Here is a 144,179-nt window from a genome sequence, read left to right on the forward strand (position 1 = left end):
CGCCGTGCCAGGCTAGGGAAGGTGTGAGGTAGGGGTAAGCAACAGCATCACAATTATTTCTACCATTTTGAATGTTTTCTTCCTGGTGAGGCATTTGTTTGGTTGTTTCCGATTCTTCCCTGGTTTCTAGAACTCCCACAAAACTACTTTAGTGTGTGTGTTGTTGTTTACTAGGTATTTCCATGGGAGACCAAGGGCCTAGAGCTTCCCCGTCTGCCATCTTGCTGACATCACATCCGCACTCATCTTTTTTTTTTCAACTACACCATGTTGCTCCCCACCTGAAGATAAGCCAGACACACACAAAACAGAGCCACCTAAGCCATCATGTGATTGAGTAGAAAATCATGAGGCAGCACAGATTAAGGATAGAGGGAAATGATTAAAGTGAGACTAGTAAGTGTAAAACCTCATGGAAGAAGGAGAAATAGATTGACTGGGCGTTACACGCTCACATGCATGCACAAGCACAGACACATACATACATACAAATGCATAGCATGGGACAAATTTTCATTGCTGAGGATCTTCCCTAAAGAAAGAAACCCTCCCTCTCCAGATCTTCTAAATTAATGCTGAAGCCTTTTTACTGAGTCCAAAGGTGAGGAATATCAATTGGCTTCCTCGTAACAAAGGGTAGGCCCAACTGGTTTGTTGTACTGTTTTGTTTCTGTAGACTGACAATTGGCTTCTAGAAGTAAGCATTAGGGTCTTTAGTAGCTGTAGGGGAAGTACACTTTAAGAAAACCCATCCTAGGGATGCCTGGGTGGCTCAGCGGTTGAGCATCTGCCTTTGGCTCAGGATGTGATCCTAGGGTCCTGGGATCGAATCCCCCATCAGGCTCCCATGGGGAACCTGCTTCTCCCGCTGTGTCTTTGCCTCTCTCTCTGTGTCTCTCATAAATAAATAAATAAAATATTAAAAAAAAAAAAAAGAAAACCCATCCTTTACGGTGCAAGAAGCTGTCTGGCACGGGTGGCTACAGTATTACTGCCCCGCATATTTCCCAAGCATGAACAAATTGCCTGGACTAAGGTTGAGCTGACATTTGCAGTCTGACATGGTGCTGGGGTTGGGGTTTAACAGCTAGTTTGAAAGGCTTGTGTTTTACTTCATATTGTTTTTAATTGTTCCCTTTTCCAGATGTTTATCCCTAGATCATTTCCCACGAAAGTAGGGGGACTCCTTTTGAAAACCTGGATGGCCCAGATCCCTTTGGGCCAGAGGTTTTAGACTAAACTAAATAAAACCGGGAGGGGAAAAAGGTGCTTGCAATGTGTTTGAAGATCCTCAAGCGATCCTCTCTACAAAAACAACAAAGGCGGGACCAGGAAATAAAGTATTAATTTCATGTTCCCCCATTAGCTTACCACCTGTTCTCGCGCATCGTTACTCAGCAAGGAGGGGGGAAAAGGGTAATCTGTAGCACATTTATATCAACAAACTTGCACAAAACTCTGCCTAATTATCCCCTTGAACCTGTGTCCTCTCAATGGAAGGCAGTTTCCCGAGCTGGCTGGGAGCCAACTGCAGCAAGCTGGTCTCCATAAGCCCAGCTAACGACAGCCCACTTTCACGCCGGGAGCTCCATAATTGCTCAGAGCAGTTTACAGATCCATTATTTTATGGCCATATTTCAGAAGGAGGGGTCGGAGGTTGGCAGAGTAGGATTCCAGCTAGTGCAGTGTATTGGCCCAGCTTCACTTTGGAGCCCAGATCCTTTCCTGGGAAGAACCTCATAGACTACCCCCCCAACCCACCCAGTATAACTGCTTTCCTGATAAAAGTCTATCAAGGAACCACTGGAATGGGGATATAGTGTGGGGAATAAAAGGCGCCCTGGACAGAGAATCAGAACCCCCTTTTCAGCCCCTCACTAACCCTATACAATCTGAGCAAGTCCCCCAAATCACAGAGCTCAGGAGCCCGTCTACTTCTAGTCCTGCACTTCTATTGGATACCATCCTCCTGTATTTGAGACTTACTGAGAATATGTGGGGGGGGGGATGGAAATCATGTATGTGAAACTTGTTATGTGACAGAGACTGATCTCAATACCCAGACTACGACTTTAGATAAAACAGAAAGTCCTTGCCCCTCACAAAGCATACGATCTCCTAATAGGCAGTATATAAATATATACATGACACGATGTCGTGTATAAGTTAGTCATGTGAAAAAGTAAAGACGAGTAAGTAGAGACTATAGAAAGAGAAGGGAGAGCTGTTTTATGCATGACTATGAGGGGCATCTCCCAGAGCTGATATTTGAACAGAGACTCTACTGAAGGATGGAAAGAGATACTAGGAGTAGATAAAGCAGGAGTGTCTACTGGGCATTTCCTCAGTAAAGCAAAAGGATAGATGTGGTCGAGGCAGAGTGATCAAGGACAGTGGTAGGAGGTAAGAGAAGAAAGAGACAGTGTTATAATGTGCAGGGTCTTCAGGACATGTTCAGAACTTTTAATTTACCCTGAGATGGGGCCCCTGAATGACCTTGAGGAGAATCCCACAATCTCATCTTAGATGTCAAGTTTTACTCTGGCTGGCATAGATCACCAGAAGACAAAAGGGCAAGAGACTGGGAGGGGAGGGTCTGGGCTCTGCTAGGAGTGCCAGGGAGACGTGACAGGGCTCGGACAATGGCTGTAACCTTGGAGGCAGTTAAACAGCACTTGAAACAAATAACAATGCCTAAAGCCACCAGAAATTGCTCTTATTATGCCACACAGCCTGGCTTAATAGGCCACACAACCTCTCTTTCTTCTTTGCTCAGGTTCAGAAGCATTCTGGCCATGGTAAAAAGTTTGTCATTTGGCTATCTTTTAGCAAATGTATGCTTTGCCTTTTCCTTCGAGCTTTAATAGAGGCGTGGATTGAATTATCACACTTCCATGGCCCCTGGTCCCCGTGGTGATGGTCATTTCCCTATCTGGTTTCTCCCGGGGTGCTGCTGAGCCACTCAGAGAAGGATAGCCAGGTAACACTTGGTTAGATACAGGGCTCAAGGCTAGAATCCAAGAGCCCAGGCTCAAGTCCCAGCTTTGACATTACTGGGTCATCTTGGACAAGTTACTCAACTTCTGTGTCTCAATTTCTCCATCTATATGTTGAAGATTATAACAGTACCTCCTCCTGGGCTTTTGTTGTGAGGATTACATACAATCATGTATGTAAAAGTCTTTGAAGATCTCCAGAACATAGTCTCTATTATACTATTACGCTAAAGTTAATGATTCCTCCCCCCCCCCCCCATAAAAAAGTACATCCAATCTTAGCAAGGCACAAAGGAACAAAACCAGTAAGTAATCCTTCTGGATATAGCCTTACAGTTTAGGGAATATAACACACCAACATCTTGATTTCCCCTGGTACCCATTAGAAATCCATCCTTCACCAATAAAGAATGGGTTAGCTTTTCTCAAAGTAAGTTTAACATTCTGTAGGATGTTAGTAAGATTTGGAGCAAAACATAATTTTTGACAAAATAAATGTGGGACACTGAGCATTAAACAAGTTTCTTTTCTATGAGATTTTTTCAGAGTCTTTAAAACTATAACATATATTGTAACTACCCAAGGGGCACTTGCATATGTGGTATTTTCTAAATCTGTGGGACGATGGAAACTATTTTTTCCTTGTTTTAATAATATCAGACTAATACTTTTGGAACACACTTAGTAAAATGGGAACACCAAGTACATCAAACATTTAATTTTCATCCTGTGTCACTTTAAGGGTATAATTAATTCTAAAAGCCAACTATGCTTACTCTGCTAAAAACAAAACAAACATAAATGAGATAGTGTATAAAAGTGGTTAGTAATTATAAAGTACACTTATTGTTTTTATTTGTTCCCTCCAATTTTAATGGACACTTTCTCATTCTAGTCCTTGAATATAATAGAAATTATTTGTGTTAACTCAATCCAAATACTTGACTCTCCATCACATTTGTCTTTCCCAATAAGGCATATCTGGTCTTTTAATCTTGTGCCCCGAGATAACATCTTTTTCTAAGCTCTTCCTATCCCTGTGCTAATGCTGATGGCCTTACTCAAGATTTTCTCCAGGTTTTCCCTCTCTGTCCTAAAGCAGTGGTGATCCCAGTGCCCTCTAGGTATGTCCAGTCCAGACTCACCATGGTTTGACCGATACCAGCTCAGTTGAACATACTGTGCCCTTCTTGACGAGATATTTTGTGGGACCTTTGACTGAAGTCTCATAATGAGCTCCTTTCCTCAATGATTAGTTAATTTCCTTAGGTAACCGTTAACTCATCTCAACCTGTCTCCAGAAGATAGATACATGACACATAGGTTGAGGCAATGGTTGTTCCAATGGTGGAGGCAAACACGAACACTCATAGTCACTGTAACTTTGTCACCCCTTACCTAGAGATACCAACCCTCTGAGAATAACCTAGGTAAGAACAAGGTGTGATGGTTTCAGCCCTGAAGGCATGCATATTCTCATTGAAAAATAAGCACCTGCTAAATTTACTAATACAAGGTAACAACAGAGATATAAAATTGGCAAGACCCAGTATCAGTGAGTGAAATTCGACAGAATCCAAAATACAAGAATGGTGTACAAGGTCCTCCGAGACAGTCTGTGCCTTCTTCTATGGCCTCATTTCTGCCATTCCCTTATTATATCCTGTCGTGTTCCAAGGTGCTGAGAGGTGAGAAGATAGGGGCAAAATAAGTGGAAGACAAGATCTTTGTCTCAAAGAGTTCGTGCTTGAGTAGCAATAATAGGTCTGAAAGAGACATCCTCCCCCCCCCCCGCCAAAAAAAAAATTTCAGCTTGCACAAATCAAAATTTTGAACTATCAGGTCTATGGTTCCAAAATGCAGCCAGATAAGACAAGCAAACATGATATTATTCTATTCCAAAGTCTCTTCTCCTTGGGTCAGTGTGGGTAACATTGATCACTGTTTGTGTCTCTCAGGAAACAGACTCGGCTTCCAACATGTTATTTGCCTCTGGTGAACCCAAGTCTCAAGTTAAACCAAAAGTAAACCTCTTCTTGTAGCATACTAGTGATAACTTGATAATTTTTCTGGCTACTGGCTAGTCAAGTTAGATTTCAAGTCAAGCTAACCTAGTTATAACTGAGCGCTCTCAAGAGTAACCCAGAGCACAATGACAGCAAAGTGTCTTTTTTTCTAAACCACATCAGACTTGCAAATGCCAAAATCACGAGCTTAAATATACCATTGAGTAGGAGAGTCTGCAAAATCCATCAAGATACCAAAGATATCCCAAGATATTTTCTCTCCTTCCTGATATTGTAGCCAGTGTTTCTACAAGGAGGTTGCGGTAGCGTGAAGGGTGTCACTTCTCCTTATAGCCCAGCCCATCTTTTTCCTTTGGTTTCATTCCATAATGAAATGCTTCAGTGCTATAAGGATCTGTTCGGTCTTTGTCATATGGAGACACCACCTTAAGGAACTGGGAGGTGAAATATTATTTTCAATAACGATATATTCAACTTTTTTCAAAAGTCACATTGCTTAGTGAAAATAAACGCTTCCAACAAACATATCTTGACTTCTTAGTATTTCAAAATATCCATCCATGTAAAGATCTCCTTTGTCTCTACCAACGATGCTGGGATTATAGTTACTATAGTAAAACTCCAGGAGTTATGTACTATACATAATAAAACTGATAGTTTATTAAGTTCAATAATAAAACTATGTGCAAAACAAAGGCTAACATATTAGGAAGGTAAACTGTGCTGACCCAGACTATACCTTTATAGATTTTTAGCATCTGTAGGTCATTATGTAGGATTTTACTATCTCCAGTTCAATATAGTCTTCTGATTAAAAACCTACTTACTACTTATCTGGTTATTTTTTTATTAGCTTGCAGTCAGCATGCGTCACAAAATGTAATTTAGTCAGACACCTTGTCTTGGAGCAGACGGGAAGAATGCTTTGAAAAAATGAACAGTTATCCATTAAAAAATAAAAAAATAATAATAAAAGAAAGCTGAGAAGCCAAGGGGAACCATGATCCTCTAAGAACTTTGGCTCTAGGAGAACTTGATCCCTAGAGGCAGGGATCTGCCCTCTGCAGCATGAACAAGTGGTCCACTGGGGCTAAGAAGAGAGATGTGGCTTGGGCTCAGCCAAGCAATGACTGAGCCCAAGATGTGAATGTTGCGTGCTGGAATCTGGTGTCTCCCCAGTGTCTCTGTCCTTTCTGCCAGAGTTCCCCGCTATACACCATGGAATTAAATGAGGGAGATTCTGGGACCTACTGGAAAAGTCACCAAACTAAGGCTGGACCTGTGGATAATAGAGAAATGGAGGTCTATGTCAAGGTAGCTTTCAAGGGCAAGAACAAAGAGGTTGGTCAGTTTACAGACCATCTGCAACAGACCTGGAGATTCTTACATTATGTGGATTAGAAGGCAGGAGGTATCCATAGGGAACAGGGGAAGCAGCTGGAGTGAAATGAACCTTCTGTACCTTGTTCTATTTTCAGTGTTCTTTTAAAAGAAACATTCAATTGAACAGGAACCCCCAAAGGGTAATAATTGCTTCTCTCCAAAATTCTGGGAATGCTGGCAACATCTTAGGTTGGTGCAATAGTAGCAGCCTAGTGTTAACAAATCTTTCCGTGGATAATGCTGGAATTTTGAGTGTTTGGGGATGCATTGTGTGCAAGCAGCTGTCACATGAATATGCTTTCTAAACAACAAGAACCGGGCAGCCCCGGTGGCCCAGCGGTTTAGTGCCACCTCAGCCCAGGGTGTGATCCTGGAGATGTGGGATCAATTCCCACGTTGGGCTCCCTGCATAGAGCCTGCTTCTCCCTCTGCCTGTGTCTCTGCCTCTCTCTCTCTCTCTCTCTCTCTCTCTCATGAATAAATAAATAAAAAATCTTTAAAAAAAATAAAAAATAAATAAAACAGCAAGAACCGCTTTTCATGTATCAGTTGTACCTAAAACACTGCTTTGAGATCCAAGTCCTTTGAAAGTTGAGCAAATATTGAGCTAAGTTCTTTATCCACTTTAACTGAAATATTTTAGACTAGGGGTGAATAAGTGTATCACGAGTACTGTCAACCTTGAAAGGCATTACATTTCTGCTCTTGCTGAAGAAAACGGGGAGACTCTGTAGACGTAGAAATGATTTATATTCCTTTGTATAGTACCTGTATTAGAGTCCTCCAGAGAAACAGAATCAATGGTAGAAATATGTATATAGTGTACATATTTATACTTATATTCACATCCAAAGAGAGAGAGAGAGAGAGATGAGAGAAAGGGACAGAGAAAGATTGCTTTTGAGGAAGTGATTCATACGATTACGGAGGCTAAGAAGTCCCATGAGCTGCCCTCTGCAAGCTAGAGGCCAGGGAAAGCCAGTGTTACAATACAGAGTCCAAAGGCCTGAGAACCAGGGAAGCAGATGGTGTAAATCTCAGTCTGCAGCAGGAAAAAAATCAATGTCCCAGCTCAAATCAACAGGCCAGAAGAGAAAGAAGTGAATTCCTCCTTCCTCTGCCTTTCTGTTATAGTCAGGTCTTCCAGAGATTGAATGATGCTCATCCACATGGGCGGGGCGGGGGGGGGGGGGGGGGGGGCATAACTTCTGATTCTAATTTAGATTTAGATTTTCATCTAAAACCTGATTCAAATGCTAATCTCATCCAGAAACCCATTCACAGACATGCCCAGCACAGTGTAATCTAGACACCCTAGGGCCTGGTCAGCTTGACAGGTAAAATTCATTGTCATGGGTTTTAAATTACATTTACATCTATTATTAAGTACTCTCATCACCCCTTAAAGCTGAAGATTTGTCTCATTTTATGGTTCAAAATTGAGGTTCAGGTGAGTTACGTATGCATAAGTATGATTATTTTTTATCAAATAGTAGCATTTTTAAGCTAAGGAGCTTTAGACAATATCTGCTTCAATGTCATCCATTTACATGGAGAAAATCTAAGCCTCTGGACACCTCCCCCGTCCCCCACCTCCAACCCCTGGCATCGCCAGAGTTTAAAGGTCTGTGGTTTGTGGTCCTGCTGAGACCATTCAGAATGGAGTCCAGACACCTGGACGCCCTGTCCAGGGACCCTCTCCAAGGCCAGACACCACTGTGATGAGCAAGTTTCAGCCTGGGCTTGCTCCCTTTGTCCTGGGCTGAGAAGCAGCATGGGCTTGCTCAGGAGATGCCAGACAAGATGGCAATGGTCAGGGAACCACTGCAGATTTCCTATCTGCCACCCTGTCAGACATAGCCCTACCACACAGACACCAAAAACCATGCTAATCAGAGGCCTGGCTGTATGGTTGTGCAGGTCCAGTTCCCTGAGAAAGTGACTCAAAGTTGCAAGTTAACACCCAGGAAGTGCTCTGGGCATCGAGCCACCTGCAGGAGAAGGGAAAGCAGCGGGACTGGGCAGAGGAGAAATCAGACTGCGACACAGTCACAGCAGAGGCCACAGCCCATCCCCCACAGGGGGTCCCGCTGGAGCTAGGGTGGCCCTGCCAGGTGGCTCCAAGTTGAGGTGAAGGGGTGCAGGCCTTTCTACCCCAACATTGTCTGTGTAGTCGTTGGATGTAAGCTGCCAGTGGGCACGGCAGGTCTCGTTGGTGGACGTCAGTTCTCAGAGAGGGCTGGTGACTGAGGGTTGTCAGCGGCCATCCCCCCACCCCTGATGAACACCCTGCCATCCTGAAGGCAGAGCTGGGCAATGCACCACCACATCCACCATAAGGGGAGGCACAGAAGCCCTGAGCATGAGCCACTGCCCTGGCCCCAGATCATCTTTCATGAGCCTGACTTCAGATGTGGAGAAGCCTTGAAAATTTTCTTTGATGGGGTCATCTGGGTGGCTCAGTGGGTTAAGTGTCTGACTCTTGATTCTGGCTCAGGTCAGGGTCATGGAATCAAGCCCTAGTTGGGGCTCTGTGTTCAATGGGGAGTCTACAGGAAGTTCTCTCTCTCTCCCCTTCCCTCTGCTACTCCTGCCACTCTCTCTCTCTCTAAAATAAATAAGTACAAATAAATAAATAAGTAAAATGAAATAAATAAGTATATATTTAAAAAAAAGAAAGAAACCTTTTTTTGCTGATTACATGACATGGTACATAGCAAGTATTAGACATGTTACTTCCACATTGTAAACGCTCATTAAAGTATTATTATTATTGATATTAGGATTATTATTAAATGCCTTCTTACACCTGCATGTGAGTCAATGGAGGCACAGGAAACTCACAGTCTATTCTCATAATCACAGCCCCCACATACTTATAAGTGAGAGTGCACACGGGTATGACCATAAGCTAGCACGGCAGCACTCTACATTACCGTGAGTCGACATTTCCTTTGAAAGGAGGAGGGAGTGTGTAGTCACTGTATTTTTATTTTGTAGGAAACTCAGATTAGTAGAGATACATTAATTCATTCTATGCAGCTACAGCCAAATATGGGCCAGGAAAAGCACACATGCTAACATCTATTACAAGTTCCAAAATCCCCTTTATTGCCAGGAAAGCATTTGTTTCTGACTAAGCATCAGCAAATACATAGCACAGAAGGCCATGTACTGGGGTTTAAAAACCTGTACTGTATATAAGTTGCTTCTGATCACCTGCCATTCACCCCCCATTTTTCTGGTACTGTGGCCTAGACTTTCCTCCCAGGACAAAGTTTCCTGCCATTCCTTATCATCCAGTCTACCCCGGAGATGGTCCCTTCCCTCAGCTGAGGACATGGCAAGAGCTCCAAGCAGGCTAGACCATGCCAGCCACCCTCTCTTTCCAGGGGATTTAATCTAGAGATGAGCAAGACAAAGGCATAAAAGACGTCAAGCTGATTCATCTTATTCGTGGTTGCCCAAATAAACATTCCATTAGTCCCCTACATTCTCAGTATTTGGTTCCTGGCCTTTCCAAAGCCTGATTGTCTAACATTCTCGTTGATTCTGTGAGAGATCCTGTACCCTTCAAGTGAATTCCTTTTCTTTTTTAAGTTAAGCAATGTTTATATATATTGCATGTACCCAAGGCACCCAAGGCCCCAATTGATAAGAAGACTAGATTTTTTATACTAAGCAACTTTTCTAATGCTCTAACCTAGGAAAATATACTTTCTTTCAAAGAAGGAAAGACACATAAACCCTTAGCTTATGCTTGGTTTCTTCATCTGGAAGATTTTTTTGAGCAAAGTTGAAGTGAGAGCCTACAAGATACTACCACAATATTTTTTTGAGCAAAGTTGAAGTGAGAGAATACAAGATACTACCACAAAACCCCTGAGTGAAGATATATTTTAACTATAGTATCTATTTTACTTTAAAGCCAGAGATTTTTTTTCTTTCCCCATGTATAGAAAAATGTATAGATTAACTAAAATGTTGTTAAAAAGGCCAACACTGTCTACCAAGAGTGCAACATTTAGTGAATGAATCTTTAAATGTCTCTAAACTGGTCTCTTGGGCTGAAATCCTGAAATCTAGATTTACCTATTAGAGAGAGCATATTTTTCCAAAATGTCTTTTGCTTAGGTGTGTGCTTATATCCTGCCACAAATTATTTAATATATCAAGAAACACATTATCTCAGACAGGATTCAATGTAGAGAGACATTCCAACCACAAAAGACATTTCCAAACCCCTAACTTGCAATAAAGTTCAATTCAGTAATCCTTTATTGAGCATCTACTGTGTGCAATTTGCTATGCCAGCTTCCTTAGGTGGCTTCTAAAGTGTATAAGACAACATCCTACCTTAAGAAGTTTGCAAGATGCATGTGAAAAGTCAGTATTATAAGAAAATAATACAGGTGAATAAGCATGGGCTTCATGAAAGAAATAGCATGTGAGCTAGAACTTGACAAGAGAAGTAGGTCATCAGCAGATAAAGTACTGGAGTTTCTAGAAATAGGGAATAGCAAAAGGAATTACATGGTGATAGAAAAACAAACCCACTTCTCTGGATTATCTGGTCTATGCAAGAAATAATAATAAAGTGCATGAGTGGATAGCACATTTCTGATGATGATCATAAATGTGTCAGTGATGCTCTTCAATAAATTTCTTGTGTGTGTGTGTGTGTGTGTGTGTGTGAGTAAAGGGATAGATGTTTATTAAGTAAAGATATAGAAAAAAGCTCTCAGAAGTGAGAGGGGTCCTGACAGGGTTGCCCTCGATGAATTTCTTCTTTGAGTAACACAAGGGCCTAGGCTGTCCTCAGGATTTCACTAGAACAATTGATTCTAGTTGCTCTAGAGGTAAAAGTTAGGGGAAAGAGGCCTCTCTCTCTCTGTCATCACATACAAAGATTAATTTGAGATACATCACAGGCCTAAATATAAAAGTTAAAACTCATAAGGCTTCTAGAAAAAGAAAACATAGGTGTTTCTTTATGACCTTGGGGGAGGCAATGATTTTTTTTAGACAAGACACAAAAAGCACTAACCATAAAAACATGGAGCGATTCAAGTTTACTACAGTTAAAAATGTCTGCTAATCAAAGGCACCAGTCAAAATAATAAAGCAAAATTGCAAAGATTTGGAGAAAATATCGGCAACATCTATCCCTAAAAACTGACATTTATTCAGATCATATAAATAATCCCTACGATGAGATAAGATAAAGACAAACAACAATAAAACATGACTTAAAAACTTGACTGATATAGCACAAAAGAAGATGTATGAATGGCCAATTGGTATATGAAAAGTTGTTTTTAGTCATTGGGGAAATGCAAGTCAAATCCACAAAGAGTGATACTACATGCCTCTCTGAATGGCTTCAGGTAGTAAGACTGACAACATCAAAATGCAACATCAAAAGTTGGGAAGGGTGTGTAGGAACTGGAACTCTTATCTATGGCTGGTGGGGTATAGAATGTAGGACCACTTTGGAAAATAACATGGTAGCCTGAGATGCAGTCAAAAATACACCTACCTTGTGACTTGGCAATCACACTCCTAAAAATTTTTTTTTTTTTTTTTTTAATTTTATTTATTTATGATAGTCATACAGAGAGAAAGAGAGAGAGGCAGAGACACAGGCAGAGGGAGAAGCAGGCTCCATGCGCCGGGAGCCTGATGTGGGATTCGATCCCGGGTCTCCAGGATCGCGCCCTGGGCCAAAGGCAGGCGCCAAACCGCTGCGCCACCCAGGGACCCCACACACTCCTAAAAATTAATCCAATGCAAACAAAAGCATAGGTTCATAAAATGATATATACAAAAATGTTCATAGCATCTGTATTCATAACAGCCTCAAACAGGAACAGTTTCTTCAAAATGGAACCCAACAGGAGAATGTATAAACAAATTGTGGTATATACTTGGAAAGCTACTTGGTCCAAAAAAAAAAAAAGGAATGAGCCATTTTAGTAATGACCAAACTAACAGCAAGGGGAATAGAATGGAACTGATGGGCACAGAGAGGGGAAAAGTGGCACATTTGATATCTCGATATATTCAAAATAAGCAAGGTGGTGGGGGAGGGGTTGGCAGAGAGAAGAAAGAGAAGAAACTGGATAAATAAAATTGCAGAATAATAAGGTAGAAATTACATCACTGGCACACAATGAAATAGGTTAAGCCCATTGCATTGCTTAACCAGCTATTACATTTGTATGAACTTGGACGTGTCACTTAATTTCCCTTATAAAAGAAAGAATTTGAAAAAATTGCACTCCTGTTTTTTTCCAGTTAACATTGGGCCCGATGCAGAATAAATTCTTACTTAAAGAAGACCAAAAAGGGGATCCCTGAGTGGTTCAGCGGTTTGGCGCCTTCCTTAGGCCCAGGGCATGATCCTGGAGTTCCAGGATCAAATCCCAAATCCCAAATCGGGGTCCCTGCATGGAGCCTGCTTCTCCCTCTGCCTGTGTCTCTGCCTCTCTCTCTCTCTCTCTCTCTCTCTCTCATGAATAAATAAATAAAACCTTAAAAAAAAAGAAGACCAAAAAAAATCTCAATGTAGATAAATAATAACCATAGTTTACATTGAAATATTCATTCTTTTGAAGGTCAAATTGCATTTTTTTTATGTATCTATAAGCGTAAACTCTGAAGCCCTTGGCTTATCTGAATTCCAAATCTTATAGTAAAAGATTTGGCTTGAAAGTGCTTTCGAAAAAAAAAAAAAAAAGAAAGAAAGAAAGAAAGAAAGAAAGAAAGAAAGAAGAAAGAAAGAAAGAAAGAAAGAAAGAAAGAAAGAAAGTGCTTTCAACCAAAATGAGAGATGCTCACATTAACACTCCTTTAAGAACCAGATAAATAAATCCTCCATTTCCTTCAGCTCATTGAGTTTCTGGATTTGCACAAGCCCCTCCTCCCTTACTCTCTTTCCAAGTGTTTGGCTCATTAACAGATTCATTTGATACTTTCCCTGGGAATTTGCCACCTTCCTTGGGTGACTTGGGGCAAACAGCTTATGAGTCCTGCCTCCCTTCTGGATGGTACTGGATGGTGTTGGTGAGAAGCAGCTCCCTAGAGGACCCTGATAAGTCCCTAATTAGTGGTAGCGGAAAGACTGCAAGCACTCCCAGATGGTGTCAGGAAGTTAAAAGAGTACTTCTAGCCACTTAACTTTCAAGGCAAACAGGGGAAAAAGAAATGCATCCCTAAAGGCAATTCAAAGAAGAAAGCATATAAGTGTTTGCTAAGAGCCCTATGAATTTTTATTGGATGTTTCTTTTTGGTTATTTCTTTATTACAAAGAAAATGCATACACGTCAGGGAATCGCAATGCAGTGCTACAAGAAGAGATCAAACATTTAATTTCCTTTTTATTTGTCTTTCTGGGAAAGCATGGCTCAATCTTTCATACATGTTTTCCTACAGAAAAGATTTATAATTGGCGTTGCTGAGGGAGTCCCTAGAGATCGTTGTTCTCAGAGAGACCTCCAGGAGCACTGGGTGTTAAGTCTCCTCCTCTGGGTGTCAACAGCCTGGCCTCCTGGAGTATTAATCTTATAAATTCTATAGTATCCCATTTACTTAGAATTTAAATTCTAAGTAAATCGCATTGAGTTAGAAACTAACACCACCTAATCAGTATCCCATTGATAGGGAAGGCAGCCATCCCATTTATTCTGGAAAGAGTCTTGGCGGGTCCTCACCAGGGCCAGGTAGTCCAGAAAATCTTTCCCCCCAGCAAAAATAATCTCTAAACCAGAATGGCTTAAGTATCAATGTTTTCAACAATAGCAAGATATCTTACACTAAGCTATGAGTAAAATATGTGACTTAACAAATAATAATAAGTGCAGATGCTTGGTAGTTGGGTTTTGTTTTAGCAATATATTTATATTGATATTCATATATTTATGTTTATTTATATATATGTGTTTAGCAATATATTTATAGACTTTAAAAAGTCAAATTATATTACAAACTTTATAACAAAATGTCTACCTCAGGGCCTCAGACAATTCCACAGCCAGCAAATTAAATTAAAGAACATATAGACACCACTGAGGGAGTGGGTGTGGTGTGGCTGCTGCTAAAAAGCCAGTAGTCTGAGGAGGAAGGGGTTAAAAGGTAGAGGGCAGCCAGCTTATAGTACTTCTGTACACTCGGCCCTGACCATAGGGTCAGTTCAACTTTCAGATTCAGATCCAAAGGGAGTTATGGGTATTTTTATTTCTGTCCTGTCTTAACAAAAGCCAGAGGACATATTGCCATAGGGAGAATCACAGGGCCTATTAGGTAGAAAGAACAATGTGCACGGAGCCACAGTGGTTTCCAGACCTGAACTGGGCTGTGATGCTCTGCAACACAGCACACCACGCAATTGTCAGCCACGGCCACCTGGCTCCTCATGGCAAGCACGTTTTGCCACCCCCATGTGGCAAGCACGTTTTGAGGCTAATGAACTATGCACGCTCAACCCAGTTTCTGACCACATCATACCTCGAGGAGGACCTGAACACATTGAGAAGGGTTGTTTTTTTCCTGTCTGCAGGCCACGTGGGGCTCTATTTCTCATTGCATATTACCTCATTGAACAAACACCACTCCACGGGGGAAGGAGAGTCAAAAATTTTGCCAAATACATTTCCACTTGTATTGTCAGAAGCAAAACATCATCTCTTTCCTTGGAAACCTCTGCCTCCCTTCATTGTGCATTCCACTCTATCACACATTTCCCTATTTTTATAGGCCCACAAAGCACTGAAGGTGCAATGATAAATAGATCCCTGTCCAAATGCATTCCTTTCTATTCACATCTTCTTCCTTCCATACACCTCCAAGGGTGTCTTTATACTGGCTGATTAATTTTGTGATTTTTAGCACTACGGTGCAGTAGAAAGCTGCTTAAACCAATGATGGATTTGTCTACCCTCAAGCTCACACTGACCATAGTTATCAAGGCAATGAGAAGAAATCTGAACATGACAGCAATTCTCAAAACCCACCTAGAACAGTTACACGTGTCTGACTGATCCTGTGTCCAGTAGGATTTATTTCCATCAGACCATGAAAAACTAGTGGGAAAATTCTTCCCAAGAGGTGTGGATATGTTCAGGCACTGATTCTGTCCTACATAAAACAGAATTGACCAACCACGCCTCAAAGATATTTATTTCATGGTTACCTCAAATCTCTGAGCCCAATGGTCCCCACGGAAACATATATAACACATGGACCAACACTCAAGAAGAGCAGAAAACAAGGGCTTCCTATCCCTTTGTGACTGTCCTACTACCACTCATGGTTTTAGTTTTCCATGTTGTGTAATAGTTAAGCTTGCGAGACGCCATGCACAGAGCTACTCTCAGAAGAAGGAATCCCTGTGTCATGAAGATAAGATCCTCCACATCCGGGCATTACATCTACTTCCCTCTTTGCTGTTGAAATTGCTTTCACTTACGATTCCTCATTTGTTTCTGCTTCTGGTAACAGAGCCAGAAGAAGGTTATTCTATTTCATTGATGAGAGGGTGGAGAGAATGTTCAGGTGATCTGCCTTAAAGTCATGCATCTTTCCACAGGCACCACTTGGGGTTCCAACCTGTGAAATCTGAGTCCAGATCTGGGCGTCTTTAAGCTGCACCAGTGATTCCATTAGGTTTTATCAGGCAGAATAAGTGGCGGGCACCCTACTGGGTGTTCCCAATAACCCAGTTCTCAAGTTTTCACAACCCAGAGTGGACCAGTGGCTCCCCCCTAAGACCTCAGAGAGCTTTAATTATAACACTTAGCATAGTCTACTCACCTAGTTATTTCCATGTCTTTCTCTCAGGACCTTGTGATTTACTCAAAATCAGGCACCCTGTCTTATTCACCTTTGTGTCTTCAGCATCCAGTCCAGGGCCTGGAACCCAGAAGATAAAAGATCCGCCAAATAAATGAACAACGAGACTAATAAAAGAGATTCAAATGTAAACAGTGCTAAGACAGAGGCATGAGCAAAGTATTGCAGAAACAGGAAGGGGCAAGTGACTCAACCTACCTGGGAACTCCAGAAGGCTCCACAAGGAAGGTGACATTGGAGCCAGGATTTCATCAAATAGAGAGGGAAGGGCAGGACATCCTAGGTGTGGAAACTTCATGAACACATCAGCCTTATCCAGGGTGCCCCTGCATGGCCTGACTCGGAAGCAGCACAGGGTGGCCAGAAGGACAGAGGATCTGGGAGGCCCAGAGGACCCGGACCGAAGTGTAATCCCAATGAAGAAATTAATTCATTCAACAAGTGAACTTTTCATTTAATTAAAGCAATGAAAATAGTCTAAACAGATTGACCACTTTGAGCAAATTAAACTGTTTTCATTCAAATTGATGATCTCTAATGACTTAAAGAAAATTCATCTCAAACTATAGTTTCTTTTTATTTTTCAAACTATAGTTTCAAAGAATATTGTCTTAAGCAAGTTATTTGATAAGGGGGTTGAGTCAGGGAGATCCCCAGGCTCGGAGGTTGAAGAGGTGGAAGCAGAAGAGGGAGGCCTGCAGGCACCATCGCCCCGCCCCCAGCCCCGGAGCCCCGCCCACCGGCCCCGGAGCCCCGCCCCCGGCCCGGAGCCCCGCCCACTGCCCGGAGCCCCCGCCCCCAGCCCAGAGTCACGCCCACTGCCCGGAGCCCCGCCCCTCGGCTGCTGGAGAGGAGCAGCGCCCGCACCTGGCGCGCATTCCCGGACCTGCAGCCGCACCTCGGGACCCGCAGGCGTCTGAGCTGCAGCACCTTTAGGGATCCCCGAGGCCCTCTCAATCAATAATCCCCGGGGTTTTTTATGAGGGCTGGATTATGAGGATTTGGAAAGGGGACGATTAAGCAGTACTTCAAAGACGAGCCCCAGCCGCACCTGCAGCATTTATGAAGATCTATTAATAGAAAGCACACGATTTAGCAGTAATCCCTAATTCATAGAAAATCGATGATTTATGCCTTTCGGCCCAAGAGACACTGAGGACTTTTGGTTCCTGGGCTGCCTGGCCCCACATCTGGTCAAGACTGACATGGGTCACCGGGGGGGTTGTGTGGGATCCTTTCGGTCCTACCAGTAAATGGAAAACAATCCTGCAGACCCGCAGTCGGTCCCTTGAGGACCTAATCTCTTTTCTTCTATCTGAGGACGTCAGCTGTTTTGGTGCAGCTTCCAGGCGAACAGCCCAGGCCCTGGCCATAGGAGGTATGATGCCAATTTGCTGGGGACTCAAAACCAGGCCAGGGGGTCTGTCTCTGGCCAAGCTCCTCCTGTCTCCCTTCTCCTCACCTGGACTTCCCTTTTGTCCTCCGGAGAATGGTGGCAGTCACCCCAACGATCATCAGAATATCTTGTGGGTGCCTTGGGAATTCTAGAATCCGTCTGGGTCTTATTTGATCTTAAAGGTTTATGTATTTGAATTTCTCATTAAAAGAGCCATGGAACAGATCCATTAATTAATGTCTTACCTCAGAGGGCCAAAAGCCAGCTGCCTTCTGGGGATACTTTTGCTGAATATAACAAAAAGACAAAAGCGTCTTTCCATCTCAGAGGGAGAGATTTAGGTTGTATAATACCAAACAAAAATCCCACAATTAGTAAGGAAAGTAAAATGATCTTTTGTCGGCCTTTAAGAAAGGAACATTCAGTAGAAGGGTCGGGGCGGGGGGGGAATGTTCTCTTTCAGGGAATCTGAGACCAGAAGATTGTTCCATACTCACAGCTGTTGTGATAATCACTGTGCAAAAGACCCAAAGATTTCATTGATAATTGATTGAACTGTTTAGAATGAACAAGTGTCTGTGGACATTTCTATTATATAAAGGCTTCATATTTTTTTTTCATTGTTGGTGTTCCTGGGCCACATCGAAATATATGCCCTTTACCTGCTACTATTTATGTTAAATCCTTTAATTAAATCACCATGCATATCTTAATTCATTTGGCCCCCAGTAACACCTCTGCCTTGAGAACAGAAATCTGATCCCCCAAAACCAAAACTTCAAAGCACCATAATTTAGGAGGTGATTAACTTTACTGCAAAGAAGTCTATACCATCCCAGAGTTCACCACAGGGCTCTCTTCTGTGGCCAGACATTAATCTATAGAACACTGGTGGGAAGGAAGGAAGACGGGATGGGTGAAGGGGGTGTCCGCAGAACCCCCACCCATGGTGAAGAGAAGCCAGCAATTAGAACAGTGACCCCAGGATACATGAACTTCATGGAAAAGAAGTCAGATTCAACAGTATCATTTCCCTACACAGGGATTTGTTTTCTTAAGTATAAATACATTATAAACAGATTATTTTTTAAAAAGGGGCAAGCATGTAAGTCTAAAGAAGAAAGTAAAAATTGCCATTCATTCTACTGTCTGGAAATAACCATTGCAAATATTTTGGTGTATTTCTATCCATTATTTTCTTTTCTGTGCTTATCTCTTCAGAGATAGACGATATGGATGTTGGTACAAAAGTTTTTGTTGTTAAACAAAACGAAGGTCATACCCTGTATTATTTTATGTTGTGCTTTTTTTTAATATACCACCTCATGGAGACTTTCTTGTGCTATTAGATATTATTTTAAAACATAAGTTTTTAGGGACACCTGGGTGGCTCAGTGGTTGAGCATCTGCCTTTGGCTCAGGTCATGATCTTAGGGTCCTGGGATCGAGTCCCACATCAGGCTCCCCGCGGGGAGCCTGCTTCTCCTTCTGTGTATGTCTCTGCCTCTCTCTGTGTGTCTCATGAGTAAATAAAGTCTTAAAAAACACATAAATTTTTATGACTCTAACACTCAGATTACAAGTTAATGTATGTAAACATATCCCCCTTTTGCTGAAAGTATGTTATTAACTTCTCACCATGTTAAATAACACAAGCACGAACATCCTATAGCTCAGATAGGTAGTAAAATCTAGTGTTCAGACCACACACTCCAGAGTTTGAATCTCACCACTAGCTGTGTGTCTTTGGGCAGATGACCTCACCTCTCTGTGCCTCAGTTGTTCTGTAGAATGGGGCTACTATAGCACCCACCCAAGGAGCTCTTCTTGGGTATTAAGGAGTATATATATGTAATGGATCTTAAGATAACACCTGATACATCATAAGAACCACACAATTGTTGGTGGTTGTTGTCATTGTAATGAGGCCAGCTCACTCAAATTTCTCCACTGTCCAGCACTCACCCCAGCACTGCACTCAGGCTGGTGTTTTAGATTATTCATCCTTGCTCATCCCCCACCCCTGGTGCCACCACCGTGGTTCCTGGGGAGGTGACCATCGTGGGGCTCGGCTACCTAAACTCCCTCCCTGTCATCCTTTCCGTGCTTGGTGGCTTCACAGTCCAAAATAACCTCACTGAAGACATAATCATTTCTGACTTCCTTTCCTCTCCCCACTCTCTGTCTCCCACACCTACACCCTCACCCCTTCCGGCACAGGTCTTTGCCTTCCCACCAGCCATAAACAGAAATCCTCAACCCCACCATAGATCAAGAAGAAAGGGGGCAATGCTAAGTCTACAAGACGTATCTTTGGAGTCATTTCTAACCATAATGTTCAAGGGTTTTTGCTTCTTTTCCTGTTTCTTTTGTTCCCAGGACTGTATTTGTGCTTCAGGCCACACCCTCTTTGGAGGCCATCATTCCTCCTTTTGTTTAAGGGATGGCAGGGAGAAGAAGGATAATGTACTCTCTGAGTGTATCTACAGGAAATGAAGAGCTTTCTCTCTTTCTCTCTTCACTTGCTCCCCTCTCCTTCTGAGAGCTACAGCTTGGCAAACACCTCACCTCAGAACTTCTGACATTAATGAAGTAGCAGGGAGTGCAGAGCCGCCTGCTGAGAGCTTGCTTCAGAGACATGGCTCGGAGCATCTTGTTCAGCAGAACTGATAAGATGAAACCAACCATAACCCAGTAAACAAACCACATGGGAAAGACCAGAAATATTTTATGGGCTTGCTCCAAAAAATGTTAACTTTGGTGTTCTCTGCGTTGGATGAACTGAGTTATGTGGAGAGGACTAGGTCAGAAAGGCAACCAAGGGGCTCTTTTCCTGTTTAAAAACCTGCAGTCTAGGGTTAGCTTTTATAATCTTGCAGAATAAAACTTACAGGAAAGGAGACTCCTAGAATAGTACTTGTTGAGATCACTCTTTCCTGATCCTGCGCTCTCTCTCCTCCTTCCTTCCTTTGCCTTCCACTGAGCTCCCTACACCTCTCTGTAGGCCTGAGGCTCCATTCCCAGCTGGCCCTAATCCAGGCAGATATTTTTACAGGGTAATTCCACATGCTGCACACTCATTTCTGTCTAAATGAATCATCAAGCCTTTGCCAACTTTCTGTTTATTTGCTTGCTGATAAGGGAGGCCATGTTCTTTCTCAAAGAGAATGTGCCGATATCTCTGGAGCAGCAGGAAAACCTGTGTTCCAGTAGTTTCTGCTCCCTGTCAACAATGTAGTGACGGCAAGCCACCAAGCCTTGACTTACTCATCTGTAAAATGGGAAACCTGCCAGCCTGGCTTATACAGCCTGCGATAATTGTAAGGATGAAAAAGGATAATGTTTGAAAAGATAAAATAAAGTTGAGAACGTTTATAGGAAATGCTTCATAAATTAAAAACGGCTCTCTCACGTAACATACCAACTGTTCCCAAACCCAGCTGAGTCTTCTGGAGTAAGTCAGTCCCAAGGAAGAAGTTAAACCACATTTCATTCCTAGCCAGATGACATGCCTAAGCCACTTGCTCAGGCTCAGTCTTAATTGACTGACTCTGTGGTTTAGGCTTCTCCCTTTGTCTCTGTCTCTTTTCACAGAATTCTTTCCTTGCTTCTAACCAAATTTTAAAAAAAGTAATCAGAAACCAGTTAGGTCTATATTAGCCCTAAATATTAAATTTGCTGCTCTGTTGACCTCAAAAGACAATGTATCTGCATACCCAGAAGGAAAGTTAGAAGAAAAGGAGGCTAGCTGTGAGAAGCTAATTGTCAGAGAGGCTTATAAGTTCTCCTCTTGCCTGGAACAGTAATTGGATGCCTTGTGGCCATAAAAATTAGCAATAACAGCCCTGGCCACTTGTCAAGGTATTATCATGGGAGTATAAAAACTCTGTGGGGTGACAACCTGATGAAAAACAGGAGATGCCCAGCTCCCCACCCTTGAGCACTCACTTCTACACCTCTCTCCCACCTGACACTCCCACATCCAACCCTAGTAAATTATGAAGTCACTTGATGAATGATTAAAGTTCAATCCAGGAACAGAAGGTTTACTAGGTGGAATGGAAGCAAAAGAAGTAGTTGAATATGTTTTCGTAATGCCCAGGGCTCACCAGACTGGATCTCATCATCTTCCCTCCCTTTTAATTTGAAGGGAAGGAGAGACATACCAGGACTTAACCTTTGGCCCATCTCTGAAGAATGCTACCTGATTGTGTAGGTGGCACATGCTAGGGAACATGAACTTCCAGACTGCAACATTTATTTACTTGAGGAATGTATCCAGTACAGAATAAAACAACCAACCAAAGAAAATGTAACTCCTGAAACAGAATAATTGGGATGGACACACCAATAATGTAAAACAAACACAATCAAATGCACCGAGACAAAGATATTAATAATTACTAACCCAGTAGAAAATTACTAAATATAAACAAATATAATAGCTGAAATAAGGGATCCAATAGATGGAATAAATAACAGAGTGGATAAAGCTTTGAAATTAAGTAGACATTGAGCAAGCAGAAGGCAGGAAGAATCCTTTCTTTCATATAAAATATACAAGAAAAGCTAAAAGGTATGGAAGGTACAACAAGAAGTATCAGTGTACAGAGTGAGGGTACCATTAAACCTTTCAGTTTAACAAAAAATGAGCATTTCATTAACAACAGATGAAATAATTTAGATTTAAAAGGCTGGGGCAGCCAGGGTGGCTCAGCAGTTTAGCACTGCCTTCCATCCCAGGCATGATCCTGGAGACCTGGAATCGAGTCCCATGTTGGGCTCCCTGCATGGATCCTGCTTCTCCCTCTGCCTGAGTCTCTGTCTCTGTCTCTGTCTCTCTCTCTCTCTCTCTGTGTCTCTAATGAATAATTAAATAAAATCTTAAAAAATATATTTTTTCAATTAAATTTTAAAATTTAGTTTACTTTGTAAAGAACGACATTCAGTAGCAAAAATAAAATACCATGACAACCCAAGAGAGTGACTGTTGAAAAAAATGTCAAATTTAGGGCCTTTAGCAGCCATTTTTTTTCCTGTTCTTTAAAGAAGGGGCCCTGAATTTGCATTTCATGATGGGCTCTGCAAATTAGATAGCTGGACCTATGTGCAGATGATCTAATCTTTTACATAGATTTTTTTTAAAAAGGGAATAGCTAAATTCCTAGAGGTCATAAAAGGATGTGGAATACAAGATCAGTTTTTTTTCAAAATTAATATGATTTCTTCAAACTATCAATAACCAATTGAAAATATAAAATATTTCTATTTTATAAAAAATGTAAGATAATACTTTAAAAAAACCAATAAATTATCTTAGATCTAACTTAAGCTAAAGTACACAAAGCTCCTATGGAAAATTTCAGCACCATAATAAAGGATTTAAAAGAAAATCTAATTAGACAGTCCAAGTTCTGGGGTGAATGAAAAAAAATATTACAAGGGTACCAATTCTTCCCCTAACTCATTGACAAATCTAACACTGTCCTCATTATAATCCCTGCTGGATTTTTTTTAAAGGTACTTAAGAAACTTACTTTAAAATGTATATGAGGGGGGATCCCTGGGTGGCACCAGCGGTTTAGCTCCTGCCTTTGGCCCAGGGCGTGATCCTGGAGACCCGGGATCGAGTCCCACGTCGGGCTCCAGGTGCATGGAGCCTGCTTCTCCCTCTGCCTGTGTCTCTGCTTCTCTCTCTCTCTCTCTGTGCAACTATGATAAATTTAAAAAAAAATGTATATGACGAATAAATGCCTATGAATCACAAAGGCAAATTAGACAAAAGTGAGAACTAGCCAAAGTAATAAAAACAGAAACAAAGTAAAACAAAACAAACCAATCAGTGGAACTGAACACAAAGCCCAGAACAAGATCCCATACAGAACCTAATATGTGAGAAGGATGGCACCTTTGGCACAGTGAGGGAAGAATAGGCTCCTTTCAGTAGATGATTTGGGGGAAACATGACTCACTTTATGAAGGAAAAAAAAGCATTAAACCCCTATTTACAATTTTATTCGATTGTATAGTCTAGAAAGATTGAAACTTTAAATCTGAAAAGTAAGACAGTTAGAGTCCTAGCTGATACAGGAACCCAGCTGACTTCATGGGTGTCTGACGCCCTCTGGGGCCAACACTCAAAGGAGCCCAGAGCTTTACTGAAGGCTCTACTGCTGCCATGTTGAAATTGTTAATTTTACAAAGGGTCCCCTACTTTCATTTTGCACTGGGCTGGCAACTTATGTGACCTAGAAACGGGGAAGGGCTTCTTCTAAAAAAGCCCAATTAGAAGGCAAAAGTTGATTTTTGCCCCAACAAGAACAGCATGGATAAAGTAACCAGACATCATCACAGGCTTGCAGAGGTTCTTTGTGAGGTCCTAACCCGGTGACATTAGTACCCAAATTGTACGGGGTACAAGGTAGCCAGCTACCTTAATTCCTTCCAAACTTTCAGCTACTTTTCACGGGAACAATAATTTTTTGTATTATTGTTTGCATTTGGTTTACATTCTATTTTTTTTAATTACTTATGTTCAATAAAAATTACAGCTGACATAAACAAGCATGCAGATAAACACAATCACCTCTTGGGAAGCATTGCACTCAATTGGTCAGAGCAGCAGGAAGTGAGCATCCTGCAGTGCAACCCAATACCTAGAAGTTCAGAGGAGCTGGGGCTTCACAGTTAGGTTTTATAGAGAGACTAGAGTGTCAGTTAATCCCACGAGTCGGTTAAGTGGAAGTCATTTAATTAACTGCTTCAATTACAGGTGGAAAAAAAATCCTTAGGTTTCTAAAAGTTTGTGCTGGTTTGCCAAATTTCCCTTTGGAGACTTTGATTTGTCGTAATTTTATGAGTGTGTTGACTTCCAGGATGGTTATATTAGACTCCAGGATCAACGGTCACTGTCAATTGCATGGCTTTCATAGAGCACAAGAGCCCACAGAAACATCTGGTGATGCATTTAAAGTGTTTTCCTGCAATAAGACATGCACTTACAGCCAACTATTAATTTATTCACTATCACTCATGTCCTGTGAGCTATGCTTCATAGGAATGTGTTTAGCAGATTATAATTATGCAAAAAAAATGAACATTGCCTAAAAATAACTTTCTTTCCTTAGAAGGGAGCATTGTTAGCAAAGTCACAAAAAACAGGTAATTACTTTGGTTAAAAAGTATGCACAAGTCTCATTTGGAAGTTATGCACGGAAGAAGAGTGCTTTGTGGAAATACTGGCTAACTCCAGACTTTTTCTCCAATCAGCAAGTTGTCTGCTGACAAACGTCGTTTTGGGGGTCTCTCACACATTATCCTGTTCTTACTGCCAAGGGGAAAGCTTCTAAAGCTCCACTATGTCATTTGATGTTTGCAGTGGTTGCTTGGTAAACACCCCTTATCAAACTAAAGATGATTTCTTCCTACTTTTATTAAAAATGTTTATTGGGGAGCCTGGGCAGTGAAATCAGTTAAGCATCTAACTCTTGATCTGGGCTCAGGCCATGATCTCAGGGTCCTGAGATCAAGCCCCAGTCAGGCTCCTCGATCAGCAGGAAGTCTGTCCCTCTCCCCACTCATGTGTACACGTACTCTCTCTCACTCAAATAAATAAATCTTTAAAAAACCCAAAATTTTTATTAGGTAGGTGTTGGGGTCTCTATGAAGATTGTCATGTAGTTTCATCTCTTCCAATCCGGAACTGTAAAACATTGCATTAATAGATGTCTTATGTTGAACCATTCTTTCACAACATATCACTTTTTGCAAGCTGACAGATCCAACTTGCAGGTATTTATTTATGATTTTTATGTTTATAGCCATGAGTGAGGTTTATCTGTTGTTTTTTGAGCCTCTCCTTCTCCAGTTATAGTGTCAGAAATATGCCAGCCTTGAAAAGGGGGTTGGAAAATATTCCATATTTTTTAGTGCTCTGACACGGTTTAAATGACAGAGAAATGACGTTTCTGGAAGCTTAATAGAACGTGCCAGGAAAACCACTTCAAAGTTTTCTCTAAGGATAGGCCAGTCTTTAATAATTACTTCGAATTCTTTTATGATTACTATTCTTTTCAGGTATTATACATCTCCTGGAGTCAGTATTCTAACTTTCTATTTTTCTGGAAAGTCATCAATTTCATCTACATTCTGAATTCAATGATTTGAAGTAATAAATATATTCTCTACTTTTGAAATCGTTGTGTGTCTGGTTATTTTCCCTTTGTTAATGTATAAGATAATTTGTATTTTCTAAATTTTAAATAACTAATTATTTGTCTTTTTATTGACCTTTAAGAAAAAGCTTTTTGTTTAACTTGAGGTTGTGTTATTTGTATTTTCATAGTTTTATATTTCATCAGTTTCTGCTTTATCTTTATTAATACCTTTTGTTTGTTATAGGTTTATTTGTTTTTTTATATTTTTAATTAAATGTTTAATTACTTTATTTTCATTCTTTCTCATTTTTTTTCTTTTTTAAAAGAAGATTTTATTTATTTATTCTTGAGAAACACAGAGAGGCAGAGACATAGGCAGAGGGAGAAGCAGGCTTCCTGCAGGAGCCAGATGTGGGACTAGATCCCAGGACGCCAGGATCAGCCCTGAATCAAAGGCAGATGCTCAACCACTGAGCCACCCAGGCCTCCCTCTTTCTGGTTTTCTAAAAAAAATCATTTAAAAGAATACACAATCATTTGAGTATTGTTTTACATTTGAATGCTATCATATTTTAATGTTGGTAATTCCATTTTCATATATTTCTAAATGGTCTGTAATTTTAATATGAACTCTTCTTAACCCCTAGTTTCTTTTAAGGGGTGTTTATTAATTTTTTTAAAAAGATTTTATTTATTTATTCACGAGAGACACAGAGAGAGAGGCAGAGACACTGGCAGAGGGAGAAGCAGGCTCCCTGCGTGGAGCCCGATGTGGGACTCGATCCCAGATCCTCTGGGTTCATGACCTGAGCCAAAGGCAGATGCTCAACTGCTGAGCCACCCAGGCACCCCGGGTGTTTATTAATTTTAAGTGGATACAATATTTGGCTTGTTCTTCCAGTATCTAGTTTTATTGCATGTTAGATAATACACACCTGTCTTTGTCTTTATGGAACTTACTACAAGGGCCAATTCTTAAAAAAAAAAAAAAAAAAAAAAAAAACCATCTGAGAAAAATGTATGTTCCTGTTTTTTGGTTAGTATACTGAACCAATGCATTAATTCACTTTTTAAATTTGTATCTTTCAGGTATGACTACTTAACAATTCCTGAGAGACTGAGTTAAAGCAACTCACTGTCATAGTATTTCTGGATTTTTCCTTGTACTTCCAGCAGTTTTTGCTTTATCTATTTTTGTTGTTATTGTTGTTGTTTTTGCTTTTTTTTTTTTTTTTTTTTTTTGCTTTATCTATTTTGATGCTGTTTGGGAGGATTGCTCTTGACTCCGCCTTTGCACATGCCTATGCACTGTGTCCGGAGACTATATGATGCTATTGCCCGGGGGAGGGAGGACAGGTTCCCACTAGTCACACGACTCACTCACTCCAGTCAGGCCATCTCCTCAGAAAGGTATTCCTGACCACTGTGCTAAAATAGACACTCTGTCACTCTCAGCCTCTTTACCTGTTCAGGTGCACTCATAGCCTTAATCACTACCACTTATAGGTATACATGCCTACTTGGTTTTTATCTTCTCTCAGTACAATGTAAGTTCATTGAAGGCAGCAAAAGTATTGGTCTAGAGCAATGTTCCATTCCTATCACTTTGACAATGGTCAGCACATTGTAGATGTTCAAGAAATACACATAGGTGTTCATTAATAAGTGAGTGAATGTACACATTTCTCATAATATTTCTGTTTAACTCATTTAATGACTTTCTTTTTTAGTTTTTTTCTGTTTGCTAGTAACACTTTTAACATTTTATCCATATTCAAAGTTTTGGTAATCTTGGTTTCACGTAGATCTCTTGTGAGTAGCCTGTATCTTGCTTTTGCATCTTTACTCACTCCAGGACTCGGTGATTTAAGGTGGAAGTGTAATCCATTCGCCTTTACTGTGATTGCTGATATGGTCGGACTTACTGCTGTCATTTAAAGTTGTCCACTACTGTTTCTCCCACATTTGTAGTCTTAACCAATAGCTGACATATATGAATATCTTACAATGCACTGATTCATATTCCAAGTACTTTTTGGTTTCCATCTCATTTAATGCTCAAAATAACCTTATGACTCAGGTTGCAAGTAAAGAAACTGAGGCTTAGGAATGTTCTGTAACTTGTCCAAGATACCATAACTGCTAAACCAGGACTCAAACATTAGCGATCCCTCTCTAGAGGGCAGGATATCAACCTGAGGTTATGCTGCTTCTCTTATCTGAATTTTCTTCTTTTTCTGTCTCTCTCACAAATTATTTGAACATCACATAATCTATTAATAATGTGTAAATTTTAATTAACCATATTTCAACATACTTTCACACAAAATAGATTATTTGGCATCCATGACCCATCCCTCCTAAAAAATGCAAGACTATCAGCATGCTTCCATTACTGTTCCTATGCTTAAAGGTTTATTGACATACCTAGAATTTTTATTCCAGGTGCCATATCGTTATTAATTTTATTTTTCATTATATTTGTACAAATTTCTGGCCAATAATTTCTGCCTCATATTCTGCAAAGTTTCTTCCTCTTGGTTTCTGTATAACTAATATATTCTTCATCCATGTTCGTTCTATTCTTGGCTCCTTTCATTTAGTTTTGGGAAATTGATCACAAGACCATTAATGTTTTAACTTCCTGATATTTTATGTGTGTCTTCTCTTATTTTTTCTTTGTCATAGCAATCTGTTCTCAATTTGGATGAAATAGGCTCTTAAATTTTCTGAAGTTACTTGGTAGAATTTTTTTCTGATTAATTCTCCTTTTTTTATGCACTATTTCTTTATTTTTTTTCCAATGCCAGTTATTTCTTTTGGGGGCCTTTCTTATATGATACAGATTGCTCTCAGATAATTCTTACTGTCCATTCAGATTTACAACTAAAGTGATGAGTCCTGGTGGCTGCTATGAGTTTCTTAGCTTTGTGGAGGTCTGTTTCACCAACCTGTACAAGGGAAGCATGACTTTGGCTTTTGCGTCCATGGCTAGGGATGCTAATAGGCAGGTTTCCCTTTAGGTGCATAAACAAGGAGCAGGAACTCCCCAGGGACCAAAATGAAAAACCCTTTCCTTGAGCAGTGTCAGGTTTCATGGAGTGTTTTACTTCTGAATATAATCAAGTTTACATTTGTCTCCCTCTGCTCCTTTTTGGATTTCTAAAGTTAACTCAGGCGCTGCTCCACTTTTCCCTTGAATCCCCCAGCATGGATAGACCAGGATCTCCCCAGATGATACATGCTATTAATCATCATGAAAATAACTTTTATCAAATATTTTCCCTGGAACATGTGTTAAGTGCTTTATTTGAATTATCTCCAGTTAGTCTCAAAACCACTCTAGGAAGTTGGTACTTCTATTACCCATGTTTTATAGATAATGAGACCAAGGCTAAGGGTGATAATGAAATCCATGATTACATATCTTGTCCAAGGTTACATACCTAGTAAAGGATGGAGCCAGGATGTAGATCCAGACAGGCTGCTGGCTTAAACACAGGTCCATGCTGCCTCTCTCTGATATGTTGCCACTTTTTTTCTAATGTAGTGTGGGATATGGAATCCTCTTTAACCCTTGATCGGGTCACAGAGCTTGAAGGGAAATTTCAGAAAAAAAACAAAGTCTGGATGAGACAAAGGGATGGATTATAGGAAGGTGTGTCGTATACATTGAGGCATGGAATTCTTATATCTGAGAAGGCAGACATCTTATAATGGCTTACCCAGGCCACACTTTGGAGATTTAAGGGTCTGTGATAGCTCAGTTACAGGCTGTTGTTGCTATGATTTATAGCCAGGATTCAGCCCTACGCATAGCAGTCATGTGCCATGCCTTTCAGACACTAGTGCTCAAAAGATTGTCCCCTGTCATTTCAACCCCAGTTCAACAAAAAAAAAAAAAAAACACAAGCCCCCCCACCTTAAGATGACAGACCTATCTGCTGGCCATTGACTGGATGTTAAACTCCTTGGCCCAGCAGAACCCGAGCTTTCTATTTTTAGTTTGGGGTGGCTGAAGACACGCTGGGTAAGACTTGTTTAAGGCCTCCTGCCAGACCTGGCTTGCCACACAAACCAGTCAAAGAGGCAACACAGCAGGCCAATTAGCCAGCAGATGTCTGTGAGCTGAATAAACGAGGTGAGTGGACAGCAAGGGGCTGTCTTTGCCACAGACAGTAAGCAGAACCCAAGGATTAACTTTCCTGGTCAGAGCACTGCAGGGAAACCTGCCATTTATTCTATCTCTATGGTGAGACTCCTTGATTTTCATCAGAAGGACTAAACCAAACTACCTTTCGGCAAAGCAAAGGGATCGTACCTTAATGGGCACAGAGAAAAATCTGTTTTCCAGGTTATCAAAAATAATGTTACCATGAGCCTGCTATCAAAACTGTGGTTATAAGAAATGACTTTTAGCAAAAGATGCCTGAAAGTTGTATAATATTACAGGGAAAAAATGCCTTAATTTGAAAAAGGATCATGATCATGATCATGGACTCCATGATCTCTGTGTTTGGACTGGTGGTATTTTAGCTCCCTTCTTCCTAGCTCTGTGGGTTCGAACAGATTGCCTGACCTCTCTGGCCTTAGTTTCCTAGTTGGTAAATGGGAAAAATAGTACCCACATAACAGACTTGCTTTGAAAATTAAATCAGATAATCCATGTAAAGTGCTTTGAATAATCCTGCCAGAGAAGAAGAGTTTAATGGATGTTGATTGTTGGTATTAAATATTCTCAATTTTAGCTGAGCTGTAGAACCAAAAAGTGAGTATTATCATCACAGTTTTTACGAATGATCAAATGAAAGAAGAAATACCAGGATCGTGGTCACATACTTTGTGTTTAACTGAACCAGAATTCAGTCTTCAACTGTTTGATGATTAAAGTCTTGGGATCTTCCGTGAGTTTCACTGAAATTTCCTCCTGGTAGAACAACTTTTACTGACTTGTTCTTTGGCATTATGCCAACCACCCACACGAAAGGATATGATGAGACAGCCTCATTATGTCAGTGATTGGGGCTCTGGAAGGGGTCGTGTTGGGACCACTGTCTGCCACAGCACACAGCACACGGCGGCTTCTGCATTCAGGGGATAAATTCCTTGGAAATCAGTTTTCGATAAAATTGTGCTCCTTCTGAGCAAGTGGTTTATTTTATTTTTCTTCTGGGGAACTGTGACTAATCATGACCCTTCTTTGCTCCATCTATAAAGAAGCTTGAAGTTGAATCTGTGGCCTTTCTCTAGTATTTCCACGTACTAATCTCATTCCAAATTTAGAATATTCCTTTTCTTGTTTCTTCTTTACTCTCAGTCTCTTGGTAATATATCTTAAACCATTGTATGGTATGTAAACACTTCTACAATGGTTTTTGGAATAAAACAAGATTAAATGTATAAAATAATCTAAAACTATAGCTCCCTCCATGTTCCTCTTTCTTCTTGAGTTTGGTCTTTGTTGGTCCTGTTGGGTCAGATGCCATTATTTTCTTGGGTTGGATAAGCCCTACTGGAACATCTGAACATAGTACTCAGAGCTTCATGATGTCTAGTATATATAAATAAAAGGCAGAGGCTAGGCTGATTTAAACTACAGAAGTTTATGAAAAAAAAGTTTCATAACCAACCATATGCAGATTTTTTCATACACAGGTGACTGGCTCCTAGAGGCAGAGAAAATCAGAGATAAGGGACCAGAATAGGAAGCAATTATATCAACTTATGGACAATCTCCTCAGAAAGCCCTCTGTATTCATTCAAGTCTCATTCAGGTTCCCCTTCACTGTGCTCTCTGCTATCTTTGTGTTTATTACATTCAATGTAATAAGGATTGTTTCTATTTTTGTTACTTTTCTGATGCTCAGGATAGTGCTATAAAGATGATAGATAGATAGATAGATAGATAGATAGATAGATAGATAGATAGATAGATAGATAGATAGATAGATAGATAATAGATAGATAGATAGATAATACGGACCCAATACAGGTTTTTTGAATGAATCGATCAAGTGTGCAGAGGAAGGATACTCAACAGAGCAGAGTAGGTGGAAGACTTGGAGGATTTCTGGGGAAGTAACATGTATACTGTATCTATTAAATAAAAATATGTAAGCCAGAGAGAGAAGAGGAAGGAAATTCTGAGCAAAGGAAACAATGTGTGCAAAGTTACAAAGCTGTAGAAAGTATGATCTGCTTGGGGAATTATAAATATTTCAATTTTTCTCCAGTCTGGGTTAAGAGGGAATAGAAGAGATGAATTTGGAATGTGAATTTTATCTTGAGCCCTATAGAGAGTCATTGATGAATTTTAGGTAGGGGCAGGGGCAGGTTATGAGATGATCGCATATGTGTTTTAGAGAGATTACTTTGACTCCAGTGAGGACTGTGGATTGATGGCAGACATTTAGGAGACTATTACATCAATCCAGGAGAGAAATGATGAAGCTTTCAATTAATTAAGTAGTGGGAGTATGACGGAGAGGAGAAGTACACTTGAGAGGTTTTAAGGTGGTGGAATCAACAAACAGTGATCAATTGCATGGGGAAGATGTGGGAGAGAGGAGTCTGTAATGCTTAACAGCATTTCTATATTGGTTAACAGGATGGATGTTGGTATCATTTTCCCACACAAAAAATAAAAGAAGAAAGCAAGGGAAGGGAGATTAAGTCAACTTTGAATACGTGGTGCTCTGATGCCAAATAAATAGGCCTTTCGATACGAGAGCCCAGAACTCCCAAGACTGACTTGGCTAGACACTGCATAACTTGGGAAGTATCAGCGTATTGTTGATCGCTGGAGGAATGAGTAAGATGTGCGTTCCAAGCAGATTAAAAGAAGGCAAAGGATAGAATACTGTGAGACATTGAACTTTGGGAGATGAGCAGAAACAGAGGATCCAATGAAGAATGCTAAGAAAGATGGCTAGAGGGAAATAAAATAAATACAATCAGAAATGAAAGAGATGCTACAAATGAAATACAAAGGATTATAAGGCACTACAATGAGTAATGATACACCAATAAATTTGACAACTTGGAAGAAATGGATACATTCCTAGAAATATACTCTTCAAGAAATATGAAATCTGAACAAACTAATTACTGGTAAGAACATTGAATCATTAACTAAAAACATCCCAACAAACAAAAATCTAGAACCAAACATCTTTGCTGTTGAATTCTACAAACATTCAAATAATTAATACCAATCCTCAAAAAAAAAAAATTAATACCAATCCTCAAGCTCTTCCAAAAAACAGAAGAGAGAATGCTTCCAAACTCATTTTACAAGGACAGCATTACACTGGTACCAAAATAAGATGAGGAGACCATTTGAAAATAACAGAGCAATATCCCTAATGAATATAGATACAGAAAGCTTCAACAAAATATCAGCAAACCAAATTAAAGAATACATTAAAAGGATCATACATGATAATCAAATGGGATTTATTCCAAATATACTAGGATGGTTCAACATCTTCAATCAGTGTGATACTTCACATCAACACAATGAAGGATAAAAATCATATGATCGCCCTAATAGATGCAGAAAAAACATTTAACAACATTCATCATCCATTTATGATAAAAAAAACTCTCAACAAAATGGATATAGAAGGAATATTCCTCAGAATAATAAAAATTATAAGTGACAAGCCCACAGCTAACATCATGTTTATGGGAAAAAGCTGAAAGCTTTTCATTTGAAATCAGGAAAAAGACAAGCATGCCCACTCTCAACACTTTTATTCAACATAGTATTGAAGTCCTAGGCAGAGCAATTAAGCAAGAAAAAGAAATAGAAGTCATCCATATTGGAAAGGAAGAAGTAAAATTATCACTATTTGCAGATAACATGACCGTATATATACAAAACCCTAAAGATTCTACCAAATAAAAGAATAATAAAAGAATTTAGTAAAGTTGCAGGATACAAATCAGTATACAAATATCGGTTGCATTTTTATATAGTAATAATGAACTATCAGAAAGAACTTTTTTTAAATCCCATTTGCAATTGCATCAGAAAGAATAAAATACCTGTGAAGTAAAAGACCCATAGACTGAAAACTGTAAGACATCAATGCATGAAATTAAAGACATAAATAAATGGAAAGATAGTCCATGTTACTTAATTGAAAGACTTAATATTGTTAAAATGTCCGTAATACCCAAAGCAATATACAGATTCGATGCAATCCTATCAAAATCCCAATGGCATTTTTCACAGAAATACGATGAAACAATCCTAAAGAGAGCAAACAATTCTAAAATGTATATAGAATTGCAAAAGATCATATATTACCAAAGTCATCTTGAGAAAGAAGTACCTCAGAGAGGTATCACACTCTCTGATTTTAAGCTACCTTACAAAGCTATAGTAATCAAAACAGTATGGTATTGGCATGAAAAAAGACTCATAGATCAACGAGCAGAACAGAGAGCCTAGAAATAAACCCACATATCTATGATCAATTAATATACAACAAATACGCCAAGAATAACAATAGAAAAGGACAATCGCTACAGTAAATGGAGTTGGGAGAACTGGACAGCCACCTGCAAAAGAATGAATCATTCACTATCTTACACCATATGCAAAAATTAACTTGAAATGGATTAAAGACTTGAACACAAGACCTGAAATCATAAAACTATTTATAAGAAAACAAAGTAAACTTCTTGACCTGTCTCAACAATGATTTTTTTTTTTGACTCTGACACCAAAAGCAAAACAACAAAAGTGAAAATAAAGAAGTGGTACTACATCAAATTTAAAAGCTTTGGCACAGCAAAGTAAACCATCAACAAAACGAAAAGATAACTCAATGGAAGAAAATATTTGCAAATCATGTGTCTCATAAAGGGTTAATATCTAAAAAAAAGAATTCATATAACTCAATAGCAAAACAAACAATCCTGTTTAAAAATGAACAGATCTAAAATAAATAAATAAATAAATAAATAAATAAATAAATAAATAATAAAAATGAACAGATCTAAATATAAATTTTCCAAAGATATAAAGATGGCCAATGAGTCCATGAAAAGATTCTCAACATCACTCATCATCAGGGAAATGCAAATCAAAACCACAATGAGATATCAAATCACACCCATTAGAATGGCTATGACCAAAAAGAAAAGAAATCACAAGTGTTGGCAAAGAATCAGAGGGTGGGGAACCCTATGTATCATGGTAGGAATGTAAATTGGTGTAGCTACTGTAGAAAACATTATGGCTATTATTCAAAAAGTTACAAAATACATGGGTGGCTAAGTCTGACTCTGGATCTCAGCTCAAGTCCTGGTCTCAGGGTTGTGAGTTTGAGCCCCGCATTGGGCTCCATGCTGGGTGTGAGGCCACTTAAAAAAATAAAGTAAAAGTAGAACTATCATATGATGCTGTAATTTTGCTTTTGGATATTTAACTGAAGAAAACAAAAACACTAACTCAAAAAGAGATATATGTATTCTGTGCTCATTGCAGCATTACTTATGATAGCTAAAATATGGAAAAACATAAGTATCAATCGATGGGTGAATGGACAAAGAAAATGTGCCATATGAATGTATATACATATATATATATAATACTCTATTGTTAATATTATCATTGGAACATTATTAAACCATAACAAAAAAGGAAATCATGCCATTTGAAACAACATGGATAGATCTTAAGGTTACTATGCTAAATAAAATAAGTCAGACAGAGAAAGACAAATACTGTATGCTTTTACTTATATGGGGAACCTAAAAAAATAGCAATAACAAAACGAAGTTCCTACTGTATGCTTTTACTTATATGGAGAACCTAAAAAAAATAGCAGTAACAAAACCAAGTTCATAGGTACAGAGAACAGATTGGCAGTTGTCAGAAGAGGGGGGTCAGGGGAAAGGAGAAATGGGTGAAGAAACTCAAAAGGAACAAACATCCAGGTATAAAATAAATAAAGGATGTAATGTACAACATGATGACTATAGTTAAAAGTACTGTATCACATATTTGAAAATTGCCAAGAGTAGAATTAAAAAAAAAAAAAAAGGATAGGGGGATTCCTGGGTGGCTCAGTGCTTTAGCACCTGCCTTCGGCCCAGGGCGTAATCCTGGAGTCCCAGGATCAAGTCCTGCATCGGGCTCCCTGCATGGAGCCTGCTTCTCCCTCTGCCCATGTCTCTGCCTCTCTCTCTCTTTCTCTCTCTCTCTCTGTCTCTCTCTCTCTCTCCCTCCGTGTGTCTCTCATGAATAAATAAATAATATCTTAGAAAAAAATTAATTAATTAATTTTAAAAAAGGATACATAAAAAAATAAAAAATAATAATAAAAAAGGATACATGGTTGGTAACAATGGGTATAGATAATTACATATATACAATTATATGTTAAATATATAATTATAATTATTATATTATTGTATGTAAATATATATAAGTAGAATCAGTTTATTATATAATACAGAGAATTTTATAAGGGCATTAAAATGAGAAAAAGTGAAAGGGGTCAGAGATAAGTATTTAAGAACAATGAGGAATATTCAGAACAGCTGTTTAGAGAAGTGGCGAGGAAACTAATTCAAGATTTGTAGAGCCATGAGGCATGATTCACAGCCTAACTGGGCTTCAAAATCCCAGATTTGCAAGGAAAATGTCATGCATACTAGTATGATTTTTCTCCAGCAGTGCTCAGCAGGACATTAATGGAGGAAATAGAAGTTTGAATTCATAGTTGGGATTTTGCTGGGTTTGGGATCAGAAGTAGAGGGAAGTTGTGTAGGAAGGAGTAGAAATGCATTAATGGTGAAACAAAGACATTCCAGCTGGGAGACTCTGACGTCAGTGGCTGGGAGGGCCAAGCAGAGTTGCTCATGTGTTCACACGGTTTCTTCAATTTTATAAAAGTTAGTGTTTAATTGATTCAAGTCACCTTCTTTTTCCAGTCTAGCTTCAGGTCTGCCACATTTCTCTTGTCAGGTCACCAGCATTGTTGTGATCCAGCTTAAGGGAAGTCAAGTGAAGGGTTGGGTTTAATAGAATATGTTTATGTGTATTGTAGACACTTCCGGGTACAATTAAGTTATCACAACATAGTCAATTCCAGGGTAGGACTGGCTTTCAGAAAGTTTCTACTGCTCCTCATCACCTGACTGGGAGATAGATCCAGGGCCAAGCATCCTCCAGGGTGTTCATGCACCTATAGTGTCCAGGCCCAAAAGGACGTGGGGAGTGGCTAGTGAGTGTTGACAGTTTGAGGAGCACTGAAGATTAGTCTTTGCACAAGAAAACCTGAAATGCCAGGAAATCTTAGAGCTCACGAGTGAAAGAACCTTGAAGGAAATGTCCCCAAATTTGACCATAATCTTAAAATTGACATGACATTACCATAACGAGTTGTAAAGCTGGAGGAAAATTTTCTAAATTACTGATGATTAAAAGTAAGCATTAATTCACTCAACTAGGTCTCAGCCTGTAGTTGCAGTCTTCACCATGATTCTACCTGCCAGCCACCAACTGATGTGTCTTCTAACATACTTGTACCTGCATATTTATGCATTGACATTATCTTGTTGTAAATGTTTCCCTTGGGGCACCTGGCTGGCCCAGTCAGTAGAGCATGTGACTCTTGATCTCAGGGTTGGAGTTTGAGCTCCATCCTGGGTTTAGAGACTACTTAAAAACAAAATATTTTTTAAAAATAAGATCTTTCCCTTTTAATTAATTAATTATTTATTTGTTTATTTATTTGAGAGAAAAAAAGCATGAGCAGGGGGAAGGGCAGAGGGAGAAGCAAGCTCCCTACTGAACAGAGAGCCCAATGCAGGGCTCAATCCCAGGACCCCAGGATCATGACCTGAGCCAAAGGCAAATGCTTAACCAAATGAGCCACCCAGGCATCCCTCCCTTTTATTATAGTTAGAGCATTATATTGATTCTTTTTAAAATTATGTGTTGAGATAAGTCACATTATTTATGATGATTGATCATGAAAATGATACGGATAATGAAAAGGTTCTTATGAAATATTTGCTCTAAAAAGAGACATTCATTCTAGTCATGTCGAGAACAAGTTATCCAGTCCAACCATGCCAGTGGAGCTCAGATTCCTTTGGCAGGATTCTGCTCTGTGTCTCTCATCTCTCTATATGTCTCCTTCAATTTATGACCTTCCACCACCTTCCCCAGCTTAGAGGAGGGCAGAGCTGGGTAGCTAGCCACTCTAGTCCCACATTCCAGTTGACATAAATCCATCTCCAACCACTATTCCCTAACCTCACTTGGCTTTCTTTCTGTTCCTCAAAGACATCAATTTGTTCCAGCCCAAGGACTTCTGCACACTCTCTTCCCCAGGTCTTTGTGCAACTAATATCTTATTTTCAGGTCTCAGCTGGAATATCACACCCCCCCACCCCCAGAAAGCCTGCTTCTGAATGCCCTATCCAAAGCTGCCTCTTACAGTCTCTATTATACAATCCTGTTCTGTCTCTTTTGTAACACTGAGCTCTTTAGTGAACTTTGTCTCCCTCCGAAATGTAAACCCTATGCTGGAGGACCCAGGTTCTTTTTCACTCTGTATTTGCTGCCATCTAAACAATATCAGACATCTAGTAAATGTTCAACAAATAGTTGTTGAGTGAATTAATGAACCCCTGTGTATTAGTCTGCTTGGAGGCCATAATAAAATACCCAGACTGGGTGGCTGGAACAACAAACATTCATTTTCTCTTGGTTTAGGAAGCTGAAAGTCCAAGGTCAAGGTGCCTCTGCTGCTGGTTTTCCCTGAGACCTCCCGGGTTGACTTGCAGATAGCTGCCCTCTGGATACCTCTTCACATGGTCAATCCTCTGTTCACAGGCACCTGTAGTATCTCTCAGTCTGTGTCCTAATTTCCCCTTCTCATCAGGACATCAGTCATTTTGGATGAGGGCCCCACCTTAACCTTAATAGCGTCATTCAAACGTCACCTCTTCAAACTTCGCCTCCAATACCATTATGTTTAAAGTGCAAAGGGTTGGGACCATAACATATGAACTTGGTGGATGCAAAAAATAGTCCCAGGAATCACTCCATCCCTACCCTTAATGGACTTCCAGTGTGGGAGGCAGGAGTGATTCTGGCCTCAGAGAGCCTTTAGGAAACAGCCTGGGTCAACTAGTCATCTCTCCCCAAGTACCTAGAATGAGGACAGGGGAACCTTCTGTTGCTTACTAAGGCACCTGAAGCACACAGAGAAGGGGTTTTCTAGAGATGGTTCTAAAGCACAAATAGGAGCAACTCCCATCCAGGGGTTGTCTCCTGGGCTGGAGTCTACTAATGTTTGCCCCTGGGTGGCTCTCTGTGTGCTTGGCCAGCTTGAAAACAGATGGGGCCAGCTCACCAGGTGGTAATAAGTTGTGAAGGGCCACACACTGCAGAAAGCAGCCAGAAGGGGGGAGGTCTGGTGGGCAGGATGCAATCAGCCTGCACCAACTGCAGCTGTCTGGGGATCGGATTTCCAAATCACCTGCTCTGGCCCAGGCTGCAGGAACTGAGCTGTCAGACAAAGACTGGTAATTACCCCTGACTCATCTACACCTTCCTTGTCTATGTCCTAATTGAGGTTTAATGGCTTTGGTCACAGGAGGAGTCTTTTCCTGCCTTTCTAGACATAGATCCTTTCATCTGAGCATCAAGCCAATTAGTTTTAGCATCTGGGGTAATTGACAGAAGTCAGGCCTGAATACATGGAGTTCCTAGGCCAGGAGGGTCTTTATGGTGGTGGTGGTTGTTGATTATGATGATGATGATGATGATGATGATGATGTGTGTGTGTGTGTGTGTGTGTGTGTGTGTGTGTGTGTGTTTTCAGTGTTATTCGGATGCAATTTAGAGGATAAGACTGGGGCAGACATGGAGAAGCCTGAGCATATGAGGCATCTATGATTAAAGTCACCCATGACCTTTATTTACACCTTCTTTTTTAAAGATTTATTTATTTATTTGAAAGAGAGAGAGAGAGAGAGAGAGAGCACAAGTGGGAGGGGCAGAGGAAGAGGGAGAGAGAATATGGAGCAGACTCCTCACTGAGCTGGAAGCCCAATGTAAGGCTCGATCTCAGAACCCTGTGATCACAACCTGAGCTAAAATCAAGAGTCACTCAACTGACTCTGCCAAGCAGGAGCCCCCTATTTTACTTTCTACCTTTCAGCCTTCCCATATAAGGCTGAAGTACCATATAGTACCATATAAGATATCATACATAGAAGACTCATTTGAGTCACCTTAGGCCTTATCCTTTTAGCACAATTTAGGATCTACTTAGAGATGGATTTGGAGACTTGATTACCACACCAAGCAGGCTTTCTTCTTGCAGTTACTTACCTTCATTATTCTGACTGCTTGCTTTCCCTTTTGCCCTTCTCCTCTTTGCTACCTGGTCACCCACCCCAGCAAAGGCAGCTCAACTAAACAGACTCATTGAAATTAGATGGACTGACCAAGAACTAGATAGCACCAACCTCAAAAGGCCTGGAGACAGAAACCATCTCTTTTTGGTTTTCTTACTTGCCAGCCAAGGACACCTATAGAAACACTTGGCCTCCTAGAACCTTTGGAATCCCTGAGATAAGTGGAAATGTGGTCTCAAGGCTTGGCAAGCACAAATTAGGGGTTCACACAGTCTGCTGGGACCCCTTTGTTTAGGTTGGATTGACTTCACCCCAGAGGCAGGCAATGACTAGGGCGATGGATTACCGTAGAGATGGATGCCCTGTGGCCAGCACCTGATGGGATTTTAGGTCTGCTTTGGACTCTGGAAACCATACCATGGCTTTACACAATCCCTAAATAGTCTCACCAGGAGTGAGATGATTATCACCATTAGAACTTGGCTGTGGAGCAGCTGGTTAGCTCAGATTTTCCTTAAAGTGTGAAACAGAAGATTATAACCTTCAAAAATACGCTTTTGAGAAGGAGGAGGTGCATATGCTCATTGAGTTATTAGGTGATGTTCTAGTAACTGAATGAAAAAAGAAGTGGTGAGTGGACTTTGGAAAGCCTGTGAATGAGCATATCCTCTGCTGATTGGTATATTTCAACTTCAAGCCCACTGGCCTTCTCATAGGTCATATTAGGGGAGGAAGGTAACAGACATGCACAGGACTTTTTTTTTAGATACTCAGACACACATGAGTGAAAACTCATGGGGGTCATATATAGTTCATTTTTTAAAAAATCATTCAAATCAATCAACCTACAAGTACTTCCTAATCTATTCAAATACACGTGAGGCCCTACAGAATGTATGAAGGATAACATACAGTGCCTGCCCTGACATGTTTACAACACCACTGAGGAGAAAAAAATAGTACAATACGAAAAATAGCAAAAATTACAGAACCAGCTAGGGCCCAAGTAAGTTGGGCCAATTAAATGTTGAATTATATACTTTATAGCAAAAGTACTCTCAGGAGCTCCGGAGGAAGAGAGAGGTCAAGATAACCACTAATACCTATTGAGTGCTTGCTATGTGTCAAGCACTCAGTAAATACTTGCTAGGTATTAGCTTAATTATCAACTCGCACAACTCTATAAAGGGTGTACTATTTTCATTTCCATTTACAAATGAGGTACTGGTGCTTAAAGAAGTGAAATAACTTGCATGAGGTACACACTTAAGAAGCAAATGACTACTTTTCTAAAGTCGAATAACTCAGTCATACAGAAAGATAGAAATAATTATGTTTACAAAAACAAAACAGAGGTGCCTGGGTGGCTCAGTCAGCTAAGCATCCGCCTTCAGCTCAGGTTATGATCTCAGGGTCCTGGGATCAAGCCCCACATCAGGCTCCCTGCTCAATGGGGAACCTACTTGTCCCTCTCCCTCTGCCACTCCCTGCCTACTTGTGTTCTCTCACTCTCCCTCTCTCTCTCTATGTCAAATAAATAAAATCTTCAAAACAAAACAAAACAAGAAACAAACAAACAAAAAAACCCTGTATATATCCATCACTCATTTTGAGATATAGATGTTACCAATAGATGAAGCTCTGTTGACAACTCTCCCTAATTACATCTCTTCTTCCTTGACCTAGAGTTAACCCCTCTCCTAAACGTACAGCTCAGATTTTTAACTTCTTTAAACTCATCCCAAGGAAATCAACAAGAATGCTAGCCATCAGAAAGATGTCATGAGGCAGCTCACTTGAATGGTGATTCGGATTTGCATTAGCAAAGAGAAGGGGCTTTGGGGCAGGGAGAAAGCATGAGGAAGGACCAGCAGGCTGGGTTAGGGGAAAATGGGTACAAGTCTTGACAAGGAGAGGAGACGCATTGGCAAATGCTCAGAATAAGATATCATCAATACAGAGTCAGATCACGAATGGCCTTGATCAAGGCATATGTGTGACACAGAAGCAATGATAGAGTGAAATGAGGTAGTCATGAATAAATCATGCTTTTCAACCTGCACCAGTGAATCACTCTTGTTTAGCATTGCATGGAGGGCTTTGCCCAGGGCCTGATACATAGAAGATGTTCAACAAATGTTTTTGTTCAATGAAAAAAACCACTCAATAAATTTCTAGAGAGCCTGTGTGCCCTCTGGTTCATCAGAATTGCCAGATGTGTGTGAGAGAGAGAATGGGAGAGGAGAGCAGAGCAGAGCACACTGCTTCCCAGAGCTTTACTGGGAAGTCAGAGAAGTTTGCTCAAAGGCAGATGCAGTAAATTTGACTGGGAACATCAACACATCCCAAGTATAAATCTGAAAGAGATGAATCTTTGTTCCACTGATGAGAATGCCTTGACAGCTATTGGTGTCACACCAGTGACAGCCATTCAGCTCCAAGAACCAGGCTTTTCTTGCTTCCTAGAAAGACCTAAAGAAGGGATGCATCCATTGCCCCAAGGAGCTCCAAGTCCAGAAAGTTCCAGCCCTGTGGTTGCTTGTACTTTCCTTAATGTTATATTTTATTATCAAATTTTCTTGCAGGAGCTTTAGCCAGTACCTTACCTTCGTGGCTTTCCATTGTTTATGAGCTAAAATCCAAGATTCCTAGGGTGACATGGAGGGAAGGATTTCTGTACTTCAGTCTGTGCTTACCTTTCCAGCCTCATTGGCCATCACTGAATTTATGCCCATCAGGAATCCTTGCTCTTCCCCAAGCAAGCTAGATACTTTCCTACCTCCAGATATTTGTACAATTTTCTCTAGCCAATATGCCACCTGCTTCCTTTACCATCTACAGTGATCCTATGTCTTTCTTAAGGGATACATCAAATGCCACATCCTCTATGACTTCTCCCCAGCCTTCCTCAAAGTTAAGTTAATTTCTCCCTTCTCTGGGTACATATTCCTACTACAGCATATATCCCATTCCCTGGTAATGAGAGATCCATGTATCTTCACAGCAAGACTATAAAGTCCTAAGAGCAAAGACCTTATCTCTGAAACACCAGTGGCTGTCAAAATATAAAACATTACACACATTTCTAATTAAATACCTTAATTACACACACACACACACACACACACACACACACTCCTGCAGAATTGAAGAGATTTAGACATACAACCAGGGTCACTTTTTACTTACTTGATCAACCTTCAGTCTACTCAGAGGACACCCCTGGTTGACAGTACCAGCTTCGGAAAAACACCACCATGGTCTTGGAGAGGATGCACCTGTGCATTTGTGTCAGCAAGTTAATGTACAGACTGTACCACCACCCCCTTCAGGAACAGATAGAGTTAAGACTGTCCTTCCCCTGAGTCATTGCAAGATGAGGGAATTATGTTTCAGGGTAGTCTTCATGCTTCAGTTCTATAAAGCCATAATTCTGAGTCTCTTGAATCTTCACGAAGTCCTGGCATTTGGTTATGATCAAACAAATGTCAACAAACCACACAGTCCAGTTGTTCATCAAGTGCAATATTGAAGCAACAAATTTTAAAAACTCATTGGTATACAAAGCCAGATAAGTTGTGTTGTGTGTTTTCCCCCAGTCAATGGATCTGTATATCCATTTTTTGGAGGCTCTAGATGTGGCCATAATTCTTAATTTTTTGTAAGAACCAAGTGTTTCAATTACAAACACCTAAGATCTACATGGAGGCAATTAGATAAAGAGCTGTGTACAGTAGTCCCTCTTTATGTGCAGGGGATACATTCCACTACCCCTGGCAGATTCCTGAAACCATGGATAGTACTGAACCCTATATATAGTTTGCTTGTTTCTATGCATATATATTTGCAATAAAAGATTAACAACAATAAGAGTAAAATGCAACAATTATAGCAGTCCACTATAATAGTTTTGTAAATGTGGACTTTCTCTCTCTCAAAATATTGTTGTATTGTACTCACCCTTCTTCTGGTTGCGATGAAGTAAGATGATAAAATGCCTATGAGATGAGAGGAAGGGACATGATGATGGAGGCATTGTGATGTAGCGTTAGGCTACCACTGACCTTCTGTTATCACAGGGAGGATCATCTGTTTTCCAACTGCGACTGACCACAGGTAAGTCCATGGAAAGCAAAACAGATAAAAGGGCCATATTGGAATGGGAAGTGCAAGGTCTGTAGATACAGATCACTTCCGATTTACCGATGACCCCAGCAGCCATAGCAGAAGCCATAAAACTCTGTTTTCTCCACATTTACCTCCAGTTCTGTCCATCCCCCATCTCCTCTTCACTATCTCAGCAATAGCTGAAACCTTAGGGGCCTTAGGGACTCCAGGCTGGGGTAGAGCATTGCTTACATAGATTAATGGCTATCAATGATAAAATTTCAGCTTTGCTTTTAGTAGCTTTTCACGGGTGATTTCAGGAACCTATCCTAGACTGTTGGTACTGTCATTATTGGAAGATGCATTTTCAGTTGCAAATAATAGACTTCTCAACTACCCTTTAAATATCACCCTTGTCTAAGGCTGCCTGCATCCAACTCATGTTGAGGAACCACACAGGAAAATGAATCCGCATGTCTCTTGCACCGTAAACTGGAGGAAATCTTTCATAATAAGACATGAGGTAGCTGACTCCTGCAGTGCATTCCTGTATGACAGACAGTTGTTCATTTTGGCAGCAGTTAATACTTCTGCCCAGGAACAGATTTTTACATTGCTAATGAGACATATGATGCATTATTGAGGTTCCCAACATTTCAGTAAGTCAATGGCTTGTTATATAGCTAAATATGGAGTAACTAGTTCGAGATAAATGGCTCTGTTTGCTATCATAGAAGATATGCATCTTTAGAGGAAGACAAATGGTCAATTAAAAAAAGATGAAGACATCTGGGCCTCTGGTTCCCTTTGAGAGCTTATTAACTTCACAAATAAACATGCCTTTTCATTTTCAATTAGCAATAATTTTGAGATAGATTCATCTGAGTGAGGACTGCACTAACGGGTTTAGAACTGGTCCTCTGAATATTGCACTCTCTGTCAAAGGTTCTCCTAGACATCAAGAGAAGGACTGTCCACAGATTTGGAAGTTAATTTCCTTAGGGGAGAGGAATAAACAATATGGCCAAAGTTTCTGCAATCACAATTTCCAAAAGGAGAGATGGAAGTTGTCTTGCTCAACTTGGTAAGCCCATTGCTTCTTTGACAAGTCTTGGTAAATGTCTAACAAGGAGAAGGAAGAAAACAAAAAAGATAAGGAGCAAGCAGAGGAGGAAAAAGAGGGAGAGGAAGGAAGGAAGAAAAACAATGGGAAAAAATGGATCCTAAATAAAAATGTTTAACCATACACTTCTTCACATTTTTTTACCTGAAGGCTGTCATTAAATAGCAAAGTGTTCCTCATTTTTCAGGCCCTATTTTACTATTTTATTTAAAATACTTCTATGAGTTCATAATTTTCTTTATAAATCTCAGAAAGAGAATCTTGCCTTTGTGACTTGTGGTGGTAAGGCCTAGTGAGTCCCAACTCATCCATCATTGGTTGTAGAATAATGGAGCCCTTCATTTTTAGGATGGGACGTCATTTTGAGCAAGATCTCAAAGCCAGGTGGTGGCAGAGGATACTTTTTTCTCAATCAGGTCATAAGTTTTCTGAAGAAACATCAGATCTTCCACTCATATTTGAATTTGTTGACATATTAATTTTATCTATTGCATAGGACTAACAAAACCCCACTGAATGAGTGGAGATTCAATTCTGATTTGATCCACTCCAGAAAGCTACCAAATTCAACTCAATCTGAGAAGCTGGCCCTTCTGAGAGTAGAGGGAGTAGCTCTCTAACTCATAACATCGTATTTGCCAATAATTCTTACAATCCAGCTACTATTCCAAGTGTTTCAAGGATGATAAGGCATTTAATCCTCACAACCACCTATGTGGTGGGCGCAATGATCATCATCACCATGATAAGCATCATCAACCTCGTTTTATAAATGAAGTTGGAGGAAAAAAAGAGTTTAATTTGTCCAAAACCACAGAGCAAAAAGGTGCACAGCTAGGATTTGGGCACAGACCGTCTCATTCTGAGGGTCATGCTCTTAAATACCACACCTTACTGCCTTTTGATATGAGATGTGTGAGGATGAAAATATTGTCAGAACAATGCCAACAGCAACACCATATCTCTGGGTTTTAAAGAAATAATGTAGCCCTGATGAGACAGTTGGCAAGTGCTCAAAATTATGTTTCACCCTATCAAATGTCTCTGCCAGAGATGGACACCTGTTGTTGAATTTGTCTATTTGTTTGCTTGTCTACTTTCGCTGTAGTGCTTGGTCCATACAGGGCCTGAACACACAGTGTTTACTGACTTAGGAAACTTGACAATGGGTGATACTAATAGACTGCAAATTTAGAAATGTAGCCAACGTCAGTATCTTCAACATATTGTCTTGTTCCAATGGATAATTTGAGACAAAAGATTTTAATTTATATATAAATATGATATATGTATCTTATATGTTCATATTCTAATATATATCTTATATATGTATATCTGTATATGCATATATATATATATATAATATTTTCCCACTAGATGCTGAGTGTTTGCATACTTTAGGTTATTCATTCCTCACTTACTAGTTGACAGAGCCAATAAGCAATGCAACAAAGATTCAAAGAGAATGCTGGCTCAAGTTCTGTGGGTCCCCAATCACCAGGAGACATGGCCCCTGGTCAGTACTCTGTGCCTTTACTATCACCTCAACCACATTACCTAGTCACAGAGAGACAAGTTTTCTCATGTGACTTGCAAATGGTAAAAGCTAGTCTCTCATATTTTTATGAGAATTGCATGATATAAAATCAAATACCATCCAGCATGTAGAAGCCACTTAACAAATTTCAGTCCTCTTCCTTATAAATAAAACATTTGGAATTCTTGAGCTTCTTACTTCGTCCCAAGTGTCTCCCTCCATCCTGCTTTCCAAATGTTCTACTCAAAAATATGTAAATAGGAGGATGCTCTTTACAGACCCTGAAAACCTTCATCTCAATTCTTTCTTCCAATGTGAATTCAAAGGCACAAAGGTAAGCTTTCAATCTGTGGGACCTGATTCATTGGTGGGTCATAATATTCATTTCCTGGGCTACAACCAGAATTTTTTAAAAAATAAAGTGGAATACAAAGAAAACCAAGTAGATTTGAAGTACCAGTTTTTTACACACTGATGGGTAAGAGAAAATTTCATTTTGTGCAGCTCTCAATTTCTTTTCATCTGTGCACACCATTTTTCAACATAATCGTTATTTCAACTCACTGGTGGTTTCTTGGAGACTAAGTGTCACAATCAAGGGGTGCTTAAGGAACTTCTTTTGTAAACTAAGCTAATGTAAGTTGATAATCTTATTTTAACTTGATTCAGAAGTTGCCTAAATCTTTTTAGCAGTACTAATCCACCTGTGATGGAGTTTCAGATCCAAAATTAATTTACCGGGCAGCCACAGTGGCTCAGTGGTTTAGCGCTGCCTTCGGCCAGGGGTGTGATCCTAGAGACCCGGGATCAAGTACCACATCGGGCTCCCTGCATTGGCCTGCTTCTCCCTCTGCCTGTGTCTCTGCCTCTCTCTCTCTCTCTCTGTATTTGTCAGGAATAAATAAAATCTTTAAACAAATTAATTTACCAAAGAATTGGAATCCAAAGGCCCAGGAAGATGGATGTCTGGCTTCTCCTTTACTGATTTCTGGTGTAGTTCTTGTCGATAGCTCCTGTCACTTCATCCTCAGTGTTCTTCAATGAACTCAAGATGGCTTTATACTTTGATGGACTTGATAAAGGTTCTATGACAACCCAGCACAGGTGTCTTTTTAAGTGGTGCTTTAAGAGTCACAACCGTTAAGTTTCATGAAAAAAAGTCCATGTTTCTCTCAGTCATCCCACACCCTCACCCCACTCCCATATTCGTTCTACATTCTCAAAGCCCAGCGCATGCCTGGTATGGTATGAGACCACACTAATCTATATTGAATGAATTAACAGTAAGCCCAGCTCCGAATGGCAAAGCAAAATGATGATTGCCCCCAATATTCTGATCCATTTAGCTACCTAAGTGTGTGTCTTATTCACTTGGAGACTGAAGAACTCAGCCAACATTTTCTCTGCCAGAAATAGCCTTAATGGTGCAAGAACAAGTGAAATGACACCACAAGGAAGCAATCCGTCAAATCGGTAGTGTGGGACATTTCTACAGAACAAAAATCTGAAGATCACCAACAGCTCTATGCCATACAATTTAAAAAGAAGAAGGGGAAGAAGGAGAGGAAGGAAAGAGTTGTAGAACAAAAGAGATTATGGATAAAAACAACTAGTGCAAAGACTAGACTTTACTTAGACTCTGAACAATCAAAAGACATAGTGAGTGAATCTGGGAAAGATAAGTATGGGCTGGGTATTAGATGATTTTAAGGAATTCTCATTAATTTTGTTAGGTGTGACATTGACACAGTGATTACGGTAAAAGTAGAAAGCCCTTATCAGTCAGCAATGCATACAGAACTGTCTCCTGGGAAAAAGACTCAACATCTTTACTTGTTTTAATTTTTTTTCTTTCTTTACTTGTTTTTAAATCTCTAGTAAAGATTTGTACATGTGAGGGGCATTCAATAATAGAAGATTGGTCAGATGTTGATTATTGTCACAGTTAAGGATAGATACACGGACGTCCCATATACTATTGGCTCTACATTTGCATTCACTTAAAAATTTCCATAAGTAAAAGTTAAATGTAGGCAGCCCCAGCGGAGCAGAGATGACAATGTAAACCTTCAAGACTATAATTTCATGCTCCCTTGTATAGCCATATACCAGGGGGACCCAAGACAGCATTTACTGGGTTTTGTGCACTGACTTTGAACACTTTCCAAATGTGATAATCTGGTGCTCATTACTATTTTTTTTTTAGATAGGAGATCATATGCACTGTTAGAAGCATCAAAACTTCATTCTATTCATCTTGAGCACAATATTCCTCCCAGTACAGCTTTTTCCTTGAAAGAGGAGGAGGGCAGACAGAGGCTGGGGTGAGAGGTCGGGAAGGAGAAACAACCAGTGAGTTTTCCACTTTCGCGAGAATGGCAAGATCCTTGGGGAGACAGTAAATTGAAATTAAGGCTGTCTCAGGCAGCCTACAGGATGTGCCTGCAAATGTAGACATATCCAAATGGTGAAAAAGTCTGTTTGTGCCCATTCATATGAAGTGAATGCCTTGTAATGTGCTCCAGCCCCTGGGAATGGTGGCTGGATTTCAGGAACGGAGGCCGGAAGAATGGGATGGATTTGACATAAGTACTTTTAAGTGCTCTGAACGCTGGGCTCCTCCCTGTGGTTTAATAGCAAAGTCCACTGGGAGCTACAAGGAAGGAGCCTAGTGAATCCCTACAGCTTTTCGTTTTAAGGATAACAAATCTTAAAACAGGTGTGAGCTCAGAAAGATCCTTTTACTTCTTGTTTTTGGGCTGTTGTGGCCAGCCGGCTCTCTGTGTATTATTATCATTCCACAGAACGAAGTCTGGGGTGAGGGAAGGGAGGAGAGGTAAGAGAAGCTGAATAAACAAAAATTGCTTCGAGTGACTAATATTCATTAAGTCCACTGGTCATGCGCTATGAAATTTATTAAACTGTGGTTTCCAAGAGAATGTATTAGTGGAGCTAATGAACACAAATAAAAAAGAGGCCTCCAGGAAATGGTTTCCTGGGTCTGGATGAGGCTGCTGAGTAATGTGACAAGAGATTATAACGTTAAAAGCTTCTATTATAGTCTAGAAGGCTGATTATTGGAAGGGGTTGCCCTCAGTGGGGGAGGGAAGATAGGAGGGAGACTACAAGTCTGACTCTCCTGAAAAAGGGGCCTAATGCTTTTCATTTATATTCATTAAGGAAGGAGGCTTTGTGCTGAAGGCCTCTGAACCTCTGCGCTGCCATCTGGTGGAGAAGGGACTTGAGAGGCCATAGAGGACAGACAACAACCGCCATCTTTAAGATGTCAGGAATCTGCAGGTTGGCTTTACTGTTTCCCAAGTAGTAGCAGTGGAAACCCTTTGTGACTATGGCATCGGGAGCAAAAACTAACACCCACAAAGTAACCAATATATGTAATCTGATTTAAATACTGAATGACGAGAGCTCAGCTCTCCCATTCTGCTGTCCTTTTCCATCAGGACCTTAGCAATGAATATCAACGTGGTCCTACCTGCAGTACTGGGCTGAGGTGTGACCCATCCTGAGGACATTTGTTTCATAACCTAGTCCTGTTTCTCCCAGCAGAAACCTGGAGATAGGTCATCCTGGACTCTCCTCTTTCTGCTACCCCTGTCATCCAACCCAACAGCAAATACCGAGGCCTCTCTAGTCACCATATCCAGGGGCCACTTCTTACCATGTACACTGCTGCCACCCTGATCTGAGCCATTGGTGTCTCTCTCCCAGGTGATTGCAAAATAGCCTCCAAACTATGCTCCTGGCTTCCAACCTTGCAGTCCACAGCCCGTTCTCCAGCAGCAGCCAAATGAACCATTAGAACAGGCTAGATCATCTCACTTCTCTGCTCAAAACCTACCCGGGGCCCTTAAGCTCACTCAGAGTAAAATTGGAAGTCATATGATGTGTTTCAGGCTTTAATGGATCTGACCCAGCTTCCTCTAACTTCGGCTCTTATGCTCTCCAGTCACTCAGTCTGGTCCAACCACATTGGCCTCTTTGCCAGTCCTCAAAGAGGCCACACATCCCTGACTCAGCACCCTCCTCCTGGAAAGCATTCCCCAGACATTGGCATGGCTCTCCTTCTCCCATTCTCCCGGGTCTCCTGCCAAAGTTACCTTCTTGAGGAGGCCTTCCACGACCACCCCACATAAAATAATAACTCTTCCTCTTCCTTCAGCATTTTTATTTCTTTTCTTTGACTTATTGTATTAGCAGCATTCAGCACCTACTGAAATGTTAAATATTTATGTGCTTGTGTCCTTTTTTTCATCTTCCCCAAATCCCCTACAATGGAATATAAGTTCCATGGAATTAGGGGCCTTGGAGGGAATATAGTATTTTTTTTTAATTTTCTTATTGGAGTTCAATTTGCTAACATATAGCATAACACCCAGTGCTCATCCCAGCAAGTGCCCCCCTCAGTGGCCGTCACCCAGTCACCCCAACCCCCCACCCACCTCCCTTTCCACTACTGGAAGGAGCCTCAGTGTCCATCGAAAGATGAATGGATAAAGAAGATGTGGTATATGTATACATGGAATATTACTCAGCCATTAGAAATGACAAATACCCACCATTTGCTTCAATGTGGATGGAATACAGTATTTTTAACATAGTTCATGTTTTCTTCTGAAACTTTAAAAGCTGGCAAAGTCAACCTGCTCCAAATCCTTACAGACTTTTGCTAAGCTCCATAGAGGTGGGTGTTTCATCTGATCTAGTCTCCCTCTCTTGCTGGCACCTAGTACCGTGTCTGGTGAATGGTATATGTACAGTAAGACTTTGTGGGTTTTTTTGGTAGCACTAGGGTTTATGAAGCTGTGCCTGAGAAAGTATGGAATGTTTCGTGAATCTGCATGTCATCCTTGAATACGGGCCATGCAATCCTTCTCTGTATCGTTCCAGTTTTAGTACATGTGCTGCCAAAGTGAGCCTAAGGTCTTTTTAAAGAGTTTTATGTACCAAATTCACTCATTCTAAGTGCCTAATTCAATGATTTTTTTAACCAGATTTACTGAGTTGGTACAACCAATACCATAATCCAGTTTTAGAATGTTCCCCAAACTCCAAAAAGTACACTCATGTCCATTTGTAGTTTATTCACAACACCCCCAGCCCCAGGCAACCAGTGATCTGCTTCCAGTCTCTATAAATTTGCCTATTCTGGAGATTTCCTACATATGGGATCATATGAAATACAGTTATTTACATGTGCCCTCTTTAAGTCAGTATAATGTTTCTGAGGTTTACCCACATTGTAGCATGAATCAGTACAGTTTTTTATTTCCTTTTTGTTGCCAAATAATACTCCCTTCTATGCATATACTATTTTTAATCCATTTATCACTTGCTAGACATTTGAATTGTTTCTATTTTTTGCTGTGAATATTCACATACACGCCTTATGAACATGATTTCCTGCCCTCCGTTGGGTAGATTCCTAGGAGTGAAATTGCTGAGTTATTTTGGGTTATGTTTAACTTTTTAAGAAACTACCAGACTGTTTTCTTTTTTTTTTTTTTAATTTTTATTTATTTATGATAGTCACAGAGAGATAGAGAGAGAGGCAGAGACACAGGCAGAGGGAGAAGCAGGCTCCATGCACCGGGAGCCCGACGTGGGATTCGATCCCGGGTCTCCAGGATCGCGCCCTGGGCCAAAGGCAGGCGCCAAACCGCTGCGCCACCCAGGGATCCCTGCTACCAGACTGTTTTCTGAAGTGACTGTACCATTTTATACTCCCATCAGCAATACATGACCAATTGTCAGTACTGCCTGTTTTTTAGTTTATAGCCATTTTAGTAGGTATACAGAAGTATATCATTTTGGTTTCAATTTGCTTTTCTCTTACAGCTACCGGTGTTGAACATTTAATTCACAATAATTGTTAGCAGTTTTAATATCTTCATAAAACGTCCATTTGAATCTCTTTTTTTAAAGATTTTTAAAAAATGTATTAATTCATGAGAGACACAGACAGGCAGAGACATAGGCAGAGGGAGACGTAGGCTCCGGAGGGGAACCTGATGCGGAACTCGATCCCAGGACTCTGGGATCATGACCTGAGCCAAAGGCAGATGCTCAACCACCGAACCACCCAGGTGTCCCTCCACTTGAATCTTTTACTCATTTTTATATCACATTGTTTATCTTCTTGTTATTGAGTTATAAGAGTTCTTTATGTATTTTAGATTCTGGTACTTCACAAAATCAATGACTTGCAAATGTTTTCTTCCTGTGTGTGACTTGTCTTCCCATTAGCTTAAAAGTGTCTTTTGTAACACAAACATTTTAAATTGTGATAAGGTTCAATCTATCAGTTTTTTATGGATCATGCTTTTGAGGTGATATTTAAGAATTCTTTATTCAAGATCACAAAGATTTTCTCCAATATTTTCTTGAAGAAATTGTGTGGTTTTAGCCCTTACACTTTTCTATAATCCACTTTGCAATTATTATGCATGGTGTGAGGTAAGCCTCTAAATCGATTTTTTTTTCATGGGGAATCCAGCTGTCCCAGCACTATTGTTGAAAAGACCATTCTCTCTACATTGATTGTCTTGGACTCTTTGTTGACAATCAATTATCCTTTAACGAAATGGGTTACTTCTGGACTCCCAATTCTGTTCCATGGATCTGTTATGTGTATCCTGCCATAATACCAACACTGTCTTTGTTGCTATGATGCTACAGTAAGTTCTGAAATCAGGTAGAGTAATGCCTCCAATTTTGTTCTTCTTTTCAAACTTTGTTTTAGCTATTTAGATCCTACATATTTACATATAAACTTTATAAAAATTTTTGAATTTTTTTACAAAAATGCTTGCTGGTATTTTGATAGGCATTACATTGATTTTATACACTAATTTGGGGTTAATTGTCCTCTTAACCATATTGGATTTTTTTATGCCATTAAGTATCAAATTATTTTTTTAAGATTTTATTTATTTATTCATGAGAAACACACACACACACACAGAGAGAGAGAGAGAGAGAGAGAGAGAGGCAGAGACAGAAGCAGGCTCCATGCAAGGGAGCCTGACATGGGACTCAATCCTGTGTCTCCAGGATCAGGCCCTAGCCTGAAGGCGGCGCTAAACCGCTGAGCCACCGGGGCTGCCCAAGTATCAAATTATTTTGTTAATTTTATTTCAAACTTTATTGAAAATATATAGGAACACTTTTTTGTATACATGTAACTCATAGATTAATTCTAGTATTTTTGTGGATTCCTTGGGATCTTCTACATTCATATCACGTCATCCGCTTGAAAAGATGTATATTTTGCAATACACAGAGTAAAGTATTCCAGGTAGAGTGTTCTTAGAACAGAAGAAGTTGAATTGGTTGAAAGTATAGTACAAGTCTTCCATGTTTTATGATTTATTGTGGAACTGTCCTTTCAATTTTTAAGAGTAGGGTACTGAAATCTCCAACTCTATAAATTGTCAGTGATTTCAATTCTAGTTGGTTTTGCCTCAGGGGTGCATATATTTATAATTGTTGCATATTCCTGATGTATTGGCCTTTTTGCCATTACAAAATGTCCCTCTTTGTCTCTAGAAATAATTCTTATCTCAGACTCAATTCTGTCTGATGTTAAAATCATCATTTCAGATCTTTCATGGTTACTATTTACCTGGAATATCATCCCCATCCTTTACTTTCAACCTATTTCTGTCTTTGACTCTAAAATGTATTCTTGTAGTCAGAATATAATTGGATTTTGCTTTTTGATCCATTCTGATAACCTCTCCCTTCTGATCAGAGCATTTAGACCCTTCACATTTAAGGTAATTATTTATATAATTGGATTTATACCTGCCCTTTTGTTCTTTGTTTTCTAGGTTTCCTATATTTTTGGCCCTCTCTTCCTGTTTTAACATATCCTTCAGTGTTAAAAATATTATTTTATCATTTAAATTTCTCTGATGATTTTTATCCTAATACTATTTTATTAGTGACTATTTTAAAGATTACAATATATTTTTAATTTACCGTAATATACTGCATAGACTAATCCTAGCAAGTCTGGTAAAATATAGAAAGTTCAATAAACACGTTCCTTTTCTCCCCATTTGCACTATAATTGTCACATATACTGGACCTAGATATGCTTGAAACCTCACATCCTGTGCTATACTGATGGCTTCATATAACCAGGACAGCAACTTGAGGCTACAAGGGACACAGGCCCTCTCACTATCTACCTTATCACTTCTACCAAGCTTAGCATAGTTATTGGTCACCATTCCAAATCTAATGACACCTCTTCAACTGGGGTAATAACGCTGAATGTTTTCTTGGTCTGCCTGACTCTGCCAAATTCTCCATACAGCCTGAGCTGGGTGTTGGGTGGGATGGAACTGGCATAGCCCCAGGCAAGAAATTACAGACTCTCACTGTTCTTACTTGAAGTTCATCAGTGTTTCAAGCATGAAGGATTTGCTGACTGTTGCATGCTTTCGGTTGAGTTCCAGAAATAGTTGCTTTTATCAGTTTTGTCCAGCTTTATAGTTGCCTTTGGAGAGAAGATTTGCTGATTCCCCCTCATACAACCGTGTATCTGAATTCTGTAACTCCAACTAAACTCTAATCTCTAGGAAGCTGCTACCACGTTTTCCACTTCTTATGCACTCATTAAATAAGGTAAATAACTTTTCCATATTACATAATGTTTTGAGATGGAAAGGACTTAATGCATTCTAGCAACATTTGAGACAGTATTGCATGGATATATGGTGGGAAGACTCACAAAATAAACATTGTCAGCATCGTCCTCTCCTGAAAGAGAGAACTGTCTGACAAGCTTCACTGACTAAGTTTGGACAAGGCTCAGGCAACAAGAGCCATGGATACCAATTCAGTGCTCCAGAATTTACTCCTTTTAAAGACAGGAAAAAAGAAAATAAACTTTAATTCCTATAAAAAAATGGAACTCCGTTATTTTTAAGGGAACTTCTGTACAGGAGAAAACATAGAAATATTTTTCTCAAGTATATTGAAGAGAACTTTTCTAAGGCAATAGTTAAGAAAGAAGACTATAATTATGTTTCTGTCATGTTTTATATTAAGGTATGTCTGAGGCTTGGGAATGGGTTAGAGGCCCTTTTAAAAGTCCCTCCTAAGTATCTGTAAATCTTGATTTATGGACCCCTCTACCACATTTATATCTATAGTGGTATCTTTTGAGTGAAAGCACAGAAGATTTATCAGTTTTCAACATAAGAACCTCACACATTTGTCTCTCAAGTGTCATGACAGTGGACTTTCACAAGGCCTAAAAGCTTGGTACAGACTTTAAATTGTGTTTTTATTTTTATACCTTTCCTATATTGAAAGACAAATAGTACAGAGAAAAGCTAACTCTGTAAGAGAGAGAACACAGCTGATACCCAGAGTGGGCCACCCAGAATGCACCAGGATTAATGACAACTTGGCCTGACAGCATCCTGACCACAAAAGATGAAGTCACCCTAGGAAGTGTTTTGTAGAAGAAAATAAAATCAACAGAACGAAAAAGAGAAGAAAAAGCTATGAAGTCTGAAATATACATTGTTCAAGTATTTTCCCCCATTAATTTTGGAAGCCCTTGCGTGTTTTCAGGGAAATTTAATCTGCACGTTTCTGAGCCATTTACACTTAACTCACCACAATGTTGTTTTGTAAGAGTCATTTGTTGTCCAAGAAGCCCTCTGAACCTTGTTCATAAAGATTTTTATTAAAGCGATTGTTTTCTTTTTCCTTAAAATGAAATTATGCATTTCCAGATCGAAAGGAACATTGAAGTGAACCCTAAATTCAAAACTTGTGAGGCACAAGACAGATCCAGTTTTGATCAAAGTGTATTCCCATACAGATTTCCAGTCCAAGGTGTTTGGGTTTTGGCAGCATCACAGTAAAGGGTTCAGTTGAAAAGACACGGGTTTATTACTCCTTGGATAGTCAAAGAGAACCCTCTGAGGCATTTTTAAAAAGCAAAGCTTTTCAGGAGTTCAGCCAATCTAACAATCAACTTTGCTTTAGAATCCGTCCTGGACAAAGCTTAAACTTGAGTGCAGGAGGTGAGACACTGGAAGTACTAGAAATGTTTCATGAGCTAAAAGACTTGTAGTCTAAGGGAGTAACCTGCAAAATGAGAGCAAAAATACCTTCTGCCTCAGAGGATTGCAATGAAAATTAAATGAGATATTTGGGTAAGTTGCTTAGCATTACCTAGAATATAGTACTAGGGCCCAGTGTATTTTGGCTAAAAAAGATAACTATTGTAATTTATCTTTATGAATGTTTGTATTTACAATCAGATCCTAAAAATAGGAATCCCAAAACATTCATTAAGATTAAAAGGTCACTCTACAGAAATGCTCATTCATGTATTTGCTCACCTGCCAGATCCAAATAATCCTCGTGAGAATGAGTGACTTCTGGGCCTCAAAATGTCTTTGTACTGAATTTTAAAATCATTATTGAGGGCCTAACCATGAGAAAAGCCATTTTTGTGTTATGAGGATAGGTTGAGTCTGGCTCATGAATTGACTGCTGTAATGTGTAACAAATATTGAAAGATGACATAAATTTAGAGCTATTTGTACTGTTTAATCTCTAATACCAATAAAAGAGATTTGAAGAGCCCTTTGTTAAATCAACTACAGGATATTGATGTATTGGAATCTTCTTAGCATATCTGCCATGGTTAATTTTATGTATCCACTTGGCTGGAGAATGACTTAAAATGACACAATCAAATTCTAATCTAGATGTTGCTGTGAAAGTATTTTGTAGATGTGGTTAATATCCACAGTCAGTTGACTTTAAGTAAAGAATATTACCCTCAATAATATGGGTGAGTCTCATTGAATCAAGAGCAAAGAGCACAAGCTAAGGTTTCCTGGAGATGAAATTCTGCCTTTAGATTTCAGCATTTACTCATGCCCCAGTTTTCAGCCTTTTGACTTGCCCTATAGATTTCAGACTTGCCAGCCAGCCTGTGTTCTGATACAATACCCACCCATCCTTAAACATGCTGATGATTACTCTATCAGAGTTGAGACATGACCCAGAAAGTAATAGGCTGTTTTGTCCAATAAATTCTTGTTTTTTGATTAGTTTCAGAAGTAGAATTTAGTGATCATCAGTCACATATGACACTCAGTACTCATTACATCATGTGCCCTCCTGAATGTCCATCACTCGGTTACCTCATCCCCCCTACTCCCCTCCCCTCCAGTAATCCTCAGGTTGTTTCCTAGAGTTCGATGTCTCTTATGCTTTGTCTCTCTCCTAATTTTCATCCTATTTTTCTTTCCCTTCCCCTAAGTTCATCTGTTTTGTTTCTTAAATTCCACATATGAGTGAAGTCCTGTGGTATTTGTCTTTCTCTGACTGACTTTTTTTTGCTTAGCATAATACCCTTTAGTTACATCTATGTCATTGCAAATGTCAAGATTTCATTCTTTTTGATGGCTGAATAATATTCCGTGTGTGTGTGTGTGTGTGTGTGTGTGTGTGTGTGTGTATCACATCTTCTTAACATAACTGCCAAAGTATGGAAAGAGCCCAGATACCCAATAAATTCTGAAGCAACCTAAATTGTTTCACTTTTTCATCTGGAGAAAATGGCATCTGCCATTCTTGTGACTCAAGAGTATAGATGTGTGCCTACCCTAACTATTGTTCAATATTATCAGGCAGCACATGACACATTTATTCAGTCAACAAGTATATTTTGATGGCCTTCCCTGTGCCAGATACTCATTTAGGGGTGGTACAACATAGCTGTAAAAAAGACTAAAAAATCTTTGCCCCCATGAAGCTTACAGTCTCATGAAGGTGGGGGAAAACAATGCATAAATAAACAAAGAAGTACAATGTATTACAGATCTGATGGTGGTGAATCCTTTGGTGAAAAAGAAGTGAAGGGAGGAAACAGGAGGTCCTAGAGATAGGTGTAATTTTAAATAAGTCGGCCAATGCAGTCCTCCTTAAAAATATGGTCTTTACGGGTGCCTGGGTGGCTCAGTCAGTTAAGCTTCCAACTCTTGATTTCAGCTCAGGTCATGACTTCAGGGTCGTGAAATTGAGTCCCTCATCAGACTCCCTGCTCAGCACAGAGTCTACTTGAGATTCTTTCCTCTCTCTCTCTCCTTCTTTCCTTCTCTCTCTCTCTCTATTCCTCACCCCACCCCCACTGATATACACACATGCTCTCTCTCTCTCTGTCTCTGAAATAAATAAGTAAAACCTTTTTAAAAATAAGGAAAACTATTTTTCACGTAACAAAAATAAGAATAGCTAGCATTTATTGAGTATCCACCGTGTGCCAGACACTTTTCTAAGCATGTTACATATATTAATCCACTTAAGGCTCACAATAACTTTTATAAGCTAAGTACTTTTTCCCCTCTGTTCCATAGATGGGGGGACCAAGGCTCAGAGAGAGTAAGAATTTTCCAAGAGTTTTATAGATTAGCAAGTGGCATAGCTGTGCAAGTTTGTCTCTAGCCAAGCTTCCTCCCTGGCTTAAACTCCAGCCCACCAGAAGAAAGTGGTTCTAGGTAGAAGGCATCAAGGCTCTGTCTCCCACCTTCACTGTCTCTCTGAGCTCAAATTTCTCCATGTTGCCTCGTCCTCAGCTGTAGCAGAACATTTCCAAGAGCTGCACCAAAGACAAAGAAGAAAGAGAGTCTTTCCTGGGTCCCTCCTGGGCAAGAGGCAGTCTCCCCCAGAGACACCAATACACTTCCCTTCACGGAGCACAGGCTCACAATGGTCATGGGCCCATTCTTAAACCAATCACTACCGAGGGGAATGGGATGAAGAGGTTTAGGTCAAACTAAGCCATGTCACGAGAGGAAGGCACTCTGGTGGTTCAAATGCAAAGACTACTCCAGTGAGATAATGAGGACTGTACTCATGTTCCTTTCTTCACCTGAGGCCCAGAAAGAGAAAAGCAAACATCAAGTCTTTCACAGTTGGAGTGCCTAGCTCCATGGCTCCATCTTACAGCCCACCATGGAGAACTGAATGTTTGATCTCTTTATCCTTCTAGTGGCTCTCAGACATGAATCCAGGGGTAGGCAAAGTATGGGGTCCTTTAGAAAAGGTCCCAGCTCTGTTTGGAGCACATCCTGCAAATGCTGTTTTCAATCCTCAAGATTCCAAGGCCGATCCATTTTACAGTATTCTCTTTTAACTGAAATCACCCGTGTTGATACCAAGAGGGATGTTTTTGTCTGGTTTTGTTTGTTGGTTTGTTTACTTCATGTTTCCAAGTAGTTAAATTTCTTGTCAGATATTTTCCAAAGTCCTTAGTCTAACTAAAGACCATCAAGAGATGTTTGTATGCTAAAAAGGAGAGCAGAGAAAGGCCTCAGGCAGATTTCTAAAGCCAAACTTGAGTTTGAAAAAGCAGGAAGACATACAAGTGGAAATTATTTTGAAATTTATCTAAAGATAATACATGATTATTTCAACCATAACTAATTTTAGAGATGGTGCTTGAGAATGTTTATCTGCTCCATTATAAGCCAACCAGTTAAAATGCTTAATCACCCACCCAATTTCATTTGATACCAAACACCGATAGGGAGATTTTTCATTATCAAACAAACTTGGGTTTTAGCCCTGTTCAGCATTTGTCTCCAATCAAACTTACTATCTCCCTTCTCAGTTTGGCATAGAAGTATGAGTATTACAAATATCTATATTGTCCCAGCACCCTATAATGGTATTACAATGACAATTTTATTAGGCCCATAAAAATTTTGCAACTTCCCTGCAGCACACTGTAATTTCACCAAGAGTTGTAAAAGGTCTTAAATTATATTTGTGCAAAATTGAGATGAATGGGTTTGAGCATTAATGCATTTCTCATTGTGTAATAGGGACTTTTTCTTCCCTTTGTCTTTGCCAAGTACAGAGAAAACGCTATCCCACTCAACTATTTGTCAACTCCCATTAGAAACATTTAATACTAATAAAATTTATGGATTCAGTTTCCAAAGGATACTGCCAGAAGACTTCACGATTACTACATCAGTACTAAAATACAGCCATTGTTCACCTTATAAAAATCTATATGCAGCCTGACAGGTATAAAATGTAGCTTTGTATGCTGAGTCAGCATCACAGAGTTTTTTGGTTGAAGTAGAGTTCATGAAATAAAAGTAAATGTGTTCTCAAGTCAGTGAGGAAAGATTGATCTGAGAACATTCCCCAATAAATATGAAACTGACAGACTATGATGCTTATGCCCCTTCTCAACAGAAAAAAAATAAATAAATAAAGTAGGATTCAATCGACTCTGTAGGTAGGAAATAGGTTCCTTCATTTTAAAGATTTTATGTATGCATGTTTATCCATATAAGTAAGAGCATGTGAATTATAAATTTTAAGTAAAGTGCCATTGCCTTTTAAATAGGAAGATCATGCTGACAGGCCCTTTGGTTCGCATTTCTAGAAGTCATAATGGCTTTGCATATGTCTGCACTAGTGCACACTGTCCTTTGTGAGGCCTGATTCTTCAAGCCACAGCTCATTGTTCCTTCCTAAACCCCCTACATGTATCACTTCCTAATTCATACCATAGTTATTCGTGTGCAAGGTTTTTCATTCCTACACATGCTATCTCCTTATTTTATGCATTTTTTATCTTTAGCTGAGCCTCAATGACTTGCAGATGGTAGGTGTTTATCATGTATGTGCTGAATTAACAAATGAAAAAAAAAAAAAGGAATGAATGAGGTGCCTGTCGCACAAACTATGCAATCTGTAACCCATGGAACTAACCAGTTCGTGAAAGTTGAAAATTTACAACTGTGAGGTCATCATAAATATCAGTGTGCATTAAGCTAAGTGGTGAGGACACAAAGGAGCCTAAGACAGTGGGCAGTAAGCTAAAGTGTGTGTACCCCTAGAGATACATGCTTTCCAAGGGGCAACTGGTATGGGTAATGTTAAGAGAATACGGTTTCTCATCCACAACCTCCATATCTTTTAAAAAGGTGTCTGCCTGAGGAAATGTCTGGAATTGAGATTTCCTGTCAGTTCTCCCTTCCGCTGGTTGACAAAAGACAGACGTCCACCTGATGCTGAACCTTATGGTGGCGTGGTGTCCTGAGGTGTAAACCCCCTACCCCTGGCCTGTCAAACAGACCATTTGTAATACTGGCATTGATGAAGGCTTCTGTGTCCATCAAAGGCACCAGAAACCAGTAAGGGGGCTTCCTGTATTCCTCTGTCTTAAGCATACATTTATAAAAGCAAAGTATGGTATCAGACACAAGATATTATCAACCCACTTGAGATATGTTTTAGAGTGGAATAGCAAGTGGGATACAGACTTCTATTTAATGACTTTGTCTTTTCTATTTTCCTACTCTTCTCAAAAAAATGTATTGCTCCGATGATACATGTAAGTACATAAATATAGATAAATGTCTATATACATAAGGCAGCCATTCCTTTTTATACCCAAACACAAACTCATGGCAAGTTTTCATGCCTTATAGATCTTAAAATAAGAAGTCAGAAGTAAAATGGTTATCAAAAGGAAGTGAATAAACACATTTATTTGTACTGAAATATGAAATTAGGCTTTTTTATAATTCATCTGATTTAGAGATTTTCACAAGGACTGAGATGGCCCAAAGATTATAAAGAAGATGGATTTCACAAATTAATGAAATTACACATGCAGCTCAAAGGTCTTGATGAAAGTCCATTTAAATTTGTGATAGTACAAAATAATCTTATCTAAAAATATATGGGAAACAAAGAGGTATATTTAAATTCACATTATGTTTATTCTTCCATCATCTTCTAACTATATTTGATTAACCTAGCGCTTCTAAATTAAAGAGCAATACGTATAATTAATAATCTTGTATAAATTGGTTTTTTTATAAATTTTTTTTTGAGTGGAGATACACTTCAAAAAACTACTAGGACAATGGAAAATGACCAAATTGAATTGGTATCTGATAAGTTCTTGAAAACACTTCTTTTAAAAAATAAAGATTTTATTTATTTATTCATGAGAGACACAGAGAGAGAGCCAGAGACATAGGCAGAAGGGAGAAGCAGGCTTCCTACAGGGAGCTTGACGCAGGACTCAATCCCAGGACCCTGGATCACACCCTGAGCCAAAGGCAGACACTCAATCACTGAGCCACCCAGGTGCCCCTTAAAACACTTTTTGATGATAGATCTCTTATGTGACTTTCAGCATGTAGTTCAAAAGGAATTCATCCTCATCTAATTTAGTATGTGAAAGAGATATCACAGTGCTAGATCTATTAAAATGAAAATAGAAGTAGCATTGATTCTGAATTTCATTTCAGTCTGGCAGTGAAGAGAACAAATTTAAAATTAAAAAATTTCTATCATTAAGAAAATGCATTTCCCATAAAGTTTTGTATTATTGCATGAATAATAATTATGAGTTGTCATATTACAAATAACTATAAAATTGGGATATAATCATTTTTTATTGACTCAGCATTAATAATGACTGTGACAACTGAATGAAGATGATTCAATCCAGCAGAAATTGTTTCCAACATTGGCCCTTATGGTCATAGAAAATTTTAATTAAAAATTAAAATTAAGCACTTTAAATGTATGATGTTTTCAGGAAGAACGATAGGGTCCTCAATATATTACTTTCAATCATAAAACAATTATTAAATGAGGATATAATTCTGTGAAAGAAGTGAACTGAAAATATAATTTCAAGGGAAAAATAAGGAACAACATAAATTTTCCAACTGTTATAATGGGATTATTTATATATTTTTAAGTAGATGATGGTAGAGTCACATTGCTGGCATGTAAAACCCCACAGGACATATTTGAAAGAGTGATATAATCATTTTATATCAACTGTCAATATTGGCAACATACAAGACAATTCCTTATTGCTGGTTAACTGATGCAAAATTTTAGGTGTAGATATAAAAATGAGCAAAGAGGCATTTATTTCAATATTCTTGTAAAATGTAAGTTAAAAAGTTTGATGTCCACTAATTTCAAACTAGTCCCTATACTCAGTAAATGTCCCATCAAATGGGAGAGCAACAAAACACAGGCAGAAATCAGTGGACAATGAAAACCCTTGGCAATCCAGCTTTACCCTCTTCTCTTCTCTGGGAGGTTGACAGCGCAAATCAGATGATGAAGTTTGGTCAAGCCATTCAATCACCCTTAACCCCACCACATCTAGGCACCTCTAGTGCCTATCCCAGACGCCGAGGACAGAAAAGCTACCAAGGCTCTAATAGAGCCTCACCGGCTGGTGAGTGACCTTCCCAGTTATAAAACACAATGACCAGGAAACAGCCTGGGTTCAGCAGTCAACATGAATATGTATTATTTGAATTATTTCTGAGCAGTGTTTTTTTTCTTCAAAAGATAGTAAAATTTGTACCATGTGCCTTGTCCACAGCAGCATTATTCACAAGAGCCAAAATGTGGAAACATTCCTAATTTTCATCTGTGAGTGAATGCATCAACAAAAGGTGGTACATACATACAATAGAATATTATTCAGCCTTAAAAAGGAGAACAATTGTGATACACGCTAAAGACCCATTAACTGAAACAAGCCAGACACAAAAGAACAAATACTATACCATCCCACTTCTATGAGGTCCCGAGAGTAGTCAGACTCACAGGGGCAGAAAGTAGATTGGTAAGTTGCCAGGGTCCAGGGGTGGAAGTGGAAGAGGAATGGGGAGTTCATGCTCGGGAGGAGGGTACAGAGTTTCAGCTGAGGAGGGTGAACAAAGTCTGGAAGAGCATGGAAGTGATGGTTGTCCAATATGAATGTACATAAAACTATTGAACTGTATACTTAAAATGGTGAAAATGATAAATTTTATGTTGTGTATATTTCACCACAATAAAAAAAAGGAGAGTATAAATGAGTTGGTCAACTGTTTCATTATAATTTCTTTAAAAATATATTCACTAAGCACCCACTATATTCAGGCACTGTGCTTTAGACGAAGACTAAAATATGATTCCTGTCATTGGGAGTCCCCTAATCTAGGCCTGCTTGAGTGTAAATCCAGATTCTACAGCCAGGGAATGAGAATTTTTAATATGAGAGCAAACAGATAAATCAAGTCCCTGAACTATGTAGGCTTGAGCCTGGCTTCTGCAGCCTGATTATTCGTGTTAAGAAAATTAACCAAAACATGAATAAATGCATACCTCATGGTCAGATATCTTTATCCACATGCAACATTTTTTTTAGGTGGAGATTAGTCACACAACTGGAATTTTTAAGAACAGCACCTGTTTCTTCAGCTACGTGATCCACTACAATAGGTTGTCTTTAAAATGGTCAATAATTTTACTAAAGCCAACTTTCTTAAAAACTCGATGACGAATGTCAAGTCAAAAATAATACCTAAAAAATGTGCCCCTGTTTAACTCAAATCAAGTGACTTGGAAAACTGCCAAGTCTTGCTTTGTTTTATGCTCTGTAGAGACAGCCTTAGCCCCCGAGTCCCTCATCTTTTCAACATTTGTGGGAAGTAGATGGCTCATGAGTATTATTCTCCCCATGTAGATGGAAGGAAAACAGTTCTGTTCTTTGCCCCAGTCAGAGGATAAATTGAAAATGTGGTGCTGAGAAAATCCTACCCAATTCCCTTCTTAAGCAAAAATAGCAACAGCAGAAGCATCAAATGTCTTTGCAGAAAGTGACTTCAGAGAACATCGATCTTTTCAAATCACAGATTGGGAAACAGAGGCTGAGAGAAAGGAACTAACATCTCTAAGGGATCAGCATGGCAGCACCATAGACTTTTTTTTTTTTACCAGTCCCCTGGTGCCCAGTTGTGTGCTTTAACAACTTTATCCACCTGAATCTAAGGAGTAGAAAGTGGGAAATTCATCCCACCTCATTACTCAGAATCTCAAAGAGCAAGACCAATAAGTAACTGTTGATTTCAATGGGTCATTGGATTGTGTTTACGACGTTTAGCATCAACACCAAGCCTGCTCAGGGTCTGGATGGCTGCTCCAACACCTCTCAATTGCCACAACCCTGCTGAGGAAAATCAAGGATGACAGCAACTACGAAAGAACATTGCAGCATTCCTGAGGCCTTTCCCAGAGCAGGACTCCTCCTCCTGACAGTAGCATGCAGACCTTCTGTGCGTCACAATTACAGAGGGAAGGGGAGTAGTCAGCCGTAAGAATCCTGGGACCTAAATGCAAAGAGAAGGAGAAAGACAGGACAGAGAGGGCTGCCTGACACCCCCACAAATCTGCACACACCAGAGAAAGCCAATCTACAGAACACAGTGGGGAGAGGGGAAAGGATGTAGAGATTTTCTACCTGCCCTCCCAACCCAACTCCCACTTGCAAATGGAGTGTTGTAAAAATAGACTTCAGGAGAATGGGGGCCTTGTAGTTGGGGAACAGGAAGGCCTAGCTGACCAAATTTAGAAATAATAAAGACTTTCACAGTGAGGTTTTTCTATGTTTTCTGATTATCAATGACTGCTGTGATGTTTTTTTCCTTCTCAATATTCTCTACAGTAAATCAGAAACCACACGACCTTTTTTTCTCCTGCTATAATTTAACAGAGAAGCAAGAAAAACAAATGATACTGACTCAGATTCCAAAGGACCCAATAGGATCAGATTTCCAGGCAATAGTTGTGAATAGCATTTATCCAGCCATATAATTTTGTTCAGTGTATTCGTGTGTGTGTGTGTGTGTGTGTGTGTGGAGGGGGGGGGGGGGACAGAGACAGAGAGGGGCAGAGAGACAGAGAGAGAAAGAGAGAGAGGGACAGAAACCGAAAGCGAGAGCCAGCACCAACAAATAGAGGATAGAAACAGGAGGCAAAGGGAATAATAATTTTAATTATCTGAAAAGAGGGGTTTTTTTATACTCTACCCAAATGCTCTAAATCCCACCACACTGACTCAGGGCCCCAGAGGTAGAAAAGGGGGAGAAAGCGTGAAAAAAGAAGGAAAAAAGGAAGGGAAAGAGGGACGGAGAAAGACTACAGAAAGAAGGAAAGAAGGAAGAGAAAGAAAAGGAGGGAAGAAGGGGAAAGACTTGCACTTGGGTGAGAACGGCCACGGGAGAGCAAAACAAAGTGGAGGCCACATGTTGGGGAGTAAATGCGTTTCCACATGTGAACACCAATATATTATTGACTTACCCTGAGTCATAAATATGACAATTTGCCTCATTTCATAGTGAGGTCAGCTCAGCCCAAATAAGCAGCCATCCTCTGCTTACTTCATGTTCCTAAATATGAGCTTTCCCCAAAGCTCTCCGCGCATATAATCTAACACCACGTGCACATGCAGCGGGCAGAAGGGATCGGGGAGGTGAAAGCAAGCAAGCTGTGAACACAAAGATACTTTTAAGCCGAACGCTTGTACATGATATATAGAGCAGAAGATCGTCCATCATGGTTATTGAAACTGTGACCAGCGAAGCTATAAACCTGACACGAGAGAAGAGAAAATATGACTTGTTAGGTTGAAAAAGCACCAAAGAGGGAATTATAAAAGGGAAAATTTCATGACAAATTAGTTTGTATTTTTTGTTTTCATTTCTGACACATGGAAGGAAATGCTATATGTTTGCTTAAGGAAGTGCAAATTTCTCCACTTCATCCATTTAAAATCTTCACCCTTAGGCCTTTTGTACCGAAGCATAAAGTTTGGAGACCTTAAATAGTCATAATGTCTCCCGAAAGAATTTGGCCTCAGAAACATATTACAAGTCAGAAGGGCTAAAAAGGAAAACCATTTTACAGCAATCCGGCGGTGTCTGCTTCAGACGGCTCATAAGGAGCATCAATTCTTTCTCATGGTTTCTTTACCATATTTGATGAAATATTAGATGCAATTGGAACAAGCGTCCGAAGCAAGAAGGCCATAAACTTAGAAACCGTGTTGTAAAACAAAAGTGCGCTAACGTGCAGTAAGTTCGAGCGTGGTGGTGGGGGAACATGCCCGGCGGCTCGCTCATAGACTCATCGGTCAGGCAGTGGGCTGGAACGTTACAGGCGTGCAGTGCCAATCTGGTGTTTCGTACACACTGCCCTTCTGGAAACTACGGTTTGGAGCTGATGAGTAACAATGCCTCGGCTCTGGGGAGTGAGTCAAAATGGAGCGAATAAAAGAAGAAAGCTCAAATGCAACAGAAATTTCCTGGCAATTCCTTCTGTGATGGGGGCAATTCGGTTTCTCAGGGTTGGGGGTGGGATGTGCAAGAGAGAGTAAAGGGAAATCAAAATGACAATAAGGAAACCCTCCCAAATGCAACATGTTCAGGGTTATAGTAACACTGGATTCGTAGCAGAATATCCACCCCTTTCAGGTACTGCTCCCATTTAATTTTTAAAGATGTCAGTCTTCCTAAAGATCTGCCAAAAATTTAGAATTCTAAAATCCCAATCAGAACCGCAACAAAATGTTTGAACTTGCAAAATCACTCTAAAACTCAGCTGAAAGGACGAACCAGCAGAAAGAGCTAGGAAAATTTCTGAAGGAGAAGATGAGTTGGAGGAGGGAGGGTTACTTACCCTCACAGACATTAAAATTAAATATAAAGAGACCAGCGTTAAACCAGCCTGATTTTAAGGTAGGCATGGAACTGAATACATAAAGAGCATCAAGAAAATACGTTGATGTAGTGTCTATCACACACGGGATTTCAAATCAGTGCACAAAAGACGATGTATGCTTAAAATAACCTCAGAACAATCTGCTGGTAGTTTATAAAATAAATGAAGCCACATCCCAACTCACTCCAGATTCCAATATAAATTTTAAATGAATCAAATATTTAAGTGTAAAAAAATGCAAACATAAAAACACCAGGAAAATATGGCTGAGTGCTTTTATCATTTTGAGATGGAGAAAAGTATCCCAAGCATGACAGAAAATTCAGAAACCATAAAAACATAGTGTAATTTGGCTATATAAAAATAAGATAAAAGATTGTGCAAAATAAGAAACCAACAAAGTCAAAATACCAACAACAAACTGGGAAATACATAAGAATATTGTTTTTTTTTATTATTTATGTATTATTTATGTTAGAAAATAAAATTTGTAAAAATATTTTAATATAAAGAGTTCTCAGAAATCAATAAAGGACAATCTCTCAATACAAAAATGTATGAAGAATATATAGAAGAATATAAGAATATACAAGAATATAAACAATTAACAGAAAATATAATTAAGAAAAATACTAAACCTCACTATTAATTAAACTCAAATAAAATGCCAGAGACACATCATTTTTTACCAATCTGATTAGCTATGATTTTTTACACAATTAAAGTATCATTGAGAATCTAGCAGCAAACCCCACTATGTGCCACCTCTCATCACCTTTACAGCTACCAACAAGTCCAAAAACTTGCCCTCCCAGGCTCCTGCAGTAGCCTGGAAAGTGGGAGTTTTCACCTTTGCCCTGCTATAGGCAATTCTTTTCATAAAAAGCATCATTCAAAAACATAAATCACATAATTTTAGGGATGTGGAGACTGCCTGCCTCGGTTTGAATCCTGGTTCAGCTTGAGCAATTCATCTAATCATTTCGTGCTTCAGTTAGGTCATTTGTAAAATCAGGAGGATAGTAGTGGCATCTAAGTCTTGCACTGGTTGGATTAAATGAATTAATACATGGAACATGCTTAGAACAACATCCAGCACAGAGCAAACCTTGCCAAGTATCAGTGATGAGCAAGGTGCTGCCTGCTGCTTCTGATGTTAATGATGACAATGCCACTCCCCTGCAGGTAATGTTCCCACAGCATCACATCAGACCCAGAATAAAATATGAAATGCTGCTCATCACAACCTAGGGGGCTCTACTTGATTTGGCCCCTACCTCTCTGCATCCTAAGTTCTGGGCCTCCTTTGTTCAGCCCCAGGCACACTAGCCAACACCTTGTACACCCTCCAGTCTTTGTCTCCATATTTGCTTTTTACTTGCCTGTACCATTCTTTCCCCAGACATGGCCCACTGCCCCAGTCCTCTGCTCTAATGTCACCTGTCCCAAAAAGACTTTCTTGACCATTCGATCTATAGGAATCCCTGCCTCCACCCCCATAATGGTGGATAGTCTTATACATGATAGATTAAAGCATAAATTAATCATACTTTCCAGGGAGGAGTATCACTACGTGGATATAACTTAAAATGAGCATTCCCTTTAACCCAGAGATCTCACCCCTAGGCAATTATACCAAGGAAATACTCTGACAGCTATGTGAAGATTTATGTATGTTTTTCATCAAAGCAGTGTATATAACAAAGAAAAATTAGAAACAATCTAAAATCTTATCTATAGGTGCATGGATTATCAATTTGCTATAAAAACAAACCACCTTGGGACGCCTGGGTGGGTCAGTGGTTGACCGCCTGCCTTTGTTCCAGGGCGTGATCCTGGAGTCCTGGGATGGTGTCCTGCATCGGGCTCCCCACAGGGAGGCTGCTTCTCCCTCTGCCTGTGTCTCTGGCTCTCTCTCTCTCTCTCTCTCTCTCTCTGTGTGTGTGTGTGTGTGTGTGTGTGTCTCATGAAGAAATAAATAAAATCTTTTTTTTTTTTTTGAAATAAATAAAATCTTAAAAAAAAAAAAAACACCTCAAAGCTTGGTGACGTCAACAGTAACCATCTGTCAAGCTAATGAGATGTGAGTTGGCTCTTTGGGTAGGGCTTAGCTAGGTGGTTCTTCTGGTTTAGGCTGCCCTCACTCCTGTGCATGTAGTTAGCTGTCAACTAGGCTTGTTTACATGGCAGTTTGACAGGATTCCAAAAGAACAAACAGAAGTATGCAAGGCCTCTTGAGACCTGGGGCCTGATCTTGCAAAATATCATTTCTATTTTATTCTTTCAGCCAAAGCAAGTCATGAAGCCAGCCCAGATTCAAAAGATGGAGCAATTGACCCTACCTCTTCATGGCAGGAGCAACAAAGTCACACAGCAAAGGAGCATAGATATAGGGAGAGAGAAAATTGTGCCCATTTTGCAATTTACCAAATAAGGAAGTGGCTTAATAAATTATAGTAATAATTACATTGGGCTTTTATAACCATTAAAAATGATGATGTTGAGCTCTATTCATCTGGAAAGATGTTTATAGCATACTTACAAAAAAAAGCATATTACAGAACTTCTGATTTATATCCTACATGCAAATACATTTATACACATTAAAGATATGGGGAAGGCTGTTTTCCAAAATATTAACATTGCTTAGGTCTCAGTAACAGAATCTGTTCATTCTTCCTCCCTCCCTGCCTCCCTCCCTCCCTCCTTTCCTTCCTTCCTTCCTTTCTGAATTCCTGGCATTTTTCCTGGGATAAGGTGAGCAGACTCTTCACCTAATACCTCATTCTACAGAAGGTTAGTCTAGACATTTTCCTATAACATTAGAAGAGCAAGAGCATTAGCAGTAACCTGCAGACATATTTCAATTCTCTGCTTGCATCAAAACTACTGAAGAAAGTTGCGAGGTCAAATTCGGAATCGAGGGATGGTAAAATAATACCCCTCCTTGATGGGAGGAGTTTGCAAAGTCCCACTACAAATGTTATGGATAGGAGAAGGATGAAGATTTGGGGTCATTAATGCAATCAATTACCAGAGGGATGAAGTGTTGATCCAGTTGGAAGGAGCAAGCTAGAAGATTTTGTCCTGAAGCTGCATTTGCACAACAAATATACTGTCTTAGAAAAGTTATTTATGGGCAGCCCCGGTGGCTCAGCGGTTTAGCGCCGCCTTCAGCTTGGGATGTGATCCTGGAGACCAGGGATCAAGTCCCACGTGGGGCTCCCTGCATGGAGCCTGCTTCTCCCTCTGCCTGTGTCTCTGCCTCTCTCTCTCTGTGTGTCTCTCATGAATAAATAAAATAAAATCTTTTTAAAAAAAGTTATTTATTTAGGAATTGATTAATGGGGAATTATGAGGTAAAGCATCCCCAACTACCAGTTTGACATCCGTGTCTGCTCAGTGTTACCATAAAAATAAAATGAGATAAATTTTAAAGTGCTTTGAAAATCTTAATGCTATGTACAAATGAGTACTCTATGTTGATTTCTAATTGCCAGTAAATGTCTTCTGGGCTTCCTTCCTTTTCCTTGGAGTGTTCAGGCAATGCAAAAATCATTTCAATAATTGAGTAAGCCAAACATGATTGGGTAGATAAATCTGTTGCTGCAAAAACAAAGACAATATCACATAGTGTCTACCAAAGCCAAACATAAATTACTTTGGGGGAAATTTATAATATTAATGTCGCTAATTGAAATTTGGCTAGATTGTTATCATTATTCCCTCTAATACTTGCATTTTATGTCTATCAAAAAGCTTGGTGATATTTAAAAACCACAAATTCCATCAAATTATTGCTTGCATTAACATAAGTCTCTTTGCTTACAAGGATTCTAAAATGAGTCATTCTTCCTTGAAATGCATCCAGTTGCTGTAGCAGCTGTAAACTGTAGGAGTTGATACTCCTTAATATTGAGGTGAAAGAGTCACTGAGTCCCACCCTTTGGAAACTACTTTGGCTACAACTCTCATGCGAAGTTCAAGGCCTTCATGATGAGGCCTAAAGCCTTTAATTAATCTATTTGTGTCTACAGCTCCTGTGGTCCCTCAGAACTCTACCACTGCATAGAAACAACCCCTTGTATTTACTTAGCCTCTCTCTCTGAGCAGCAGTACACATTTTTAGATGTTTTATCCAGACTCCAGCTGTGGAAAAATAAAACTTAGCAAAAATCTCACCAGGAAGATTTCTGCTGCATAATGGGAAATATAAAGATTCCTTATGAAATTGTCGGAAGATGTAAGAAGTCTTTCCCTTTATCCCAAAGAACCCTCTAGCCCTCAATTACTTGTCTTTTCCATTCATTTTCTTTCATTCATTAATTCAACAAATATTTCCTGAGTACTTGCTCTGTACTAGACACAGTGATAGTCACAGGCAATAAAATCCATGCTATGGTTTAAATGAAAGCCTAGGAAGACTTCTCAAATCAGGTCCATCCATCTTATAACTCAACAAATCCATCATAGCTCCTCTCCCCACTGTGCTTTTCCTTCAACTTTTGCAGAACCTAATGGGTAAGGCACTCTACTCTCCTATACCTTGGAACAGTGACCCAGGTGAGCTCGAAATGAGGTAATGGCACAGGTATGCTGTGTCTCACATCTGTCTCTCTGGAGCTGCTTGTGTTTATTATGATTGGCTTTTCAATTAAAAAAAAAGAGAAAGAGAAAGAAAAAGAGAAATAATTCAGGCATGGACATTCAAGGAAGGTAAGATAAAGTGAACAGGTTCGACTGCTCTGGTTCGATATTATTTTGGACTAGCTAGCATTAAATAAAAAGAACCTCTCACCTGGCCTAATTTTTCTTTTAAAAAAATATTTTATTTATTTACTAGAGAGAGAGAGAGAGAGAGAGCAAGCAGGAGGAGCAGCAGAGGAAGAGGGAGAAGCAGACTCCCCACTGAGCTGAAGGCAAACATTTAACCAACTGAGCCACCCAGGTGCCCCTCATCTGGCCTAATTTTTCAGCTACAGCTTTGCCCTGGAGTTTCAGGATGAAGCTCCAGCTAATAACAAAGCATTGTTTAATTTTTTTGTCAATATTCTTGGTTCAGATTTTGCCTAGAGACACATCACCTGAGATGTAGGGCAATTCTGGATGTTGTATAATTCCACCTATAAAGGCTCTATTCTCACTGTCCTCTCCAACACTATGAAAATTTTCTCCTTCCACACACACCCCCTTCATATGCCACCAGCACATATATCTAAAATGTCTTTATTTTATCTTCACAGCTTGAATGAAAATTTAGCAATCTGTACAGTTCTAAACAGTAGGGTCTCCCCCACCACCCGCCCTGGCTTCTGTTGATGTTGATGAAAAGTCAAATGTCTGTCCAATTGTTCTACTTTTGTGGAAAATCTACCTTTTTTGTTGCAGCTGACTTAAAGATCTTCCCTAAAGTTTACCCATGACAGTTATGTGAGATTTCTTTTCATTCTTTTGCTTGGAAGATTTATGTCTTTTACCGGCAATGGAACATTCTTGCCTTATCTTTTAAAACATTGCCTCTCCTGCGTGATGTTGAAATTTTTCATATGATCCTTAAGTCTCTCTCTCTCTCTCTCTCTCTCTCTCTCTCCCTATATAAGGATGTAGGATATATACATATGTATGTAAGATATATACATACATATATCTTCTTTTTCTTTTCCAATTTCCATTTTGTTTTTAAATCTCTAGACTGCCTCTGGGTAATTCCTTCACATCTACCTTTTAATTTCTTCATTCCCTCATCAGTTATATCTAATCTGGGGTACCATCTACTAGTTTTTTATGACGTTTTTTAGTTTCTGGGAGTTTTATTTGGTTCTTTTTCAGAATCTATTTTGATAATGCTTCAATGGTTTTCAATCCTTTTTTTAAATATCTTTTATCATCTAAGACATTTTTTTATTATCTCTTGAAGACAGTTTTGTTATTTAAGTATCTTGGCAGCCTAATCCTTCTAATTTTCTTTATATGATTCTTGCGTATGGTGGATTGTGTTTTGTAAATTTAGATTACGAACTGATCTTCAGTAAGAATTATGGATAACTTTTATAGCCTAGATCAAGAGCTTGTCCATCCAAAGAGGTATTTTACCTTCTGCTAGACAATCCAGGTATGTTATCAGACTATGGTTATGTCATAGTCTGGGTATCCCTGGGCCACACTGATAGTACAAATATTGAGCTGTAATCCTATGTGAACACAAGTACACATTTTCTTCAAAGGAGACATTTTTGGGTTTGTTGTTATTGGTGTGTGTGTTTGTTTCCTCACGAATATTAAAACCCAGGCTCTTAAATCTTGAAGAGCAAACTCCTCTCCACAACACAAGTAACTAGAGTGACAGCTCACATGCTTACTGTCTCTTTGCTAGTTGTTTCCACTATATCTTTTTTCCCTACAAAATGTCCTTTCCTTCTTGCAAACTTGAATATAGACTTAATGTTATGATTATTACATTTTAATTTTTATTTCTAGGTGTTTCCAAAAGAGACATTTCATTCCAAAATGTATGCAAATTATGTCTAAAAACTGGTATTTCTCCATAATTTTCCCAATTTGATTGTTAATTCAAAATATCACCCAAGCAGTCTGACATGTATGAATTTTAACACAGAGTATCTACCATTATGCATTAATGAGTGACTTTTTTATATAGAGGCAATATTTGTGTTCAACTCTGTGCCAGCTAGATGCCTAATACCACTTACTGACAGAATTAATTAATTAAAATATTTTTACTGATAAGCTTTTTGTCTCTGATGGCCACTCTTTGTTTCTTTACATAAAGAATGTTTTTAATTACTATTGCTAATTTTAAATATGTAAATGAGTGACTCTAAAATAATGTGAATTCTACAAACCATGCATGAAAATTCATTTTAGTAATTTGCCAGCAGTCACTCCTTCCATAGCAAAAACTTACTAACAAATTCCTGAGCCATGCCCTGTTGCACAACAAAGAGATAGAAACAGGGATCATATTTCCAGTTTTTCACTGTAAAAGTAAGCCTTAAATGCATCCTGAAGAGTGACTGATTTTCCAAGCCCACCATAAAACTCAGATTTAGAAATAAAGATTGCTCATCTCTCCGGTAAAGACACTAAAACAAGTTCTGTGTACTTGATTCCCTATTGGCTGGGACCAAAATGAACCAGTTGGTAGTGAAATAAAATAAATATTTTCAAATTTGTCTTGTCTTCACAGAATGCAGGCCTATAACTTAGTCACTAGGCAAGCTACTGTTTAATTATTTCCTTGCTCTACATATGTCTAAAAATAGGCCCCTATGTTTCAAGCAGACTGGCAAGCAGAATGACCGATGTTTCTATTTCCTGGGGTTGTGGCGCAGCATTTAGTTTGCTGCTTCCTTGCCAACAGGATGCAAGCAAGCATAAATTTACCGCCAAACATGGATGCCAGGGAAACAGGGATGCCTTGCAGGCAATGCCCTAGTCCAAGTAGGAAATTTCATTCTTTGAGGGAGTACAAAAAGGGTCAACTGAAAAAGGCCAGAGGGTAGTGTGTATATATGCAATGTTCAGCTTGTTTAACAATGTTGAGATTCAATTTGCCCATCTACTCAGATAATTTAACAGAGCTTATCTATCTCAACTTCTTCCAAAGTCAAAAAGCATGATATTTCAAGTGAAGCCAGGCTGGGCCACATCCTAGCACTAACTTACTATCAGAGTGAACTGAAGCAGGTCTCTCATATGGGTTTTTCTTCTTCTAAAAGATTTTATTCATTTATTCATAAGAGACACAGAGAGAGGCAGAGACATAGGCAGAGGGAGAACAGACTCCCTGCCAGGAGCCCGATGTGGGACTTGATCCTGGGACCCCGGGATCATGACCTGAGCCAAAGGCAGAGGCTCAACCACTGAGCCACCCAGGACCCCTCATATGGGTTTTTTAATTCATAAAGTGAAAATAATATAATAAATAATAATAAATATAATAAATAATAATAATAAAAATACCCATCTCATAGGATTGTTATTATAGAATTAGCAAGATAACGTAAAATGACTAACAATGTCTAACATTAGCAAGTACTCAAATATTTGCTATTAAGTATTTTATCAACCAGAATTTGAATACTTACTGATCTTTTGTGGATATAAAGATGGATCAGAGCTGCTAAGAGCTTAGATTCTAACAGAGGAGATGAGAAAGCATGAAGTTGGAATCTCCATGAGAGCAAGAACTGAATACATCTTATTCACCTTACATCCCAAGTGCTCAGAACAATTTCTAGAATATAGTAGGTATCCCACAAATATTTGCTGTACATAAATATAACTTTTTTTTTTTTTTTTGCTTTAAAGGAAATGAAATGAGTGCTAAAAGTGAATAGGAGAAATACAAGAGAAAATGTAGGTAAGAATCAGGACCTTGGGACACCCAGGTGGCTCAGTGGTAGAGTGTCTGCCTTTGTCTTAGGGCGTGATCCCAAGATCCTGGGGTGAGTCCCACATCGGCCTCCCCATGGGGAGCCTGCTTCTCCCTCTGCCTATGTCTCTGCCTCTCTCTCTTTCTCTGTCTCTCATAAATAGATAATAAAATATTTGAAAGAAAAAGGATGATAATAATTTCACTTGCACTGCTCCCCTCCTATAGGTTATTGTAAAGCTCAAATGTTTCCCTGAAAGCAGCAGTGGAGGAGGAAGTTAACAAAAGGACAATGAATTACCGCACAGAAAATTAATGATATTTGCCAAGAGTCACTATGTGCTAGAGATTGTTCTAAGCATTTCATCCATGTTAAGTAATTTTACCTTTGCCACAGCTCTGAGATAGATACCATTATTATTATCCTCAGTTTTCAAAAAAAGGAAATGGAGACACTGAGAAGTTAAATAACATGCCCAAGGTCACACAGCTAGGAGGTCACAGAAGAAGGATTTACCCCCAGCAGAATAGCTCCAGAGCCTGCATTATTTTTTTTAAAGATTGATTGATTGATTGATTGATTGATGACACAGAGAGAAAGCCAGAGATACAGGCAGAGGGAGAAGCAGGCTCCCTGAGGGGAGCCCAATGTGGGACTGGATCCCAGGACCCCAGGATCACACCCTGAGCCAAACACTGAGCCACCCAGGTGTCCTGAGCCTGCATTATTAAAGCAAAAGGTGCCTTGGTTTCCAACCAGTGCAGCCAGGGGCTCAATCCTCTGTTGTTCTTATCAGAAAACACTGTTTCTGTTTTCTTTTGTTTTTCCAGATCAAGACCTTCTGAGCTCTATGCCCAGTTTCTCTCTCTTCCTAGCAACATTCTTCAACACTTTCTACTCCAAGCTTAATTTCATTATCTTGACTGCTTCTTGGGAGGAGGAGGGAGGAGGAGGAGGAGGAGGAGGAGGAGGAGGAGAAGGAAGGGGAAGAGTGAGCTATAAATATCCCTTTCTAAGTGCCCCCCAAAGTGGAACCACCTGCTGGGCCTGTGTGAGGTAGCAGGACCAGCAGAACCTCCAGGGCCAGAAGGGTCTATGTCCCATCATTCAACAGAGGTTTTAAAGACCTCCTGGGGGGAGGGGGGGTCACGGCTGCAAAGGCGGGGGGAGTAAACATCCCATAATGAATGGTGTCATTACAGGGTTTTATCATCTACCTGCTTAATTATATCAGTAAGAACTCAAAAGCCAGGGTGGGCAGAGAAAGCATCCTGAGCAACCCCAACTCGAGGTTTTTTGGGGCCCCCCAAACTACACAGCACGTTCCGACGTCCACAGCCTCGGGGGGTGGGTATTTCTTAGGAATATCCTGTTTTCTTTCACCGTATCTCTGGATATGGAACCGCTTGGGGAGCTGGAGACAGAATCAATGTTCTTAGGAGCAAGAGGAGGGGGGACGGGGCCCAGCCTCCTGCGATGCTGGACAGCAGGTGTCGGGGCGCAGCCCAAGGTCACGGAGCAGATCAGGGATGGAACCGGCTTTCCAAGGGCCATCATCAGGGTTCTTTAACCCGGAGCTACAGACTGGCGGGCACAGGCATGACCAGGAGTCCCTCACGCCCGCCCACAGACCCGGCTGGGCCAGACCCGAGTTTGCAAGAAGGCCGTTTGCACTTGGGCCGAGGAGCGGGAGCTCCCTGCACGCACCCCGCGGCCTCCCGGCTGCACCCTGAGCCACCAAGAGGAATTTTTATTTCTCCCCTCCGAGGTCGGGGTGGGCCTGGGCTGCCAGACGAGCCGAGCCCCTCCGACAGCACCCTCCTACACACCGAGACGCCGGAGCTGCAAACCCCGCTCTGCGGGCGTTTTAATTGTGAATCCAGATGCTCCATCCCTTCGGTTCTCGGCACTGACCTTTCACTTGAAAGTCAATTTGTCAGTCTGCTCCATGTGTCTGAAGAAATCATCAAAGCCGCCCTGCCGGGGAGCTCCCCATAGGTTTTGCTGAATGTGGCTGCAGCACAGCCCCGCTGCACTGGGGGGGTGGGGGGTGGGGGGGGGGCGGGAACTCCCCTCCCCTTAGGGCTGCCTGGGTGCATTCTGTTTCTCCGGGGAGACTGCATCACCTGGGGGTGGGCCCTGAGTATCTTTGGAGAGGGAAGGAGGAAACAGAGGCAAGAAGCAGCCTCCTCCCCCACCCCTCCATCACTTGCCTTACAGGACCCGGGGAAATGGGACAGAGAGAGACCCTTCAGAGGTTGCAGAGCCCAGGCATGTCTCCTTTTCAGTCTGAGTTTCAATTTTCTGCCAACATGATCAAGAGCTCAAGTCTGGGGGAAAATACCTTTCTGCACAGAGGACCAGGGACGTAGATATCATCGGGGATGCCCTTAATGTGAAAACCACTAAAGAGCCAGAAAGCGACTGCCCCTAAATCAAGGAATGCTCATTGAAACTATTTTCAAGTTATTAGAAAGAACCAGACAGGACCCGGCGGGTAGCACCCCTCTGCCATCCCCAGGTACCGAGAGCTCCTGCTCTATTTCCTGTCTGCCCACAGCAGCCCCCTGTCCAGAGATCTTGCTCTTCCTGTGCCACCCACCACCGCACCCTGCCTGCCACCACACACACCCACACACACCCACACACACCCATACGCACCACCATCACCACCACAACCGAAGTATAACTCTTTCTCAGTCCTACTGAATGAACTCTGTGGGGTGACAAGTCCACCTAAGAATTGTAGATTGTTGCTAAGCATATGGAATGGAAAAGCATCCTCTGTGAGTTTGACAGGCAGTATTATAGCTAATTCTGTCCCTGGCTACTGTGTGAGCTGGAGTAGATTCCTTAATGATTTGACTATTTGCCAAAGTTTAGTGGAATTTGTTTTGTTTTGTCTTGCTTGAGCTTGCTTAAGTTAGAGAGTGGTCATGAGCAGCCCTCTTAGGCATGTTGACATACAGCAACCAAGCATCTGTTGTCCTGGAATTAGTATTTAATAGGACCTTTTGTTGTTTTTGTACTGCTTGTTTGCTATACAGAGTAGGGAAGAGGCCAGAGGAAGAGAAAACAGGCTGATTTGCATGAGAAGCCCAGGACATTCTGAGAGGAAAGGGACCAGAAACCCACAGCTCCAACACCAGGATTTTCAGCTTGGAAGATGAGTTTGGGTGGGTGAAGATAATCCCAATAAAGGTCTGATAACAAAGAAGAGTTAAAAGGCTTACAGAATAAAATTTCCTGGAGGAAAGGAGAGGCTAGGTTGTCTAGGCACAGAACCAGTACCTAAGACAGTGTGGTTCACACACCAAATATGTTAAAACCATAGAGGGGACGTGGGGAAATTAGCTTAAAGAGGGAATTTCTTTGCTTCTGGCCAGGACAAAGTAAGTGGTACCATACTAGCCCTCACACAATAAACAACAATAGAACCAGAGAAATATACGTTATTGTATATTTCGAAATATCGTTATCAGGCGTTGGATGACAAGCAATGAAACACTTGTGATTCCTGAAGAAAATAAGAATTGTACCAAGGAATAAGTTCACAATCTTAGTGCATTGACCTGAACTGACTTAGTATATACATCAGAGTTGAGGATAATGAAGCAACTAGAATCTAAAGGATGGGTAACCAGGGAGGAGGGCACTGTTCAAAAGCCCAGATGAGGAAAACTGCAAGTCCTTGGCTAATGCCGGGGCCTGAGTAGTACTTGGGAATGTTGGAGAAACTACCTGAGATGTGGGAAGGGCCAAGCCATAGGAGTAGGGACTATATTCTAGAGTAAGTCCTACTCTGTATCTGCCCTAAGAATGCTTTAAACAAGGCTCTGGCAAAATTGTGAGGGGAGATGGAATTTGGATCTGGCTCCCCCCCTAGGAGAGTAAAGGGGGAGTGGGGATGGGAAACACTTTAGGCTCTCCATAGATCCACTATAATAAAGCAGAAAACAAAGTCTTTAGAAGTTCATTGTAAACAACTAGTCCTTGAACTTCCTACTAAAACAAAACTCCATGCACTTCAGAACCTCTACAATGTAGCATTCACAAAGTTGAGCACATGATCAGAAATGTCAAGATATGCAAGGAAAAAGGAAAATGGGACCCAAATCAAAGAAAAAGAAACAATATAAACCTATCCTGAGATGGCCCAGATATTGGATATAGCAAGGACTTTAAAATGCTTATTATAAAATATTGTCAAGGAAAATATGACCTTAATGAATGAAGATATTGGAAGTATCAACAAAGAGATATGTCAAAAAAAAAAAAAAACAAAGAGATGTAACTAGAAAATAAAGAATCAAATAAAAAATATTAAACTAGAATAATAATTCAAACTAAAAATTCAATAGATGCTACAGATAACAGAAAAATAGACTGGAAATGGCAGAAGAATAGAGAAATAACAATTGAAAAATAAAGAGACGTAAGAATCTATGGAACAATTAAAACTGTCTAATATGCATATGTTTGGAGTCCCACAAGAAGAAGTAATAACTAGGAGTTTCTCATATTTATTCCAAAATATCAACTTATAGATTGGAAGCTCAGTAAACCCCAAATAGACTAAATTAAAAAAGAGATATTACATGTAGGCACACCATAGTCAGACTGCTGAAAACCAAAGACAAAGAGAAAAGTTCTGAAAGCAGCCAAAAAAAACCCATACATTATATACAGAGAAACAGTGACACAAATGACCATTAACTTCTCAGAAAAAATGGCAGCCTGAAGGTAATGGAATGTTGTCTTTAGAATAACCAAAGGGGAAAACCCCACAATACAGAATCAAATTATATGGCCAATTAAAACATCCTTCAAGAAGGAGGATAAAACAATGGAATCTTCAAATAAGCAAAAATTGATAGAATGTATTATAAGAAAAGCCAAAGAATTTTCTTCAGGCTGAAGATAAATGATACCAGATAGAAAGTAGAACCCACAGGAAAAAATAAAGAGTAATAGAAGTAATAAATAAGTGGTTTACTATAAAATGTTTCTTTTCTTCTTATAACTTCTTTTTAAAAATTTGACCTGTTAAAGCAAAACTAATAACGTTGTAAGGTGAGATTTATAACTTGTATAGAAGTAAGGTAAAGTAAGATATGGCTAAAATTTCAAAAGCTGGCAGTCACCAAATTTTCTAGAGAATGTAAAGCAACCAGGACTCCCTTATGTTGCTGATGGAAGTATAAAATGGTACAGCTTCTTTGAAAAACTACTAGTCAACTTCTAAAAAGGTTAAAGATACGTTTACTCTATGACCCAGAAATTACCTTTTTAAGTGTCCATTAAAGAGAAATGAAAATGTGTCCATATAAGAAAAAAAAAGACATGGCAGGAGTGGTCACAACAGCTTTATTAATAATGGCAAAAATAAACAAAACAGGGGTGCTTGGGTGACTCAGTGGTTGAGTGTCTGCCTTCGGCTCAGGTCATGATCCCAGAGTCCTGGGATTGAGTCACCCATCGGGCTTCCCACAGGGAGCCTGCTTCTCCCTTTGCCTATGTCTCTGCTTCTTTTTCTGGGTCTCTCATGAATAAATAAGTAAAATATTTTAAAAAGTAAAGAAATAAAAAATAAGTAAACAAACAAAGAAGCCAAATTACTATCAACTGTAGAATAGATAAAAAACCTGTGATGTAGTCATACAATGGACAACTATTTGGGAATAAAAAGAATGAACTGCTAAACATTTTCCTAAGGAAGTCATACAGATGGGCAACAGGTACATTAAAGAAACTTTCAACATCATTAATCATCAGGGAAATGAAAAATCAAAACCACAATGAGATACCACCTCACACCCATTAGAATAGTTGTAACCAAACAAGAAATAACAAGCATTGGTGAGAATAGGAAGAAATTGGGAATGTAAATCGTGCAGCTGTTATGGAAAACAGTATGGAGGTTTCTCAAAAAATTACAGAGGGGCACCTGGGCAGTACAGTCAGTTAAGTGTCAGATTCTTGGTTTCAGTTTACATCGTGATCTCAGAGTCCTGAGATGGAGCTCCGAGTCAGGCTCCGCACTCAGCAAGGAGTCTGCTTGTGATTCTCTCTCCCCCTCCCTGCCTGGGCCACTGTGTGCCCCCTCCGTCTTTCTCTCTCTCAAATAAACAAATAAATATTTAAAAAAATAATTACAGAAAACTACCATATGACTCAGCAATTCTATTTCTAGGCATTTATCTGAAAAAAATAAAAACACTAATTCAAAAATATATATATGCACCCCTATGTTCATTGTAGCACTATTAGGTATTACAATACCTGAGACATGGAAATAACCAAGTGTCCATCAACAATGAATGGGTACAGAAGATATGGTATGTATGTGTGTGCATGAATGTTATTCGGCCATAAGAAAGATTTAAATCTTGCCATTTTGTGACAACATGAATGGACCTTGAGAGCGTTATGCTAAGTGAAATAAGACAGACAAAGAAAGACAAATGCTGTGTGATCTCATTCATATGTAGAACCTAAAAGCAAAAATAAAACAGAGATCATAGATTCGGAGAGCACATTGGTGGTTGTTGGGAGTGGAGGGTGTGTAAATGAGTGAAGGGGATCAAAAAGCGTAGACTTCTATTATAAAATAAATAAATCATGGGATGTAATATACCCAATGGTGACTATAGTCAGTAATACTGTATTATGTATCTGAATGTTGCTAGGAGAGGAAATCTTGAAGGTTCTTATCATAAGAAAAACATATTTTGTAACTATGTATGGTGATAGATGTCAATTAGACTCATTGTGGTGATTATTTCACAATGTGTACAATTACTGAATCATTATGTAGTGCACCTGAAACTAATATAACATCAATTATACTTCAATTTAAAAAAATGAACTACTGATTTGTATATGAGGGACCCTCCAAAGCATTATGCCGAGTTAGAGAAGCCAGCCACATGAGAATAGGTACCATATGATTCTATTTAAATGAAATTCTAAGACAAATATAACTAATTTATTTTGATTAAAATTGGAATAGTGGTTTCCTGGGAGCAAGAATTCACTGAGAAGGGAAATTAGAAAATTTCTTGGGATGATGACAATATATTTTATTTTAACAGAGGTATTAGTTACAGGGATGTATGTGCTGGCAGGTTAACCTGAGAGTATGCTTAAAATCTGTGATTTCACTGCATGTAAATTTTACTCCAATTAAAAAAAATTATACTTGCTCTTGTAAAACAAAATGTAGGTTGGATAATGTCTTTCCTTGGTTGAAATTCTCAAATGGCTTTCCATCCTGAAGCCAAAGTTGAATCCTTCCAATGTTCTCAAGATCCTTCACGCTCCACTTCCCCATTACATCTAATTTTGCCCTATTGCTCACTCTGCAAGTACTGGCCATTTCATAGCTTCTTGAACATGTGAACGTGCTCCTGTCACACTCCATTGAACATGGATTCTTTTTTTATCCAATTACCATCTGTATCCCTCCCCCCACCAAAGTAAGGGCAAGACGTTTTGTTTGTTCATATATAAATCTCCAGTGAATAGGGTAGTACCTGAGGCATAATAGCTTCTCCAAAAACATTTGTTGAATGAAAAATTTAAATGAATGCAAGATTATTTTTTGTATTAAAAACATTCTATGTTTCCTTTCTTCCCAAAGGGCCCTTTCAGACCCAGAGATCTAAGCTAAATTGTATCACTAAGTGGACCTCTGTCCATCTGAAACAATATATCAACAGCTAAGACCCCTAAATTCCCTGTTTTCATTGAGGGAGAGTTTAAATATGGCAGAGTAAGAAACACCAAGGAGATAATATTTTTAATATCCCAAAAGGCTGTCTGGGAGGAAGAAGTTTGAAGGATATTGAAGTTAATTGCCAGATCCAGGAAGTGAGTTTACAGCATAAAAATGGAAGCAAATTAGTATAACTTTAACTTCATGAGAAAGGAACTTACTTTGAATCCAGGTAGTCACAACTCATCTGATTAATCCCCATAAATAGCTGGAATTAACTTCAAGGACTATTTTGCTTACTTCAGAGCGATTGTTTCCTCTTCTGGTCCAGTCCCAAGGAAAAACTACGCCATGCTCACAGAGGGAAAGGGTCTTCTCTACTGAAAGAAGTATAAGACAGATGTGACATGGAAAGACAGGGGAGTAACAACCCTTTGGTGAAGAGAGGGGTCTTCCACCCAAACAGTGGCCAACATCAGAGTGACCACAGAAGCCTGAGGTGAATGAATAGTTCCTTGAGCCATTGTACCACTGCACATAAGATGAGAATGAACTCTGGCCATCTTTAGCAGGAAAGTAATTTATTGGAAGGATCTTGGAAGCTCCCAAGCCAATATGAAGGCTGGAGAATCTGAGTCAGAAAATGGAACTGGAGAGTTTTATGCTGAGTGAAATAAGTCAGTTGGAGAAGGACATTTTATGGTCTCATTCATTTGGGGAATATAAAAAATAGTGAAAGGGAATAAAGGGGAAAGGAGAAAAAATGAGTGGGAAATATCAGAAAGGGAGACAGATCATGAGAGACTCCTAACTCTGGGAAACAAACTAGGGGTGGTAGAAAGGGAGGTGGGCAGAGGGTGGGTGTGACTGGGTGATAAGCACTGAGAGGGGCACTTGATGGGATGAGCACTGGGTGTTATTCTATATGTTGGCAAATTGAACACCGATAAAAAATAAATTTATTTAAAAAAAAAAGAAAATGGATGGGAAGCAGGATGCCTCGGTGGCTCAGCAGTTGAGTGTCTGCCTTCCACTCCTCAGGGTGTGTGTGGGGGGGAGTGATCCCAGGATCAGGGATCGAGCTCTGCATCCGGCTCCCTGTGGGGAGCCTGCTTCTCCCTCTGCCTGTGTCTCTACTTCTCTCTCTGTATTTTTCATGAATAAATAAATAAATCTTAAAAAAAAAAAAAAGAAGCCAGAAATGTAGGGTGACAGCACTGGAACCAATAGGTTAAAATGTCACCAGCTCTCAGCATGTGCTATTCCTTTCATTCTCACCACATCCACCCTAGACGCCAGCCAACCCCACCTCAGGACCCTCTTAATTCCGTTGTCCCTGCCATCATAAATAGTGTCTTACCTGTCCCCTTGGTCTACAAATATTCTCCTACTCTGGGCTCATTCTTACCTGTCCCTCTTGGTCTGTCCCCTTGGTATCAGCCACTCAGGTATCAAAGTCTTGCATGATACCTTAAATAGGATTGACCGAGTCTAGGCCAATGGATAACTGATGTCAGGAGCAGAGAGAGGAGACATCTGCCTCCTTTCTCTTCCCTACTGAAAAGTGGGGTGCTTCCAGCATACCTCCTTGGGGATTCCTCACAAATAAAAGGATATTGAGATTCTAAATAGTCGAGTCTATTATAATATAGACTCTTTGACTGCCTTGTGGCCTTATAAATCCTTACTCCCAAACTTACACTTACAAAAATATTTCTACACAGTGTAGATAACCTATTCCATGTAACCAAAAACATACCCTTTTTCCAGAGAAAATACAAAGTTTAATTATTTTCTCCCTCCACTTTCAGCTCAAGTTCTCTCACCATTACCCCTTCTTCCTGTTTTAATTCCATCATGAATTTCTAAAACTGAAGGTTAAAAAGTAACTATAACTACAACCAATGGAATCTACATACAGACCGTAGCTAGTGTTTGTAGCTTTCCCCTAACTGCTCTTCCATGTTCTCTCGGCTTCAGCAGGCACACAGAAGAGCAACCTGAACCTAAATCTTCAATCTTCAGATACCTAAGCCTTTGTCTTTCCTGCTTGTATGAGCTTGCAAGACTTCTGTTCATCTTTACCACTCAGCATTATAGTACAAGAGGTGCCCTTGAGTTGTGTCCATTATCTGTCTTTTCCTTCTTTTTAGTAGTAAGGATCACTCAACCCACCAAAAATTCAACTTCCTCCTTCTCCCTCCTCTTCCTTGAGTGGCATGAGAATTCCTGAATGTCCACATGGCTGGTTCAGCTCCCAATTTCACCGAATTACTGTGATTTCTTAGTGGGAGCAATCCTCCATTGGGTACTAAACCAGCAGAGCCCAGAGGCAGAACCCAAAAGGTTGATAGTCAGTCATCAGATGTAATTGTGAGTGGTACCCCCATGATTCTTCCCCCAAAACTCCTGAATTTGTGTGTTCTAGGACAGGGAGAAAGAATGGCCGTTTACTCATCATTAATTCAAGGTAAACACTTCATCCTGACAGCATCACAAATTTGCAAAGCACTGTCTACCAGCTGGTAGCCAGCTGGTACCACATTTGAGTCCTCAAAAGAGCATTCCATCTTTCTGTAAGGTCAGTTGCTTCTGGAAAGTAGCACACTACTATGGCTAGACCAGTGAATTCTATAGTCATCAGCCCATTCTTTCTCTGTAAAGTGAGTTTCTTAGAGCAACCTAGTCACAATTTAAAATTTTAATATAGGTCAGTTTGTTTAAATTATCTCAAAAGTTTATTTGAATGGCATTATCATATGTTAGGAGTCACCTTGACTGTCATTTCAAGAGATTTGAAAAATAAATATCAAGAAAATCACAATGATTATAAAATTTTTAAAAATCTAGAGTAGGGATTCTATTATGATGGTTAAGAATTTAAGTAAGTTCCTCTGATGAAAGTGTTAGTAGAAGCACAACAGGACAGTGAAAAAACACTAAATACAAAATAACTATTTTGGTGGGTAATTTCTTCCCCTGCTACAATGGAATTGTCCAATGTAATCATATCAGTTTCTAACAGGTAGTTGACTGGCCCTCCTGGGAACAGTATCAACCTAGTGCTCAGCACTGGTTGCTACTCTGGCCAGTAGGGGTCTCAGCTCAGGTCCAGTCAGGTCACAATGATGGGAGGAAGTCCTTGTCACTAGTTTCATGTCATTAGGTTCATTCTGACCACCAGAGCTGTTTTGTTAATGAGTCCATTGATCAAGTACCACAACTGGTGGTCATCTTTAATAAAAGTCATTTTTTCCTCCTGATTACTTAAAATTTCTTCACAGTGGGAGCATTTTGGTGAACACGCTGATTAGGTACAAATATTCTCATACTCTGGGCTCATTCTAAGTTTATCCAACTTCTTCCCTAAGGTTCTTCATCACCAACACTCCAGTATTTTTTCCTGTAATCCTCTGATCATCTGACCAAATCATTAACTACTGTCCAAAAATTAGATCTAGGTTGTTGCTGCAGGCCATCTCTTTTGGTTCACCAGATGTACCAGCAAACATCTACTCCTAGGGGAGTTTTTATTCTCTGCTGTGCTTTGGGACCACCCTTGAGTGGAGTTAATGAACCACAGCAATCTACAATCAAGAAAATTGGCCCTCTGCCATTTGCTAGAGAGGAGAATTTGGCCACAGGAAGAACACTGAACCTCTCCAGGATGCTGCAGCAAGTCTGGACCAAGAGAGAGCCTGAGTGGGATGTAGACTTGGATATTCTTACAATTGCATTTGAAGGAGCCCTGGAACAAGGCTACCAATGTTATGCCTCACATTCCCTTTGGTTCTGCCCTGCAATCTGGTGTCACTAGAAAATTCCACCAAACTACTCAACGTACTTGGGAGGTACTCTCACCAGTCTTCATCCCAGGTCTACACTCCAACACAAACAGAGGTTGCCAAAATACATCCTGCCTCTGTGGTGGGCAGAAATCTGGAGAAATTCGGCAGGGCGGGGGAGGAAGGGAAGAGACGCTTTGGAAATGGTTTTATTTCTGAGAACTTGAATTTCTAAAACTTCCCCCAATAACCACATTTTCTTGGAGTTCAGGATCAGAGATAGACTACCCTGGTGGCCTTTTAACCCTAATTAACCCACAAGCCCATTTGGTGTCCCCACCTCTGTTAACTATGTGATATAGCTTATGAAAAGATGTGGCCTCCAGTCTGTCAAATACTGCACATTCCACAGTTCTTGCTCAGGCCACTTCCTTCCCTATGGAGCCACTGCCTGACTTTTCCAAAGCTGATATTAATATCACAGACCATTATAATATAGTTATTTTCATGGAAGGCAGAGAGGAAGTCACGTGGCATTAATTGGTCCCATGGGGTCCTGAAAGTCTCCATTTAGCATGTTGTTTTTACTCACATAAGCAGCAATGAAGTGGAAGCAGTGAGGAAGTCGCTATGATTGTATGAAATGAGTATTTTTTTCTGGGACTTGTTTGGTTAATGAGTCATTATTCCTTTTTTAATTGTATGAACATATGTAGTAGCTGGGTCAAAGGTACATGTGCATTTTCTCAATGCACACACACACACACACACACACACACATCTAGGCCACTGTCTATTTGCTTTATTTTAACCTCTGCTGTAATGTCAGCCTATTGAAAGTCTGGGACACAGAGAAAAGAACCAAAGTATACGAGTTTTTAGAGTTTTAGAGGGAAAGAACTCAAAAGTTCCTGAGCATAAAAAAGATAAATGATTTATCCTCTTCAAGTTACTGAACCGGGAGAGTTTCCTATCAAAATGTTGATAACACCAGAATCCACTTCTTTGCGTATGTATCATAAATTTTACTTTCAAAAGTCCATCATGCACATCATCCTTTTTTATCTTTATGATGGTCCTGTGGGGCAGGTAAAGCCAGAATTATTATTCCATTTTCCAAATTGGAACTGATATCACAGAGGCACAGTGGCTTCTTAAAGATCAGATAGCTAATAAGTGATGGCCTGGAAACCAAGGGAATCCAAGAAATAAGTTGGGGCTCTAAGAAGATTTTGGGGCGGCTTAGAACCTTTCATGGGTTAGATGGTGGGCATGGCAGATTTGGGAGAGTGAACCTGAGCTGTTCCCAGGTTCTGCAAGCCCTCTTTGCCTCTTCAGGTAACTGCAAGCTTTAACTCTGCACTCTTGGGCTGTCTCCACTCACTACAGTGATGAAATTCGATTTTTCAGTTAAAAAAAAATCACATGAAGGTGAACATGAAAACAAGCAGATGATGAAAAGCCCTCTTGAAACATTTTCCATTTGAAGATACTGATACTAGAATAATTTGTGGGTTCCTTGGACATGGGAAATTATTCTTTTGACAAAGATGTGCCAGGAAAACATCTATTCTATCTCTCTCAATATGGCAGAGGTCATGGGTTGTGAATTCTACTTTTCCTGACGATTCCGAAACAAGAAAAATAAGATTCTGATAAGAAAACTTATGATCTGTCTCAGTCAAGAAGAGCTTTATGTGATTCACCCTGAAGGCTAGATATTAATATGGATACTTTCATCATTCTTTGTGCAATACTGATGAAGTTTCCTTCTCAGAGTTGAAAGGTTATTCAGTCCAGTAGTAAACAAGTTCACTTTACTCAACTTAGTTAGATCAAGGTACTAAGAAACTCTTTGGTTCATGCAAGAGCCAGTTACCCTTATCCAAGGACGATCCACAAATAGATGAAAACTGCTCCAGGAGACAGATGTGACACCTCCTCGTGGGACTCAGTCACCCAGTCTTTACACAAACGCTCACATGCTTTCTTATCAGAAGGCAGGGCCAGAGGAAGCATGGCCCTGTGCAAGTCATCACCATTACCAGAAGCATGACTAAAAGGGGTGCTTCTACAAGCAATCTTTGGCCACCTCATCCTTATAGAGGAGAGCATCTCACCACATTGAGGAAGTCCAGAATCTCCAGTGGGACTGCTTGAGTTGAAGCTGTACACAAGCCATGGGGAGGGCAGCACAGCTCACTAATCCAGCTTGTGAATGGACCAAGGCCTTTGATTCTCCTCCTCTACCTCCTCCCTCCTTGTCATTTAATTGCTCATAAAAGCTGTATGAGGTCAGTTGGAACAGTAAGTGAAAAATGAGCTCATATGGCGTATTTGAGTCATTCTCGTTAGAGTGTGTTAAGAGGAGAAGGTTGACTCTATTGGCCGGCTTGAGGTTTGGGAGTCAAATGTGGATTTTGATTGCCCAGACTCTCCATATCCAAACCAAAATGAGAGTCACAGAAGCAGAGAATGAGGAGCTATAGAAATGGAGTCGAATTATTTTTCAGTTCCTCATATTTTACAGATGTAGAAACAGATGCCTAGAGAGCTTAACAGTCTTGGCTGATGTCATGGAACTCATTAAAAGTGCTAGAATAAAGGACAAAAGTCATTTAATATTTGATAACTAGCGTTGATTGTATTGAATGTGTATGTGTTTATTGAACATACATTCAATATATTTTTATGAAATGTATATATTCAATAAAAGTTTCATCTTTGGCTCAGTTTTTAAATAACAGTTGTTTTCCATCACGGAACTGCAAGGACAATTTTTATAAGTCATCTGTTAATAATATTTTGTTTCAGGCGCACACTATCCATCAGGCAATCATAAAGCCTGCTCTAGGGTGGCATGCTATTTGTTTCACAGAAGGAATAGGAGAGAGTGTATCTGATGGCTACAGGGTGAAAATGCCTTGGAGCCAATAGCCAACCTGCTACTGTTTCTACAGTGAGGTCTTAAAAGCTGCCCAAAGTAAAGACAACACTTCCATGAAGGAGTTAGAAAGGGGTGGAGCTAAGGGAGTAAGAATAATGCACCCCCTCCATCCCTGCCCCCCCCATGTTCTTGTCACTGTGCAAACACTCCCCCTCTTACATCCGGAAGATCTGATTTTCAGTTCTGCAAAATCTTGAAAAAGGAGAGGTTCTCTGTTGACACTGGAGAGGTAGCAAGGCTTGGCATTAGGAGAGCTGAAATTCTAGTTACACCTGGGACAGCTTTCACTTCGATTTATAATAAAATTCCAATTCAAGGCCACAGACAGTCAGTAGAAGATTCCATTCAAGAGCAGAAAGGTCTCTGGGGAACAGAGTGGGCACAGGAAGTGACTCTTCACAGGGGAGAAGGCAGGAAGAATTTAACAAGAGTGAAAAATAGCAGCCTCCTGCAAATAAGCCAGGCTCTCCCCAACCCTTGGAAAAATCAAGAAAGGAATATTAACAGGACTGTGGATTGAAGAGGAGCCAAATAAACAATCCATAATGATAGCTTGCCCTATAGATTCACAAAAAGTAACCACTGGAGAAAATGACAGGACCAGCGTAATTCCAGAGGAAACTGAAGCAGCAAACATACCTTTCATTTTCTCTTATGGGCATGGAAAAATCTGTTCTGGCAACATCGAGTGGTCTCAGAAATCTTACTGGCCAGATTCATTCTTGTCATTTAAATTTTGATATGTGTGACACACAACATTTTCTGTTAATTAAGCCTCTTAACATCACTCTGTGGGAAGAGTGCTTGTCTGGGATTTCAGACATTCCTAAGATTCAAGGGAAGAAGATTCTACAACCCAGCAAATTTCTAAGAAACTAATTACCTAGAAGAATTCACCAAACTGCGCTCACTTGGCCAGGCTGCTGCCCTATTTCAGAGAAGGAGAGAAACTTCTGAATGGTCTTCTGTTATGTTTTGTTTTCCCTCCTCCTCACCCCACTTCGCTTTGTGGCAAATGGCGGAAGGTTGGAGGGAAAGCTAAGGAGGGTGGAGGGACATCAAAGAGAGTGTGAAGGTGCAGGGGAGAGGGCGAAGGAGGGAAAGAAGGGCGGCCTGCAGGGTGTGAGGCGGTGGGTTGGAGCCTCCCGGGAAGCCAGGGCTCTCCCACATTCACTCAGATTATCACATCCAGGAAAAATGCTCTGAAGAAAGAACACGAAATGGTTCCAGTTTCCTTCAGTCTTAATATAGAAGGCCCCCGAAGGTCCAAAACAATTTTAGAAAGAGAGCTGCAGGGTGGGGAGGAAAAAGTATTGTGCACCCCTGAGGAAACGGAGGGGAGGGCAAACAATATTGTTTGAATGTGACTGCTGCAATCTTTGTGGGCTCTCAGCTCCGAGCAACCGCATCCTTCTGACCCTGAGACATTTATTGTTAAATTTTCTAAAGGGGGAAAAACTGCTTTGGGCAGAACTCTCTGGGTTATTCTATTTTACAACAAACTATTTAAGGCTAAGCTATTAGCACTTTTGACGCATTTGTGTCACTTAGGGGAATGAGTAGACAAAATGCTAAGTCTCACTTCCCTGCTCCCGGACTCTATATATGATTAAAGTGATTGAAGAAAGCCTGTCTGACTTGACTTGATAAAAGAGGAAATTTTTTTTTCTTAGTGCTCAGAAAGATATAATTCTGGAAAAGTCATCAGAAATCAATTTAAAGAGAAAACTTCAAATACGGTTTTCCTTCCATTTATTGTTCAGTCATCTTCCCTTTTTTTATATGATTTTGAGGGTGACCCAAATCTCAGGTGAAATGAGGTATTGTCATTACATGTGCACAATATATTTATTAACTATAGACCCAAATAGCCCCCCACTTTCTTCTCCTGCTGGATAGGGGCCTGGCCTATCATGTCTGCCAAAGAATATGAATCCGTGTATTTAATAATTACTTACAGTTACTCTGTGATATTTAACAACCAACAGGCATAGAAATACATATTAGTTATCAATTGCTAGCTAACAAATTATCCCCAAACTTAATAGTGTAGTGGAACAAACATTCGCTGTCTCCCAATTACCGTGTGTTAGGAATCTAGGTGCGGTTTAGCTGGGTGTAGTGTGGTTCAGAGTCTCTCACAAAGCTACAGAGCCAGTGTCAGCAGGAACTGGGGTCACATCAACCATTGACGGAGTGGGGAGTCTGCTTCTAACCTCACTCTCAAGGCTGTTGGCAGGTGCTCCCTGGCTGTTGACCAGAGTCCTCAGTTCTTTGCCATGTGGGTCTCTCCAAAGGGCTACACACAATATGGCAGCATATTTTCCCTAGAGTGAAGAGTACAAGAAAGTGAGATCCCAAGACTGGGCACCTGAGCTGGAAGCCACAGTCTTCTTGTCGCCTAAACTTCGTGTCATCCCACAGCTTTTGCCAAATTCCTATTCATTGGAAGTTAAGTCAGTAAATTCATCCATGGTGAAAGGAAGAAAATTGCACACAAGCAGGAGGCGGGGATCATCGAGGGACATCTTAGAGCCTGCCTACCACACAGTCCACGACCCACAACAGCAGCCTGAAACATCAGAGCTTTAGAGAATTAACATCTAAAACTAGGTGACTTCTATTAACACAGAAAAAATACCAGCTGCACTGAGTTTAGGGTGATTTATATACAGGTAACTTGTAAAGGCCATAATCTGAATGGTCTGCCAAATATTAGAAACGAAGTATGACAAATTCCCTGTTATCATCACTATCAAATTAAGAGACTAAAGAGAAATAGTGTATTCATTCTGATGCATTGGTCATGCTACATTGGTTATGGTTACACTTCAGTCATTTGGTGAATGTAGCAACTTGACATATGAACTGCCTTTGAGGGAAATTTGGTTTAGAAGCCTCAAAACTTCATCTCAGAACAATTTATCACCAAACCTACACGGTATATGTGTAACTAATCCTACCCCTCAAGTCGTGTGTGTGTGTGTGTGTGTGTGTGTGTGTGTTTGCAAGAAAAAGATGAAAAAGTTAACTATGCTCTATATATGAGCTTGAAGATCTTTTCACCATATTGAAGCTAAAGGTTCCACATTACGATAAAAGCTTCTTGACCACAATTCAGAAATTGTGGATCTTGGCCACATCCTACTGAATTAATGGGGATTGTAAAAAACCAAATGGAATTTAGAAGTAGGTAAAATATTATTTTTTACAAAGAAAAGAAAAATAAACAACTACGATGAATGTTCTAGCCTCTCAGAATATGCTTTCTTAATCATTGAAGGAAATGTATTCTCTCTGATTTGATTTTCTACTCAGAGTTTGTGACTCAGGATTCGTGTTCTGGCTCTCCAGAATGTTCTAGGACAAGGCTAGCACAAGTTCCTATAACTACAGGGGTTTCATACATTCATTAAGTGTAATGTACTCTGGGCTCATCGTGTTACCTCTGAGAAGCCCCAGTCAGTGCACGAGACCATTTAGCCAAAGTGACAATCCGGCTACCTGTCCCAAGTACCAACCATTGTCTCTAAGCCACGTACGTACATTTGTTTCCGGTAGCCAGGAGATTTGCTGCCTCTACTTCCATAATGTGACATGATTACACCTCTGAGAAGCCTTTTGTTCTCCAGTAGTTGGAATCCTTAAAATTCTGTGAAATTGCACAGTTATGAAAATTGTTGGGAATATTAAAGCATTTGGCTCCTTTCCCCTGATCCAGAAGGTACTGTGTGTTCTTTGGATCCCAGACAACTTTTTGGGCAGTTCCAGATAAGGTATCCAATAACTTCACTCCGTGTCCCCGTTTTTCTTGCCCTCATTCCAGAAAAAGTTGGATAGCTGCCTCCCAAATAATTTTATTGTGAGGAAAGTTATTATGAAAACGTACTCCGTTGGTTTTCACTGACCTCCAAAACACACTCCCTAATGAAGTACAAATGGGAAACTGACTTGGAGCAGGTTGTCTCTGACTTTGGACTTGGGAGAAGTATTAAAGTTTATGAACTCGATATGCAAGCTCCATCTGCCAAACGAGGAATTTCTTATTTCATTTGGTAACTGCACTGAGATTATATAATGCTTCTCAGAAAGCTCTGAATGCTGAAGATGCGTAAACCATCTGTCTGTGTTGAAAAGTCAAAAAATACGCTACTCCCACAATGTGTCTCTGGCCATAACTAATTATTTATCCAGAGAAATTTCATCATAGAGTCGTTTAAACACACACACACACACACACACACACACACATACACACACACACACACACAACATTGAGTTTCTACATAACCATAAAATTTTACAGCACTAAAGAGGCAGTGATTACATTCATGCTCTCACATCCTTTTATAGGAGGCTAAGGTTGTTCGGCCCTAATATTTAAAGAAATCTGAAGACCTGGCAGAGAGAAGTGAGAGATTGGAGTAGGAAGACAAATTGCATTTCGCCTCGGCGGGCTCCTCTCTCCCTCCCCAGCCGGCAGGGGGCAGTAGGAACAGGGGAAGTGATGCTTGCTTTCCTCTCTGAACTGTGGAGCTTGGTAAACAACAGAGGGTGAAAGTTGCAGGAGGTTTGTGTGCTCTCCAGGGACCTCCCACTGGCAGGAGTGAGAGTCAGGTGTCCTTCTGAATTCCAGTTCCCTCACGTTCTAGCTTAAGTTATAACAAATTTTCCTGATAATAATAGTCACTAATGCTCTGAGCCCGCCCTCTGAGCCAGGGGCTGCAGTAAGCACTTTATACGCCTTATTTTATCCCATCCTTCAGCACTTTAGGATGCAGTAGATTTTGTTATTTCTTTTGTGCTTAGCAAGCAAGGAAACTGAGGCTTCAGACGTTAAGTAACTTGCTCAAGGTCATGCAGTTAAAACCATAACAGCAAACCAGGAAGGAGAATCGGAATGTTAGTCTTTGGCCCAGACATCAATACTTACCCTTATTCCATTTTTTGGTCCACTTTTTCTTTTTCTTAATTCTTAATTTCTTAATTCTTAATTCTTGATTTCTTAATTCTTCCACCTGACAAAGCAGATGCCAGTATATTTAGCTGTTTCGTCATAACCCCAAGTGTAGTACATGGAATAGACAATGATCAGGTGAGTTTAAACACACGTCTGTGTTGCCAGTAAGAGCAATGCAAGGGGACAATTTTCCCCCAGGTTACCAAATTGGCCAACGACAGTGATATTTCTGAGTAATATTTTTAATTTGGATATCATACAGTCTCCCCTTCTTTAAATAGCCTGGCCACAAATTGGGTATATGCCATCCATTGCCCTGACCCTCAGTAGTCATTTGGGCAAAATGGACTGCAGTGAACAGCCGAGCGTTTGTAAGCCAACAGACAGATTTCTCCTCCCAGGTCTGCACTTCCCTCTCTGAGCCTCAGAGCCTGCATCTGTAAAATGACTGTACTCGGAATAGAGGACTCATTCAATTGTCGGGAGGGTTAAGCAAGCGAACGCAGGTAAAATATTTAGCCTGGCTCTGGCACGTAGCAAGTAGTCCTCAACCATTATTATTCTGACACAATTGTCAAACTTGGGGCTGGGGGAAAGAAAAGTGGAGAACTCAAGCAAACGTCCAGATGTTTTGCTTCTGGGTGCCAAATGTCCAGATGTTTGAGAAACTTCGGATAATTCATGGTCATTGTTGTTCACTGGTATCCTTGGCACGAGGTGATCACAGATTCTGCTCAAGGGCAAATGGGGGTTAATGCTCCCCCCCATTCATGCACATTTTATCCTTTGTTATGAACTAAAAATATAAAGGTATGAAGGCTCTCCCTTTCCATGTCTGCCAAAAAGATTACCGACAGTCAAAAAGAAACTTTTTTTTTTCTACAGGCACTTAAATTCCTTTTAAAACATTAAACTTTTAAAAAGCACTTATTTATTTCTTCTACATACTTTCTTTTCAGCTTTCAAATATATCACGATGGTCTAAATATAAGCCAATATTATTTTCCTTGTTCTTCTTTACTCCTAAAACAGCTCAGCATTGAGGGTAAAGTTTCAAGATTTACTGGTTTCCCTCAATTTAAGTTTTGTTGTTGTTTGTACATGTACGCACTATTTTAAACAGCCAGCTCCTACCTCAAAAATCCATAACTTTTATAAACTATAAATTCCCTTCAGTAGAAAGCTTCTTCTGCTTCATTTAATAAAAACCCAACACATAAAAATCAGAACTCACACAGTAGAAAATAATTATTTGTATGATGGAAGAATTGGCCAAAGGGAATAATTATACAAATGTTTCTCTAATAACTGTAAAAATATGACATAATTTCACACACTTTAGTCTTCTCAAACAACTCTGGGGTTTGGCCCCATTTCTGCTTTCCTCAATCTCCTTATTTACTCCACATAGTTTTATAATTTTCAGAACATGCAGCAACTTCACATTTTTTTCATATTCTAATGAGATAAATGTCTCATTTATAATGCCTTGAAGTATAAGAAAAATACAATATAGAATTTTCCTAAAAATCTATTCCTAATCCTAGATGCCATAGCTAACCAAAGGGAGGTAGGTACATAGCTTTGAAATTAAGATTTAAAAATAGTTTCTTATAAAAATTATGAAGTACCCAGTACCTATGAGCTTTGTCTTTCTAAAGTTAGAATCCACTCCTGTTTCTGCTTTTTAACTTCTAATAAGGACCTTTCTAGACAACCGCTACACTGATCCCAAAGTCAAGCAGTGAACTCGTTGAATAAAAAAGCAGCGCTGTAGATCCCCAGATAATGAGTTTTTAGGAGATTGGCATATCCTGTAACAAAGTATTCACCTCAAATATCCTTTAAAATCACTTTATTATTGATTTGCTTAATCAAGACTGGAGAAAAAGACTTATCCACCTCCTAAGGTTGTAGGTCAGCCTAGAAAAAGAACCAAGAGGGCAAGGTGGCAATAATAAATTTGTTAATACTAACAAATGCAGTATTAATCAAAAAGAATGTGTCTGAGGGACAGTTCCCAATTTTCTTATAGGTTTAAATATTTTATTTATTTACTCATGTTTAAATATTTTATTTATTTACTTATGAGAGACAGAGAGAGAGAGAGAGGCAGAGACAGAGAGGCAGAGACAGAGGGAGAAGTAAGCTCCAGGCAGGGAGCCCGACGTGGTACTCGATCCCTGGTCTCCAGGATCACACCCTGGGCCAAAGGCGGCACTAAACCACTGAGCCACCCAGGCTGCCCTACTCCTAGTTTAGGGTAGTACGTAGGAGTATTCATGAACTCGCTGAACCAATTCATCAATAGGGTGACTAGCACCCAGCAGGTAACAGGTGTTCAAAAAAAGTCTGATGAATTAACAAACCGACTCCAACGCTGTATTTTTTTTTCCTGATGGTCTCAAAAATTTATGTGGAGATGATTGGACCCAGCCAATCATCTACTGGGTCATGTAGCTGTCTCCAGGCTTTTAGTCTAAGACTTCCAACTTCTCTCCCACATCTCCATTCTTTCTTCCTGTTGAGAAGACTGGCAGAGAGAGACCTGGATCACAGGGAGGGATTGCCAGCTCACTGTAGAGGCCGAGAGCCATGTCAGCTCCTTGCTGGCTCTTCTCTGGGTGGCTTCCTCCCCTGCTGATGCAACATTGATTCCCCTGAAAAATTCTAAAAACATCAGTGCTGCTTCTGAAATGCTGGAATCCAAATCATCTGAAATGACCCACAAAGAAATGACAAAAAAAAAAAAAAAAACCCAAACCTGTATTTAAAGATAATTTATATAAAAATCTGAATAATTTTATGATATAAGGAAGAATAATCATAGCCTTTAGTATGATTTATTTAATATAATGAGAAAGGCAGTACATTTTCTGTATGACTAATGATCATAATTTCATTGAGACGAAGCCACCTGTCACAGGAGGGAATTTCAATGTCAGAAATCTCCCCATTTCCCCAATTACCTAGCAGTACTATCTAGGATGATCTTTGAAGTAAAAGGTAGGCAGAAATAACCAACAAACAAAAACAAAAAAGAAAACCCTACCCAACCAAACTAGGAAACAAACAGAAAGTTCCCATTATTGATATAATAGTTCCCATCACTTCTTTCATAGCAAATATGTGCTAGAAGCTTAATAAGCATTATCTCTCATGTCTGCATAAGCCTTGTTCTAGGATCTTCAATCACCATCACTGTCGAATCATTATTCAAGTAGAAAAACTGGAGGGAGAGACACCTACCCTTTGCAAAAGGTAAAATGCAACAAGTGTCTCTTCAACTCCTTTGAACTGCCAGGCCACAGGAAGAGGAAAGAGAGGTGGCTGGTTTATGCACATAACCTGCCTCCTCTCTGACTGGTATCAGCACTACCTACACTATCAACCATCTTCAAACAGGACTGGGGGCAGGAGATTCAGCAGGTAATCTTGGTTCCACGGCCGTGAGCAAATCCTTCAACTTGTCTGGTTCTCAGCCTTCGTACATATAAAAGCAAAAGAATTGGGTCATAACATAACTGCTAACAGGATCGTCTCAAACCCTTGTCTTCTATACCCACACTGTGTGGTCGCTCTATCCAGTGTGGAGATGTAGACGAAGTCCATGTGGTACCTGAAGTCCACCCCTCCAAGGATAATTCACAGGAACACACATCAACTGCGTGTTTTTCAAATGAGGTGCATGTGCCCTCGTGTGTCTTTAGCGTTCCAGTAACCAATATGCAAGCCCCAGATAAGCATGAAGTATCTTCCTGATACATCCATGTCTCCTGAATATGTTTGAGGAGAATCCATTCTTTGATGTAAAAGTAAAGAATTTACAGTGTAAAATTTAAAACTCTCAGGGACATGAAGAGGCAAAAGGCAGCAAAGATGATTGTCACTGGGAGTGTGGCTTCCTTCTATACCCCTTGTATCCTCTATGAAAGGAGTTCTTTGGTGAAAAAGTATGTTAGGTTGTCAGTGGTGATATTTCGAGGCTAAGTACACTATGGCTTAGCTTTCTTTCTGAGTCCATGGGGGTCTTTGAGGGTGGAATTGTGCTTTAGGACAGCCGAGGACTCTAGAATAGAGGACATCTACCAAGGCCTAGGTAGTGCTGTTATCAGGAAAGGCCTATAAAGCGTGGAAAAGCCCAGGGGTGCCTGGGTGGTGCAGGTGATTAGGAGCCTGATTCTTCGTTTCAGCTCAGGTCATGATCTCAGGGTCATGAGATTGAGCCCTGCTTTGGGTTCCACACTGGATATGAAGCCTGCTAAAAATTTTCTCTCCCTCTGCCCCACCACCCCCTGCCTCCTTACCCTTCCACTCACCCCTGCCTCTTGTGTGCTCTCTCTCAGAAAAAATGAAAGAATCCATCAAAACAAACTTCTTGATTTTGTTAAAGGCAGATTCTGGGGCACGATGTTTGGCTTGGAAACCCCATTTTCTGGGGCTTTTGGCTAAACCTTGATTTATCCTGAGTTGACTTTTAAATGAATTTGGTCATCCCTGAGGCTCAAAATTGGTATTTTACAGTACCATGGAAACCGTCTTCTATAACGGAATCATTATCTTCACTGGTGAACTGCAAGCTCACATGGTTATCCCTTTTTCCATTCCCTCCTCACCATGCTAAGGCAAGTGTATCCTACAGCATCCAGTTTCCAGATCAAACTCTCCTAAGATCTCAGGCCTATTTCCTTTCATGGTAGGAATGGGAGGTCATTAAAATGCTGCTGAATGGTGTAAAAGGAAAAGAAGTGTATGTTCTGCTGGTTGCCTCCAGAAACCTCCTGTTGGGAGGAAGGAGAAGGAGCATCGGATAGGATGGGATGGGGGAGGGGACCGGGCTACAGACGGGAAAAGCTGTATAACCTCATAACCTCATACACCCAAACGCACTCATTCCCAGGGTTCCTGTCCTCTGGGGAGATGTGTCAGGTTTGGCCAGTCATTATAGGTCAACAGCCCTCTACCCATTTTCCAAACCCACAATTTTTTATTACTCATTTGGTGGCAATACTTAATTCATCTAAACTCATTCAACAGTGAAACCCAATCTGAACTGATGTTAGGCTATCTATAGTCTTTATATTTGTAAAACCTAGTGAGAACACTAATTGATGCCACCACAGAAATACCCAGGTGTTCGATTACAGGTTGTTGCATCAAACCCCACTGAGGGTTTTGATGCCATATACCAAATATGCACCACATTAGCTTTCTAAGACTCCCAAATTTTGGATTCTAAAATGCATCTGGTCCAGGGGTTTTGTAAAAGAGGCAGTGAGCCTTCACAATCCCAGCCACCACCTGTAGTGGTGCAAAGAGATGAATTCTAACCACTCCTTTGCAAAGCATCTCATTTAGCTAGGATGCAGTATGAAGGGCAGGAGATAGAAAATGACCTGAAAGAAGTGAGTTTTCAGAAACTCGTGTCCACTGTCAATCTCATTCTCTCCTTGCAGCCAAATCAGCAAGGAAAATCAGCTTTAGATCCCAGCATATACACCAACCTTTACTCAACAATTGGGACCCACAATAATCCAGTGAGATTCTTTTTTTTTTTTTTTTTTTTTTTTGCTTTATCAGTGAAGTAAAACTACTATCACAGTAGTTCAGAAAACCATTTTATGTCAGACAGATGTTAAGCTCCTTGGTTCCTTGATTCTAATAATCAAATAATTATAATTTAGTATGTACCCCCAGTCACTGTTCTAAGTGTTATCTGTATATTACTCCATTTCAACCCCCTAACAGTCATATGTAACAGGTTGTACAGATTAAGGAAACTAAGCCACACAGAGATGAAGTCACATGCTCCAAGTTACCCAGACGTAGATGTGCACCCAAGTAGTCTCACGTGCTTACACTCTTTGCCAAGCTTCCTCTTGGCATAGCTGCTTTCCTGTTTTTAATTAGCAAAGCATCTAGGTTACCTCTCGCCAATGACGAGCTGGTAAGTGTCTAATAAATGCCTCTCTCACATAATTTTACAAATAATGGTAAAATATACAATATTCTTTATTGTCATTTCTATATAAACAATTGAATCTCGCAGAATGCCTTCAGTGATTTTTGCTAAACTTTGTTAAGCATAGCCAACCTCGGGTTTCAGTTGACCAACCAGTATCTTTTTTCACCGGAGTGCTGGTTGAATTTTCCTTTATGTTATTAACAAGTTAATGAGTAAAAAGAAAGTGAAAGACATATTTGAACTTCACTCATTTCTCAATTACTTGAGTGACTGCTTTGCTGACTCAGATTACAGTTTTCAAATCCTGGAATTATTGCATCAATCTTTTGTGCTATTGATATTATAACAAGTAAGATACTACATACTCTTTAATATGAATTTAATATTGACTTCATATGCATCATTAACATTTTCTCCATCACTTTCCTAAGACGGGACAGTCAACCAAACAATGAATCAGACCCTCAACTGCATCATTTATCTGTTTCCATGGTGTAAATACACAGGCTTCCACCATGACATCGCCAAATGCAGAGTCAGAAGGAAAATGTGCAACAGCACACCATTAGGTGGTATTTCCACTGTGAGGCCACAAGAGACATAAATAATCTGCAGAGCGCCCATAATAGCAAAACATGGTAAAACAATTAGAAAATAAAGAGCGCTGAGTGTTTGTTAGTTTGTTTTACATGTAATTTATTCCAGGGTAACTTTTTATAACTTAAATTTTAATAATGGTGATGTTTAATAACTGGCTCACAGAATTCTTGAACATTTAACAATAGGTTCTCATGAGCTGGTCTGCTCTGGCTCTGGCATATGGACACTTGGCTGGATCCGCCCCACTGGATATTCCCAGAAGCCACTGGACTCAAAGCAGCTTTTACTGAAATCTACTTCCTAAGTAACTGTTTTGCCCCTTCTTTTGGTACTAAGACCTTCCTGGGCCATGGTTTCTTTATTTATTATTAAAGCCTATCTTAGAGACTCTCCTAATCTTTTTGGCATTTGAAATCTTATTGTTTAAAATAAAATTCTTCGGAGGTCAGTAAAGGTTTCCAAATAATTCTCTTTGCTCGGATGCCTGGACGTCAGAAGTTTGGTTCTTGCTCACATCTATGTCCAATAAGTAAAAATACATAAGTGGACTCAATGAGAAACTGTGTCATTCAAATTTGCTCATTGCTAGCAGGGGGCCACTCAGTTAAAGGGGGGACTTGGACTATAATCTAGGCAAAGCTTCTTTCCTGCAGTAACTTTAAAAGGGCTTGACGTCCTTAGTGAGGCCCCTCCACCACTCACTCTGAGTCATAAGATGTCACTAGAGTCAACTTACTAATTCAGAGTCCCCTGACACTCTCACCCCTGACTTTGTCACCTCATAAATGTGTCACTTCCAGTACCACCTACCTTTTTAAGAAAAGGTCTTGCCCACCCTGAAGTATCTTAGAAACACTGAACCTGAGCCAAGATAAAGGAGTTAATTTAATTGACCAACTTATATTAATTGGCTCCAGTACACCCAGCACAGTGATGGGCCTGGGAATAATGAGAATCCCCATCTTCAAAGAGTTGACAGACTCATCCAGTAGTTCTCAATCCAAGGAGCACATTGAAGCTTTAAAACCTACCAATGCCCAGGCTCCACTCCAAACTAATTAGGTCAAAACCCCTCAGGATGGGACCTAAGCAATATAATTGTTTAAAGCCTCCTCCTGTGATTCTAATGTGAAGCCAGAATTGAAACCCACTGGAATAATAGTTAATAGCTTTCTTTTACATAAGCACAATCAGCCATATTGTCCTGAATCCTAAAAGCACAAAAGAACACAAAAAAAACTCCTTGCTATTCATTGTGGGACAAGAATCAGGGCCATTAGCATCATTATGGAAGCTTGTTAGAAATGCAGAGTTTCAGGCCTATTGGTGGAGCAGTTGGGACATAGGCAACATTTACCAGTAATTAAGTTTGCCATCTTATATGGGCACGGTTCATGGCACCCTAAAACAATTCTAGTAGTATAGCACCAAAGATCACTGACCACAGATCATCATTACAAGCACAATAATAATGAAAAGGTCTGAAATATTGTATTACCAACATGTGACACAGGGACAGGAAGTCAGCAAATGCTCTCAGAAAAATGGCGCCAACAGACTTCTTCAGAAAAAAAAAATAGACTTGTTCAATGCAAGGTTGTCACAAACCTTCAATTTGTAAAAATAGCATTATCTGTTAAGTGCAATAAAGCAAAGCATTAAAAAATGAAGTATAGATCAGTGGTTGCCAGATGCAAGGGTTCGTGAAGGGAGGCAAAAGGTACACATGTGCAGTAATAAAATAGGTAAGTCACGGGGATATAAGGTACAGCGTGGTGACTACTTAATAATACTGTATTGCATATTTGAAAGTTGTTAAGCATGTAAATCTTAAAAGTCCTCATCACAAAGAAATCAAATATGTAACTATGTATAGTGATGGATGGTAACTAGACTGACTGTGGTGATCATTTCACTATATATACAAATTTCAAACGAATCGTTGTGTTTTACAATGAAATGTTGCATGTCAATTATTCCTAAGTTTAAAAAGACATGCAGAGTCTTAGGCCCCACCTCACCCTTACTAAATGAGGACCTGCTTTTTAACAAGATCCCCAGGAAATTCGAAGGCGTGTTAATTTTGGAAACTCCTGAATGGAGACAGAAGTTTTATTCTTTTTTTTTAATAATAAATTTATTTTTTATTGGTGTTCAATTTGCCCACATACAGAATAACACCCAGTGCTCATCCCGTCAAGTGTCCACCTCAGTGCCCGTCACCCATTCCCCTCCAACACCCGCCCTCCTCCCCTTCCACCACCCCTAGTTCGTTTCCCAGAGTTAGGAGTAGAAGTTTTATTCTTTGTTTGTTTGTTTGTTTGTTTGTTTGTTTGTTTGTTTTTTATTTTTTTATTTTTTTTAAATTAATTTTTATTGGTGTTCAATTTACCAACATACAGAAAAACACCCAGTGCTCATCCCGTCAAGTGTCCACCTCAGTGCCCGTCACCCATTCCCCTCCAACACCCGCCCTCCTCCCCCCTTCCACCACCCCTAGTTCGTTTCCCCGAGTTAGGAGTCTTTTTTATGTTCTGTCTCCCTTCCTGATATTTCCCAACATTTCTTCTCCCTTCCTTTATATTCCCTTTCACTATTATTTATATTCCCCAAATGAATGAGAACATACACTGTTTGTCCTTCTCCGATTGACTTATTTCACTCAGCATAATACCCTCCAGTTCCATCCACGTTGAAGCAAATGGTGGGTATTTGTCGTTTCTAATTGCTGAGTAATATTCCATTGTATACATAAACCACATTTTCTTTATCCATTCATCATTCGATGGACACCGAGTCTCCTTCCACAGTTTGGCTATTGTGGCCATTGCTGATAGAAACATCGGGGTGCAGGTGTCTCAACGTTTCATTGCATCTGAATCTTTGGGGTAAATCCCCAACAGTGCAATTGCTGGGTCGTAGGGCAGGTCTATTTTCAACTCTTTGAGGAACCTCCACACAGTTTTCCAGAGTGGCTGCACCAGTTCACATTCCCACCAACAGTGTAAGAGGGTTCCCTTTTCTCCGCATCCTCTCCAACATTTGTTGTTTCCTGCCTTGTTAATTTTCCCCATTCTCACTGGTGTGAGGTGGTATCTCATTGTGGTTTTGATTTGTATTTCCCTGATGGCCAGTGATGCAGAGCATTTTCTCATGTGCATGTTGGCCATGTCCATGTCTTCCTCTGTGAGATTTCTCTTCATGTCTTTTGCCCATTTCATGATTGGATTGTTTGTTTCTTTGGTGTTGAGTTTAGTAAGTTCTTTATAGATTTTGGAAACTAGCCCTTTATCTGATATGTCGTTTGCAAATATCTTCTCCCATTCTGTAGGTTGTCTTTTAGTTTTGTTGACTGTATCCTTTGCTGTGCAAAAGCTTCTTATCTTGATGAAGTCCCAATAGTTCATTTTTGCACAGCAAATATCATTCTCAATGGGGAAGCACTGGGAGCCTTTCCCCTAAGATCAGGAACAAGACAGGGATGTCCACTCTCACCACTGCTGTTCAACATAGTTCTGGAAGTCCTCGCCTCAGCAATCAGACAACAAAAAGACATTAAAGGCATTCAAATTGGCAAAGAAGAAGTCAAACTCTCCTTCTTCGCCGATGACATGATACTCTACATAGAAAACCCAAAAGCCTCCACCCCAAGATTGCTAGAACTCATACAGCAATTTGGTAGCGTGGCAGGATACAAAATCAATGCCCAGAAATCAATGGCATTTCTATACACTAACAATGAGACTGAAGAAAGAGAAATTAAGGAGTCAATCCCATTTACAATTGCACCCAAAAGCATAAGATGCCTAGGAATAAACCTAACCAAAGAGGTGAAGGATCTGTACCCTAAAAACTATACAACACTTCTGAAAGAAATTGAGGAAGACACAGAGATGGAAAAATATTCCATGCTCATGGATTGGCAGAATTAATATTGTGAAAATGTCAATGTTACCCAGGGCAATTTACACGTTTAATGCAATCCCAATCAAAATACCATGGACTTTCTTCAGAGAGTTAGAACAAATTATTTTAAGATTTGTGTGGAATCAGAAAAGACCCCGAATAGCCAGGGGAATTTTAAAAAAGAAAACCATAGTTGGGGGCATCACAATGCCAGATTTTAGGTTGTACTACAAAGCTGTGGTCATCAAGACAGTGTGGTACTGGCACAAAAACAGACACATAGATCCATGGAACAGAATAGAGAACCCAGAAGTGGACCCTGAAATGTATGGTCATCTAATATTCGATAAAGGAGGAAAGACTATCCATTGGAAGAAAGACAGTCTCTTCAATAAATGGTGCTGGGAAAATTGGACATCCACATGCAGAAGAATGAAACTGGACCACTCTGTTTCACCATACACAAAGATAAACTCAAAATGGATGAGAGATCTAAATGTGAGACAAGAGTCCATCAAAATCATAGAAGAGAACACAGGCAACACCCTTTTTGAACTCGGCCACAGTAACTTCTTGCAAGATACATCCACAAAGGCAAAAGAAACAAAAGCAAAAATGAACTACTAGAAGTTTTATTCTTAAGAAGTTTCCGGCCCATGGGGAAAGATGTAGGTAAAGAGAGATAATTAGGAAGCATCATGCAAGTTCCATGATGAGAGGAATACAGGTTATTTCAGGACTACCTATCTCTAGGAAAATTGATGCAGTGGGTGGTGCTGGACAAGGTTGTACATGAAGAGTACAGACCAATCAGGGGCATCAGCTCTCAGTAAACATCCCTGTGTTGCCAAAACATGTGTATACAGGGAGTATGGGAAAGGTAAGCCACACTCACCCAGACCCTACAGTAGCCCCTGGTAGGCCTCAGAGTCAATCCTTGTCCTCCTGTCTTATTTGGAAAGAGAATATACTTCCAGGCTAGTGATCCTCTAACCTGCCAGGGTAGAATTTGCTCACAAAATGCCTTGGAAATAAAAAGAGATAATAAAAATAATAGTTTTTTTAAAAAGTAGTAGAAAAATGAAATAGGCCTCGGACACCAGTGATGTTTTCTAAATATTTCCTTATGCTTCTTGTACTAGTCTGCTAGGGCTGCTGTAACAAGATACCCCAGACAGGGTGGGCGGTACCCCCTGCAGACATTTATTCTCCCACAGTTCCAGAGCCTGGAAGACTAAGGTCAAGGTGTGAACAGGGGTGGTTTCTGGTGACAGCTCTCTCCTTGGCTTATAGGTAGCTGTTTTCTCACCATGTCCTCACATGGCCTTCCCTCTGTGTGTGGAGAGAGAGAGATCTCTGCGCCAATTCTTCTAAGGACACCAGTCCTAGTGGATTAAGATCCCTTAAAGTTTATCCCTGCACATATTCCCCAGATTTCTGCCTGTATAAAATAGAAAACTCAAGTTGTTCTTTTGGAGTATAGCACACCTCTTTATTTGGTTTATCCTTTGTTATGTAAGTATCCTGAATTTGAGCCCTACATTGGGTATAGAGATTGGAAAGAAAGAAGAAAGAAAGAAAGAAAGAAAGAAAGAAAGAAAGAAAGAAAGAAAGAAAGAAAGAAAGAAAGAATAAAAGAAGAGAAAGAGAGAGAAAGAAAGAGAGAGAGAAAGAAAGAAAAAAGAAAAGAAAAGAAAAGGAAAGGAAAGAAAAAAACAAGAAAAGAAAAGAAAAAAAGAAAAGAAAGAGAAAGAGAAAGAAAGGACAATTCTGACAATCACATTCAACTTATAAACTAATTTTGAAAGAACTGACATCTTTACACTATTGAGTTAAACTTCCCATAACCAAATTACTTGAAATAGACTCACTAATACCTATCACACTCTGCATTCAACTGGAAAACACTTCCAGAACACCTACATATTTTATTTCTCACTAAATGAGTTGAAAGCTTAACATACCCTGTCATGACATCTGCATTAGTTAGTAGTATTGTGCAATCTAACTCAACACTACACACACCAATGGTACGCGAAAAGAAAATTGTTGTTCCTGCCAAAGCTGAATTAAGTGACTTAGAAAGATTCAATGAAAAGAAGTTGCTAAAATTACATGTGATAAATTGGTCAAATATTAGAACAAGTAAATTGTGAAATTCTAGAGGGATTCTGCTTTCATATTACCTCATCAATACTTTTAACTGCAAGTGTCAGCTCAAAAGAAACAAAACCAGACATCCGAGATGATGCCTTTTCAGATATGATTTATGCAAAAAAGTCAATGAGCAACTCCAATCAGTGATATTGCCTAAAGAAAACATTTAAAGCTCAGCTGTACAGAAAAACATTTATGAAAAAGTGTCAATTCACATGTTGAAATTTTCAATAACATATTTTTGGTTTACATTGATCTTTTCTTTAATTATTTCACAACTTAAGAAACTTTAATCACCAAATGAGCAATGAATTGTCAATTCCAATTGTGACAGAGAGTTTTTCCACAATATTCTCTACACTTACCCTGGTCTTCTTCAATGTTCTTCAGTAAAAAGCTTTATTATTTTTCAAGAAGATCCTGTGTATTTTTGTTAATTTTATTTGCAATTGCTTCATAGTTTTGCTGCTACTGCAAAAGAGATTTTTATCAGTCATACTTACTGTTCTTTGCTGATTAAGGGAAAGATACTGAGTTTTTTATACATTGGCCTTGTATAGGTCTACTGGTCATTTGATAGACCATTTTGTCAGTCTTAATATTTTGTTTGTTTATATGGGAGGGTATGAGTTTTAGGTCAAGTTCCCTAGAAAGCTGACTCTGAGATGGAGATTTTCATGCAGATGATTTATTAAGACCTTTCCAGATTAACTTCTGTTGAGAAGGGGGACATAGCAAGATTGGGCAGAGGGAGAAGTTGGGCAATGATACTGTCACTACAAAGGTCGCAGGGCTTCCTCCCAGGAACTCCGGAGCTGGGATGGCCATGCAGAGTTGCAGAGTTGAGGCAATAGGACCGAGCATTTGTATCCTCACCTTATCCAGTCTTTGCATATAAGCCATATCCAGGGACAGAGTGTGACCTTGAGTAAGGTAGTTCTCTTCAACCAATACCCACCACCACAAGGGGAAACTCAGCCATAAGGTGTCATCCCTCAGCACTCCTAGAGCATGGGAGAATGAGGGTTTCAATCACAGAATGAGGACAACTGGGTGGCATACCACAGCATCCCACTACAGTATGAAATGCAAATTTTGTTTTTTTCTCAAATATTTATATCTCATTTAATTTTTATGGCTTTCTATCATGTGGCTAAGCCTTCCAGTATAATTTTGAATTAGTAAGTAAGGGCAGGCATTCTCATCTTTCTCCTGGGCTTTAATTGGACTTTTAATGGTTCACTGTTACATGATATTTGCTGTAAGTTTCTAGCAGACACTCTACTTGGATTAAGGAAAGTATCTCTTATTCTAAAAAAATATGATAAGATTTTTTATCATTAATAGGTATAATTATCAAATGCTTTGTCACATCTAATGGAATGAGTGGGTGGTGTTTTCCTTCTAACCTGTTATTGTAATAAATATTTAAAAATTATCAAACAAAAAAATTTAAAAAATAAAAATAAATAAAAATTATCAAACAATCCCTGTAATCTAAGATAAACCTTACATGGTAATAATACATTATTCTATTAAAACACTGCTAGATTCTTTTCTCCTAATAAATTCATTTAGTTTGATAAGTTCTTTATAAATCTTGGATACTAGCCCTTTATCTATCTGGTATGTCATTTACAAATATCCTCTCCCATTCTGTAGGTTTGTCTTTTAGTTTTGTTGACTCTTTGCTGCTCAAAAGCTTGTTATCTAGATGAAGTCCCAATAGTCCATCTTTGCAGCCACATTTGCAGAGGTTGCTGCCTGTGTTCTCCTTTAGGATTTCGATGGATTCCTGTCTCACATTTAGGTCTTTCATCCATTTTGAGTTTATCTTTGTGTACAGTGTAAGAGAATGGCCCAGTTTCATTCTTTACATGTCTCCAATTTTTCCAACACCATTTGTTTTTTTTTTTTTTTTTTTTTTTTTTTTTTTTTTTTTAATTTATGATAGTCACAGAGAGAGAGAGAGAGGCAGAGACACAGGCGGAGGGAGAAGCAGGCTCCATGCAGCGGGAGCCCGATGTGGGATTCGATCCCGGGTCTCCAGGATCGCGCCCTGGGCCAAAGGCAGGCGCCAAACCGCTGCGCCACCCAGGGATCCCCCAACACCATTTGTTGAAGAGACTATTTTCCGTTGGATATTCTTTCTTGCTTTGTCAAAGATCAGTTGACCATAGAGTTCAGGGTCCATTTCTCAATTCTCTATTTTGTTCCATTAATCTTCTTGGGACAATTTGATCATGTGTATTTTCCAAAACAGTTGACTGATACATCTAAGTATTAAATGGATCAGCGTAATTTGTTTTATTCTTAGTAAACTCAAGTGTTTTTTAAAATTTTATTTTGGATGTAGAGTTTTATATTTTTAATTTATTTCTTGACATAATTTATAATTCTTCTATTTTTCTTATTATAGTTGCCACAAGCTTTGGTTGCAGAGATCCAGCTCCTGGGATATTAATCAACTCTATTTTGACTCTTTTCTTTGACTTCTGTTTTTATCTTTACTATTTTCTTCTTTTCAATCAGTTTGCATTTGTACTTATTTTGTTGTTTGCTTGTTTGTATTTTTTTTATTTTTTTAAGTTAAAATCCTAGTTCATTTACTCTCTTTTCCCTTGTAAATGCATTTCAGCATATAAAATTTCCCCTAAGAATCATTTGGCTTCATTCCCATAGATATTCAAAACTCCATTTGTTTCTTTCACTCCTATATATTTTACAATTTCCATTTTTCCCCTTCACTAATGAATTTATTTTTTTTTTTTAAATACAGGTGAATGGTGTTGGTGCTATGGGAAAAACAGTTTTCTATATCTCCTGTATTCACCTCTGAATGTATTGAATTATATTTTTTTTTTGTTATTTTTGAGACTTTTGTGATCTAGGACACATTTGATTTATGTAAATGATCAGTGTAGGTTGAAAAGAATACATATTCTGTCTTGTATGAAGAAATGGATATATATATATATATATATATATATATATATATATACACCACAGACACATATATATGTATACATAAATACATATGCATAACTGAATACATAAACACACACCTACATAGGTCACAGCAAGAGAACCCTTGCCCAGAGCAATGATAATAATGTGCTATGATCTGAAGATTAGAATTAATGCCTCCCTTTGCTGCTAAGATCAGAAAAAAAAAATTAAAAATCAAAAAAATAAAGAGAATCACCATCTGAGGGTTTTCTCACTCCTCATTCCTGTTGACACTCTGCCACTTTCCCTGTCTCCAGGGATGATCCAGGGTTTCTGAGCTCACCACCACAACTGTCCATTCAATAAAGGTTTTGCTCAAGTGCCTCAATCAATGTTCTTACACAGTGAGCAGAAGCATTCTTGCTGGGTTTCCTCCCTTCCACCAGCTTAGAAGCAGATTGCTGCTCCACCACTAGGAGGAATACCTTTCCTGCTAGTGAAAGCCCCATGACTGGAACATAGAAGCCAATAGAGGGAGGTGAGAGTTGGGCCTGAGGTAGGGATTTGGTGGATTCCAGCTCCAGGGTCCTGCCTGCAGACCATCTGCTTCGTCACTGTCTCTAACCCCACAGGGTCTTTGTACGTGCTGTCCTTTAGCCCAGAGCACTCTCCTTCTTCTCCTCTCCATCTGGCTATCTCTCCTCATCCTATTCTTCAGGCCCATTGTCACTCTATAGTGAGAGCCATCTTCCTTTAACTCCCTATGTTTACTATCATTCTATTTTCATAAACACGTAAATCCTCCTTCAAAGAACTTATCACACTTACAGCTGTACAAATTCTTTTTGTGGTTGTTTGGAATTTATCCTACTAGGCTGAAGGCAGAGACTCTGTGTGTGTGTTCCTCATTCTTGCATGTCGAAGTCCAGCTGAGTGCCCTGTGCTTAGTTAACACTCAATAAAAATCTATTGACTGAATGAATGAATTTATTTACTGCTGGTTGGTTGGCTGCTCAATTAGTTTAAGTTCATGCAGAGGAAAGGACTAGAAAGCTAGCTTCTCTTAAAGCAGACTCTTAGCCATCATCTGGCATTCTTGTGGGGCCATGCAGATGCACAGACCAAATTTGCTGACGGTTGTGAAAGCTGCACTGTGCTCCTCCCTCTATGCTTTCTTTTCTCTTCCTTTAGCCTCTTTCCCTTGCTTTTTTCTCCTCTCTTCTGCACAAGACTATGAAGATGTGTTGTGATTAGTTTTGTTAATAACCCTTTAGACTACAGAGATGAAAGTATAATCCACCAAATAACTCTCTTTCCGGGAGATGGACCACATATTCATACTTTCTAGGCACATCATTTGATGATTGTGTATCGCTTCTTTAATGTTCCTGCTAAGAAAATTATAAATTAAATCCCTCTTTGTTAAAAAAAATCACTATTTCACTAAGCCTGCTGTTAAACTGAGATTAATGTTCTATATCTAAAGTATAAATTACCTAATAATTCCTCCCACCACAGAGTTCAGGAATTTAGAAATCCCGTATCAGGGTTTCCTCTTTTAATGTATGTCATGAATCTCTGCCTCCTTAGGACAAATACCAAAATGGCATTTTAGAGTTGTTTAGTGCAGCTAATTCCATCTCCAATGTCTCAGCTTTGATTAAAAAAAATCACAGATATTACACACCAGGATCCTTTCCTCCCTATTTTTCCTTTATTCTCTCTCTCTTCTTGTTTATTTCTAAAGGACACACAAAAACATTATATATTTTTATATCTGTAATTCACCTTTTCTTTCTAAAAACACTCAAATACCCAAAGTTTTTTAAGTACTTGAATCCATCATTTCTACATAAACCAGATCCTAAAATAAAAAATAATAAGAAAGAAACTCAGCATTCTTGATTTTAAGAAATGAGGAGGCACTTCCTGGACTAGATTTCTAATCCTAAAATCAAAGGCTCTCAGGGATTTAGGCTCAGAATTCTACTATTATCTGTGAGAAACAATGTAATCTCACGTAAAATATTAAAAAGCCAATTCTATCAAAATACATATTGTCATGTAGTGACCCGTGCACATTTTTACTACGAATATCTTTTATTTATTTTATCTATACACCAAGGAAGCTTGCTTTGAAAGCTGGTACTGAATCATTTGGTAAAATGAGGAAGCCCCAGGGCATATGGCCAAGGGTGACTAGGCTCACACTCTGTGTACACTTCAGTCCCTTTGTGGCTGCACAGAAGGGGCTTTCCTCTCAGCTGAGCTGATGCCTGGTCCCTCCACATGATTTCAACAAGTGTAAATAATTTCAAATAACATCTGGCCCCTGGAATAAAGGTCTGTTTTCTCTTTAAAAAAAAAATCATTTTTCTAACACGGCCAACTGTTCTATTGATTGCTATGTAACAAACCACCAGCAAAACCATGTGGCTTGAAACAAAAATTTAATATTATCTCTCAGAGGTTCTGTGGTTTGACTGGGACTCATCCTTGGCTTTCTCCTGGGATCTTTCACGGACCTGGTTGAATCAAATACCAGTTGGAGTTGCAGCCTGAAAATTTCACTGAGAAGGGCACACAAAATGACTCCCTCAGAGGGCTGGCACAGGATACTGGTTGTTCAATGGAAGCTCAGCTAAGGGATCTGGGTCTCCCCTCATGTAAGCCCCACATGGGACCCTTGGGCTTTCTCAAGAGAAGAGGATATCCAAGCCATCAAGCCACCAAGTGATCCGGATGGAAGCTGCAAGACTTCCAGGGAACTTGACATCTGAAGTTGCAGGACAGTAGTTGTGCTGCATTCTCCTGAGTCACGAAGAACAGTTGTAATTGATGGAGAGAGAAACAGATTCTATTTCTGGGTAGAGAGTGGCACAGCCCAGAAGAACATCTGAGAAGGGAGACACTTTAGCGGCCATCTTTGTAAAAGAGAAGCTGCTTCTGTCATCTGCTTCACACATCTTAAACCTAAAGGAAGTAGAACTTCTTCCAAATAGCAACACAGATGGACTGATGAGAGGCACACAGTGTGACTGCTACATTTTTACCTTGGATGAAATGGATGGGTAATGTTATGAGGTCAATTGTGTTCCCCCAAAACTCATGTGTTGAAATCCTAACCCTCAATACCTCAGACTGTGACCTTATTTGGAGGTGAGTCTTCACAAATATGAGCAAGTTAAAATTAACCCATTAGCTTGGGTCCTAATCCACTATGATGGCACCCATATAAAAAAGGAAAATTTGGCCACGGAGACAGATACACACAGGGAGAACACAGTGAGAACAGGACGGTGAGGTTGGGTGTGATACATCCATTGGGCCAGAAAACATCAAAGACTGCTAGATCACCACCAGAAGCCGGGAGGAAACAATCCTGGGGACACCTGATCTCAGACTGTAGCCTCCGGAGCTGTGAGACCATGAACTTCTGCTGTTTAAGCCACTTGTTGTGTAGCACTTTGTCACTGCAGTCCCAGGAACTAATTCAGGTAACAGCAGTGGGTCAACAGATCTGACCTTGCCCCAGGAAGTACACATATTCACTACACTGACCTACTTCTCTGGAGCTGCTAATCACAGGCAAACTCAAAATGAAGAACAATAATTAAAGGGGTTTTCTCCTGAGCCCCACAAAAGACCTAAAATTGCATAGCTACGCTTGCCCACTAACTTGAATTACATGGTTCTGTTTTAAGTATCTTTTTCTTTCTTTCTCTTTCTCTTTTCCTTCCTTCCTTCCTCTCCCCTTCCTTCCTTCCTTTTCTTTCTTCCTTCCTCTTTCCTCTTTTCTTTCTTTTGACATTACAAATATTTATTACTATTAGATCAATCATTGTTTAACAGTCTTAATTCCTTTCAAGACTCCATAACAAGACAATATTCTATGTAGAATCAACAGAGTGTATGCACCTCAGGTCAGCGAGGAGATGTGATTTTATTATTTTATTTTATTTTATTTTATTTTATTTATTTTATTTTATTTTATTTTATTTTATTTTATTTTATTTTTTATTGGAGTTCAATTTGCCAACATATAGCATAACACCCAGTGCTCATCCCATCAAGTGCCCCCCTCAGTGCCTGGGGGTGGTGGGCAGGGGGTGAGGATGACTGGGTGATGGCCTCTTTCCTTTTTTCTTTCTTTCTTTCTTTCTTTCTTTCTTTCTTTCTTTCTTTCTTTCTTCTTTCTTTCTTTCTTCTTTCTTTCTTTCTTTCTTTCTTTTTCTTTCTTTCTTTTTCTTTCTTTCTTCTTTCTTTCTTTCTTTCTTTCTTTCTTTCTTTCTTTCTTTCTTTTTCTTTCTTTCCCCTTCCATCCTTCCTTCCTCTCTTCCTCTTTCTCTATTTCTTTCCCCCATGCAATCTTAGGAGAAACATTTTTTAAGGCTTTCAGACCAATGTCACTAATAGGGCCTTTGGGTTTCCTAATTGCCTCTCACAAGTTGACTGCAATCCACAGTTGGGCAACCTGCAGAGAATCAAAGGACTTAGCTTGGATTTCATACACCAAGGTGTGTGGAATCACCATTAAACTCTGGCAAAGAAGATCAGAGCCTCCCAAGAATGTACATTTAGTACCTGGCAGTTTCCTGAGGGTGAGTCTTTTGGATCTTGTGTTAAAGCTGAGATTCCTCCCAGATGTTAAGGGGGCAGCCTTCTCCCAGGACCCAGCATCATTTCAGCTGGAGATTATTAAAAGTTGTTGGCGTGTGTGTTGACAAGACTTTGCAGGTGCGTTGATTAGCACCTGCAGGCCATTGCATAGACACCCTAAGGGAAGACCTCAGTGGGATGCCTTCCAAACCCTTCCCCCTAAAGCATGGGAGAAAGCTCAGCTTGGCATAGCTGGCCCCAGAGAAACACCTTCCTTCTCCTCAGCCCCACTATTGTGTCAGGTACAGAGGCTGGCTTCTGATAAAAACAACCCTTGTAAGTACATCCTTCCATACCATGTGATGACTGCACTGCTGGAAAACCATACATTCAGGTGACACAAGTCACCAGGACCACTTGTGAACATATTCCTTTTATTTTTAAAATTTTTTAACATATTCCTTTTAAATAGTCATTGAACCCAGTAGGGCCCAAATTAAATATTCCAAGTAGGAGTGGCAATTTTGCATGTTCAGATGAGTAAAGAGACTTCTTTCACACAGGAAGATCATTTTCCTCCAAAGACCTGGCGGAGGAACTCCAGATCTATGAATCAGACCCTCATCGACTATTAAAGAATCTTAGAATGCTCTTATCCAACCCCCCATTTGACAGATAAGGACACATAGACCCCAGGAATAAGGTAACCCAAGATTATAAACTGGCCAATGGCAGAGTCCCTAGGTCTGGGAACTTCCATATGTAATAAGATCTTTCCCAGATAAACTTGGTTAGAATTCCATAATGTGCACAACATCTGCCACCGTTCAAAGTCCTGTCAGGAGATTCAGGCAGTTTTCTTATGCTCTGAGAAGCTGCTACCTCCAGCTTGATGTAGGGGTGTCAACACCGTGACAGTTTAGAAGATGGCTTGCGTTGGCTGTGACAATGTGGACCCTTGAGTTAAAACCCTACGTCTATGAGCAGAGCCTTGTTAGGAGGATGCCAAATCCCCAGACTTTCACCGTACTTCATTATTTCATTTGAGGAACACCACTCATGAGATAGACCTGAAAGGTGAACCTTCCAGAGCTCCCTAAAGCTATGGAGAAAATAGACGTGTGGCCTTTGTTGTATTTCCTTAATAGAGAAAAACTGATGCCTTCATTTGCTGGCATCAAAACAGCCAGAATAACTGAGTAGGTTGTGCTTTTGTTATTTTAATCCTTCTGAAAATACTTGACACCATGGTTACTTCTGTGCTGGAAGCCCTCCTCCTGAGCATGACACTTCTTTCTTCCGGGCTAGGGTTCTCCTCCACAGTCAAAACCAATAGGTGGTTAAGAAAACCATTGATCCAGAGCAGTGGCCCTTCACCTTGAGAGGAACCAGCACCTGAGGGGCTTGATAAAACCGGTCACTGGGCCCCATCTCCAGAGTTTCTGTTTCAGGAGGTCTGGGGTGGACGTCAAGAATTAGAATTTCTAACATGTTCCCAGCTAATGCTAATGCTGTGGTCCAGGAGCCACACTTTGAGAACCACTGTTCTAAGTGACAAACCCAGGAATCACAGGACAAACTACCCTTTTATAGATATTTATCTACCTCCCAGTGCACATACCACCCGAAAATGGTACACATTTACTATAACTCCCTTTTTTTCTGTGCCCCTAACTTTTTTCAACTGCTCTTAAAGAGACATATTGGAGGAAGATGAGAGAGAATGACAGACAGAGGCACTTTGGAGTCCTTGAAACCCACACGTGAACCAGGAAGGTCAGACATAGGTTTGTTTTGTGTCCTGTGAGTGTGTCTTGCTCACCCCGACACAGTCCAGTCGGGATTACAACAGAGATGTATTCCGGGAGCAGATTTATTACAAGCAGCTCCACAGTCCTGCACAGAGGTCTAGTAGGAAAGAGGGTAGAAGGAGAGACAGCATAGGGACACCTGGGGTGGGGTGGGGGCTCACTGGTTGAGCTCAGGTCATGATCCCAGGGTTCTGGAATTGACTTCTGCAGGGCCCTTGCTTCTCCCTCTGCCTCTCTGTCTCTCAGGAATAGATAAATAAGATATTTTTTAAAAGAGAGAGAGAGAGATGCCTGGGTGCCTCAGCGGTTAAAGCATCTGCCTTTGGCTCAGGTTGTGATCCTGGAGACACGGGATCGAGTCCCGCATCAGGCTCCCTGCGCAGAGCCTGCTTCTCCCTCTGCCTGTGTCCTCTCTGGGTCTCTCATGAATAAACAAATAAAATCTTTAAAAAAGAAAGAGAGAGAGAGAGGCTGCATGTCAGCAAAGCCTTGTGCAGGAGGCAAGCGCCACCTTCTGCGTCTGTGAGGAAGTCAGTGGGGAAGGCTGGCCCTGCCCTTCACCTGGGCGGTGGCCCACCTGCTCCTGCGCCCTCTTGCAGACATTTGCCACTTGGCATCACACCTGCAGCAGGGCCGTGGCCTGAATCAGACTTACCGGCAGCAGGAGGTACAAATAAAACAGCAAATGCATCTCAAAGGGACCTAATTCCACTTCTGCAGGTATCCCGATAGGGTCGCGGGGGGGCCCTCTGGACCGGGGACCTGCCGGGTACCCCCGCCGCCCGGGCCGCACAGCCCCGTGCATATTAAAATCCAACAGGTGCACCACCCGGGTGTTTTTCTTCCGCTGCTCCCGAGGAAATCATAAACCAGATATATGGCCAGAGGACGGTTTCTGGGGTGCCCTGTGAGCAAACGGAGAGGAAAACTAGATCAACAAGCGGCCGGCGGGGACAGTAAATCAACAGGCCAGAGGAGGAGCTCGAGGAGCCTCTCCCGGACCAGTCCCGTCAGACGGGCCCAGCACTAATGTCAAAGCCACCTGGTGCCCTGGGGGGGGGGGGGGGGGGGACCCTGGCCCAGAGGAAATGATTGAGCCGTCTGTCAGCTGCCTGCGAGCCGCCGGGGGCCCTGGGAGCCCCATGGCCCGCAGCCTCGTTCCCCCGTTGGCTCCTGCAAACCAGCCTGGGAGCCGGGGATCAGCGTCCCGACGTCCAAGACGGCGACTGCGCAAGCGGAGTTGTCCAGGTCCCACGTACTCCTCCCGGGCAGATGCAAACCATTCTCTCCGGATTGGAGGGGAGCCGGACACACGGGGGTGCCTGGGAGTAAGGCAGCCAGAGAGGGCCTTCCAGAAAATACCTCTCCCGAGCTGGAAGCCTGGGTTTCCTGTCCCCACCTGAGGCCTGGGGGAGCCTCCCAGTCAACCTGGTCATTTCTTTTCTTCTTTTCCATTTATTTTTTTATTTTGTGACTTTTTTCTCAGTATGGGTGCAAGGGTTAAAAAAAGGTGTGTTGAGGCTAAGGTCGGTTGTAACTTGTGCGTGTCTTAGAAACCCTGTTTCCCCCAGTGCTTTCTGGGCGACTCACAAGTTTGTTTTCTCTTTTTTAAATAATGATTTTACAGTGGAAAGAGAGCAACTTCAGCTGTATTTGACGGTTTGACAGAAGCCGATTTAAAAGGGACGGAAATGAAAAAATAAAAAATAAAAAATAAAAAATAAAATAAAAATAAAAAAATAAAATAAAAATAAAAATAAAAATAAAATAAAAGTGACAGAAATTGTGAATTATGAGGAATTTGGGCACATCAGGAGCCCTAAAGACATTGCTATGTAGTGCAGTGGTGCAAACATATAAACATGTGTATATATATGTGTTCATGTGTGTGTATATGTACATTGTTTACATACCAGTGTGTAACATGTATATATGTATACATGTTGTTTACACTGCTGCACAATAGACACATATGTACGTGTATACATATATACATATCCTGCCTCTCACACATACACACATACTCCACCACGTCACACACGTACACAGCACACCACATACACACACAAAATACGCATATACACTTGCATGCACATATGTACACACAACACACCATATCACACTCATATGGAACACCACACACACAAACATACATCACACACAGCAAACACACATATACCCACATGTGCACACACTCCACCACACATATCATACCACACACACACACACACGTAAGATGTGATTCTGTAAGCATTAAGCAAGTTCTTTATTCCAGTCACAGTACTTTTAGGGATTAGGAGTTCACAATATCAAGGGACTATGTCAACATCACTTGTAACAGCCCCGGTCTTTGGCTCATATCAACGTTTAAGAAAGTTTTTCAATAAATTGGAGCAATTTCTCATGAGTCTGAAGGAACCAAACCCAGCTGTCCAGGTCTCCATTCTTCCATCATGTGTGGGTGTTTAGAGGAACTTGGTTACAAGTAGCTGTCAACAATAAGTCTAAAATTAAGAAAAGAAGGAAGTCTTGATTTATGACCCAAAGTGTGGAGTCTCATTTCAGAAATGTGAGGAGTGCAGGCCTACACATAGTACACGCACACATACATGCACACGCACACACACACACTCATATACATACTCATACACACATACAATCATATGCCACTCCCACATCCACCCACGTATACACACACAGACACCTCCCACATATGCCCATACACATATATACACACATACACAAAGAATGTTCTCTGGTAGAGATGTTCAAAAAATGTCTAGAGTCAGTTAATACTCAAGAAAACACAAGCTAAAAAAAAAAAAAAAGAAAGAAAACACAAGCTATTCCATGATAGGCGTGCAGAACTTAGCCTTAGTCTCTCTTTATGATTCCAAGTGAGATTTGTAAAAGAACTATAAGACTGGCTCATCCATGCAAGAGACTCTTCTGTCTATAATTACTAAAACAATATTCTTTGGAGTGAAAAATAAAATAGTATTTATTATTTATATAACCACTTACTGTGTGCCAGAAACCATTAAATCGAGCTAAGTTTGTTCATGGTTATTTGGAGATTTGTGTTGTATAAGAAGGAATGCTGGACAATAATTTTCCAGGACTTGCCGAGACAACTACTTTGTAGAAAGGATAAAAGAGATGTTACTCTACTACCTGATTTCTTGAGGTTCACAAGATACCAACCATATTGAGCAACTGACAAAAATCAAGGAAGAAGCTCCAAGGATATGTAGAAATCTTTTTTTTTTTATTTTTATTTTTTTAGGTTTCCATTACATCATAAGATCCTGAAATCCTAAATCTTTTCTCTGTCTTTTTTTTGTAGTTTCCTATTTTCTATAGGTATTTTCAAGTTTTTTGTTTAGTATTTCAACTTTGTAACCGTGGTTGTTTTATAATCTAGGTCTGATAATTATAAAATCTGATATCTCTGCTGACCAATTTCTGCTGCTACATGCTATTTCTGCTAGTTCTTACTCATTGCCTTGTTTTGTTGGATGTCTAGTTATCTTTGAGTGCATACTGATCACTGCCCTTGAAAAACTATCTGCAACCTGGGATGAATAATTCCCTCCACCACAGAGACTTTGTTTTTGCTTCTGTAAATATGCAAGACACTTCTACACAGGAACCATCTCAAACTAAGGCCTCAGGTTCTAGGGCTCACCCAGGCTACATATGTCCAGGGTAAAAATCTATACCAGTCTATAACCATCTTTGGGATAAGTTTTTATTTACTCCCTCCTTCCCTTCTCTTCTGCTTTGTTCACTCCTGATAACATCTTTTCTGTACTCCCTAACATTAGAGGAAGAGAATAGGTTTAGTTGTGGTTTAGCCTTAAGTATATGGCTCTTTGGATTCCCACTTAATTAGTGAGGGCTTCCCATAAAACTCCTAATCTTCATCTAGGATCCTGACTTATGACCCCTTTACTCCATGGAGCCAGTGACCTCAAATCCAAGTATGCTGCATGTGCGAATACTTTGAGGTCATAAGCAGCCTGGATATTCCAATGTTTTACCTATATTTCTGAATACTGGCTTTCATTCATAAATGGACCTGGAATCTCCTCATTATTTTTTAGTTTTGCAAAGATTTGGATTTCTAAATAAAAACTGTAGCCACGATTTATTATTTTTAACAAAAAGACAGATCTAAATAACCTAGACTACAATTACCAGAAAGAGTTTATAAGAGGGCGTTTTCACTCCGAAAGTTACATGGGAAATCTACTACTTAATGAATCTAAACTGTACGTCTTCTACAATATTAAGAGTCTCATCAGAGAGCTCTGTGGTGTACTGTACAGGAGTTCACATTGGTCCCATACATGAGAACTTTGACTCTAATGATTATAAATTATTTATAGATAAATGGATTAGGAAAACCCAAAAACAAACCTCAAAAAGGCTCTTGGATTTGCTATATTTCACTCGCTGTATATCACCCACCATGCAATGACGAAGTCTCTTGACAGAAACTAAGTCTCATTTTCCAATATGGGAGACTTTGAAAGCATAGCATGAGCACTTTGCAAAATGCCCAGCTTTAGGGTGGCTTATCTGTTCAAAGTTTTCCCTGGGTTTATCTTATATTTTTTCATATAATCATATGGTCCACTTAGACTCAGTTGACTAGTAATTCATTGCTCAGGCAGACACTATAATTTCACCTTATAAGGAAAAACTGGTGGATTTGTCTGGTTTCTTTAAAAATAAACTCATCTTGATTATTTGTATTTTTTCCCAGTTCTAATGTCAAAAACAATAGCCCCTGAATAAAGAAAATGCCAAACCGTAAGAACAAGCCAATGCATTTAAATTATAGAATTACTTTTTAAAAATAAGACTAGACTGGACTGCAATTTTATAACTGAACCACATTTTAATTCTATCTTGCACAAGGTCATTGCACACATGATTTGAGTTCTCCTTAGAGCTTTCTCATCTCTTCCTAGGAGGCTGAAGAATTTATAGAGACAAAATAGGCAAGAACATTTCTTAGAGAATATGCAATGCAGTTCATCCAGAATGACATCTTGGAGGTTATTTTGTCCTCCCTGGTCTCATATAAGTCATTCTGATGCAGTAAAATATTTGTAAAATTCATAACCAAAGTATTCTGTTATATAAAAAAAATAAGTACTTCCAGCCAAAGTCCTAATGAGACCAGTCCCAGCTTCACATTCCCCATGAATAATGAAAATGCTCCTCTTGAGAAAGTATGAGATTTTAATTTTATTAGTCCTGATACTAAAAAAATCCCCTCATGTACTTGTCTTCACTTTAAGGCACCTTTGTGATTATCATTAGATAATTCAGCACTCGGCATTTGAAAATACAGTGCCTTTCACATAGTAACACACTCAGCTCTTTAATCCACCTCATGTCTAGCTTCTAAATATGGCAGTCACAAAAAGATCCCGTCAGTGTGTCACATTAGAAATCAAGAAACTGGCTTTCTTTTGATTTACCTGCTACCACTGAGCATTTCCAGAAAGGCATGCTTTTACAGAGCACATTAGGATCATAAATGTGTTAATGCATAAAACATCCCATTATTCTTGCTATCTCTTCCAGAGAAGGAAACAGTGATAGAGAGAGATTAATGGATGGACCAAAAGCCATCCAGGAAATTAGTAGCAGGTCTGGGATTAAACTTCGGAGTTCCTGCCACCCACTGTTAAGTAGAAGTCAATAGTACACTCAGCCTCTCCAGATTTCATTTTACAGCTGTAGTGAAAATGTGGGAGGGGAGGGCACTGCTCATCAGCCCTGGCAACTAGGTATGCAAATCATCAGCTAAAACAAGATTGTGAAAACAGCCATGGAGCCTGTTTTTATTCCAAATGACCTAGAAGCCTCCTGCTGTCTCGAAGGTGTCGTCCCAACAAAGGAATCTGAGGGCAGAACGCAGAGAAATGCTGGGTCTATTTGACCTGCAAACCCCCAAACTATATTATTTCCATATTTTGCAGAATGATGCTATGAATTGTCTCAGAGAGGAGGAAATGCCCTAAGAGTCACATTAAAGTCGTAAACAGAGTGTAGGATGGGGAGATAGGGGCTTGCAATTGCTTGAACAGCTTCCTCATTTACTTTTTTATAATGTAGAGACTGATGGCTCACGGTGGGCTCTTATCACTCTTCAGGTCCATGGGCCAAGTGTCTTACATGCGTAGCTTTTTATGAAATAGTGAAGAGTGAGAACTGCAAGAGAGTACTAGGTCTGTCACTTTCCAACAGGGTGACCTTGGACACGTTACTCACCTTTCCATGTCCTCATTTTGACCATTTTTGTCTGGAATCCAAATTACATAAGCCTATATACTATATAGGGCCATTGTGAAGGTAAAATGCGATGCAAAAGATGTAGTTGTTGACCAAATTAAAAGCCTTAAGTTCATAAAAGGAATTATAATAGTTGAATATATGAGTATCCAGAATAATTATTTAAAACTTCAACCATTTTAAGCAGTGTGTGTGTGTGTGTGTGTGTGTGTGTGTGCGTACCATACCATGCCAGGTGCAGAGAGATTTTTTAAAGAAGTCATAAATTTTAAGTATAAAGCATGACTCCTACCTTCCAGAAACTCACAATCTAGTTGGTCAAACAAGATTAACACTCACGACATGGGTAAATAACAGTCTTCTGCTTTCCTTGGCCAAAATGAGACCAGTCAAACCATTGGGTCTCCCTTCTTCTGCAGGCCAACTTCGGAGCTCAGTGGGTTGTACAAAAGATTTCCACTTCAGGTCAATGATTATTCAAATAAAAAGAACCCGAGAAGTGTGAGCACCATTCCAAATCAGGTTAAAGCACACAAACACAACATGAGCGCACACACACACACACTCACATTTCCAGCTGCTTCCTTCAACATGACTCAGCGCACATTGGAACACGAGGGCTCAGGCCCTGAAACCACATGATTTCTCCCCACTCAACCATAACCAAGCACATCCCACTACTTCAGTGGATCACATGTTTGGCCTTCGATAGAAGTGACTACCCTATATTTTCATTATATTTTAGTGATCTTTTTTCTGTATCGATAGTTGGAGCACTACTGAAACTTCAGAGTTACAGCTGTATTTTGCCCCATCCATTTGCTGAAATTCCTTAGATTTTCCTCAGTAGCTCTTCTTGGCATCAAATTACTTACCCTTATCAAATACCAAAACGGGGCATGGGGGTGGGGTTGAAAGGAGGAGAGCATTTGGGGAAGTATAATCATTTGCTAAGCCTTACATTTTAAAGTGATTAGCCAAGGTTTGAGAAATTTCTCAGAGTGACTGTAGTGTGGAACCAAATAAAAAACCACAGAGATATTTGTAGTTTAAATGTTCTTTAAGTAACTGCATTATTACCACAGCACCTCGGAGGCTTCCCCTTTCTGCAGATTGCACATTGTCACCACTTCCTAAATAGCTGGCCTTATTAAAACACTACAGGCTTTTATAAAAATATCTCATACTTTGAATAATTTAATGACTGTGTTGAAAGGGGAAGACCTAGTTTTGTCCTACAAAATCCTATCTTTGGATTCACCAGCTGAAGGAAAGAAATCCATTTAAATCCATTTAAAACAGGCATATGGAGTAAGTGCTATGTGCCCAAGATCATGCTTGACAGAGGCATGGGTTGAAAAGAACTCACTAAGAAGATGGGAGAGATCATGAACACCCTCAGAATGATACAATGAAAGTTTCAGGGGTTAGGTTATTTATTTATTTTTTTAGATTTTATTTGTTTATTCATGAGAGACAGAGAGAGAAGCAGAGACATAGGCAGAGGGAGAAGCCAGCTCACTGCAGAGAGCCCGACATGGGACTCAATTTGAGGGCCCTGGGATTACGCCCTAAGCAGAAGGCAGATGCTCAACCGCTGAGCCACCCAAGTGCCCAGGGGTTGGGTTATTCGAAGGGTCACTGAGGGCCAACCCCCTTCCCAAGCTTTTGTCCACTATTGTTCCTTTTACTTACTAGCTTTACCCTCCACTGTTCTCATGAAACTAAGTTATCACAGTCTATAGTGGAATAAGGTTTTCAATCAGCTCAGTTGTATTCTTGTCCTTGTATAAATATCATTTTGATAGTTGTTGGTTTCCCACCAAGTTATTAAAGGTGGTCAGTTATGTCCCTGCTATATGTTGCTCTAGCCTTGGCTGTTGGAAAGTAGAAGCCCATTGATACACAAAGAAATGTTGGTCCTTTCCCTGACAACCTCGTGCCCAAGTTAAGATTCTACAATGGAAGTTGGTCTCCTAGGAGAAAGTGTCCCCTTAGAGCAGGAATTAAGGGCGGGGGGTGGGGGGTGGGGGGAGTGGGATATTTTCCATCTTCATAGCAAAATATTTTGCAGTAGGCTTTTTTTTTCTGTTCTGGTAATTCTTGGCCTCAGCAGACAAGGAGAAATAAGTCTCAGGTAAGTTAAAAACAACTTTAAGCACTTCTCCCAGGGGCAAATGCTGTATTAACAGGAGACCCAAACAGAATGCTTATGCCTGAGTCCTGGCCTTGGTCTCGGTTCCATAACATGCTAGTTAAAATTCTTATCGTCGCCCGATGACAATCAGTCCCTGGGAATTCTGGAATGGTTGCAAACCCGCCATTTCCTGCAATTCATCAAAACTTAGTCTCCAAATGCTTTTGACTTTCTTCAGAAATATCATCATATATCACAGTCACGGGGGTCTCCTGTGCTCCTCTTCCCCCCCCCCCCACTATGGCTGGGTCACCTTTCAGAGCACTTATTTTCACTGGTGAAAAATGTAGGATGGAGTGACCTCCGATGAGACATGTCTAATCTAAGAGAGATGGTTGCTCATGATCGAAATTGCAGATAAATTGAATGAGTTTGTCTCCCAGAAGAGCTAAAGCAGGACCAAACAAAACAAAACAACCAAAGACTTCAGTGAGCATTCAGTCTGCAGGTTAAGAGAGAAAAAACAAGAATTCAAGATTGAATGGAAACAGGATAAAGATTAAGAGCAAGCAAAGCATCCTTGGGGTAATGTGGCAAAAGGAACACTGGGCTGGGAAAATGCAACTATCGGGGTGCTTGTTCCAACTTGCTGCTCACTGCTCTCTGCTCTCAGCTTCCTCAGCCCCATGGCCTTCCTGTGCTAACACTGTGATTCAAATCAAGAGATCACTATAAAATCGGTCCAGAAGGCTCCATCATCTCTTTCCTCTAATCAAGAGAAGGAAATAAGACAAAAGCAGATGCTACACTGACTGGCTGGGTTCTTCCCATCGACATGGCCACTGTTTCCATCCCATCTGCCATCATCCTGACTTGTGCTGGAGCCACTTCAGAACTACTTGGGCTTCATTGAATAAACAAAGGACAATTCAAATCGCCACTCCTCCAGAAAGTCTTAGAGGCCCCTTCCTCGAATTCCAAACTAGGAACAACCTATAGCCCTTGTATTCTTTTATCCTTTCTTTTCATCTCTCATAGACAACTGTTCTGTTTCATTCCATCTTGTGAGTACACGGTTAGAGGTTAGATTTGAGACCTGTAAGAGAGGCGTTCCAGACGTCAAGGATAAGTGTCACCCATTGGCCTTTCAAGGCCAATCAAGGATTCCGTTACCTTTGTTCCATGAGTCCTCTCTTTGGCCTGCCGTGTGCAGAATCTTACCAGACACACCGGAAGGCTGTTGGAGGGTGCCATGGGGAGCATGCCACGCACGAGGAGGCCCTGAGCAGCATGCTGCGAGGAGGCCCCTGTCCAGTGGGAGGGAGCAAAGCAGAGGAGATGATGACCTCCACACAAGTGGAGCATGTATGCAAAATGCCAGCTGGAAAGAGCAAAAAGCCATTAGGAAATCTGTTTGTTTGCATCCCCAAGACCACTTAAAGTCCTTCGAGTCACTGAATTGGAAGGGTCCTCAGAGACCATCTAGTCATCGCTATTAAATAAGAATTCTGCTATCAGTTCTTATTTATCTGTTCTCATGCAAATTCATAACATTTTCAAATAGGCTCATATTTAATACTTCTAATCCACACCTGGGAGTCAAGTTGACTATATGTAGTTAACAATTACACAAACTAATGTTTCAGGTTCAGAATAAAAGTATAGCTAGAAACTCAACAATTACGGTTTTCTGCTAACATAAACTATAGGGAATATAAGACTGCAGAAAGAAACACTTTCTCATATGAAAATCTGGGAGTTATATGAAAATTAGATCCCTTTCGCTGCTTCTGCTTTATCTTCTAATTGTCCAAACTTTTCAAATTTGCCTTACTTCCTATTTCTTCAGTTACCCTTCATTCCTCATTTACAAAAACTAATAGTTCTCAGTAATAATTTTAAAGCAGAGTTCAAAATTCCCATGTCACGAAGGAGAGCTTTTAAATTTTTTATTTATTTTTATAGAAAATAGCTTTTCCCTGCTTGACCTTTTTCAGGTTCACATGTAACGCTACCCAAACCGTGAGTCACATATCTAATCCGCTTCGCCTGGCTCCCCAGGATCCCCCTCACTCTTTGTGGAAAATCCCTGGCCTACACAAGACCTTTGCTGTTGTAATTTACTGGCTGATAAATTAGAAAGCCAAAGCTCTGACTTGTGTAGTCCCTGACTACGAAAGGGGAAGTTTAACTTGATTAAACCAGTTCTAAAAAAAGGAATGCTATCTAATCTGTATTGCAGTGGGGCCCTAAACCCAGCTGGGGGACCCATCCACCACAAGGCTTTTTTCAGGAAATCACATCACAGACCATAGCAACACTTGGGTTGGGATTTGGTTGCTGTCATTTTAATAAGGCAAGTTATGAAAAAAAATGAGGTATTGTAGCTCAGAATAAAATTGTCTAGGAAGATATTGATTCACTTAGGAACTTTAATTGAATGCCATCATGGGACACACTACAAGTTGTTGGGGATAAAGAGATGAATAAACCATCAACCCCAGCGAGTTCATGGTTGAGGATGTTCACCCTCTCCTGGAAGGTAAACACACACCTGAACATATCCAATCAGAAATCAGTCCTTAGGCAAGGCTAGGTCTCACTACCTCTCAGATGGATGGAAACGAAGATTCTACAAATTGAGGCCAGTTAACAGAGAGCGAAAGCTTATCAACCAATAAGACTTCATCACCATCCATTTCTCAGGATATCTCTGTGTATTAAAACTTTAAAGCAGAAGCACATTTATTTTTCTACTTATACAAAATATATTCCTCTTTCAACCATGATGGTGTGAGACCTTTCTTGCACAGATGAACCACAAAGGTCGAAGCCTAGATACTTTAATTCTCTTCTCAGTTTTTGCAGAGCCCTGAAGAGGTGTGGCAGGGTACTGATCTTGCAGCTGCTTTTCTGTGTCCTGATTTGGAAATTAAACAAATGGCTCCTTCCACATATTTGCCAAGTGCTCTCTATCTTGTGGCAAGGTAACATCCTGGGGAGAGCTCCAAATTTGGAACTGAGAAGCTAAGTTCTAGTTCCAGCCCTGTTACTAACTAGCTTTGTGACCTTTGAACGAGCCACTTCATCTCTCTATGACTCAGCTACTTTATCCATAAAATAGTGGATTATTTCATAAAAGCTTTTGACTTCCTTTCCATCCTATGAGTCTAATACTTATAAATTTTAAAATAATTACATCTTTGGATCTTTGGAGAAAAGTACAAATGTTCCACTCTCCATGGTAACACATCAAGTATTGTCAGAAAGGACAGGGGACTTTTAAACTCCATTCATATTATAAATAGACAAATAATTAGAATTATTATCTTTGTCTAACTTATCAGAACTACCATCAGTTTTTTTTTTAAATAAATAAGCTTAATAACCAGAGAGCTCTCCTAGTCTGTTCCTCTCCATCCCTCTTCATCCCTCTTCATCCCTCTTCATCCACTTATGGAATGTCTGTTTCGAGTTTTCATTTAAATTCTAATTAGTTAACCGATAGTATAATATTGGTTTCAGGAGTCAAGTTTAGTGACTCATCATACACACCCAATACTCATTACAACAAGTGTCCTCCTTAACACTCATCACCCATTTAGCCCATCCCCCATCCCATCCACCTCCCTTCCAGCAACCCTCAGTTTGTTCTCTATAGTTAGAGTCCCTTATGGTTTGTCTCCCTCTCTTTTTTTTTCCTTCCCCTATGTTCGTCTGTTTTGCTTCTTAAATTCCACATGTGAGTAAAATCATAGGATATTTGTTTTTCTCTGACTGACTTACTTTAAATAGCATAATATTCTCTAGCTCCATCCATGTCGTTACAAATGGCAAGATTTCATTCTTTTGGTTGGCTGAGTGATATTCCAATATATATATATAGATCACATCTTCTTTATCCTGCTAACAATTTTCTGACTCTGTATGACATTTCAGGCTTCAGCTCTAAAGCTCCCCACCAAACCCCACCCTCACCCATCTCCCACTCCTGTCAAGAAACCTTCTATTCCTCCAGCAAGAAAACAAAGTCTCCCTTCTTTGCATTCTTCATTCATTGTGCTACCCTCTTTTGTGTCATTTAACTCTTTCTACTGTGTTTTATAGTAGGAATTCATATTTTTTCATGTTCTCGGGCTTCCTGATAGGAAAAGCCTGAGAAACTATGATATTCCACTCCCGAGGGTTTTGCTGATGCTCTTAGACATCAAGAAAATGTTCAGGATTTAATCAGATTGGTGGCATTATTCAAGGCTGTGATAGTTCAGAACCATAAAAAAGTTCACAGTCTACATCTTGTTTGAATCTCAGTCACTTAGGGTCCAGTACCCAGAAGTGACTTAGCCCTCAAGGTGAACCAAATACCCCACAGACTTTCCAGTGTGACACTTAGAAATCTGATTTTGTATCTCCAGAAAAGCTACCTTTGGCCCCATTTCTTCTTCTTCTTCTTCTTCTTCTTCTTCTTCTTCTTCTTCTTCTTCTTCTTCTTCTTCTTCTTCTTCTTCTTCTTCTTTTTCTTCTTCTTTTCTCCTTCTCCTTCTCCTTCTCCACCTTCTTCTTCTTTTTAAATAGGCTTCACACTCACCATAGAGCCCAATATGGGGCTCAGACTCATGACAGACGCTGAGGTCAAGACCTGAGCTGAAAAAAAAAAAAAAAAAGACCTGAGCTGAGATCAACAGTCAGACATTCAACTAACTGAGCCACCCCTCCTCTTTTTCTCCTTACTTCTTTCCTTCTTCCTTCTTTCCATACCTCCCTCTCTCCTTCCTTTCTTTCTTCCTTTCTCTTCATTTTTTTTAATTTCAATTTATTTATTTAGAGAGAGAGCTCAAGTGATCAGGGGGAGGGACAGAAGGAGAGGGAGAGAATCTCAAGCAGACTCCACACTAAGCACAGAGCGCAGTGTGGGGCTCAGTTTCAGTACCCTGTGATTGGGACCTGAGCCAAAATCAAGAGTTGAACGCTTACCGACTGAGCTACCCAGGTGACTTCTCTTCCTTTCTTTTACATAAAATAAACACAATTCATGCTGCTTCATTTGGATTCTCCATGTGAAAAGGAAGTAAAAAATCCTATAAGTAGCCCAGGATTGGGCTCCAATTGATTTCACCAAATACTTTAAAGATTTACAGATTCTGATGGCTCCTCTTCCAAGTCTTCATCATGGAGCCTGCCACATGACAGCAAAAACGACAAATAAGCTCATGGCCAAACAGCCAGGAACACTTGGACTTTCTGCATTTTCAATTATTTAGGCCAAAATGAATCACTTGCTTTCTTTTCTTTTTTCTTTTGGAAACAGTTCTACTTCCCATTTCCTCACTGGACACATAATTTTGATTTATAAACCCCACAGTTTTGAGCAAAGGGAAGTTTTAAACAAAGCTGATGCCCCTGCCTCAAGTTGTTTTTCTCCTTCCCTTGCAATATTTTCAGAAAATGCTCTGACTGGCCCTCTTGAAGATGCAAATCCAGCTTGTGCCTAGGAAACCTCATGAGTCTGATTCCCCAAGGCCTCTGAGTTCTTCTCATTCAAGGGCTTCGTCTTATAAATTCCACTGAACTTGCTTCAACGGCAATGCACTTTCAACTGGGATAAATCTGTCTTCCAATATTATGTCTTGTAAATCTCACTTTGCAGGGGTATTTACAATCCAGCTACTGCATGCTTACTTTATTGACTGGGAATGAATAAATCAGTTTTCCATTCCTCTCTATTCTCCATTGCTGATATTTTGATTTGGGGACTGTTCAGAAATCTCTGATCAAAGCACATGATTATAAAAACATCTCTTGACCTGAAAATCATTTAAGAAACAGAGAGCAGAGCTTACATCTCTTTTTACTATATTCTTAAAGTGCATCTCCCTGTGTTGAAATGGAAGGATGGATAGTGGATATGCGATTTGCCTTAATAGTCCAAAGACAACACATCTATCTCCCCACTCCCAGATGTTACAGTGGATATTGATTACAAACAATCTTTATTCAGTGCTTATTATGTTGGCATGTAATAACTCAATTAATGTTTACAATAATCCTTCAAGGTAGGTACCCTCATTGTCCTCATTTTACAGACGAAGAACTGAGGTACAGAAGATTAAATAACTTGCCAAAGGTCACACAGTCAGTAAATGTAAGAGTTTGAACATAAATCCAGGTATCAGGCTCCAGCCTGCCTTCTCTTAACCCCTATACCAAGCTGTCTTTCTGGTTTAAATGTACAACCTCAAGTCTATGTTTTTGAACGTTATACTTTACCATTACTGGATGCTTTTCATTTTCTGGACTATTATTTTATTTTTGCCTTATAACCTGGGTGGCAATATTATCTCCATTTTACAGATGTGCAAACTAAGGCTAAGAGAAGTTTAGTGAATTCCCTAAAGACTGAATAGTAAAGTGGTTTCCAAGCTCCAGTTTTCTGACTTCCAATATGGTACCCATCCTTGGGTTTCCACTTCCTCATCTATATGCAAAGTGGCCAAGGAACCCTCCAGTTCTCAAAAGCTTTGAATCTCTATTATGCATTCTTCCATTCATTTACTGAACACCTTCCTCAGACTGTAAATTCCATAAGAACAGGGACACGACCTAAGTCATTGTCTCCTAGGATCCTCACATCCCCTGCAATGTGGGTGCTCAGTAAGCATTTGTTGCAAATATAAACGTGCCAGACATAGTGCAAAGTGCCAGGCAGGCAAAGATGAATGAGGCCTGGCCCTTTAACCATAGGTGAGGCACTCGAGAGGCCCCTTGGAGTTACGTGGGCCCTGCAAGCCCCACAGTCATTACGTGGACAATGGCTCCTACTGTGTTAAAGTCCACCAGAAGATAATTGACCGTGACGTGAGTTATGTGTCCCACGCTGAATGGCGTCAGGGTCGATTACTTTATTTTAGAGGCCACAGCAAAGAAGACCATTTGCAATATGGGGCTCACATCATTAAAACAACATTTAGGGATTTTATTTTAATCTACGTGACGGGTTTGCAGTGCTGTGCAGCTATCAAAGTAAAATAACCTGTGCTCTAGACACACCTCCCCACTCTCAACACAACTCCAAGAACACCAGGGAATGTAGCTGTGATTGATAGAAACACCACGTCTCATCTGTTTAACTCCATCCCAAGACAAAGCTGGCCAGCATTTAATCTGCAACCTGACAAACCTAAGGCAAGTTTGTTGGGATTTTTTTCCCTACCATCTCCAAGAGATGAAAGAGTGATTTTCATGGTGTTGGCATCCAGGTTTGAAGCTCAGCTTACTTGGGGTTGCCAGATAAAATACAGGATGCCCAGCTAAATTGGAATTTCAGATGAACAAAAATAATTCTTTCATATAAATAGGTACCATGCAATATTTGGGATACACTTATACTTTTTAAAATATTTTTTGTTTCTCTGAAATTCAAATTTATATGGGCATCCTGTATATTTACTTGCTAAGTATGGAATCCCTAAGCTTATTGCAAACATCAAGCAAATATAAATTTTTTTTATTGACTGACTTTGCCTATATGAAGTTGGGTAAGATACAGAAGCCATGGAAGAATGGGAAATTAGGCCCTGAGTGGAGTCTGTCTTTTTGAGGACATGCATATACCATCCCAGGTACTGTCCCCATCATTTCTGGGTGCTCCATACTGGAGGATCATTTTGGGTATTTAAGGGTAATAGTTAAGAAATCAGCTCTGGGAATGCCTGGGTAGCACAGTCAATTAAGAGACCAACTCCTGGTTTCAGCTCAAGTCATGATCTCAGGGTCACGAGGTCAAGCCTTGCATTGGTGTCCATGCTTAGTGAAGAGTCAGCTTGAGAGTCTCTCTTCCTCTCCCTCTGCCCCTCCCATTCATGCTCATGCTCATGCTCTTACCCTCTTTCAAAAAAATAAATCTTAACAAAACAAAACAAAGTCAACTCTGGAGTCAGACTCCTAGGATTAAAATCCAGCATACAACAGTTCCTAGCTCTGTGACCAAGGGCATGTTGCTTCCTTTTTGCCTCAGTTTCTTCATGTGTAAAATGGACATAAAAATTCTACCTATTTCATTGGATTTGTGAGGATTAAATGATTTGCTGTCATGGCAGCAGTTAAGCACTCAATAAATGTTATCATCACCACCACTATAGTCATTCTGTTCCACAGACAAATTTGTCTTTGGCCAGTAGTTCAATTAGTTTCAACTTTTCTTTTGGATGTCTCTTTGTTTTCTTACTTACAGCATCGAATTTAAAAAAAAAAAAAAAACATCGAATTTGTAAGGAATTGCTGATTGTACTTGTGGCTAATCACAGAAGTTTGCTCTAAAGCTCATCACATATGGTGATGATGGTTGGATCTACATTGCACTAAAACAACCAGGTAAAAAATGAAAAGCTCAACTGAAAAATTCAGTGGAGATAGCTGTTCAGAACACTTTCAACTCTCCCCAAGTAGGTTTTGGTGAAGATTTAGCATTTAGTGAAATAGGTTTCTGAGGCCAGACTCAGCCCACGAGTAACTCAAGCATCCATCCGTACATCACTAAAGACAGCTAATATATTGCCGGCATGTTTGTTCATGCCTTTAAACTCACACCTTCTGTTCAAATAAGTGGAGTCCAGTAGTAATTCCCACCGGAAGGCTGCAAAAGTGTGGGAAGGAATATCACTTTAAGGGACTCCATTTATGATATAAGAAGCCATTGTAGCATGTTGTTAATTTTATGCACATGGTGGACTGCTGAAAAGCAAGGAGCTCTTGTGGGGAGCCAGAGAAAGATCTCCTGAGATCACTCCACTAGGTGATTGAGGGTCCTCGCCTGGCGCTTTTCAACAGGCAAGACTAAGTTGGATATGTGAGCTACACTACTTTAGGCTCCCAAATCAATGTGGTAACTGCAGCTTTCCCAGAATTCTTTGGTGGCCCTCATACACCAGTTGTAAGATGCCAGAAGTCCTGTAGCCAAAAATACCATATTTACACATCATGGAATATTTTTAAGCTGCCTTGTGTGATTTATCTTGTAGTGTCAAAATCTTAAAGACTTAAGGAAAACTGAGCCCAACAATATTTTACCAAGTTCGGTTGATGGTTGGATACAACTCTGATACCTTGTGAACGATATTTTGGTTCATTTTCAAAATCATCCTAAAATCATTTTATAATAATTCCTTAGGAGCTGCCTCACTATAGAAAATGGGCTTGACTAGCGTTTCTTCTTGAGAACACCATTGTTTGGAGAATTTCATGATTACAAATTTCTGTGAAGATGTTGTCAGTGAATAAGTAGGCACAATACCGTGAAAGACGTTTCTAGTCTTTGCTGATGAGAGTCACTGAGGAATCGCTTCTATGTTGTATCATTAACTCTGCCAGAAATTTCAAAGTGAGGAACACCTGGGTGGCTCAGTGGTTGAGCATCTGCCTTCAGCTCAGGTCATGATCCCAGGGTCCTGGGATCGAGTCCCTCATCGGGCTCCATGCAGGCATCCTCCTTCTCCCTCTGCCTGTGTCTCTGCCTCTCTCTCTGTGTCTCTCATGAATAAATACATAAAATCTTTTTAAAAATTTCAAAATGAGAAGTGGTTTTTAATTTCCCCATTTTATTCTGATATGTGCTAAATATGCTTTGCATAACCCCAAATAGATTTGTCCAACCTCTTCTTCTAACACAGTATTTTTAAAAAGTGCTCCCTTAATACTGCCAGAGGCTTAATAATGTCTATGCCAGAGAAAGAAAATATTTTTAAATATTAAGAGCCACTAGAATAGATTACAAGACAGATCTTAGTGCCTGTAAATACCTTGAACTAGCTCTGCCATTTTGAGAAATTGCCTGTGAGGAGATACCTTTTTCTCTTCAGCTGTGGCCTGGTTTCATTTTTATTTTTGAGGAAGAACTGAGCCTTTCTTCATGACGGCACCGTAAGCATGTTGTCCCCGCTTGCCCTCACCCCCACTACTAAGAAAACGAATTGCCCCACTGACAATTCAAGGATTACACTTCTGTTTAGCTTCCTATTACAAAGTTTGGCTGTTTAAAACAACCTTGAATATAGCTGTGGACGGCTGGAAAACTCTCAAAAGGAAAGAATTGCCTTGATCTGTGGTGCGTGCTGATTTCCATGGTGTAAATATTCCTCACAAAGCCAATTGCAAGTTACCAATGCAATTAACAACCAGCTCAAAAAAAAAAAAAACCTTAATATTTAATAATCTGCACTTGCAGGTCCATACAAACTGGCGCTAGCACATCAGCAGAAGCTTTTGTCAACAGCTTTTCTAGGACAATCTGTAAAATTGTGAATTATTTCTTTATGTTGGACATTAGTTGACATTTGGTCCTTAATCATGGCACAGACTATTTATTTTAGTTTATTTAACATTAATGAGTGCCTGCTATATATGAGGTGCTATGTTAGTTCTGTGGGAAATCCAAAGACCCAAACATGATTCCTAATTTCCAGAAACTCTCAGTCCCTCAGAAAGGACAGATCAGACACAAGAAACTGTAACACAAATCTGACCATGAGAAGCACTACAATAAACACATGAATTTAAACAGGAAAGGAAGAAATGCCATGTAAACAGCAGGGGGAAATACCGCTAGTTCTAAACATTTTAGATCAACTACAAGCTGGTCAGTGAACTTTTTAAAAATGGAAGTAGAATATGAGTGCACACTTTCAGTTAAAAGTATTAAAGAAAAAGGATGGATGGTTTACAAGAAGGCAGAAAGCTTTTAACCAAGTCTTCCAGAAGATGAGGGGGTGATTCTGTCCCAAACTAGTGGATAACCACAGTGGGCCAAACATTCCTTTTTCAACTTCCAACATCAAATTCACATTTCCTTTTCTGTTCCTGAGGCTGAGCATGAAATGTCATATGACTAGATTGGCATAGTAATCTCAAAATGTTGCAAACCCAACCTCCCAAAATCAACCAGTATTGAATAATACTAATTATTAAACACTTACCATGTGGCAGCCACTGTAAAGTGCTCCATATATGTCATTATATTTAAATGTGTGAAGTCCTACTCTTCCTGTGGCTTCTCTCTCCCTGAAGCACCACTCTCTAAGAAATCTCCCTGGCAATATCTGCCTATGGTCTCCAGAGAAAGGAATAGTGGCCCCTGCAATGGTTGTGGGCTAGAGATGCCTCACAGGAATATGAGGAACAAGGGCCTATGGCCTGTTGGTGGTGAAGAGCCAATGAGAGCAAAGATGTCCTGAGAAGAAGCCAGAGTACATTCTGGAGATGACATACAGGGAAGAGGACAGCGTTTAACCTAGAAGTGAGGGAAAAATCTGGTGTTGGGCCAGAGAAGATATGGGGTGATTGGTAAAGGAAAGAAATATGCAATAAAAGGAAACTATGGCCACTGCCTGAAGAGTTTTCACTATGCAAAGCTGGTAAATCCAAGATGAAAGCAACAGATAAGACACTTGTCAAAATCTCTACCCAAACAGAACATCCGATAAGAAGATAAATGATGTAGCCATGAAAACGAAATAGGAAAAATGAAGAGCAAAATGGGGGAAGGGGGAGATAGGAAAAGTCAAGTGGGAGGCTACTAAAATGATCCATGAAAATTTCAAATAAACAGAAGTAGGAAGACAAATGACAATGAAGAAGCTGCAGCAAGAACAGCAGATGTTTTCCCTCAAGGACCAAAGCAGATAGGAGAGCCTAAAAGAGGTGGCACAGGGGACATCGTGAGCATCTGTCTTCCTCAGCCTGGCAGACACGAAGGGCGGTAGAGACAACAGAACAACCAGTCTCTACCCACCTCAATCTCCTCATTCTAAGGGAAAAGCTAGATGCCTAGGCCAGTAGGAAAAGACCAAATTTCTCAATGGCCACTTTTTCCTACAGAGAAACAGAGAAGGAATATCAATAGGACTTCTCTTTGGCCGAGTTCAAAAAGGGTCTTGCCTGTGTTCTCCTCTAGGATTTTGATGGAATCTTGTCTCACATTTAGATCTTTCATCCATTTTGAGTTTATCTTTGTGTATGGTGAAAGAGAGTGGTCTAGGTTCATTCTTCTGCATGTGGATGTCCAATGTTCCCAGCACCACTTATTGAAGAGACTGTCTTTCTTCCAGTGGATAGTCTTTCCTCCTTTATCGAATATTAGTTGACCATAAAGTTGAGGGTCCCCTTCTGGATTCTCTATTCTGTTCCATGGATCTATGTGTCTGTTTTTGTGCCAGTACCACACTGTCTTGATGACCACTGCTTTGTAGTACAACCTGAAATCTGGCATTGTGATGCCCCCAGCTATGGTTTTCTTTTTTAAATTCCCCTGGCTATTCGGGGTCTTTGCTGATTCCACAGAAATCTTAAAATATTAAAATAATTTGTTCTAACTCTCTGAAGAAAGTCCATGGTATTTTGATAGGGATTGCATTAAACGTGTAAATTGCCCTGGGTAACATTGACATTTTCACAATATTAATTCTGCCGATCCATGAGCATGGAATATTTTTCCATCTCTTTTTGTCTTCTTCAATTTCTTTCAGAAATGTTCTGTAGTTTTTAGGGTATAGATCCTTTACCTCTTTGGTTAGGTTTATTCCTAGGCATCTTATGCTTTTGGGTGCAATTGTAAATGGGATTGACTCCTTAATTTATCTTTCTTCAGTCTCATTGTTAGTGTATAGAAATGCCACTGACTTCTGGGCATTGATTTTGTATCCTGCCACACTGCCAAATTGCTGTATGAGTTCTAGCAATCTTGGGGTGGAGTGTTTTGGGTTTTCTATGTAGAGTATCATTTGAACTTGGCCACAGTAACTTCTTGCAAGATACATCCACGAAGGCAAAAGAAACAAAAGCAAAAATGAACTATTGGGACTTCATCAAGATAAGAAGCTTTTGCACAGCAAAGGATACAGTCAACAAAACTAAAAGACAACCTACAGAATCGGAGATATTTGAAAATGACGTATCAGATAAAGGGCTAGTTTCCAAGATCTATAAAGAACTTTTTTTTTTAATTTTTATTTATTTATGATAGTCACAGAGAGATAGAGAGAGAGGCAGAGACACAGGCAGAGGGAGAAGCAGGCTCCATGCACCGGGAGCCCGACGTGGGATTCGATTCCTGGTCTCCAGGATCGCGCCCTGGGCCAAAGGCAGGCGCCAAACCGCTGCGCCACCCAGGGATCCCTATAAAGAACTTGTTAAACTCAACACCAAAGAAACAAACAATCCAATCATGAAATGGGCAAAAGATATGAAGAGAAATCTCACAGAGGAAGACATAGACATGGCCAACAACCACATGAGAAAATGTTCTGCATCACTTGCCATCAGGGAAATACAAATCAAAACTACAATGAGATACCACCTCACACCAGTGAGAATGGGGAAAAAGAACAAGGCAGGAAATCACAAATGTTGGAGAGGATGCAGAAAAAAAGGGAACCCTCTTACACTGTTGGTGAGAATGTGAACTGGTGCAGCCGCTCTGGAAAACTGTGCAGAGGTTCCTCAAAGAGTTAAAAATAGACCTGCCCTACGACCCAGCAATTGCACTGCTGGGGATTTACCTCAAAGACGCAGATGTAATGAAACACCTGCACCCCGATGTTTCTAGCAGCAATGTCCACAATAGCCAAACTGTGGAAGGAGCCTCGGTGTCCATCGAAAGATGAATGGATAAAGAAGATGTGGTTTATGTATACAATGGAATATTACTCAGCCATTAGAAACGACAAATACCCACCATTTGCTTCAACATGGATGGAACTAGAGGGTATTATGCTGAGTGAAAGAAGTCAATCGGAGAAGGACAAACATTATATGGTCTCATTCATTTGGGGAATATAAATAATAGTGAAAGGGAATAGAAGGGAAGGGAGAAGAAATGGGTAGGAGATATCAGAAGACTCCTAACTCTGGAAAATGAACTAGGTGTGGTGGACAGGGAGGAGGGTGGGGGGTGGGGGTGAATGGGTGACGGCACTGAGGGGGACACTTGACGGGATGAGCACTGGGTGTTATTCTGTATGTTGGCAAATTGAACACCAATAAAAAATAAATTTATTATTAAAAAAATAAAAGAAAAAAATAGGACTTCTCTTACGTGTGTTAGTTCATTCGAGCCTTGAAATAGATGCTATTTGTATCCATTCTACAGATGAAGCTACAACTCAAAGAGGTTAAGTGATTTGCCCCCAAATTATTTCCAGCTGGGATTCAAACCCATATTTAACTAATCCAAAGCCATCATCTTTCAATAGCACAAGGCTTCCCCATCTAGCACCTGCTAATATTTGAAGCCATTCTTTGTTTGTTTGTTGGCTTATGTTTACTTTCCAAAGAGCCCTGTGAGGTCCACGACAGGTGCCAGTACCCGTGTTTTGAATTGTTGAGAAACCTGAATCTCAGAAAGTCTGGGATGAACCTCATGGGGAAGCTAGGAGAGGACCACCACCAGGATCTTCTCAGTTCTAGGCCTTACTCTTTCTAGGATAACACCTCTCCCTTGTCACAATAAAGCTCAGTGTGATCAGATTCAGAGAACCCAGCAAAACACAGCTAAACCGTATGTTTCTTATCCAAATGGAAGTTTCAAAGATTTACTGACCACTACATTTCCCGTGGAGTGCTAGTGAGAGTCCGGTTTCCTGTACCAACACCATAGAGATGTCACTGACATTCTCATCTGACATTAGAAGACAGATGCTTTTTTACATTGAAAATAATCTTTTTTATGATCAGAGATGATTTTTAGAAGTGATCTTTCTAAATAACTAATAATCCCTTTTCTACCCTACAAAACCCAAATTGCTATATGATTGTGTATTTTCCCAACATAAAATATCTTTTTTTTCCTTTCTATCCCCACTGCCATTGCCCCAGTTTAGACCCTCCTCTCCTTCCAGCCAGAGCCTCAGCTAAACTCCTGAACATCTCATGCTTCTATTATCAGCCTCCATCTATTACCCATACAACTCATGTGACAATGTCTTAAAACATAAATGTGATAAAATAGCTTCCCTATTTAACATTCACCAAATGAGCTCCTCTTCCTGCTTTTATGGAAAGCTGAATTCCTTAGATGTGTGAGGCTTTTCAAGGCCTCTTTGTCCCAATCTTTTATCTCTCTATTTATACACCTTTTGCTCATCCAAACAGAAATGCATGCCATACCGTTTCTTGCTTCATTGAATTAGCGTACACAGTCTTTGGCATGGGATGCCCCTCCACCATCTTCACCTGGCCAGTTCACATTGATCTTCCCATACTCAGGAATGGCATTGCTTCCTCCAGACTTAAAAGATCTGTATGTCAGATGTTGAATCCCAGTGTCTGTACTCTTATGGCACCCTGAGTGGACACGCAGAATAATTTTAATACTGCTCTGATCTTTGATCATAAACTCACACACCTGTCCCTCACAACTAGACCATGTGCTCCTTGAGGATTAAACTGCCCTCTTTCTGTTGTCAAAACAGCCTCCCCAACAAACTGACCACACACATCAGAATTTTCCCGGATTTTCTCCAAGGGAAGAAATTTCCTTAAAATTCCATTCAAGTATATCTCTTGTATAGAGAAAAGAATGAAACAATAAATAGATACCTGATTACTTATATAAAAGAAGTATCTGAACAATTAGCTCCTAATTACTACTCATTTAAAATAAATATGTGATTAGTTAGCTCTTACTTAATGGTCAGCTGGGAGAGTGAGCAATGCCAAAGTATTTTCCACAAAAAGCAGTTATACCAATAGCATTCCAGAGGAAGCTACAATATTACATCATGCAAAACATTCTGTCCCAGATTTCTTTCTCAGTGTCCAGCAGGATGGCCATAACAGAGTAGGCACTGAATAAATATCTGAATGAATAAAAGGTGTATCCAGGACCTAGTTTAGGAAAATCTCGATATAATGAAGGGTTTTCTATTCTTTTTTAAATGAAAATATTCTGGTCTTTTTAAAAATATCCGATTTATGACATATAAATTGCATGCTAATTTTGAGTTATACAGCTATTGTATAAAGTAAAATCGCTTGCTTCACCCTCTAATGTTGAGAGCAACCCCTTGGTATTTGCTGATGTTAATTTATAAAAGCAACTAGGACTTGAACTCTTCTTCCAGTGTATTTCCACCTAGTTTTTTTATGACACATGGTAATTGCATGAAAACTTACATAGGATTTTTAGACTCCCCCACATTAGATAGAGGAACTACAACAGAAGAAAATGACTGGGCCTATTAGCATGCCTAAATTTCATATCTTCGTGATTAGGGGAGACTGTTTTCAAAACTACATTATGGGGGACCTGGGTGCCTCCGTGGTTGAGCATCTGCCTTGGGCTCAGGTCATGATCCCAGGGTCCTGGGATTGAGTCCCACATCAGGCTCCCTGGAGGGAGCCTGCTTCTCCCTCTGAATACGTCCCTTCCTTTCTCTGTATGTCTCTCATGAATAAATAAATAAAATCTTTAAAAAAAAAACCCTACATTATGGGATTTGACCTATTAGGATATAAGTAGGATAATCATATAATGTATTATCAAAACTGGGTCTGTGCACTAAAAATCGGAACATAGGATCATTGTAACAATAAAGGTTTATAAATTTTGAAGTGGAAGTCATAATTTTTTAAAAATTATTTAAAGCTAGAGATAATAGTTTTTAACGTGGGTATTTGCTAAAAACAGGTTTGCAACTACATCCTCACCTCACATACGGAGGTTTTGCTCATGCAGGCCACTTCCATCACTATAATAAAGAGTGAAATGCCTCGGTGCCCATCGAAAGATGAATGGATAAAGAAGATGTGGTTTATGTATACAATGGAATATTGCTCAGCCATTAGAAACGACAAATACCCACCATTTGCTTCAACATGGATGGAACTGGAGGGTATTATGCTGAGTGAAAGAAGTCAATTGGAGAAGGATAAACATTACATGGTCTCATTCATTTGGGGAATATAAAAAATAGTGAAAGGAAATGAAGGGGAAAGGAGAAAAAATGAGTGGGAAATATCAGAAAGGGAGACAGAACATGAGAGACTCCTAACTCTGGGAAACGAACTCGGGGTGGTGGAAGGGGAGGAGGGCAGGGGGTGGGGGTGAATGGGTGACGGGCACTGAGGGGGTCACTTGACAGGATGAGCACTGGGTGTTATTCTGTATGTTGGTAAATTGAACACCAATAAAAAAATAAATTTATTTAAAAAAAGAGTGAAATGGCTCTGTGAACATCTTTTTCTTTCTTTAATTAACTTTTATTGGTGTTCAATTTACCAACATACAGAAAAACACCCAGTGCTCATCCCGTCAAGTGTCCACCTCAGTGCCCGTCACCCATTCCCCTCCAACACCCGCCCTCCTCCCCCCTT

General features: G+C 40.0%; 1 non-coding gene across 1 annotated transcript; it reads right to left on the minus strand.

Annotated features, from left to right (window-relative positions):
* Nucleotides 1-51,799: 51,799 nt before the first annotated feature.
* Nucleotides 51,800-51,904, minus strand: LOC121472377. Its single transcript, XR_005982865.1, has one exon. It is a non-coding gene; the product is annotated as a U6 spliceosomal RNA (small nuclear RNA).
* Nucleotides 51,905-144,179: the final 92,275 nt, after the last annotated feature.

Source organism: Vulpes lagopus, chromosome 11 (assembly GCF_018345385.1).
Source record: "Vulpes lagopus strain Blue_001 chromosome 11, ASM1834538v1, whole genome shotgun sequence".
NCBI classification, from domain to species: domain Eukaryota; kingdom Metazoa; phylum Chordata; class Mammalia; order Carnivora; family Canidae; genus Vulpes; species Vulpes lagopus.